The sequence below is a fragment of the Rhipicephalus microplus genome, unplaced genomic scaffold (genome assembly GCF_043290135.1).
Source record: "Rhipicephalus microplus isolate Deutch F79 unplaced genomic scaffold, USDA_Rmic scaffold_16, whole genome shotgun sequence".
NCBI lineage: Eukaryota > Metazoa > Arthropoda > Arachnida > Ixodida > Ixodidae > Rhipicephalus > Rhipicephalus microplus.
The window spans coordinates 18,369,215-18,507,629 of record NW_027464589.1 but is presented as its reverse complement, the minus strand read 5'-3'; positions in this window follow the sequence as shown (position 1 = coordinate 18,507,629).

Below are 138,415 nucleotides of genomic sequence, written 5' to 3'. Positions count from 1 at the left end.
CCGGTGGTGGTGCGGTGCTTTTTTTCTTTGGGCTGATGGCTTTGAAGATATGTTCTGATGGTGGTGAGAGTGCAGCAGGACTGTCTTCGTGGCGCAATTGGCTAGCGCGATCGGCTGTTAACCGAAAGGTTGGAGGTTCGAGCCCACCCGGTGGTGCTGCGGCTCTTTTATTTCTTTGGGGTGATAGCTCTGAAGAAATGTTCTGACGGTGGTGAGAGTGGAGCACGACTGTCTCCGTGGGGCAATAGGCTAGCGCGATCGGCTGTTAACCGAAAGGTTGGAGGTTCGAGCCCACCCGGAGGTGGTGCGGCGCTTTTTTTTTCTTTGGGCTGATAGCTTTGAAGATATGTTCTGATGGTGGTGAGAGTGGAGCACGACTGTCTCCGTGGCGCATTTGGCTAGCGCGATCGGCTGTTAACCGAAAGGTTGGAGGTTCGAGCCCACGCGGTGATGGTGTGCCGCTTTTTTTTCTTTGTGCTGATAGCTTTGAAGATATGTTCTGATGGTGGTGAGAGTGGAGCAGTACTGTCTCCGTGGCGCAATTGGCTAGCGCGATTACCTGTTGACCGAAAGGTTGGAGGTTCGAGCCCACCTGGTGGTGGTGCGGTGCTTTTTTTCTTTGGGCCGATAGCTTTGAAGATATGTTCTGATGGTGGTGAGAGTGGAGCAGGACTGTCTCCGTGGCGCAATTGCCTTGCGCGATCGGCTGTTAACCGAAAGGTTGGAGGTTCGAGCCCACCCGGTGGTGGTGCGGCGTTTTTTTTTCTTTGTGCTGATAGCTTTGAAGATATGTACTGATGGTGGTGAGAGTGGAGCAAGACTGTCCCCGTGGCGCAATGGGCTAGCGCGATTGGCTGTTAACCAAAAGGTTGGAGTTTCGAGCCCTCCCGGGAGTGGTGTGCTGCTTTTTTCTTTGCACTAATAGCTTTGAAGATATGTTCTGATGGTGGTGAGAGTGGAGCAGGACTGTCTCCGTGGCGCAATTGGCTAGCGCGATCGGCTGTTAACCGAAAGGTTGGATGTTCGAGCCCACCCGGTGGTGGTGCGGCGTTTTTTTCTTTGCGCTAATAGCTTTGAAGATATGTTCTAATGGAGGTGAGAGTGCAGCAGGACTGTCTCCGTGGCGCAACTGGCCAGCGCGATCGGCTGTTAACCCAAAAGTTGGAGGTTCGAGCCCTCCCGGGAGTGGTGTGTTGCTTTTTTCTTTGCGCTGATAGCTTTGAAGATATGTTCTGATGGTGGTAAGAGTGGAGCACGACTGTCTCCGTGGCGCAATTGGCTAGTGCGATCGGCTGTTAACCGAAAGGTTGGAGGTTCGAGCCCACCCGGTGGTGGTGCGGCGCTTTTTTTTCTTTGGGCTGATAGCTTTGAAGATATGTTCTGATGGTGGTGAGAAGGGAGCAAGACTGTCTCCGTGGCGCAATGGGCTAGCGCAATCGTCTGTTAACCGAAAGGTTGGAGGTTCGAGCCCACCCGGTGGTGGTGTGGCGCTTTTTTCTTTGCACTATTAGCTTTGAAGATATGTTCTGATGGTGGTGAAAATGGAGCAGGACTGTCTCCGTGGCGCAATTGGCTAGCGCGATCGGCTATTAACCGAAAGGTTGGAGGTTCGAGCGCACCCGGTGGTGGCGCGGTGCTTTTTTTCTTTGCGCTAATAGCTTTGAAGATATGTTCTGATAGTGTTGAGAGTGGAGCAAGGCTGTCTCCGTGGCGCAATGGGCTAGCGCGATCGGCTGTTAACCGAAAGGTTGGAGGTTCGAGCCCACCCGGTGGTGGCGCGGCGCTTTCTATTCTTTGGGCTGATAGCTTTGAATATATGTTCTGATGGTGGTGAGAGTGAAGCAGTACTGTCTCCGTGGCGCAATTGGCTAGCGCGATCGGCTGTTAACCGAAAGTTTGGAGGTTCGAGTCCACCCGGTGGTGTTGCGGCGCTTTTTTTTCTTTGGGGTGATAGCTCTGAAGAAATGTTTTGACGGTGGTGAGTGTGGAGCAGGACTGTCTCCGTGGCGCAATTGGCTTGCGCGATCGGTTGTTAACCGAAAGGTTGGAGGTTCGAGCCCACCCGATGATGGTGTGGCGCTTTTTTTCTTTGTGCTGATAGCTTTGAAGATATGTTCTGATGGTGGTGAGAGTGAAGCAGGACTGTCTCCGTGGCGCAATTGGCTAGCGCGATTGGCTGTTAACCGAAAGGTTGGAAGTTCGAGCCCACCCGGTGGTGGTGCGGTGCTTTTTTTCTTTGGGCTGATAGCTTTGAAGATATGTTCTGATGGTGGTGAGAGTGGAGCAGGACTGTCTCCGTGGCGCAATTGGCTTGCGCAATCGGCTGTTAACCGAAAGGTTGGAGGTTCGAGCCCACCCGGTGTTGGTGCGGTGCTTTTTTTCTTGGGGCTGATAGCTTTGAAGATATGTTCTGATGGTGGTGAGAGTGGAGCAGGACTGTCTTCGTGGCGCGAATGGCTAGCGCGATCGGCTTTTAACCGAAATGTTGGAGGTTCGAGCCCACCCGGTGGAGGTGCGGCGCTTTTTTTCTTTGCGCTAATAGCTTTGAAGATATGTTCTGATGGTGTTGAGAGTGGAGCAAGGCTATCTCCTTGGCGCAATGGGCTAGCGCGATCGGTTGTTAACCGAAAGGTTGGAGTTTCGATCGCTCCCAGGAGTGGTGTGTTGCTTTTTTTTTCTTTGTGGTAATAGCTTTGAAGATATGTTCTGATGGTGGTGAGAGTGGAGCAGGACAGTCTCCATGGCGCAATTGGCTAGCGCGATCGGCTGTTAACCGAAAGGTTGGAGTTTCGAGCTCACCCGGTGGTGGTGCGGCGCTTTTTTCTCTTTGTGCTGATAGCTTTGAAGATATGTTCTGATGGTGGTGAGAGTGGAGCAGGACTGTCTCCATGGCGCAATTGGCTTGCGCGATCGGCTGTTAACCGAAAGGTTGGAGGTTCGAGCCCACCCGGTGGTGGTGCGGCGTTTTTTTTTCTTTGCGCTAATAGCTTTGAAGATATGTTCTGATGGTCGTGAGAGTGAAGCAGGACTGTCTCCATGGCGCAATTGGCTAGCGCGATCGGCTGTTAACCGAAAGGTTGGAGTTTCCAGCCCACCCGGTGGTGGTGCGGCACTTTTTTCTCTTTGTGCTGATAGCTTTGAAGATATGTTCTGATGGTGGTGAGAGTGGAGCAGGACTGTCTTTGTGGCGCTATTGGCTAACGCGATTGGCTTTTAACCGAAAGGTTGGAGGTTCGAGCCCACCCGGAGGTGGTGCGGCGCTTTTTTTTCTTTGCGCTTGTAGCTTTGAAGATATGTTCTGATGGTGTTGAGCGTGTAGCAAGACTGTCTCCGTGGCGCAATTGGCTAGCGCGATCGTATGTTAACCGAAAGGTTGGAGGTTCGAGACCACCCGGTGGTGGTGCGGCGCTATTTTTCTTTGCGCTGATAGCTTTGAAGATATGTTCTGATGGTGGTGAGAGTGGAGCAAGACTGTGCCCGTGGCGCATTGGGTTAGCGCGATCGGCTGTTAACCGAAAGGTTGGAGGTTCGAGCCGACCCGGTGGTGGCGCGGCGCTTTTTTTCTTTGCGCTAATAGCTTTGAAGATATGTTCTGATGGTGGTGAGAGTGGAGCAGGACTGTCTCCGTGGCGCAATTGGCTAGCGCGATTGGCTGTTAACCGAAAGGTTGGAGGTTCGAGCCCACCCGGTGGTGGTGCGGTGCTTTTTTTCTTTGGGCTGATGGCTTTGAAGATATTTTCTGATGGTGATGAGAGTGCAGCAGGACTGTCTTCGTGGCGCAATTGGCTAGCGCGATCGGCTGTTAACCGAAAGGTTGGAGGTTCGAGCCCACCCGGTTGTGCAGCGGCTCTTTTATTTCTTTGGGGTGATAGCTCTGAAGAAATGTTCTGACGGTGGTGAGAGTGGAGCACGACTGTCTCCGTGGGGCAATAGGCTAGCGCGATCGGCTGTTAACCGAAAGGTTGGAGGTTCGAGCCCACCCGGAGGTGGTGCGGCGCTTTTTTTTTCTTTGGGCTGATAGCTTTGAAGATATGTTCTGATGGTGGTGAGAGTGGAGCACGACTGTCTCCGTGGCGCATTTGGCTAGCGCGATCGGCTGTTAACGGAAAGGTTGGAGGTTCGAGCCCACGCGGTGATGGTGTGCCGCTTTTTTTTCTTTGTGCTGATAGCTTTGAAGATATGTTCTGATGGTGGTGAGAGTGGAGCAGTACTGTCTCCGTGGCGCAATTGGCTAGCGCGATTACCTGTTGACCGAAAGGTTGGAGGTTCGAGCCCACCCGGTGGTGGTGCGGTGCTTTTTTTCTTTGGGCCGATAGCTTTGAAGATATGTTCTGATGGTGGTGAGAGTGGAGCAGGACTGTCTCCGTGGCGCAATTGCCTTGCGCGATCGGCTGTTAACCGAAAGGTTGGAGGTTCGAGCCCACCCGGTGGTGGTGCGGCGTTTTTTTTTTCTTTGTGCTGATAGCTTTGAAGATATGTACTGATGGTGGTGAGAGTGGAGCAAGACTGTCCCCGTGGCGCAATGGGCTAGCGCGATCGGCTGTTAACCAAAAGGTTGGAGTTTCGAGCCCTCCCGGGAGTGGTGTGCTGCTTTTTTCTTTGCACTAATAGCTTTGAAGATATGTTCTGATGGTGGTGAGAGTGGAGCAGGACTGTCTCCGTGGCGCAATTGGCTAGCGCGATCGGCTGTTAACCGAAAGGTTGGATGTTCGAGCCCACCCGGTGGTGGTGCGGCGTTTTTTTTCTTTGCGCTAATAGCTTTGAAGATATGTTCTAATGGAGGTGAGAGTGCAGCAGGACTGTCTCCGTGGCGCAACTGGCCAGCGCGATCGGCTGTTAACCCAAAAGTTGGAGGTTCGAGCCCTCCCGGGAGTGGTGTGTTGCTTTTTTCTTTGCGCTGATAGCTTTGAAGATATGTTCTGATGGTGGTAAGAGTGGAGCACGACTGTCTCCGTGGCGCAATTGGCTAGTGCGATCGGCTGTTAACCGAAAGGTTGGAGGTTCGAGCCCACCCGGTGGTGGTGCGGCGCTTTTTTTTCTTTGGGCTGATAGCTTTGAAGATATGTTCTGATGGTGGTGAGAAGGGAGCAAGACTGTCTCCGTGGCGCAATGGGCTAGCGCAATCGTCTGTTAACCGAAAGGTTGGAGGTTCGAGCCCACCCGGTGGTGGTGTGGCGCTTTTTTCTTTGCACTATTAGCTTTGAAGATATGTTCTGATGGTGGTGAAAATGGAGCAGGACTGTCTCCGTGGCGCAATTGGCTAGCGCGATCGGCTATTAACCGAAAGGTTGGAGGTTCGAGCCCACCCGGTGGTGGCGCGGTGCTTTTTTCTTTGCGCTAATAGCTTTGAAGATATGTTCTGATAGTGTTGAGAGTGGAGCAAGGCTGTCTCCGTGGCGCAATGGGCTAGCGCGATCGGCTGTTAACCGAAAGGTTGGAGGTTCGAGCCCACCCGGTGGTGGCGCGGCGCTTTCTATTCTTTGGGCTGATAGCTTTGAATATATGTTCTGATGGTGGTGAGAGTGAAGCAGTACTGTCTCCGTGGCGCAATTGGCTAGCGCGATCGGCTGTTAACCGAAAGTTTGGAGGTTCGAGTCCACCCGGTGGTGTTGCGGCGCTTTTTTTTCTTTGGGGTGATAGCTCTGAAGAAATGTTTTGACGGTGGTGAGTGTGGAGCAGGACTGTCTCCGTGGCGCAATTGGCTTGCGCGATCGGTTGTTAACCGAAAGGTTGGAGGTTCGAGCCCACCCGATGATGGTGTGGCGCTTTTTTTCTTTGGGCTGATAGCTTTGAAGATATGTTCTGATGGTGGTGAGAGTGGAGCAGGACTGTCTCCGTGGCGCAATTGGCTTGCGCAATCGGCTGTTAACCGAAAGGTTGGAGGTTCGAGCCCACCCGGTGGTGGTGCGGTGCTTTTTTTCTTGGGGCTGATAGCTTTGAAGGTATGTTCTGATGGTGGTGAGAGTGGAGCAGGACTGTCTTCGTGGCGCGAATGGCTAGCGCGATCGGCTTTTAACCGAAATGTTGGAGGTTCGAGCCCACCCGGTGGAGGTGCGGCGCTTTTTTTCTTTGCGCTAATAGCTTTGAAGATATGTTCTGATGGTGTTGAGAGTGGAGCAAGGCTATCTCCGTGGCGCAATGGGCTAGCGCGATCGGTTGTTAACCGAAAGGTTGGAGTTTCGATCCCTCCCAGGAGTGGTGTGTTGCTTTTTTTTTCTTTGTGGTAATAGCTTTGAAGATATGTTCTGATGGTGGTGAGAGTGGAGCAGGACAGTCTCCATGGCGCAATTGGCTAGCGCGATCGGCTGTTAACCGAAAGGTTGGAGTTTCGAGCTCACCCGGTGGTGGTGCGGCGCTTTTTTCTCTTTGTGCTGATAGCTTTGAAGATATGTTCTGATGGTGGTGAGAGTGGAGCAGGACTGTCTCCATGGCGCAATTGGCTTGCGCGATCGGCTGTTAACCGAAAGGTTGGAGGTTCGAGCCCACCCGGTGGTGGTGCGGCGTTTTTTTTTCTTTGCGCTAATAGCTTTGAAGATATGTTCTGATGGTCGTGAGAGTGAAGCAGGACTGTCTCCATGGCGCAATTGGCTAGCGCGATCGGCTGTTAACCGAAAGGTTGGAGTTTCCAGCCCACCCGGTGGTGGTGCGGCACTTTTTTCTCTTTGTGCTGATAGCTTTGAAGATATGTTCTGATGGTGGTGAGAGTGGAGCAGGACTGTCTTTGTGGCGCTATTGGCTAACGCGATTGGCTTTTAACCGAAAGGTTGGAGGTTCGAGCCCACCCGGAGGTGGTGCGGCGCTTTTTTTTCTTTGCGCTTGTAGCTTTGAAGATATGTTCTGATGGTGTTGAGCGTGTAGCAAGACTGTCTCCGTGGCGCAATTGGCTAGCGCGATCGGCTGTTAACCGAAAGGTTGGAGGTTCGAGACCACCCGGTGGTGGTGCGGCGCTATTTTTCTTTGCGCTGATAGCTTTGAAGATATGTTCTGATGGTGGTGAGAGTGGAGCAAGACTGTGCCCGTGGCGCATTGGGTTAGCGCGATCGGCTGTTAACCGAAAGGTTGGAGGTTCGAGCCGACCCGGTGGTGGCGCGGCGCTTTTTTTCTTTGCGCTAATAGCTTTGAAGATATGTTCTGATGGTGGTGAGAGTGGAGCAGGACTGTCTCCGTGGCGCAATTGGCTAGCGCGATTGGCTGTTAACCGAAAGGTTGGAGGTTCGAGCCCACCCGGTGGTGGTGCGGTGCTTTTTTTCTTTGGGCTGATGGCTTTGAAGATATGTTCTGATGGTGGTGAGAGTGCAGCAGGACTGTCTTCGTGGCGCAATTGGCTAGCGCGATCGGCTGTTAACCGAAAGGTTGGAGGTTCGAGCCCACCCGGTGGTGCTGCGGCTCTTTTATTTCTTTGGGGTGATAGCTCTGAAGAAATGTTCTGACGGTGGTGAGAGTGGAGCACGAATGTCTCCGTGGGGCAATAGGCTAGCGCGATCGGCTGTTAACCGAAAGGTTGGAGGTTCGAGCCCACCCGGAGGTGGTGCGGCGCTTTTTTTTTCTTTGGGCTGATAGCTTTGAAGATATGTTCTGATGGTGGTGAGAGTGGAGCACGACTGTCTCCGTGGCGCATTTGGCTAGCGCGATCGGCTGTTAACCGAAAGGTTGGAGGTTCGAGCCCACGCGGTGATGGTGTGCCGCTTTTTTTTCTTTGTGCTGATAGCTTTGAAGATATGTTCTGATGGTGGTGAGAGTGGAGCAGGACTGTCTCCGTGGCGCAATTGCCTTGCGCGATCGGCTGTTAACCGAAAGGTTGGAGGTTCGAGCCCACCCGGTGGTGGTGCGGCGTTTTTTTTTCTTTGTGCTGATAGCTTTGAAGATATGTACTGATGGTGGTGAGAGTGGAGCAAGACTGTCCCCGTGGCGCAATGGGCTAGCGCGATCGGCTGTTAACCAAAAGGTTGGAGTTTCGAGCCCTCCCGGGAGTGGTGTGCTGCTTTTTTCTTTGCACTAATAGCTTTGAAGATATGTTCTGATGGTGGTGAGAGTGGAGCAGGACTGTCTCCGTGGCGCAATTGGCTAGCGCGATCGGCTGTTAACCGAAAGGTTGGATGTTCGAGCCCACCCGGTGGTGGTGCGGCGTTTTTTTTCTTTGCGCTAATAGCTTTGAAGATATGTTCTAATGGAGGTGAGAGTGCAGCAGGACTGTCTCCGTGGCGCAACTGGCCAGCGCGATCGGCTGTTAACCCAAAAGTTGGAGGTTCGAGCCCTCCCGGGAGTGGTGTGTTGCTTTTTTCTTTGCGCTGATAGCTTTGAAGATATGTTCTGATGGTGGTAAGAGTGGAGCACGACTGTCTCCGTGGCGCAATTGGCTAGTGCGATCGGCTGTTAACCGAAAGGTTGGAGGTTCGAGCCCACCCGGTGGTGGTGCGGCGCTTTTTTTTCTTTGGGCTGATAGCTTTGAAGATATGTTCTGATGGTGGTGAGAAGGGAGCAAGACTGTCTCCGTGGCGCAATGGGCTAGGGCAATCGTCTGTTAACCGAAAGGTTGGAGGTTCGAGCCCACCCGGTGGTGGTGTGGCGCTTTTTTCTTTGCACAATTAGCTTTGAAGATATGTTAAGATGGTGGTGAAAATGGAGCAGGACTGTCTCCGTGGCGCAATTGGCTAGCGCGATCGGCTATTAACCGAAAGGTTGGAGGTTCGAGCCCACCCGGTGGTGGCGCGGTGCTTTTTTTCTTTGCGCTAATAGCTTTGAAGATATGTTCTGATAGTGTTGAGAGTGGAGCAAGGCTGTCTCCGTGGCGCAATGGGCTAGCGCGATCGGCTGTTAACCGAAAGGTTGGAGGTTCGAGCCCACCCGGTGGTGGCGCGGCGCTTTCTATTCTTTGGGCTGATAGCTTTGAATATATGTTCTGATGGTGGTGAGAGTGAAGCAGTACTGTCTCCGTGGCGCAATTGGCTAGCGCGATCGGCTGTTAACCGAAAGGTTGGAGGTTCGAGTCCACCCGGTGGTGTGGCGGCGCTTTTTTTTCTTTGGGGTGATAGCTCTGAAGAAATGTTTTGACGGTGGTGAGTGTGGAGCAGGACTGTCTCCGTGGCGCAATTGGCTTGCGCGATCGGTTGTTAACCGAAAGGTTGGAGGTTCGAGCCCACCCGATGATGGTGTGGCGCTTTTTTTCTTTGTGCTGATAGCTTTGAAGATATGTTCTGATGGTGGTGAGAGTGAAGCAGGACTGTCTCCGTGGCGCAATTGGCTAGCACGATTGGCTGTTAACCGAAAGGTTGGAAGTTCGAGCCCACCCGGTGGTGGTGCGGTGCTTTTTTTCTTTGGGCTGATAGCTTTGAAGATATGTTCTGATGGTGGTGAGAGTGGAGCAGGACTGTCTCCGTGGCGCAATTGGCTTGCGCAATCGGCTGTTAACCGAAAGGTGGGAGGTTCGAGCCCACCCGGTGGTGGTGCGGTGCTTTTTTTCTTGGGGCTGATAGCTTTGAAGATATGTACTGATGGTGGTGAGAGTGGAGCAGGACTGTCTTCGTGGCGCGAATGGCTAGCGCGATCGGCTTTTAACCGAAATGTTGGAGGTTCGAGCCCACCCGGTGGAGGTGCGGCGCTTTTTTTCTTTGCGCTAATAGCTTTGAAGATATGTTCTGATGGTGTTGAGAGTGGAGCAAGGCTATCTCCGTGGCGCAATGGGCTAGCGCGATCGGCTGTTAACCGAAAGGTTGGAGGTTCGAGCCCACCCGGTGGTGGTGCGGCGCTTTTTTTTTCTTTGTGCTGATAGCTTTGAAGATATGTTCTGATGGTGGTAAGAGTGGAGCACGACTGCCTCCGTGGCGCAGTTGGCTAGCACGATTGGCTGTTAACCGAAAGGTTGGAAGTTCGAGCCCACCCGGTGGTGGTGCGGTGCTTTTTTTCTTTGGGCTGATAGCTTTGAAGATATGTTCTGATGGTGGTGAGAGTGGAGCAGGACTGTCTCCGTGGCGCAATTGGCTTGCGCAATCGGCTGTTATCTGAAAGGTTGAAGGTTCGAGCCCACCCGGTGGTGGTGCGGCGCTTTTTTTCTTTGGGCTGATAGCTTTGAAGATATGCTCTGATGGTGGTGAGAGTGCAGCAGGACTGTCTTCGTGGCGCAATTGGCTAGCGCGATCGGCTGTTATCCGAAAGGTTGGAGGTTCGAGCCCACGCGGTGGTGCTGCGGCTCTTTTTTTTCTTTGGGGTGATAGCTCTGAAGAAATGTTCTGACGGTGGTGAGAGTGGAGCACGACTGTCTCCGTGGGGCAATAGGCTAGCGCGATCGGCTGTTAACCGAAAGGTTGGAGGTTCGAGCCCACCCGGAGGTGGTGCGGCGGTTTTTTTTCTTTGGGCTAATAGCTTTGAAGATATGTTCTGATGGTGGTGAGAGTGGTTCATGACTGTCTCCATGGCGCAGTTGGCTAGCGCGATCGGCTGTTAACCGAAAGGTTGGAGGTTCGAGCCCACGCGGTGATGGTGTGCCGCTTTTTTTCTTTGTGCTGATAGCTTTGAAGATATGTTCTGTTGGTGGTGAGAGTGGAGCAGGACTGTCTCCGTGGCGCAATTGCCTAGCGCGATTACCTGTTGACCGAAAGGTTGGAGGTTCGAGCCCACCCGGTGGTGGTGCGGTGCTTTTTTTCTTTGGGCCGATAGCTTTGAAGATATGTTCTGATGGTGGTGAGAGTGGAGCAGGACTGTCTCCGTGGCGCAATTGGCTTGCGCGATCGGCTGTTAACCGAAAGGTTGGAGGTTCGAGCCCACCCGGTGGTGGTGCGGCGTTTTTTTTTCTTTGTGCTGATAGCTTTGAAGATATGTACTGATGGTGGTGAGTGTGGAGCAAGACTGTCCCCGTGGCGCAATGGGCTAGCGCGATCGGCTGTTAACTGAAAGGTTGGAGTTTCGATCCCTCCCAGGAGTGGTGTGTTGCTTTTTTTTCTTTGTGGTAATAGCTTTGAAGATATGTTCTGATGGTGGTGAGAGTGGAGCAGGACTGTCTCCATGGCGCAATTGGCTAGCGCGATCGGCTGTTAACCGAAAGGTTGGAGTTTCGAGCTCACCCGGTGGTGGTGCGGCGCTTTTTTCTCTTTGTGCTGATAGCTTTGAAGATATGTTCTGATGGTGGTGAGAGTAGAGCAGGACTGTCTCCATGGCGCAAGTGGCTTGCGCGATCGGCTGTTAACCGAAAGGTTGGAGGTTCGAGCCCACCCGGTGGTGGTGCGGCGTTTTTTTTTCTTTGTGCTGATAGCTTTGAAGATATGTTCTGATGGTGTTGAGAGTGGAGCAAGACTGTCTCCGTGGCGCAATTGGCTTGCGCGATCGGCTGTTAACCGAAAGGTTGGAGGTTCGAGCCCACCCGGTGGTGGTGCGGCGCTTTTTTTTCTTTGCGCTGATAGCGTTGAAGATATGTTCTGATGGTGGTGAGAGTAGAGCAAGACTGTCCCCGTGGCGCATTGGGTTAGCGCGATCGGCTGTTAACCGAAAGGTTGGAGGTTCGAGCCCACCCGGTGGTGGCGCGGCGCTTTTTTTCTTTGCGCTAATAGCTTTGAAGATATGTTCTGATGGTGGTGAGAGTGGAGCAGGACTGTCTCCGTGGCGCAATTGGCTTGCGCGATCGGCTGTTAACCAAAAGGTTGGAGGTTCGAGCCCTCCCAGGAGTGGTGTGTTGCTTTTTTCTTTGTGGTAATAGCTTTGAAGATATGTTCTGATGGTGGTGAGAGTGGAGCAGGACTGTCTCCATGGCGCAATTGGCTAGCGCGATCGGCTGTTAACCGAAAGGTTGGAGTTTCGAGCCTACCCGGTGGTGGTGCGGCGCTTTTTTTTCTGTGTGCTGATAGCTTTGAAGATATGTTCTGATGGTGGTGAGAGTGGAGCAGGACTGTCTCCGTGGCGCAATTGGCTAGCGCGATTGGCTGTTAAACGAAAGGTTGGAGGTTCGGGCCCACCCGGTGGTGGTGCGGTGCTTTTTTTTCTTTGGGCTGATAGCTTTGAAGATATGTTCTGATGGCGGTGAGAGTGGAGCAGGACTGTCTCCCTGGCGCAATGGGCTAGCGCGATCGGCTGTTAACCGAAAGGTTGGAGGTTCGAGCACACCCGGTGGTGGTGCGGCGCTTTTTTTTCTTTGCGCTGATAGCTTTGAAGATATGTTCTGATGGTGGTGAAGGTGGAGCAAGACTGTCCCCGTGGCGCAATTGGCTAGCGCGATCGGCTGTAAACCGAAAGGTTGGAGGTTCGAGCCCACCCGGTGGTGGTGCGGCGCTTTTTTTTCTTTGCGCTTGTAGCTTTGAAGATATGTTCTGATGGTGTTGAGAGTGGAGCAAGACTGTCTCTATGGCGCAATTGGCTAGCGCGATCGGCTGTTAACCAAAAGGTTGGAGTTTCGAGCCCACCCGGTGGTGGTGCGGCGCTTTTTTTTGCGCTGATAGTTTGAAGATATGTTCTGATGGTGGTGAGAGTGCAGCAGGACTGTCTTCGTGGCGCAATTGGCTAGCGCGATCGGCCGTTAACCGAAAGGTTGGAGGTTCGAGCCCACCCGGTAGTGCTGCGGCTCTTTTTTTTCTTTGGGGTGATAGCTCTGAAGAAATGTTCTGACGGTGGTGAGAGTGGAGCACGACTGTCTCCGTGGGGCAATAGGCTAGCGCGATCGGCTGTTAACCGAAAGGTTGGAGGTTCGAGCCCACCCGGAGGTGGTGCGGCGCTTTTTTTTCTTTGGGCTGATAGCTTTGAAGATATGTTCTGATGGTGGTGAGAGTGGAGCACGACTGTCTCCGTGGCGCATTTGGCTAGCCCGATCGGCTGTTAACCGAAAGGTTGGAGGTTCGAGCCCACGCGGTGATGGTGTGCCGCTTTTTTTTCTTTGTGCTGATAGCTTTGAAGATATGTTCTGATGGTGGTGAGAGTGGAGCAGGACAGTCTCCGTGGCGCAATTGGCTAGCGCGATTACCTGTTGACCGAAAGGTTGGAGGTTCGAGCCCACCCGGTGGTGGTGCGGTGCTTTTTTTCTTTGGGCCGATAGCTTTGAAGATATGTTCTGATGGTGGTGAGAGTGGAGCAGGACTGTCTCCGTGGCGCAATTGCCTTGCGCGATCGGCTGTTAACCAAAAGGTTGGAGGTTCGAGCCCACGCGGTGGTGCTGCGGCTCTTTTTTTTCTTTGGGGTGATAGCTCTGAAGAAATGTTCTGACGGTGGTGAGAGTGGAGCACGACTGTCTCCGTGGGGCAATATGCTAGCGCGATCGGCTGTTAACCGAAAGGTTGGAGGTTCGAGCCCACCCGGAGGTGGTGCGGCGCTTTTTTTTCTTTGGGCTAATAGCTTTGAAGATATGTTCTGATGGTGGTGAGAGTGGTTCACGACTGTCTCCGTGGCGCAGTTGGCTAGCGCGATCGGCTGTTAACCGAAAGGTTGGAGGTTCGAGCCCACGCGGTGATGGTGTGCCGCTTTTTTTCTTTGTGCTGATAGCTTTGAAGATATGTTCTGATGGTGGTGAGAGTGGAGCAGGACTGTCTCCGTGGCGCAATTGGCTAGCGCGATTACCTGTTGACCGAAAGGTTGGAGGTTCGAGCCCACCCGGTGGTGGTGCGGTGCTTTTTTTCTTTGGGCCGATAGCTTTGAAGATATGTTCTGATGGTGGTGAGAGTGGAGCAGGACTGTCTCCGTGGCGCAATTGGCTTGCGCGATCGGCTGTTAACCGAAAGGTTGGAGGTTCGAGCCCACCCGGTGGTGGTGCGGCGTTTTTTTTTCTTTGTGCTGATAGCTTTGAAGATATGTACTGATGGTGGTGAGTGTGGAGCAAGACTGTCCCCGTGGCGCAATGGGCTAGCGCGATCGGCTGTTAACCGAAAGGTTGGAGTTTCGAGCCCTCCCGGGAGTGGTGTGCTGCTTTTTTCTTTGCACTAATAGCTTTGAAGATATGTTCTGATGGTGGTGAGAGTGGAGCAGGACTGTCTCCGTGGCGCAATTGGCTTGCGCAATCGGCTGTTAACCGAAAGGTTGGAGGTTCGAGCCCACCCGGTGGTGGTGCGGTGCTTTTTTTCTTGGGGCTGATAGCTTTGAAGATATGTACTGATGGTGGTGAGAGTGGAGCAGGACTGTCTTCGTGGCGCGAATGGCTAGCACGATCGGCTTTTAACCGAAATGTTGGAGGTTCGAGCCCACCCGGTGGAGGTGCGGCGCTTTTTTTCTTTGCGCTAATAGCTTTGAAGATATGTTCTGATGGTGTTGAGAGTGGAGCAAGGCTATCTCCGTGGCGCAATGGGCTAGCGCGATCGGCTGTTAACCGAAAGGTTGGAGGTTCGAGCCCACCCGGTGGTGGTGCGGCGCTTTTTTTTCTTTGTGCTGATAGCTTTGAAGATATGTTCTGATGGTGGTAAGAGTGGAGCACGACTGCCTCCGTGGCGCAGTTGGCGAGTGCGATCAGCTGTTATCTGAAAGGTTGAAGGTTCGAGCCCACCCGGTGGTGGTGCGGCGCTTTTTTTTCTTTGGGCTGATAGCTTTGAAGATATGCTCTGATGGTGGTGAGAGTGCAGCAGGACTGTCTTCGTGGCGCAATTGGCTAGCGCGATCGGCTGTTATCCGAAAGGTTGGAGGTTCGAGCCCACGCGGTGGTGCTGCGGCTCTTTTTTTTCTTTGGGGTGATAGCTCTGAAGAAATGTTCTGACGGTGGTGAGAGTGGAGCACGACTGTCTCCGTGGGGCAATAGGCTAGCGCGATCGGCTGTTAACCGAAAGGTTGGAGGTTCGAGCCCACCCGGAGGTGGTGCGGCGCTTTTTTTTCTTTGGGCTAATAGCTTTGAAGATATGTTCTGATGGTGGTGAGAGTGGTTCATGACTGTCTCCGTGGCGCAGTTGGCTAGCGCGATCGGCTGTTAACCGAAAGGTTGGAGGTTCGAGCCCATGCGGTGATGGTGTGCCGCTTTTTTTCTTTGTGCTGATAGCTTTGAAGATATGTTCTGATGGTGGTGAGAGTGGAGCAGGACTGTCTCCGTGGCGCAATTGCCTAGCGCGATTACCTGTTGACCGAAAGGTTGGAGGTTCGAGCCCAACCGGTGGTGGTGCGGTGCTTTTTTTCTTTGGGCCGATAGCTTTGAAGATATGTTCTGATGGTGGTGAGAGTGGAGCAGGACTGTCTCCGTGGCGCAATTGGCTTGCGCGATCGGCTGTTAACCGAAAGGTTGGAGGTTCGAGCCCACCCGGTGGTGGTGCGGCGTTTTTTTTTCTTTGTGCTGATAGCTTTGAAGATATGTACTGATGGTGGTGAGTGTGGAGCAAGACTGTCCCCGTGGCGCAATGGGCTAGCGCGATCGGCTGTTAACTGAAAGGTTGGAGTTTCGATCCCTCCCAGGAGTGGTGTGTTGCTTTTTTTTTCTTTGTGGTAATAGCTTTGAAGATATGTTCTGATGGTGGTGAGAGTGGAGCAGGACTGTCTCCATGGCGCAATTGGCTAGCGCGATCGGCTGTTAACCGAAAGGTTGGAGTTTCGAGCTCACCCGGTGGTGGTGCGGCGCTTTTTTCTCTTTGTGCTGATAGCTTTGAAGATATGTTCTGATGGTGGTGAGAGTGGAGCAGGACTGTCTCCATGGCGCAAGTGGCTTGCGCGATCGGCTGTTAACCGAAAGGTTGGAGGTTCGAGCCCACCCGGTGGTGGTGCGGCGTTTTTTTTTCTTTGTGCTGATAGCTTTGAAGATATGTTCTGATGGTGTTGAGAGTGGAGCAAGACTGTCTCCGTGGCGCAATTGGCTTGCGCGATCGGCTGTTAACCGAAAGGTTGGAGGTTCGAGCCCACCCGGTGGTGGTGCGGCGCTTTTTTTTCTTTGCGCTGATAGCTTTGAAGATATGTTCTGATGGTGGTGAGAGTAGAGCAAGACTGTCCCCGTGGCGCATTGGGTTAGCGCGATCGGCTGTTAACCGAAAGGTTGGAGGTTCGAGCCCACCCGGTGGTGGCGCGGCGCTTTTTTTCTTTGCGCTAATAGCTTTGAAGATATGTTCTGATGGTGGTGAGAGTGGAGCAGGACTGTCTCCGTGGCGCAATTGGCTTGCGCGATCGGCTGTTAACCAAAAGGTTGGAGGTTCGAGCCCTCCCAGAAGTGGTGTGTTGCTTTTTTCTTTGTGGTAATAGCTTTGAAGATATGTTCTGATGGTGGTGAGAGTGGAGCAGGACTGTCTCCATGGCGCAATTGGCTAGCGCGATTCGGCTGTTAACCGAAAGGTTGGAGTTTCGAGCCTACCCGGTGGTGGTGCGGCGCTTTTTTTTCTTTGTGCTGATAGCTTTGAAGATATGTTCTGATGGTGGTGAGAGTGGAGCAGGACTGTCTCCGTGGCGCAATTGGCTAGCGCGATTGGCTGTTAAACGAAAGGTTGGAGGTTCGGGCCCACCCGGTGGTGGTGGGGTGCTTTTTTTTCTTTGGGCTGATAGCTTTGAAGATATGTTCTGATGGCGGTGAGAGTGGAGCAGGACTGTCTCCCTGGCGCAATGGGCTAGCGCGATCGGCTGTTAACCGAAAGGTTGGAGGTTCGAGCACACCCGGTGGTCGTGCGGCGCTTTTTTTTCTTTGCGCTGATAGCTTTGAAGATATGTTCTGATGGTGGTGAAGGTGGAGCAAGACTGTCCCCGTGGCGCAATTGGCTAGCGCGATCGGCTGTAAACCGAAAGGTTGGAGGTTCGAGCCCACCCGGTGGTGGTGCGGCGCTTTTTTTTCTTTGCGCTTGTAGCTTTGAAGATATGTTCTGATGGTGTTGAGAGTGGAGCAAGACTGTCTCTATGGCGCAATTGGCTAGCGCGATCGGCTGTTAACCAAAAGGTTGGAGTTTCGAGCCCACCCGGTGGTGGTGCGGCGCTTTTTTTGCGCTGATAGTTTGAAGATATGTTCTGATGGTGGTGAGAGTGCAGCAGGACTGTCTTCGTGGCGCAATTGGCTAGCGCGATCGGCCGTTAACCGAAAGGTTGGAGGTTCGAGCCCACCCGGTAGTGGTGCGGCTCTTTTTTTTCTTTGGGGTGATAGCTCTGAAGAAATGTTCTGACGGTGGTGATAGTGGAGCACGACTGTCTCCGTGGGGCAATAGGCTATCGCGATCGGCTGTTAACCGAAAGGTTGGAGGTTCGAGCCCACCCGGAGGTGGTGCGGCGCTTTTTTTTCTTTGGGCTGATAGCTTTGAAGATATGTTCTGATGGTGGTGAGAGTGGAGCACGACTGTCTCCGTGGCGCATTTGGCTAGCCCGATCGGCTGTTAACCGAAAGGTTGGAGGTTCGAGCCCACGCGGTGATGGTGTGCCGCTTTTTTTTCTTTGTGCTGATAGCTTTGAAGATATGTTCTGATGGTGGTGAGAGTGGAGCAGGACAGTCTCCGTGGCGCAATTGGCTAGCGCGATTACCTGTTGACCGAAAGGTTGGAGGTTCGAGCCCACCCGGTGGTGGTGCGGTGCTTTTTTTCTTTGGGCCGATAGCTTTGAAGATATGTTCTGATGGTGGTGAGAGTGGAGCAGGACTGTCTCCGTGGCGCAATTGCCTTGCGCGATCGGCTGTTAACCAAAAGGTTGGAGGTTCGAGCCCACGCGGTGGTGCTGCGGCTCTTTTTTTTCTTTGGGGTGATAGCTCTGAAGAAATGTTCTGACGGTGGTGAGAGTGGAGCACGACTGTCTCCGTGGGGCAATATGCTAGCGCGATCGGCTGTTAACCGAAAGGTTGGAGGTTCGAGCCCACCCGGAGGTGGTGCGGCGCTTTTTTTTCTTTGGGCTAATAGCTTTGAAGATATGTTCTGATGGTGGTGAGAGTGGTTCACGACTGTCTCCGTGGCGCAGTTGGCTAGCGCGATCGGCTGTTAACCGAAAGGTTGGAGGTTCGAGCCCACGCGGTGATGGTGTGCCGCTTTTTTTCTTTGTGCTGATAGCTTTGAAGATATGTTCTGATGGTGGTGAGAGTGGAGCAGGACTGTCTCCGTGGCGCAATTGGCTAGCGCGATTACCTGTTGACCGAAAGGTTGGAGGTTCGAGCCCACCCGGTGGTGGTGCGGTGCTTTTTTTCTTTGGGCCGATAGCTTTGAAGATATGTTCTGATGGTGGTGAGAGTGGAGCAGGACTGTCTCCGTGGCGCAATTGGCTTGCGCGATCGGCTGTTAACCGAAAGGTTGGAGGTTCGAGCCCACCCGGTGGTGGTGCGGCGTTTTTTTTTCTTTGTGCTGATAGCTTTGAAGATATGTACTGATGGTGGTGAGTGTGGAGCAAGACTGTCCCCGTGGCGCAATGGGCTAGCGCGATCGGCTGTTAACCGAAAGGTTGGAGTTTTGAGCCCTCCCGGGAGTGGTGTGCTGCTTTTTTCTTTGCACTAATAGCTTTGAAGATATGTTCTGATGGTGGTGAGAGTGGAGCAGGACTGTCTCCGTGGCGCAATTGGCTAGCGCGATCGGCTGTTAACCGAAAGGTTGGATGTTCGAGCCCACCCGGTGGTGGTGCGGCGCTTTTTTTCTTTGCGCTAATAGCTTTGAAGATATGTTCTGATGGTGTTGAGATTGAAGCAAGGCTGTCTCCGTGGCGCAATGGGCTAGCGCGATCAGCTGTTAACTGAAAGGTTGGAGTTTCGATCCCTCCCAGGAGTGGTGTGTTGCTTTTTTTTTCTTTGTGGTAATAGCTTTGAAGATATGTTCTGATGGTGATGAGAGTGGAGCAGGACTGTCTCCATGGCGCAATTGGCTAGCGCGATCGGCTGTTAACCGAAAGGTTGGAGTTTCGAGCTCACCCGGTGGTGGTGCGGCGCTTTTTTCTCTTTGTGCTGATAGCTTTGAAGATATGTTCTGATGGTGGTGAGAGTGGAGCAGGACTGTCTCCATGGCGCAAGTGGCTTGCGCGATCGGCTGTTAACCGAAAGGTTGGAGGTTCGAGCCCACCCGGTGGTGGTGCGGCGTTTTTTTTTCTTTGTGCTGATAGCTTTGAAGATATGTTCTGATGGTGTTGAGAGTGGAGCAAGACTGTCTCCGTGGCGCAATTGGCTTGCGCGATCGGCTGTTAACCGAAAGGTTGGAGGTTCGAGCCCACCCGGTGGTGGTGCGGCGCTTTTTTTTCTTTGCGCTGATAGCTTTGAAGATATGTTCTGACGGTGGTGAGAGTGGAGCAGGACTGTCTCCGTGGCGCAATTGGCTTGCGCGATCGGCTGTTAACCAAAAGGTTGGAGGTTCGAGCCCTCCCAGGAGTGGTGTGTTGCTTTTTTCTTTGTGGTAATGGCTTTGAAGATATGTTCTGATGGTGGTGAGAGTGGAGCAGGACTGTCTCCATGGCGCAATTGGCTAGCGCGATCGGCTGTTAACCGAAAGGTTGGAGTTTCGAGCTCACCCGGTGGTGGTGCGGCGCTTTTTTCTCTTTGTGCTGATAGCTTTGAAGATATGTTCTGATGGTGGTGAGAGTGGAGCAGGACTGTCTCCATGGCGCAAGTGGCTTGCGCGATCGGCTGTTAACCGAAAGGTTGGAGGTTCGAGCCCACCCGGTGGTGGCGCGGCGCTTTTTTTCTTTGCGCTAATAGCTTTGAAGATATGTTCTGATGGTGGTGAGAGTGGAGCAGGACTGTCTCCGTGGCGCAATTGGCTTGCGCGATTGGCTGTTAACCAAAAGGTTGGAGGTTCGAGCCCTCCCAGGAGTGGTGTGTTGCTTTTTTCTTTGTGGTAATAGCTTTGAAGATATGTTCTGATGGTGGTGAGAGTGGAGCAGGACTGTCTCCATGGCGCAATTGGCTAGCGCGATCGGCTGTTAACCGAAAGGTTGGAGTTTCGAGCCTACCCGGTGGTGGTGCGGCGCCTTTTTTTCTTTGTGCTGATAGCTTTGAAGATATGTTCTGATGGTGGTGAGAGTGGAGCAGGACAGTCTCTGTGGCGCTATTGGCTAACGCGATTGGCTGTTAACCGAAAGGTTGAAGGTTCGAGCCCACCCGGTGGTGGTGCGGCGCTTTTTTTTCTTTGCGCTTGTAGCTTTGAAGATATGTTCTGATGGTGTTGAGAGTGGAGCAAGACTGTCTCCGTGGCGCAATTGGCTAGCGCGATCGGCTGTTAACCGAATGGTTGGAGGTTCGAGCACACCCGGTGGTGGTGCGGCGCTTTTTTTTCTTTGCGCTGATAGCTTTGAAGATATGTTCGGATGGTGGTGAAGGTGGAGCAAGACTGTCCCCGTGGCGCAATTGGCTAGCGCGATCGGCTGTAAACCGAAAGGTTGGAGGTTCGAGCCCACCCGTTGGTGGTGCGGCGCTTTTTTTTCTTTGCGCTTGTAGCTTTGAAGATATGTTCTGATGGTGTTGAGAGTGGAGCAAGACTGTCTCTATGGCGCAATTGGATAGCGCGATCGGCTGTTAACCAAAAGGTTGGAGTTTCGAGCCCACCCGGTGGGGGTGCGGCGCTTTTTTTTGCGCTGATAGTTTGAAGATATGTTCTGATGGTGGTGAGAGTGCAGCAGGACTGTCTTCGTGGCGCAATTGGCTAGCGCGATCGGCTGTTAACCGAAAGGTTGGAGGTTCGAGCCCACCCGGTAGTGCTGCGGCTCTTTTTTTTCTTTGGGGTGATAGCTCTGAAGAAATGTTCTGACGGTGGTGAGAGTGGAGCACGGCTGTCTCCGTGGGGCAATAGGCTAGCGCGATCGGCTGTTAACTGAAAGGTTGGAGGTTCGAGCCCACCCGGAGGTGGTGCGGCGCTTTTTTTTTTCTTTGGGCTGATAGCTTTGAAGATATGTTCTGATGGTGGTGAGAGTGGAGCACGACTGTCTCCGTGGCGCATTTGGCTAGCGCGATCGGCTGTTAACCGAAAGGTTGGAGGTTCGAGCCCACGCGGTGATGGTGTGCCGCTTTTTTTTTGTGCTGATAGCTTTGAAGATATGTTCTGATGGTGGTGAGAGTGAAGCAGGACAGTCTCCGTGGCGCAATTGGCTAGCGCGATTACCTGTTGACCGAAAGGTTGGAGGTTCGAGCCCACCCGGTGGTGGTGCGGTGCTTTTTTTCTTTGGGCCGATAGCTTTGAAGATATGTTCTGATGGTGGTGAGAGTGGAGCAGGACTGTCTCCGTGGCGCAATTGCCTTGCGCGATCGGCTGTTAACCAAAAGGTTGGAGGTTCGAGCCCTCCCAGGAGTGGTGTGTTGCTTTTTTCTTTGTGGTAATAGCTTTGAAGATATGTTCTGATGGTGGTGAGAGTGGAGCAGGACTGTCTCCATGGCGCAATTGGCTAGCGCGATCGGCTGTTAACTGAAAGGTTGGAGTTTCGAGCCTACCCGGTGTGGTGCGGCGCTTTTTTTTATTGTGCTGATAGCTTTGAAGATATGTTCTGATGGAGGTGAGAGTGGAGCAGGACTGTCTCCGTGGCGCAATTGGCTAGCGCGATTGGCTGTTAAACGAAAGGTTGGAGGTTCGAGCCCACCCCGTGGTGGTGCGGTGCTTTTTTTTCTTTGGGCTGATAGCTTTGAAGATATGTTCTGATGGTGGTGAGAGTGGAGCAGGACTGTCTCCCTGGCGCAATTGGCTAGCGCGATCGGCTGTTAACCGAAAGGTTGGAGGTTCGAGCACACCCGGTGGTGGTGCGGCGCTTTTTTTTCTTTGCGCTGATAGCTTTGAAGATATGTTCTGATGGTGGTGAGGGTGGAGCAAGACTGTCCCCGTGGCGCAATTGGCCAGCGCGATCGGCTGTTAACCGAAAGGTTGGAGGTTCGAGCCCACCCGGTGGTGGTGCGGCGCTTTTATTTTCTTTGCGCTTGTAGCTTTGAAGATATGTTCTGATGGTGTTGAGAGTGGAGCGAGACTGTCTCTGTGGCGCAATTGGCTAGCGCGATCGGCTGTTAACCGAAAGGTTGGAGGTTCGAGCCCACCTGGTGGTGGTGCGGCGCTTTTTTTTTTCTTTGCGCTCATAGCTTTGAAGATATGTTCTGATAGTGGTGAGAGTGGAGCAAGACTGTCCCCGTGGAGCAATGGGTTAGCGCGATCGGCTGTTAACCGAAAGGTTGGAGGTTCGAGCCCACCCGAAGGTGGCGCGGCGCTTTTTCTTCTTTGGGCTGATAGCTCTGAAGAAATGTTCTGACGGTGGTGAGAGTGGAGCAGGACTGTCTCCGTGGCGCAATTGGCTAGCGCGATCGGCTTTTAACCAAAAAGTTGGAGGTTCGAGCCCTCCCGGGTGGGGTGTGTTGCTTTTTTCTTTGCGATGATAGCTTTGAAGATATGTTCTGATGGTGGTAAGAGTGGAGCACGACTGCCTCCGTGGCGCAATTGGCTAGTGCGATCGGCTGTTAACCGAAAGGTTGAAGGTTCGAGCCCACCCGGTGGTGGTGCGGCGCTTTTTTTTCTTTGGGCTGATAGCTTTGATGAAATGTTCTGATGGTGGTGAGAGTGGAGCAAGACTGTCCCCGTGGCGCATTGGGCAAGCGCGATCGGCTGTTAACCAAAAGGTTGGAATTTCGAGCCCACCCGGTGGTGGTGCGGCGCTTTTTTTTCTTTGGGCTGATAGCTTGAAAGATATGTTCTAATGGTGGTGAGAGTGGAGCAGGACTGTCTCCGTGGAGCAATTGGCCAGCGCGATCGGCTGTTAACCGAAAAGTTGGAGGTTCGAGCCCTCCCGGGAGTGGTGTGTTGCTTTTTTCTTTGTGCTGATAGCTTTGAAGATATGTTCTGATGGTGGTAAGAGTGGAGCACGACTGCCTCCGTGGCGCAATTGGCTAGTGCGATCGGCTGTTAACCGAAAGGTTGAAGTTTCGAGCCCACCCGGTGGTGGTGCGGCGCTTTTTTTTCTTTGGGCTGATAGCTTTGATGATATGTTCTGATGGTGGTGAAAGTGGAGCAAGACTGTCCCCGTGGCGCAATGGGCAAGCGCGATCGGCTGTTAACCAAAAGGTTGGAATTTCGAGCCCACCCGGTGGTGGTGCTGCACTTTTTTTTGCGCTGATAGTTTCAAGATATGTTCTGATGGTGGTGAGAGTGGAGCAAGACTGTCTCCGTGGCGCAATGGGCTAGCGCGATCGGCTGTTAACCGAAAGGTTGGAATTTCGAGCCCTCCCGGGAGTGGTGTGTTGCTTTTTTCTTTGCGGTAATAGCTTTGAAGATACGTTCTGATGGTGGTGAGAGTGCAGCAGGACTGTCTTCGTGGCGCAATTGGCTAGCGCGATCGGCTGTTAACCGAAAGGTTGGAGGTTCGAGCCAACCCGGGGGTGTTGCGGCGCTTTTTTTTCTTTGTGGTAATAGCTTTGAAGATATGTTCTGAAGGTGGTGAGAGTGGAGCAGGACTGTCTCCATGGCGCAATTGGCTAGCGCGATCGGCTGTTAACCGAAAGGTTGGAGTTTCGAGCCCACCCGGTGGTGGTGCGGCGCTTTTTTCTCTTTGTGCTGATAGCTTTAGGATATGTTCTGATGGTGGTGAGAGTGGAGCAGGACTGTCTCCGTGGCGCAATTGGCTAACGCGATTGGCTGTTAACCGAAAGGTTGGAGGTTCCAGCCCACCCGGTGGTGGTGCGGTGCTTTTTTTCTTTGGGCTGATAGCTTTGAAGATATGTTCTGATGGTGGTGAGAGTGGAGCAGGACTGTCTCCCTGGCGCAATTGGCTAGCGCGATCGGCTGTTAACCGAAAGGTTGGAGGTTCGAGCCCACCCGGTGGTGGTGCGGCGCTTTTTTTTCTTTGCGCTGATAGCTTTGAAGATATGTTCTGATGGTGGTGAGAGTGGAGCAAGACTGTCCCCGTGGCGCAATTGGCTAGCGCGATCGGCTGTTAACCGAAAGGTTGGAGGTTCGAGCCCACCCGGAGGTGGTGCGGCGCTTTTTTTTTCTTTGCGCTTGTAGCTTTGAAGATATGTTCTGATGGTGTTGAGAGTAGAGCAAGACTGTCTCTGTGGCGCAATTGGCTAGCGCGATCGGCTGTTAACCGAAAGGTTGGAGGTTCGAGCCCACCCGGTGGTGGTGCGGCGCTTTTTTTTCTTTGCGCTGATAGCTTTGAAGATATGTTCTGATAGAGGTGAGAGTGGAGCAAGACTGTCCCAGTGGCGCAATGGGTTAGCGCGATCGGCTGTTAACCGAAAGGGTGGAGTTTCGAGCCCACCCGGTGGTGGTGCGGCGCTTTTTTCTCTTTGTGCTGATAGCTTTGAAGATATGTTCTGATGGTGGTGAGAGTGGAGCAGGACAGTCTCTGTGGCGCTATTGGCTAACGCGATTGGCTGTTAACCGAAAGGTTGAAGGTTCGAGCCCACCCGGTGGTGGTGCGGCGCTTTTTTTTCTTTGCGCTTGTAGCTTTGAAGATATGTTCTGATGGTGTTGAGAGTAAAGCAAGACTGTCTCCGTGGCGCAATTGGCTAGCGCGATCGGCTGTTAACCGAAAGGTTGGAGGTTCGAGCCCACCCGGTGGTGGTGCGGCGCTATTTTTCTTTGCGCTGATAGCTTTGAAGATATGTTCTGATGGTGGTGAGAGTGGAGCAAGACTGTCCCCGTGGCGCATTGGGTTAGCGCGATCGGCTGTTAACCGAAAGGTTGGAGGTTCGAGCCCACCCGGTGGTGGCGCGGCGCTTTTTTTCTTTGCGCTAATAGCTTTGAAGATATGTTCTGATGGTGGTGAGAGTGGAGCAGGACTGTCTCCGTGGCGCAATTGGCTAGCGCGATTGGCTGTTAACCGAAAGGTTGGAGGTTCGAGCCCACCTGGTGGTGGTGCGGTGCTTTTTTTTCTTTGGGCTGATGGCTTTGAAGATATGTTCTGATGGTGTTGAGAGTGCAGCAAGACTGTCCCCGTGGCGCATTGGGTTAGCGCGATCGGCTGTTAACCGAAAGGTTGGAGGTTCGAGCCCACCCGGTGGTGGCGCGGCGCTTTTTTTCTTTGCGCTAATAGCTTTGAAGATATGTTCTGGTGGTGGTGAGACTGGAGCAGGACTGTCTCCGTGGCGCAATTGGCTAGCGCGATTGGCTGTTAACCGAAAGGTTGGAGGTTCGAGCCCACCCGGTGGTGGTGCGGTGCTTTTTTTTCTTTGGGCTGATGGCTTTGAAGATATGTTCTGATGGTGGTGAGAGTGGAGCAGGACTGTCTCCATGGCGCAGTTGGCTAGCGCGATCGGCTGTTAACCGAAAGGTTGGAGTTTCGAGCCTACCCGGTGGTGGTGCGGTGGTTTTTTTCTTTGGGCTGGTAGCTTTGAAGATATGTTCTGATGGTGGTGAGGGTAGAGCAAGACTGTCCCCGTGGCGCAATTGGCTAGCGCGATCGGCTGTTAACCGAAATGTTGAAGGTTCGAGCCCACCCGGTGGTGGTGCGGCGCTTTTTTTTTTCTTTGCGCTTGTAGCTTTGAAGATATGTTCTGATGGTGTTGAGAGTGGAGCAAGACTGTCTCTGTGGCGCAATTGGCTAGCGCGATCGGCTGTTAACCAAAAGGTTGGAGTTTCGAGCCCACCCGGTGGTGGTGCGGCGCTTTTTTTTGCGCTGATAGTTTGAAGATATGTTCTTATGGTGGTGAGAGTGCAGCAGGACTGTCTTCGTGGCGCAATTGGCTAGCGCGATCGGCTGTTAACCGAAAGGTTGAAGGTTCGAGCCCACCCGGTGGTGCTGCGGCTCTTTTTTTTCTTTGGGGTGATAGCTCTGAAGAAATGTTCTGACGGTGCTGAGAGTGGAGCACGACTGTCTCCGTGGGGCAATAGGCTAGCGCGATCGGCTGTTAACCGAAAGGTTGGAGGTTCGAGCCCACCCGGAGGTGGTGCGGCGCTTTTTTTTTGGGCTGATAGCTTTGAAGATATGTTCTGATGGTGGTGAGAGTGGAGCACGACTGTCTCCGTGGCGCATTTGGCTAGCGCGATCGGCTGTTAACCGAAAGGTTGGAGGTTCGAGCCCACGCGGTGATGGTGTGCCGCTTTTTTTTCTTTGTGCTGATAGCTTTGAAGATATGTTGTGATGGTGGTGAGAGTGGAGCAGGACTGTCTCCGTGGCGCAATTGGCTAGCGCGATTACCTGTTGACCGAAAGGTTGGAGGTTCGAGCCCACCCGGTGGTGGTGCGGTGCTTTTTTTCTTTGGGCCGATGGCTTTGAAGATATGTTCTGATGGTGGTGAGAGTGGAGCAGGACTGTCTCCGTGGCGCAATTGCCTTGCGCGATCGGCTGTTAACCGAAAGGTTGGAGGTTCGAGCCCACCCGGTGGTGGTGCGGCGTTTTTTCTCTTCGTGCTGATAGCTTTGAAGATATGTACTGATGGTGGTGAGAGTGGAGCAAGACTGTCCCCGTGGCGCAATGGGCTAGCGCGATCGGCTGTTAACCGAAAGGTTGGAGTTTCGAGCCCTCCCGGGAGTGGTGTGCTGCTTTTTTCTTTGCACTAATAGCTTTGAAGATATGTTCTGATGGTGGTGAGAGTGGAGCAGGACTGTCTCCGTGGCGCAATTGGCTAGCGCGATCGGCTGTTAACCGAAAGGTTGGATGTTCGAGCCCACCCGGTAGTGGTGCGGCGCTTTTTTTCTTTGCGCTAATAGCTTTGAAGATATGTTCTGATGGTGTTGAGATTGGAGCAAGGCTGTCTCCGTGGCGCAATGGGCTAGCGCGATCAGCTGTTAACCGAAAGGTTGGAGTTTCGAGCCCTCCCAGGAGTGGTGTGTTGCTTTTTTCTTTGTGGTAATAGCTTTGAAGATATGTTCTGACGGTGGTGAGAGTGGAGCAGGACTGTCTCCATGGCGCAATTGGCTAGCGAGATCGGCTGTTAACCGAAAGGTTGGAGTTTCGAGCCCACCCGGTGGTGGTGCGGCGCTTTTTTCTCTTTGTGCTGATAGTTTTGAAGATATGTTCTGATGGAGGTGAGAGTGGAGCAGGACTGTCTCTGTGGCGCAATTGGCTAACGCGATTGGCTGTTAACCGAAAGGTTGGAGGTTCGAGCCCACCCGGTGGTGGTGCGGCGCTTTTTTTTCTTTGCGCTTGTAGCTTTGAAGATATGTTCTGATGGTGTTGAGAGTGGAGCAAGACTGTCTCCGTGGCGCAATTGGCTAGCGCGATCGGCTGTTAACCGAAAGGTTGGAGGTTCGAGCCCACCCGGTGGTGGTGCGGCGCTTTTTTTTCTTTGCGCTGATAGCTTTGAAGATATGTTCTGATGGTGGTGAGAGTGGAGCAAGACTGTCCCCGTGGCGCATTGGGTTAGCGCGATCGGCTGTTAACCGAAAGGTTGGAGGTTCGAGCCCACCCGGTGGTGGCGCGGCGCTTTTTTTCTTTGCGCTAAAAGCTTTGAAGATATGTTCTGATGGTGGTGAGAGTGGAGCAGGACTGTGTCCGTGGCGCAATTGGCTTGCGCGATCGGCTGTTAACCAAAAGGTTGGAGGTTCGAGCCCTCCCAGGAGTGGTGTGTTGCTTTTTTTTGTGGTAATAGCTTTGAAGATATGTTCTGATGGTGGTGAGAGTGGAGCAGGACTGTCTCCATGGCGCAATTGGCTAGCGCGATCGGCTGTTAACCGAAAGGTTGGAGTTTCGAGCCTACCCGGTGGTGGTGCGGCGCTTTTTTTTCTTTGTGCTGATAGCTTTGAAGATATGTTCTGATGGTGGTGAGAGTAGAGCAGGACTGTCTCCGTGGCGCAATTGGCTAGCGCGATTGGCTGTTAAACGAAAGGTTGAAGGTTCGAGCCCACCCGGTGGTGGTGCGGTGCTTTTTTTTCTTTGGGCTGATAGCTTTGAAGATATGTTCTGATGGTGGTGAGAGTGGAGCAGGACTGTCTCCCTGGCGCAAATGGCTAGCGCGATCAGCTGTTAACCGAAAGGTTGGAGGTTCGAGCACACCCGGTGGTGGTGCGGCGCTTTTTTTTCTTTGCGCTGATAGCTTTGAAGATATGTTCTGATGGTGGTGAGGGTGGAGCAAGACTGTCTCTGTGGCGCAATTGGCTAGCGCGATCGGCTGTTAACCGAAAGGTTGGAGGTTCGAGCCCACCTGGTGGTGGTGCGGCGCTTTTGTTCTTTGCGCTGATAGCTTTGAAGATATGTTCTGATGGTGGTGAGAGTGGAGCAAGACTGTCCCCGTGGCGCAATTGGCTAGTGCGATCGGCTGTTAACCGAAAGGTTGGAGGTTCGAGCCCACCCGGTGGTGGTGCGGCGCTTTTTTTTCTTTGCGCTTGTAGCTTTGAAGATATGTTCTGATGGTGTTGAGAGTGGAGCAAGACTGTCCCTGTGGCGCAATTGGCTAGCGCGATCGGCTGTTAACCGAAAGGTTGGAGGTTCGAGCCCACCCGGTGGTGGTGCGGCGCTTTTTTTTCTTTGCGCTGATAGCTTTGAAGATATGTTCTGATAGTGGTGAGAGTGGAGCAAGACTGTCCCCGTGGCGCAATGGGTTAGCGCGATCGGCTGTTAACCGAAAGGTTGGAGGTTCGAGCCCACCCGGTGGTGGCGCGGCGCTTTTTTTTCTTTGCGCTGATAGCTATGAAGATATGTTCTGATGGTGGTGAGAGTGGACCAGGACTGTCTCCGTGGCGCAATCGGCTAGCGCGATCGGCTGTTAACTGAAAGGTTGGAGGTTCGAGCCCACCCGGTGGTGGTGCGGCGCTTTTTTTTCTTTGGGGTGATAGCTCTGAAGAAATGTTTTGACGGTGGTGAGTGTGGAGCAGGACTGCCTCCGTGGCGCAATTGGCTTGCGCGATCGGCTGTTAACCGAAAGGTTGGAGGTTCGAGCCCACCCGATGATGGTGTGGCGCTTTTTTTTCTTTGTGCTGATAGCTTTGAAGATATGTTCTGATGGTGGTGAGAGTGAAGCAGGACTGTCTCCGTGGCGCAATTGGCTAGCGCGATTGGCTGTTAATCGAAAGGTTGGAAGTTCGAGCCCACCCGGTGGTGGTGCGGTGCTTTTTTCTTTAGGCTGATAGCTTTGAAGATATGTTCTGATGGTGGTGAGAGTGGAGCAGGACTGTCTCTGTGGCGCTATTGGCTAACGCGATTGGCTGTTAATCGAAAGGTTGGAGGTTCGAGCCCACCCGGTGGTGGTGCGGCGCTTTTTTTTCTTTGCGCTTGTAGCTTTGAAGATATGTTCTGATGGTGTTGAGAGTGGAGCAAGACTGTCTCCGTGGCGCAATTGGCTAGCGCGATCGGCTGTTAACCGAAAAGTTGGAGGTTCGAGCCCACCCGGTGGTGGTGCGGCGCTATTTTTCTTTGCGCTGATAGCTTTGAAGATATGTTCTGATGGTGGTGAGAGTGGAGCAAGACTGTCCCCGTGGCGCATTCGGTTAGCGCGATCGGCTGTTAACCGAAAGGTTGGAGGTTTGAGCCCACCCGGTGGTGGCGCGGCGCTTTTTTTCTTTGCGCTAATAGCTTTGAAGATATGTTCTGATGGTGGTGAGAGTGGAGCAGGACTGTCTCCGTGGCGCAATTGGCTAGCGCGATTGGCTGTTAACCGAAAGGTTGGAGGTTCGAGCCCACCCGGTGGTGGTGCGGTGCTATTTTTTCTTTGGGCTGATGGCTTTGAAGATATGTTCTGATGGTGGTGAGAGTGGAGCAAGACTGTCCCCGTGGCGCATTGGGTTAGCGCGATCGGCTGTTAACAGAAAGGTTGGAGGTTCGAGCCCACCCGGTGGTGGCGCGGCGCTTTTTTTCTTTGCGCTAATAGCTTTGAAGATATGTTCTGATGGTGGTGAGAGTGGAGCAGGACTGTCTCCGTGGCGCAATTGGCTAGCGCGATTGGCTGTTAACCGAAAGGTTGGAGGTTCGAGCCCACCCGGTGGTGGTGCGGTGCTTTTGTTTCTTTGGGCTGATGGCTTTGAAGATATGTTCTGATGGTGTTGAGAGTGGAGCAAGACTGTCTCCGTGGCGCAGTTGGCTAGCGCGATCGGCTGTTAACCGAAAGGTTGGAGGTTCGAGCCCATCCGGTGGTGGTGCGGCGCTTTTTTTTCTTTGCGCTGATAGCTTTGAAGATATGTTCTGATGGTGGTGAGAGTGGAGCAAGACTGTCCCCGTGGCGCATTGGGTTAGCGCGATCGGCTGTTAACCGAAAGGTTGGAGGTTTGAGCCCACCCGGTGGTGGCGCGGCGCTTTTTTTCTTTGCGCTAATAGCTTTGAAGATATGTTCTGATGGTGGTGAGAGTGGAGCAGGACTGTCTCCGTGGCGCAATTGGCTTGCGCGATCGGCTGTTAACCAAAAGGTTGGAGATTCGAGCCCTCCCAGGAGTGGTGTGTTGCTTTTTTCTTTGTGGTAATAGCTTTGAAGATATGTTCTGGTGGTGGTGAGAGTGGAGCAGGACTGTCTCCATGGCGCAATCGGCTAGCGCGATCGGCTGTTAACCGAAAGGTTGGAGTTTCGAGCCTACCCGGTGGTGGTGCGGCGCTTTTTTTTCTTTGTGCTGATAGCTTTGAAGATATGTTCTGATGGTGGTGAGAGTGGAGCAGGACTGTCTTCGTGGCGCAATTGGCTAGCGCGATTGGCTGTTAAACGAAAGGTTGGAGGTTCGAGCCCACCCGGTGGTGGTGCGGTGCTTTTTTTTCTTTGGGCTGATAGCTTTGAAGATATGTTCTGATGGTGGTGAGAGTGGAGCAGGACTGTCTCCCTGGCGCAATTGGCTCGCGCGATCGGCTGTTAGCCGAAAGGTTGGAGGTTCGAGCACACCCGGTGGTGGTGCGGCGCTTTTTTTCTTTGCGCTGATAGCTTTGAAGATATGTTCTGATGGTGGTGAGGGTGGAGCAAGACTGTCTCTGTGGCGCAATTGGCTAGCGCGATCGGCTGTTAACCGAAAGGTTGGAGGTTCGAGCCCACCTGGTGGTGGTGCGGCGCTTTTTTTTCTTTGCGCTGATAGCTTTGAAGATATGTTCTGATAGTGGTGAGGGTGGAGCAAGACTGTCCCCATGGCGCAATGGGTTAGCGCGATCGGCTGTTAACCGAAAGGTTGGAGGTTCGAGCCCACCCGAACGTGGCGCGGCGCTTTTTTTCTTTGCGCTAATAGCTTTGAAGATATGTTCTGATGGTGGTGAGAGTGGAGCAGGACTGTCTCCATGGCGCAATTGGCTAGCGCGATCGGCTGATAACCGAAAGGTTGGAGTTTCGAGCCCACCCGGTGGTGGTGCGGCGCTTTTTCTTCTTTGGGCTGATAGCTCTGAAGAAATGTTCTGACGGTGGTGAGAGTGGAGCAGGACTGTCTCCGTGGCGCAATTGGCTAGCGCGATCAACTTTTAACCGAAAGGTTGGAGGTTCGAGCCCACCCGGTGGTGGTGCGGCCCTTTTTTTTTTCTTTGGGGCGATAGCTCTGAAGAAATGGTCTGACGGTGGTGAGAGTGAAGCAGGACTGTCTCTGTGGCGCAATTGGCTAGCGCGATCGGCTGTTAACCGAAAGGTTGTAGGTTCGAGCCCACCCGGTGGTGGTGCGGCGCTTTTTTTCTTTAGGCTGATAGCTCTGAAGAAATGTTCTGACGGTGGTGAGAGTGGAGCAGGACTGTCCCCGTGGCGCCATTGGCTAGCGCGATCGGCTTTTAACCAAAAAGTTGGAGGTTCGAGCCCTCCCGGGTGGGGTGTGTTGCTTTTTTCTTTGCGATGATAGCTTTGAAGATATTTTCTGATGTTGGTGAGCGTGGAGCACGATTGTCTCCGTGGCGCAATTGGCTAGCGCGATCGGCCGTTAACCAAAAGGTTGGAGGTTCGAGCCCACCCGGTGGTGGTGCGGCGCTTTTTTTTTCTTTGGGCTGATAGCTTGAAAGATATGTTCTAATGGTGGTGAGAGTGGAGCAGGACTGTCTCCATGGCGCAGTTGGCTAGCGCGATCGGCTGTTAACCGAAAGGTTGGAGTTTCGAGCCTACCCGGTGGTGGTGCGGTGGTTTTTTTCTTTGGGCTGGTAGCTTTGAAGATATGTTCTGATGGTGGTGAGGGTAGAGCAAGACTGTCCCCGTGGCGCAATTGGCTAGCGCGATCGGCTGTTAACCGAAATGTTGAAGGTTCGAGCCCACCCGGTGGTGGTGCGGCGCTTTTTTTTTTCTTTGCGCTTGTAGCTTTGAAGATATGTTCTGATGGTGTTGAGAGTGGAGCAAGACTGTCTCTGTGGCGCAATTGGCTAGCGCGATCGGCTGTTAACCAAAAGGTTGGAGTTTCGAGCCCACCCGGTGGTGGTGCGGCGCTTTTTTTTGCGCTGATAGTTTGAAGATATGTTCTTATGGTGGTGAGAGTGCAGCAGGACTGTCTTCGTGGCGCAATTGGCTAGCGCGATCGGCTGTTAACCGAAAGGTTGAAGGTTCGAGCCCACCCGGTGGTGCTGCGGCTCTTTTTTTTCTTTGGGGTGATAGCTCTGAAGAAATGTTCTGACGGTGCTGAGAGTGGAGCACGACTGTCTCCGTGGGGCAATAGGCTAGCGCGATCGGCTGTTAACCGAAAGGTTGGAGGTTCGAGCCCACCCGGAGGTGGTGCGGCGCTTTTTTTTTGGGCTGATAGCTTTGAAGATATGTTCTGATGGTGGTGAGAGTGGAGCACGACTGTCTCCGTGGCGCATTTGGCTAGCGCGATCGGCTGTTAACCGAAAGGTTGGAGGTTCGAGCCCACGCGGTGATGGTGTGCCGCTTTTTTTTCTTTGTGCTGATAGCTTTGAAGATATGTTGTGATGGTGGTGAGAGTGGAGCAGGACTGTCTCCGTGGCGCAATTGGCTAGCGCGATTACCTGTTGACCGAAAGGTTGGAGGTTCGAGCCCACCCGGTGGTGGTGCGGTGCTTTTTTTCTTTGGGCCGATGGCTTTGAAGATATGTTCTGATGGTGGTGAGAGTGGAGCAGGACTGTCTCCGTGGCGCAATTGCCTTGCGCGATCGGCTGTTAACCGAAAGGTTGGAGGTTCGAGCCCACCCGGTGGTGGTGCGGCGTTTTTTCTCTTCGTGCTGATAGCTTTGAAGATATGTACTGATGGTGGTGAGAGTGGAGCAAGACTGTCCCCGTGGCGCAATGGGCTAGCGCGATCGGCTGTTAACCGAAAGGTTGGAGTTTCGAGCCCTCCCGGGAGTGGTGTGCTGCTTTTTTCTTTGCACTAATAGCTTTGAAGATATGTTCTGATGGTGGTGAGAGTGGAGCAGGACTGTCTCCGTGGCGCAATTGGCTAGCGCGATCGGCTGTTAACCGAAAGGTTGGATGTTCGAGCCCACCCGGTAGTGGTGCGGCGCTTTTTTTCTTTGCGCTAATAGCTTTGAAGATATGTTCTGATGGTGTTGAGATTGGAGCAAGGCTGTCTCCGTGGCGCAATGGGCTAGCGCGATCAGCTGTTAACCGAAAGGTTGGAGTTTCGAGCCCTCCCAGGAGTGGTGTGTTGCTTTTTTCTTTGTGGTAATAGCTTTGAAGATATGTTCTGACGGTGGTGAGAGTGGAGCAGGACTGTCTCCATGGCGCAATTGGCTAGCGAGATCGGCTGTTAACCGAAAGGTTGGAGTTTCGAGCCCACCCGGTGGTGGTGCGGCGCTTTTTTCTCTTTGTGCTGATAGTTTTGAAGATATGTTCTGATGGAGGTGAGAGTGGAGCAGGACTGTCTCTGTGGCGCAATTGGCTAACGCGATTGGCTGTTAACCGAAAGGTTGGAGGTTCGAGCCCACCCGGTGGTGGTGCGGCGCTTTTTTTTCTTTGCGCTTGTAGCTTTGAAGATATGTTCTGATGGTGTTGAGAGTGGAGCAAGACTGTCTCCGTGGCGCAATTGGCTAGCGCGATCGGCTGTTAACCGAAAGGTTGGAGGTTCGAGCCCACCCGGTGGTGGTGCGGCGCTTTTTTTTCTTTGCGCTGATAGCTTTGAAGATATGTTCTGATGGTGGTGAGAGTGGAGCAAGACTGTCCCCGTGGCGCATTGGGTTAGCGCGATCGGCTGTTAACCGAAAGGTTGGAGGTTCGAGCCCACCCGGTGGTGGCGCGGCGCTTTTTTTCTTTGCGCTAAAAGCTTTGAAGATATGTTCTGATGGTGGTGAGAGTGGAGCAGGACTGTGTCCGTGGCGCAATTGGCTTGCGCGATCGGCTGTTAACCAAAAGGTTGGAGGTTCGAGCCCTCCCAGGAGTGGTGTGTTGCTTTTTTTTGTGGTAATAGCTTTGAAGATATGTTCTGATGGTGGTGAGAGTGGAGCAGGACTGTCTCCATGGCGCAATTGGCTAGCGCGATCGGCTGTTAACCGAAAGGTTGGAGTTTCGAGCCTACCCGGTGGTGGTGCGGCGCTTTTTTTTCTTTGTGCTGATAGCTTTGAAGATATGTTCTGATGGTGGTGAGAGTAGAGCAGGACTGTCTCCGTGGCGCAATTGGCTAGCGCGATTGGCTGTTAAACGAAAGGTTGAAGGTTCGAGCCCACCCGGTGGTGGTGCGGTGCTTTTTTTTCTTTGGGCTGATAGCTTTGAAGATATGTTCTGATGGTGGTGAGAGTGGAGCAGGACTGTCTCCCTGGCGCAAATGGCTAGCGCGATCAGCTGTTAACCGAAAGGTTGGAGGTTCGAGCACACCCGGTGGTGGTGCGGCGCTTTTTTTTCTTTGCGCTGATAGCTTTGAAGATATGTTCTGATGGTGGTGAGGGTGGAGCAAGACTGTCTCTGTGGCGCAATTGGCTAGCGCGATCGGCTGTTAACCGAAAGGTTGGAGGTTCGAGCCCACCTGGTGGTGGTGCGGCGCTTTTGTTCTTTGCGCTGATAGCTTTGAAGATATGTTCTGATGGTGGTGAGAGTGGAGCAAGACTGTCCCCGTGGCGCAATTGGCTAGTGCGATCGGCTGTTAACCGAAAGGTTGGAGGTTCGAGCCCACCCGGTGGTGGTGCGGCGCTTTTTTTTCTTTGCGCTTGTAGCTTTGAAGATATGTTCTGATGGTGTTGAGAGTGGAGCAAGACTGTCCCTGTGGCGCAATTGGCTAGCGCGATCGGCTGTTAACCGAAAGGTTGGAGGTTCGAGCCCACCCGGTGGTGGTGCGGCGCTTTTTTTTCTTTGCGCTGATAGCTTTGAAGATATGTTCTGATAGTGGTGAGAGTGGAGCAAGACTGTCCCCGTGGCGCAATGGGTTAGCGCGATCGGCTGTTAACCGAAAGGTTGGAGGTTCGAGCCCACCCGGTGGTGGCGCGGCGCTTTTTTTTCTTTGCGCTGATAGCTATGAAGATATGTTCTGATGGTGGTGAGAGTGGACCAGGACTGTCTCCGTGGCGCAATCGGCTAGCGCGATCGGCTGTTAACTGAAAGGTTGGAGGTTCGAGCCCACCCGGTGGTGGTGCGGCGCTTTTTTTTCTTTGGGGTGATAGCTCTGAAGAAATGTTTTGACGGTGGTGAGTGTGGAGCAGGACTGCCTCCGTGGCGCAATTGGCTTGCGCGATCGGCTGTTAACCGAAAGGTTGGAGTTTCGAGCCCACCCGGCGGTGGTGCGGCGCTTTTTTTTCTTTGGGCTGATAGCTTTGAAGATATGTTCTGATGGTGGTGAGAGTGGAGCAGAACTGTCTCCATGGCGCAATTGGCTAGCGCGATCGGCTGTTAACCGAAAAGTCGGAGGTTCGAGCCCACCCAGTGGTGGTGCGGCGCTTTTTTTTCTTTGGGCTGATACCCTTGAAGATATGTTCTGATGGTGGTGAGAGTGGAGCAGGACTGTCTCCGTGGCGCAATTGGCTAGCGCGATCGGCTGTTAACCGAAAGGTCGGAGGTTCGAGCCCACCCGGCGGTGGTGCGGCGCTTTTTTTTCTGTGGGCTGATAGCTTTGAAGATATGTTCTGATGGTGGTGAGAGTGGAGCAGGACTGTCTCCGTGGCGCAATTGGCTAGCGTGATCGGCTGTTACCCGAAAAGTTGGAGGTTCGAGCCCACCCGGTGGTGGTGCGCTGCTTTTTTTCTTTGGGCTGATAGCTTTGAAGATATGTTCTGATGGTGGTGAGAGTGGAGCAGGACTGTCTCCATGGCGCAATTGGCTAGCGCGATCGGCTGTTAACCAAAAGGTCGGAGGTTCGAGCCCACCCGGTGGTGGTATGACGCTTTTTTTTCTTTGGGCTGATAGCTTTGAAGATATGTTTTGATGGTGGTGAGAGTGAAGCAGGACTGTCTCCGTGGCGCAATTGGCTAGCGCGATCGGCTGTTAACCAAAAGGTTGGAGTTTCGAGCCCACCCGGCGGTGGTGCGGCGCTTTTTTTTCTTTGGGCTGATAGCTTTGAAGATATGTTCCGATGGTGGTGAGAGTGGAGCACGACTGTCTCCGTGGCGCAGTTGGCTAGCGCGATCGGCTGTTAACCGAAAGGTTGTAGGTTCGAGCCCACCAGGTGGTGGTGCGGCGCTTTTTTTCTTTGTGCTGATAGCTTTGAAGATATGTTCTGATGGTGGTGAGAGTAGAGCAGGACTGTCTCTATGGCGAAATTGGCTTGCGCGATCGGCTGTTAACCGAAAGGTTAGAGGTTCGAGCCCACCCGGTGGTGGTGCGGCGCTTTTTTTTCTTTGCGCTGATAGCTTTGAAGATATGTTCTGATGGTGGTGAGAGTGGAGCACGATTGTCTCCGTGGCGCAATGGCTAGCGCGATCGGCTGTTAACCAAAAGGTTGGAGGTTCGAGCCCACCCAGTGGTGGTGCGGCGCTTTTTTTTCTTTGGGCTGATAGCTTTGAAGATTTGTTCTTATGGTGGTGAGCGTGGAGCAGGACTGTCTCCGTGGCGCAATTGGCTAGCGCGATCGGCTGTTAACCGAAAATTCAGAGGTTGGAGCCTACCCGGTGGTTGTGCGGCGCTTTTTTTCTGTGGGTTGATAGCTTTGAAGATATGTTCTGATGGTGGTGAGAGTGGAGCAGGACTGTCTCCGTGGCGCAATTGGCTAGCGTGATCGGCTGTTAACCGAAAAGTTGGAGGTTCGAGCCCACCCGGTGGTGGTGCGGTGCTTTTTTTCTTTGGGCTGATAGCTTTGAAGATATCTTGTGATGGTGGTGAGAGTGGAACAGGACTGTCTCCATGGCGCAATTGGCGAGCGCGATCGGTGTTAACAAAAAGGTCGGAGGTTCGAGCCCACCCGGTGGTGGTATGGCGCTTTTTTTTTCTTTGGGCTGATAGCTTTGAAGATATGTTCTGATGGTGGTGAGAGTGAAGCAGGACTGTCTCCATGGCGCAATTGGCTAGCGCGATCGGCTGTTAAGCGAAAGGTAGGAGTTTCGAGCCCACCCGGCGGTGGTGCGGCGCTTTTTTTTCTTTGGGCTGATAGCTTTGAAGATATGTTCTGATGGTGGTGAGAGTAGAGCAGGACTGTCTCCGTGGCGCAATTGGCTAGCGTGATCGGCTGTTAACCGAAAGGTTGGAGTTTCGATCCCTCCCGGGAGTGGTGTGTTGCTTTTTTCTTTGCGCTGATAGCTTTGAAGATATGTTCTGATGGTGGTGAGAGTGGAGCACGACTGTCTCCGTGGCGCAGTTGGCTAGCGCGATCGGCTGTTAACCGAAAGGTTGGAGGTTCGAGCCCACCCGGGGGTGGTGCGGCGCTTTTTTTCTTTGTGCTGATAGCTTTGAAGATATGTTCTGATGGTGGTGAGAGTGGAGCAGGACTGTCTCCGTGGCGCAATTGGCTAGCGCGATCTGCTGTTAACCGAAAGGTTGGAGGTTCGAGCCCACCCGGTGGTGGTGCGGCGCTTTTTTTTCTTTGGGCTGATAGCTTTGAAGATATGTTCTAATTGTGGTGAGAGTGGAGCAGGACTGTCTCCGTGGCGCAATTGGCCAGCGCGATCGGCTGTTAACCGAAAAGTTGGAGGTTCGAGCCCACCCGGTGGTGGTGCGGTGCTTTTTTTTCTTTGGGCTGATAGCTTTGATGATATGATTTGATGGTGGTGAGAGATGAGCAGGACTGTCTCCGTGGCGCAATGGGCTAGCGCGATCGGCTGTTGACCGAAAGGTTGGAGTTTCGAGCCCTCCCGGGAGTGGTGTGTTGCTTTTTTTTTCTGGCTGATAGCTTTGAAGATATGTTCTGATGGTGGTAAGAGTGGAGCAGGACTGTCTCCGTGGCGCAATTGGCTTGCGTGATCGGCTGTTAACCGGAAAGTTGGAGGTTCGAGCCCACCCGGTGGTGGTGCGTCGCTTTTTTTCTTTGGGCTGATAGCTTTGAAGATATGTTCTGATGGTGGTGAGAGTGGAGCAGGATTGTCTCCGTGGCGCAATGGCTAGCGCGATCGGCTGTTAACCAAAAGGTCGGAGGTTCGAGCCCACCCAGTGGTGGTGCGGCGCTTTTTTTCTTTGGGCTGACAGCTTTGAAGATATGTTCTTATGGTGGTGAGAGTGGAGCAGGACTGTCTCCGTGGCGCAATTGGCTAGCGCGATCGGCTGTTAACCGAAAATTCAGAGGTTGGAGCCTACCCGGTGGTTGTGCGGCGCTTTTTTTTCTGTGGGTTGATAGCTTTGAAGATATGTTCTGATGGTGGTGAGAGTGGAGCAGGACTGTCTCCGTGGCGCAATTGGCTAGCGTGATCGGCTGTTAACCGAAAAGTTGGAGGTTCGAGCCCACCCGGTGGTGGTGCGGTGCTTTTTTTCCTTGGGCTGATAGCTTTGAAGATATCTTCTGATGGTGGTGAGAGTGGAACAGGACTGTCTCCATGGCGCAATTGGCGAGCGCAATCGGTGTTAAGCAAAAGGTCGGAGGTTCGAGCCCACCCGGTGGTGGTATGGCGCTTTTTTTTTTGGGCTGAAAGCTTTGAAGATATGTTCTGATGGTGGTGAGAGTGAAGCAGGACTGTCTCCGTGGCGCAATTGGCTAGCGCGATCGGCTGTTAACCGAAAGGTTGGAGTTTCGATCCCTCCCGGGATTGGTGTGTTGCTTTTTTCTTTGCGCTGATAGCTTTGAAGATATGTTCTGATGGTGGTGAGAGTGGAGCACGACTGTCTCCGTGGCGCAGTTCAATAAAGAAAGAAAAAAAAAGTCTCCGTGGCGCAGTTGGCTAGCGCGATCGGCTGTTAACCGAAAGGTTGGAGGTTCGAGCCCACCCGGCGTTGGTGCGGTGGTTTTTTTTCTTTGGGCTGATAGCTTTGAAGATATGTTCTGATGGTGGTGAGAGTGGAGAAGGACTGTCTCCGTGACGCAATTGGCTAGCGCGATCGGCTGTTAACCGAAAAGTCGGAGGTTCGAGCCCACCCAGTGGTGGTGCGGCGCTTTTTTTTGGGCTGATACCTTTGAAGATATGTTCTGATGGTGGTGAGAGTGGAGCACGATTGTCTCCGTGGCGCAATTGGCCAGCGCGATCTGCTGTTAACCGAAACGTTGGAGGTTCCAGCCCACCCGGTGGTGGTGCAGCGCTTTTTTTTTCTTTGGGCTGATAGCTTTGAAGATATCTTGTGATGGTGGTGAGAGTGGAACAGGACTGTCTCCATGGCGCAATTGGCGAGCGCGATCGGTGTTAACCAAAAGGTCGGAGGTTCGAGCCCACCCGGTGGTGGTATGGCGCTTTTTTTTTCTTTGGGCTGATAGCTTTGAAGATATGTTCTGATGGTGGTGAGAGTGAAGCAGGACTGTCTCCATGGCGCAATTGGCTAGCGCGATCGGCTGTTAAGCGAAAGGTAGGAGTTTCGAGCCCACCCGGCGGTGGTGCGGCGCTTTTTTTTCTTTGGGCTGATAGCTTTGAAGATATGTTCTGATGGTGGTGAGAGTAGAGCAGGACTGTCTCCGTGGCGCAATTGGCTAGCGTGATCGGCTGTTAACCGAAAGGTTGGAGTTTCGATCCCTCCCGGGAGTGGTGTGTTGCATTTTTCTTTGCGCTGATAGCTTTGAAGATATGTTCCGATGGTGGTGAGAGTGGAGCACGACTGTCTCCGTGGCGCAGTTGGCTAGCGCGATCGGCTGTTAACCGAAAGGTTGTAGGTTCGAGCCCACCAGGTGGTGGTGCGGCGCTTTTTTTCTTTGTGCTGATAGCTTTGAAGATATGTTCTGATGGTGGTGAGAGTAGAGCAGGACTGTCTCTATGGCGAAATTGGCTTGCGCGATCGGCTGTTAACCGAAAGGTTAGAGGTTCGAGCCCACCCGGTGGTGGTGCGGCGCTTTTTTTTCTTTGCGCTGATAGCTTTGAAGATATGTTCTGATGGTGGTGAGAGTGGAGCACGATTGTCTCCGTGGCGCAATTGGCTAGCGCGATCTGCTGTTAACCGAAAGGTTGGAGGTTCGAGCCCACCCGGTGGTGGTGCGGCGCTTTTTTTTCTTTGGGCTGATAGCTTTGAAGATATGTTCTAATTGTGGTGAGAGTGGAGCAGGACTGTCTCCGTGGCGCAATTGGCCAGCGCGATCGGCTGTTAACCGAAAAGTTGGAGGTTCGAGCCCACCCGGTGGTGGTGCGGTGCTTTTTTTTCTTTGGGCTGATAGCTTTGAAGATATGTTCTGATGGTGGTAAGAGTGGAGCAGGACTGTCTCAGTGGCGCAATTGGCTTGCGTGATTGGCTGATAACCGGAAAGTTGGAGGTTCGAGCCCACCCGGTGGTGGTGCATCGCTTTTTTTCTTTGCGCTGATAGCTTTGAAGATATGTTCTGATGGTGTTAAGAGTGGAGCAGGACTGTCTCCGTGGCGCAATTGGCTTGCGTGATTGGCTGTTAACCGGAAAGTTGGAGGTTCGAGCCCACCCGGTGGTGGTGCGTCGCTTTTTTTCTTTGCGCTGATAGCTTTGAAGATATGTTCTGATGGTGGTGAGAGTGGAGCAGGATTGTCTCCGTGGCGCAATGGCTAGCGCGATCGGCTGTTAACCAAAAGGTTGGAGGTTCGAGCCCACCCAGTGGTGGTGCGGCGCTTTTTTTTCTTTGGGCTGATAGCTTTGAAGATTTGTTCTTATGGTGGTGAGCGTGGAGCAGGACTGTCTCCGTGGCGCAATTGGCTAGCGCGATCGGCTGTTAACCGAAAATTCAGAGGTTGGAGCCTACCCGGTGGTTGTGCGGCGCTTTTTTTCTGTGGGTTGATAGCTTTGAAGATATGTTCTGATGGTGGTGAGAGTGGAGCAGGACTGTCTCCGTGGCGCAATTGGCTAGCGTGATCGGCTGTTAACCGAAAAGTTGGAGGTTCGAGCCCACCCGGTGGTGGTGCGGTGCTTTTTTTCTTTGGGCTGATAGCTTTGAAGATATCTTGTGATGGTGGTGAGAGTGGAACAGGACTGTCTCCATGGCGCAATTGGCGAGCGCGATCGGTGTTAACCAAAAGGTCGGAGGTTCGAGCCCACCCGGTGGTGGTATGGCGCTTTTTTTTTCTTTGGGCTGATAGCTTTGAAGATATGTTCTGATGGTGGTGAGAGTGAAGCAGGACTGTCTCCATGGCGCAATTGGCTAGCGCGATCGGCTGTTAAGCGAAAGGTAGGAGTTTCGAGCCCACCCGGCGGTGGTGCGGCGCTTTTTTTTCTTTGGGCTGATAGCTTTGAAGATATGTTCTGATGGTGGTGAGAGTAGAGCAGGACTGTCTCCGTGGCGCAATTGGCTAGCGTGATCGGCTGTTAACCGAAAGGTTGGAGTTTCGATCCCTCCCGGGAGTGGTGTGTTGCTTTTTTCTTTGCGCTGATAGCTTTGAAGATATGTTCTGATGGTGGTGAGAGTGGAGCACGACTGTCTCCGTGGCGCAGTTGGCTAGCGCGATCGGCTGTTAACCGAAAGGTTGGAGGTTCGAGCCCACCCGGGGGTGGTGCGGCGCTTTTTTTCTTTGTGCTGATAGCTTTGAAGATATGTTCTGATGGTGGTGAGAGTGGAGCAGGACTGTCTCCGTGGCGCAATTGGCTAGCGCTATCTGCTGTTAACCGAAAGGTTGGAGGTTCGAGCCCACCCGGTGGTGGTGCGGCGCTTTTTTTTCTTTGGGCTGATAGCTTTGAAGATATGTTCTAATTGTGGTGAGAGTGGAGCAGGACTGTCTCCGTGGCGCAATTGGCCAGCGCGATCGGCTGTTAACCGAAAAGTTGGAGGTTCGAGCCCACCCGGTGGTGGTGCGGTGCTTTTTTTTCTTTGGGCTGATAGCTTTGATGATATGATTTGATGGTGGTGAGAGATGAGCAGGACTGTCTCCGTGGCGCAATGGGCTAGCGCGATCGGCTGTTGACCGAAAGGTTGGAGTTTCGAGCCCTCCCGGGAGTGGTGTGTTGCTTTTTTTTTCTGGCTGATAGCTTTGAAGATATGTTCTGATGGTGGTAAGAGTGGAGCAGGACTGTCTCCGTGGCGCAATTGGCTTGCGTGATCGGCTGTTAACCGGAAAGTTGGAGGTTCGAGCCCACCCGGTGGTGGTGCGTCGCTTTTTTTCTTTGGGCTGATAGCTTTGAAGATATGTTCTGATGGTGGTGAGAGTGGAGCAGGATTGTCTCCGTGGCGCAATGGCTAGCGCGATCGGCTGTTAACCAAAAGGTCGGAGGTTCGAGCCCACCCAGTGGTGGTGCGGCGCTTTTTTTCTTTGGGCTGACAGCTTTGAAGATATGTTCTTATGGTGGTGAGAGTGGAGCAGGACTGTCTCCGTGGCGCAATTGGCTAGCGCGATCGGCTGTTAACCGAAAATTCAGAGGTTGGAGCCTACCCGGTGGTTGTGCGGCGCTTTTTTTTCTGTGGGTTGATAGCTTTGAAGATATGTTCTGATGGTGGTGAGAGTGGAGCAGGACTGTCTCCGTGGCGCAATTGGCTAGCGTGATCGGCTGTTAACCGAAACGTTGGAGGTTCGAGCCCACCCGGTGGTGGTGCGGTGCTTTTTTTCCTTGGGCTGATAGCTTTGAAGATATCTTCTGATGGTGGTGAGAGTGGAACAGGACTGTCTCCATGGCGCAATTGGCGAGCGCAATCGGTGTTAAGCAAAAGGTCGGAGGTTCGAGCCCACCCGGTGGTGGTATGGCGCTTTTTTTTTGGGCTGAAAGCTTTGAAGATATGTTCTGATGGTGGTGAGAGTGAAGCAGGACTGTCTCCGTGGCGCAATTGGCTAGCGCGATCGGCTGTTAACCGAAAGGTTGGAGTTTCGATCCCTCCCGGGATTGGTGTGTTGCTTTTTTCTTTGCGCTGATAGCTTTGAAGATATGTTCTGATGGTGGTGAGAGTGGAGCACGACTGTCTCCGTGGTGCAGTTCAATAAAGAAAGAAAAAAAGTCTCCGTGGCGCAGTTGGCTAGCGCGATCGGCTGTTAACCGAAAGGTTGGAGGTTCGAGCCCACCCGGCGTTGGTGCGGTGGTTTTTTTTCTTTGGGCTGATAGCTTTGAAGATATGTTCTGATGGTGGTGAGAGTGGAGAAGGACTGTCTCCGTGACGCAATTGGCTAGCGCGATCGGCTGTTAACCGAAAAGTCGGAGGTTCGAGCCCACCCAGTGGTGGTGCGGCGCTTTTTTTTGGGCTGATACCTTTGAAGATATGTTCTGATGGTGGTGAGAGTGGAGCACGATTGTCTCCGTGGCGCAATTGGCCAGCGCGATCTGCTGTTAACCGAAACGTTGGAGGTTCCAGCCCACCCGGTGGTGGTGCAGCGCTTTTTTTTTCTTTGGGCTGATAGCTTTGAAGATATGTTCTAACTGTGGTGAGAGTGGAGCAGGACTGTCTCCGTGGCGGAATGGGCTAGCGCGATCGGCTGTTGACCGAAAGGTTGGAGTTTCGAGCCCTCCCGGGAGTGGTGTGTTGCTTTTTACTTTGCGATGATAGCTTTGCAGATATGTTCTGATGGTCGTGAGAGTGGAGCAAGACTGTCTCCGTTGCGCAATGGGCTAGCGCGATCGGCTGTTAACCGAAAGGTTGGAGTTTTGAGCCCTCCCGGGAGTGGTGTGTTGCTTTTTTCTTTGCGGTAATAGCTTTGAAGATGTTCTTATGGTGGTGAGAGTGGAGCAGAACTGTCTCCGTGGTGCAATTGGCTAGCGCGATCGGCTGTTAACCGAAAATTCAGAGGTTGGAGCCTACCCGGTGGTTGTGCGGCGCTTTTTTTTCTGTGGGTTGATAGCTTTGAAGATATGTTCTGATGGTGGCGAGAGTGGAGCAGGACTGTCTCCGTGGCGCAATTGGCTAGCGTGATCGGCTGTTAACCGAAAAGTTGGAGGTTCGAGCCCACCCGGTGGTGGTATGACGCTTTTTTTTCTTTGGGCTGATAGCTTTGAAGATATGTTCTGATGGTGGTGAGAGTGAAGCAGGACTGTCTCCGTGGCGCAATTGGCTAGCACGATCGGCTGTTAACCGAAAGGTTGGAGTTTCGAGCCCACGCGGCGGTGGTGCGGCGCTTTTTTTTCTTTGGGCTGATAGCTTTGAAGATATGTTCCGATGGTGGTGAGAGTGGAGCTCGACTGTCTCCGTGGCGCAGTTGGCTAGCGCGATCGGCTGATAACCGAAAGGTTGGAAGTTCGAGCCCACCAGGTGGTGGTGCGGCGCTTTTTTTCTTTGTGCTGATAGCTTTGAAGATATGTTCTGATGGTGGTGAGAGTAGAGCAGGACTGTCTCCGTGGCGCGATTGGCTAGCGCGATTGGCTGTTAACCGAAAGGTTGGAGGTTCGAGCCCACTCGGTGGTGGTGCGGTGGTTTTTTTTTTCTTTGAGCTGACAGCTTTGAAGATATGTTCTGATGGTGGTGAGAGTGGAGCAGGACTGTCTCCGTGGCGCAATTGGCTTGCGCGATCGGCTGTTAACCGAAAGGTTGGAGGTTCGAGCCCACCCAGTGGTGGTGCGGCGCTTTTTTTTTCTTTGCGCTGGTAGCTTTGAAGATATGTTCTGATGGTGGTGAGAGTGGAGCACGATTGTCTCCGTGGCGCAATTGGCCAGCGCGATCTGCTGTTAACCGAAACGTTGGAGGTTCCAGCCCACCCGGTGGTGGTGCGGCGCTTTTTTTTTCTTTGGGCTGATAGCTTTGAAGATATGTTCTAACTGTGGTGAGAGTGGAGCAGGACTGTCTCCGTGGCGCAATTGGCCAGCGCGATCGGATGTTAACCGTAAAGTTGGAGGTTCGATCCCACCCGGTGGTGGTGCGGTGCTTTTTTTTCTTTGGGCTGATAGCTTTGATGATATGATCTGATGGTGGTGAGAGATGAGCAAGACTGTCTCCGTGGCGGAATGGGCTAGCGCGATCGGCTGTTGACCGAAAGGTTGGAGTTTCGAGCCCTCCCGGGAGTGGTGTGTTGCTTTTTACTTTGCGATGATAGCTTTGCAGATATGTTCTGATGGTCGTGAGAGTGGAGCAAGACTGTCTCCGTTGCGCAATGGGCTAGCGCGATCGGCTGTTAACCAAAAGGTTGGAGTTTTGAGCCCTCCCGGGAGTGGTGTGTTGCTTTTTTCTTTGCGGTAATAGCTTTGAAGATGTTCTTATGGTGGTGAGAGTGGAGCAGAACTGTCTCCGTGGTGCAATTGGCTAGCGCGATCGGCTGTTAACCGAAAATTCAGAGGTTGGAGCCTACCCGGTGGTTGTGCGGCGCTTTTTTTTCTGTGGGTTGATAGCTTCGAAGTTATGTTCTGATGGTGGCGAGAGTGGAGCAGGACTGTCTCCGTGGCGCAATTGGCTAGCGTGATCGGCTGTTAACCGAAAAGTTGGAGGTTCGAGCCCACCCGGTGGTGGTATGACGCTTTTTTTTCTTTGGGCTGATAGCTTTGAAGATATGTTCTGATGGTGGTGAGAGTGAAGCAGGACTGTCTCCGTGGCGCAATTGGCTAGCGCGATCGGCTGTTAACCGAAAGGTTGGAGTTTCGAGCCCACGCGGCGGTGGTGCGGCGCTTTTTTTTTCTTTGGGCTGATAGCTTTGAAGATATGTTCCGATGGTGGTGAGAGTGGAGCTCGACTGTCTCCGTGGCGCAGTTGGCTAGCGCGATCGGCTGATAACCGAAAGGTTGGAAGTTCGAGCCCACCAGGTGGTGGTGCGGCGCTTTTTTTCTTTGTGCTGATAGCTTTGAAGATATGTTCTGATGGTGGTGAGAGTAGAGCAGGACTGTCTCCGTGGCGCGATTGGCTAGCGCGATTGGCTGTTGACCGAAAGGTTGGAGGTTCGAGCCCACTCGGTGGTGGTGCGGTGGTTTTTTTTTTCTTTGAGCTGACAGCTTTGAAGATATGTTCTGATGGTGGTGAGATTGGAGCAGGACTGTCTCCGTGGCGCAATTGGCTAGCGCGATCGGCTGTTAACCGAAAAGTCGGAGGTTCGAGCCCACCCAGTGGTGGTGCGGCGCTTTTTTTTCTTTGGGCTGATACCTTTGAAGATATGTGCTGATGGTGGTGAGAGTGGAGCAGGACTGTCTCTATGGCGAAATTGGTTTGCGCGATCGGCTGATAACCGAAAGGTTAGAGGTTCGAGCCCACCCGGTGGTGGTGCGGCGCTTTTTTTTCTTTGCGCTGATAGCTTTTAAGATATGTTCTAATGGTGGTGAGAGTGGAGCACGATTGTCTCCGTGGCGCAATTGGCTAGCGCGATCTGCTGTTAACCGAAAGGTTGGAGGTTCGAGCCCACCCGGTGGTGGTGCGGCGCTTTTTTTTTCTTTGGGCTGATAGCTTTGAAGACATGTTCTAATTGTGGTGAGAGTGGAGCAGGACTGTCTCCGTGGCGCAATTGGCCAGCGCGATCGGCCCTTAACCGAAAAGTTGGAGGTTCGAGCCCACCCGGTGGTGGTGCGGTGCTTTTTTTTCTTTGGGCTGATAGCTTTGATAATATGATCTGATGGTGGTTAGAGATGAGTAAGACTGTCTCCGTGGCGCAATGGGCTAGCGCGATCGGCGGTTAACCGAAAAGTTGGAGGTTCGAGCCTACCCGGTGGTAGTGCGGCGCTTTTTTTTCTGTGGGCTGATAGCTTTAAAGATATGTTCTGATGGTGGTAAGAGTGGAGCAGGACTGTCTCCGTGGCGCAATTGGCTTGCGTGATTGGCTGTTAACCGGAAAGTTGGAGGTTCGAGCCCACCCGGTGGTGGTGCGTCGCTTTTTTTCTTTGCGGTGATAGCTTTGAAGATATGTTCTGATGGTGGTGAGAGTGGAGCAGGATTGTCTCCGTGGCGCAATGGCTAGTGCGATCGGCTGTTAACCAAAAGGTCGGAGGTTCGAGCCCACCCAGTGGTGGTGCGGCGCTTTTTTTTCTTTGGGCTGATAGCTTTGAAGATATGTTCTTATGGTGGTGAGAGTGGAGCAGGACTGTCTCCGTGGCGCAATTGGCTAGCGCGATCGGCTGTTAACCGAAAATTCAGAGGTTGGAGCCTACCCAGTGGTTGTGCGGCGCTTTTTTTTCTGTGGGTTGATAGCTTTGAAGATATGTTCTGATGGTGGTGAGAGTGGAACAGGACTGTCTCCATGGCGCAATTGGCGAGCGCGATCGGTGTTAACCAAAAGGTCGGAGGTTCGAGCCCACCCGGTGGTGGTATGGCGCTTTTTTTCTTTGGGCTGATAGCTTTGAAGATATGTTCTGATGGTGGTGAGAGTGAAGCAGGACTGTCTCCGTGGCGCAATTGGCTAGCGCGATCGGCTGTTAACCGTAAGGTTGGAGGTTCGAGCCCACCCGGTGGTGGTGCAGCGCTTTTTTTTCTTTGGGCTGATAGCTCTGAAAGAATGTTCTACGATGGTGAGAGTGGAGCAGGACTGTCTCCGTGGCGCAATTGGCTAGCGTGATCGGCTGTTAACCGAAAAGTTGGAGGTTCGAGCCCACCCGGTGGTGGTATGACGCTTTTTTTTCTTTGGGCTGATAGCTTTGAAGATATGTTCTGATGGTGGTGAGAGTGAAGCAGGACTGTCTCCGTGGCGCAATTGGCTAGCGCGATCGGCTGTTAACCGAAAGGTTGGAGTTTCGAGCCCACGCGGCGGTGGTGCGGCGCTTTTTTTTTCTTTAGGCTGATAGCTTTGAAGATATGTTCCGATGGTGGTGAGAGTGGAGCTCGACTGTCTCCGTGGCGCAGTTGGCTAGCGCGATCGGCTGATAACCGAAAGGTTGGAAGTTCGAGCCCACCAGGTGGTGGTGCGGCGCTTTTTTTCTTTGTGCTGATAGCTTTGAAGATATGTTCTGATGGTGGTGAGAGTAGAGCAGGACTGTCTCCGTGGCGCGATTGGCTAGCGCGATTGGCTGTTAACCGAAAGGTTGGAGGTTCGAGCCCACTCGGTGGTGGTGCGGTGGTTTTTTTTTCTTTGAGCTGACAGCTTTGAAGATATGTTCTGATGGTGGTGAGAGTGGAGCAGGACTGTCTCCGTGGCGCAATTGGCTAGCGCGATCGGCTGTTAACCGAAAAGTCGGAGGTTCGAGCCCACCCAGTGGTGGTGCGGCGCTTTTTTTTCTTTGGGCTGATACCTTTGAAGATATGTGCTGATGGTGGTGAGAGTGGAGCAGGACTGTCTCTATGGCGAAATTGGTTTGCGCGATCGGCTGATAACCGAAAGGTTAGAGGTTCGAGCCCACCCGGTGGTGGTGCGGCGCTTTTTTTTCTTTGCGCTGATAGCTTTGAAGATATGTTCTGATGGTGGTGAGGGTGGAGCACGATTGTCTCCGTGGCGCAATTGGCTAGCGCGATCTGCTGTTAACCGAAAGGTTGGAGGTTCGAGCCCACCCGGTGGTGGTGCGGCGCTTTTTTTTCTTTGGGCTGATAGCTTTGAAGACATGTTCTAATTGTGGTGAGAGTGGAGCAGGACTGTCTCCGTGGCGCAATTGGCAAGCGCGATCGGCCCTTAACCGAAAAGTTGGAGGTTCGAGCCCACCCGGTGGTGGTGCGGTGCTTTTTTTTCTTTGGGCTGATAGCTTTGATGATATGATCTGATGGTAGTTAGAGATGAGCAAGACTGTCTCCGTGGCGCAATGGGCTAGCGCGATCGGCGGTTAACCGAAAAGTTGGAGGTTCGAGCCTACCCGGTGGTAGTGCGGGGTTTTTTTTTCTGTGGGCTGATAGCTTTAAAGATATGTTCTGATGGTGGTAAGAGTGGAGCAGGACTGTCTCCGTGGCGCAATTGGCTTGCGTGATTGGCTGTTAACCGGAAAGTTGGAGGTTCGAGCCCACCCGGTGGTGGTGCGTCGCTCTTTTTCTTTGCGCTGATAGCTTTGAAGATATGTTCTGATGGTGGTGAGAGTGGAGCAGGATTGTCTCCGTGGCGCAATGGCTAGTGCGATCGGCTGTTAACCAAAAGGTCGGAGGTTCGAGCCCACCCAGTGGTGGTGCGGCGCTTTTTTTTCTTTGGGCTGATAGCTTTGAAGATATGTTCTTATGGTGGTGAGAGTGGAGCAGGACTGTCTCCGTGGCGCAATTGGCTAGCGCGATCGGCTGTTAACCGAAAATTCAGAGGTTGGAGCCTACCCGGTGGTTGTGCGGCGCTTTTTTTTCTGTGGGTTGATAGCTTTGAAGATATGTTCTGATGGTGGTGAGAGTGGAACAGGACTGTCTCCATGGCGCAATTGGCGAGCGCGAACGGTGTTAACCAAAAGGTCGGAGGTTCGAGCCCACCCGGTGGTGGTATGGCGCTTTTTTTTCTTTGGGCTGATAGCTTTGAAGATATGTTCTGATGGTGGTGAGAGTGAAGCAGGACTGTCTCCGTGGCGCGATTGGCTAGCGCGATCGGCTGTTAACCGTAAGGTTGGAGGTTCGAGCCCACCCGGTGGTGGTGCAGTGCTTTTTTTTCTTTGGGCTGATAGCTCTGAAAGAATGTTCTACGATGGTGAGAGTGGAGCAGGACTGTCTCCGTGGCGCAATTGGCTAGCGCGATCGGCTGTTAACCAAAAGGTCGGAGGTTGGAGCCCACCCAGTGGTGGTATGGCGCTTTTTTTTATTCGGGCTGATAGCTTTGATGATATGTTCTTATGGTGGTGAGAGTGGAGCAGGTCTGTCTCCGTGGCGCAATTGGCTAGCGCGATCGGCTGTTAACCGAAAGGTAGGAGTTTCGAGCCCACCCGGCGGTGGTGCGGCGCTTTTTTTTCTTTGGGCTGATAGCTTTGAAGATATGTTGTGATGGTGGTGAGAGTAGAGCAGGACTGTCTCCGTGGTGCAATTGGCTACCGTGATCGGCTGTTAACCGAAAAGTTGGAGTTTCGATCCCTCCCGGGAGTGGTGTTGTGCTTTTTTCTTTGCGCTGATAGCTTTGAAGATATGTTCTGATGGTGGTGAGAGTGGAGCACGACTGTCTCCGTGGCGCAGTTGGCTAGCGCGATCGGCTGTTAACCGAAAGGTTGGAGGTTGGAGCCCACCCGGGGGTGGTGCGGCGCTTTTTTTCTTTGGGCTGATAGCTTTGAAGATATTTGCAGCTTAAGGCGCGAAAACGACACGGACGAAGAGAGACAGTACACACACACGGAGCGCAGGCGCTCCGTGTGTGTGTACTGTCTCTCTTCGTCCGTGTCGTTTTCGCGCCTTAAGCTGCAAATATGTTAAACCAACAAGCCCAGTCTGCTATTCTTTGAAGATATGTTCTGATGGTGGTGAGAGTGGAGCAGGACTGTCTCCGTGGCGCAATTGGCTAGCGCGATCTGCTGTTAACCGAAAGGTTGGAGGTTCGAGCCCACCAGGTGGTGGTGCGGCGCTTTTTTTTCTTTGGGCTGATAGCTTTGAAGATATGTTCTAATTGTGGTGAGAGTTGAGCAGGACTGTCTCCGTGGCGCAATTGGCCAGCGCGATCGGCTGTTAACCGAAAAGTTGGAGGTTCGAGCCCACCCGGTGGTGGTGCGGTGCTTCTTTTTTCTTTGGGCTGATAGCTTTGATGATATGATCTGATGGTGGTGAGAGATGAGCAAGACTGTCTCCGTGGCGCAATGGGCTAGCGCGATCAGCTGTTGACCGAAAGGTTGGAGTTTAGAGCCCTCCCGGGAGTGGTGTGTTGCTTTTTTTTCGGGCTGATAGCTTTGAAGATATGTTCTTATGGTGGTGAGAGTGGAGCAGGACTGTCTCCGTGGCGCAATTGGCTAGCGCGATCGGCGGTTAACCGAAAAGTTGGAGGTTCGAGCCTACCCGGTGGTAGTGCGGCGCTTTTTTTTCTGTGGGCTGATAGCTTTGAAGATATGTTCTGATGGTGGTAAGAGTGGAGCAGGACTGTCTCCGTGGCGCAATTGGCTTGCGTGATCGGCTGTTAACCGGAAAGTTGGAGGTTCGAGCCCACCCGGTGGTGGTGCGTCGCTTTTTTTCTTTGGGCTGATAGCTTTGAAGATATGTTCTGATGGTGGTGAGAGTGGAGCAGGATTGTCTCCGTGGCGCAATGGCTAGCGCGATCGGCTGTTAACCAAAAGGTCGGAGGTTCGAGCCCACCCAGTGGTGGTGCGGCGCTTTTTTTTCTTTGGGCTGATAGCTTTGAAGATATGTTCTTATGGTGGTGAGAGTGGAGCAGGACTGTCACCGTGGCGCAATTGGCTAGCGCGATCGGCTGTTAACCGAAAATTCAGAGGTTGGAGCCTACCCGGTGGTTGTGCGGCGCTTTTTTTTCCGTGGGTTGATAGCTTTGAAGATATGTTCTGATGGTGGTGAGAGTGGAGCAGGACTGTCTCCGTGGCGCAATTGGCTAGCGTGATCGGCTGTTAACCGAAAAGTTGGAGGTTCGAGCCCACCCGGTGGTGGTGTGGTGCTTTTTTTCTTTTGGTTGATAGCTTTGAAGATATCTTCTGATGGTGGTGAGAGTGGAACAGGACTGTCTCCATGGCGACATTGGCGAGCGCGATCGGTGTTAACCAAAAGGTCGGAGGTTCGAGCCCACCCGGTGGTGGTATGGCGCTTTTTTTTTCTTTGGGCTGATAGCTTTGAAAATATGTTCTGATGGTGGTGAGAGTGAAGCAGGACTGTCTCCGTGGCGCAATTGGCTAGCGCGATCGGCTGTTAACCGAAAGGTAGGAGTTTCGAGCCCACCCGGCGGTGGTGCGGCGCTTTTTTTTCTTTGGGCTGATAGCTTTGAAGATATGTTCTGATGGTGGTGAGAGTAGAGCAGGACTGTCTCCGTGGCGCAATTGGCTAGCGTGATCGGCTGTTAACCGAAAGGTTGGAGTTTCGATCCCTCCCGGGATTGGTGTGTTGCTTTTTTCTTTGCGCTGATAGCTTTGAAGATATGTTCTGATGGTGGTGAGAGTGGAGCACGACTGTCTCCGTGGCGCAGTTGGCTAGCGCGATCGGCTGTTAACCGAAAGGTTGGAGGTTCGAGCCCACCCGGGGGTGGTGCGGCGCTTTTTTTCTTTGTGCTGATAGCTTTCAAGATATAATCTGATGGTGGTGAGAGTGGAGCAGGACTGTCTCCGTGGCGCAATTGGCTAGCGCGATTGGCTGTTAACCGAAAGGTTGGATGTTCGAGCCCACCCGGTGGTGGTGCGGTGGTTTTTTTTCTTTGGGCTGATAGCTTTGAAGATATGTTCTGATGGTGGTGAGAGTGGAGCAGGACTGTCTCCGTGGCGCAATTGGCTAGCGCGATCGGCTGTTAACCGAAAAGTCGGAGGTTCGAGCCCACCCAGTGGTGGTGCGGCGCTTTTTTTGGGCTGATACCTTTGAAGATATGTTCTGATGGTGGTGAGAATGGAGCAGGACTGTCTCCATTGCAAAATTGGCTTGCGCGATCGGCTGTTAACCGAAAGGTTGGAGGTTCGAGCCCACCCAGTGGTGGTGCGGCGCTTTTTTTTCTTTGCGCTGATAGCTTTGAAGATATGTTCTGATGGTGGTGAGAGTGGAGCACGATTGTCTCCGTGGCGCAATTGGCTAGCGCGATCTCCTGTTAACCGAAAGGTTGGAGGTTCCAGCCCACCCGGTGGTGGTGCGGCGCTTTTTTTTCTTTGGGCTGATAGCTTTGAAGATGTGTTCTAATTGTGGTGAGAGTGGAGCAGGACTGTCTCCGTGGCGCAATTGGCCAGCGCGATCGGCTGTTAACCGAAAAGTTGGAGGTTCGATCCCACCCGGTGGTGGTGCAGTGCTTTTTTTTCTTTGGGCTGATAGCTTTGATGATATGATCTGATGGTGGTGAGAGATGAGCAAGACGGTCTCCGTGGCGCAATGGGCTAGCGCGATCGGCTGTTGACCGAAAGGTTGGAGTTTCGAGCCCTCCCGGGAGTGGTGTGTTGCTTTTTACTTTGCGATGATAGCTTTGAAGATATGTTCTGATGGTCGTGAGAGTGGAGCAAGACTGTCTCCGTGGCGCAATGGGCTAGCGCGATCGGCTGTTAACCGAAAGGTTGGAGTTTTGAGCCCTCCCGGGAGTGGTGTGTTGCTTTTTTCTTTGCGGTAATAGCTTTGAAGATATGTTCTTATGGTGGTGAGAGTGGAGCAGAACTGTCTCCGTGGCGCAATTGGCTAGCGCGATCGGCTGTTAACCGAAAATTCAGAGGTTGGAGCCTACCCGGTGGTTGTGCGGCGCTTTTTTTCTGTGGGTTGATAGCTTTGAAGCTATGTTCTGATGGTGGTGAGAGTGGAGCAGGACTGTCTCCGTGGCGCAATTGGCTAGCGTGATCGGCTGTTAACCGAAAAGTTGGAGGTTCGAGCCCTCCCGGGAGTGGTGTGTTGCTTTTTACTTTGCGATGATAGCTTTGAAGATATGTTATGATGGTGGTGAGAGTGGAGCAAGACTGTCTCCTTGGCGCAATGGGCTAGCGCGATCGGCTGTTAATCGAAAGGTTGGAGTTTTGAGCCCTCCCGGGAGTGGTGTGTTGCTTTTTTCTTTGCGGTAATAGCTTTGAAGATATGTTCTGATGGTGGTGAGAGTGGAGCAGGACTGTCTTCGTGGCGCAATTGGCTAGCGCGATCGGCTGTTAACCGAAAGGTTGGAGGTTCTAGCCCAACCGGTGGTGGTGCGGCGCTTTTTTTTTCTTTGGGGTGATAGCTCTGAAGAAATGTTCTAACGGTGGTGAGAGTGGAGCACGACTGTCTCCGTGGGGCAATTGGCTAGCGCGATCGGCTGTTACCCGAAAGGTTGGAGGTTCGAGCCCACCCGGTGGTGGTGCGGCGCTTTTTTTTTCTTTGGGGTGATAGCTCTGAAGAAATGGTCTGACGGTGGTGAGAGTGGAGCAGGACGGTCCCCGTGGCGCAATTGGCTAGCGCAATCGGCTGTTAACCGAAAAGTTGGAGGTTCGAGCCCACCCGGTGGTGGTGCGGCGCTTTTTTTTCTATGGGCTGATAGCTTTGAAGATATGTTCTGATGGTGGTGAGAGTAGAGCACGACTGTCACCGTGGGGCAATTGGCTAGCACGATCGGCCGTTAACCGAAATGTTGGAGGTTCGAGCCCACCCGGTGGTGGTGCGGCGCTTTTTTTTCTTTGGGCTGATATCTTTGAAGATATGTTCTAATTGTGGTGAGAGTGGAGCAGGACTGTCTCCGTGGCGCAATTGGCCAGCGCAATCGGCTGTTAACCGAAAAGTTGGAGGTTCGATCCCACCCGGTGGTGGTGCGGTGCTTTTTTTTCTTTGGGCTGATAGCTTTGATGATATGATCTGATGGTGGTGAGAGATGAGCAAGACTGTCTCCGTGGCGCAATGGGCTAGCGCGATCGGCTGTTGACCGAAAGGTTGGAGTTTCGAGCCCTCCCGGGAGTGGTGTGTTGCTTTTTACTTTGCGATGATAGCTTTGAAGATATGTTCTGATGGTGGTGAGAGTGGAGCAAGACTGTCTCCGTGGCGCAATGGGCTAGCGCGATCGGCTGTTAACCGAAAGGTTGGAGTTTTCAGCCCTCCCGGGAGTGGTGTGTTGCTTTTTTCTTTGCGGTAATAGCTTTGAAGATATGTTCTGATGGTGGTGAGAGTGGAGCAGGACTCTCTTCGTGGCGCAATTGGCTAGCGCGATCTGCTGTTAACCGAAAGGTTGGAGGTTCGAGCCCACCCGGTGGTGGTGCGGCGCTTTTTTTTCTTTGGGCTGATAGCTTTGAAGATATGTTCTAATTGTGGTGAGAGTTGAGCTGGACTGTCTCCGTGGCGCAATTGGCCAGCGCGATCGGCTGTTAACCGAAAAGTTGGAGGTTCGAGCCCACCCGGTGGTGGTGCGGTGCTTTTTTTTTCTTTGGGCTGATAGCTTTGAAGATATGTTCTGATGGTGGTGAGAGTGGAGCAGGATTGTCTCCGTGGCACAATGGCTAGCGCGATCGGCTCTTAACCAAAAGGTCGGAGGTTCGAGCCCACCCAGTGGTGGTGCGGCGCTTTTTTTTCTTTGGGCTGATAGCTTTGAAGATATGTTCTTATGGTGGTGAGAGTGAAGCAGGACTGTCACCCTGGCGCAATTGGCTAGCGCGATCGGCTGTTAACCGAAAATTCAGAGGTTGGAGCCTACCCGGTGGTTGTGCGGCGCTTTTTTTTCTGTGGGTTGATAGCTTTGAAGATATGTTCTGATGGTGGTGAGAGTGGAGCAGGACTGTCTCCGTGGCGCAATTGGCTAGCGCGATCTCCAGTTAACCGAAAGGTTGGAGGTTCCAGCCCACCCGGTGGTGGTGCGGCGCTTTTTTTTTCTTTGGGCTGATAGCTTTGAAGATGTGTTCTAATTGTGGTGAGAGTGGAGCAGGACTGTCTCCGTGGCGCAATTGGCCAGCGTGATCGGCTGTTAACCGAAAAGTCGGAGGTTCGAGCCCACCCAGTGGTGGTGCGGCGCTTTTTTTTGGGCTGATACCTTTGAAGATATGTTCTGATGGTGGTGAGAATGGAGCAGGACTGTCTCCATGGCAAAATTGGCTTGCGCGATTTTCTGTTAACCGAAAGGTTGGAGGTTCGAGCCCACCCAGTGGTGGTGCGGCGCTTTTTTTTCTTTGCGCTGATAGTTTTGAAGATATGTTCTGATGGTGGTGAGAGTGGAGCACGATTGTCTCCGTGGCGCAATTGGCTAGCGCGATCTCCTGTTAACCGAAAGGTTGGAGGTTCCAGCCCACCCGGTGGTGGTGCGGCGCTTTTTTTTTCTTTGGGCTGATAGCTTTGAAGATGTGTTCTAATTGTGGTGAGAGTGGAGCAGGACTGTCTCCGTGGCGCAATTGGCCAGCGCGATCGGCTGTTAACCGAAAAGTTGGAGGTTCGATCCCACCCGGTGGTGGTGCGGTGCTTTTTTTTCTTTGGGCTGATAGCTTTGATGATATGATCTGATGGTGGTGAGAGATGAGCAAGACGGTCTCCGTGGCGCAATGGGCTAGCGCGATCGGCTGTTGACCGAAAGGTTGGAGTTTCGAGCCCTCCCGGGAGTGGTGTGTTGCTTTTTACTTTGCGATGATAGCTTTGAAGATATGTTCTGATCGTCGTGAGAGTGGAGCAAGACTGTCTCCGTGGCGCAATGGGCTAGCGCGATCGGCTGTTAACCGAAAGGTTGGAGTTTTGAGCCCTCCCGGGAGTGGTGTGTTGCTTTTTTCTTTGCGGTAATAGCTTTGAAGATATGTTCTTATGGTGGTGAGAGTGGAGCAGAACTGTCTCCGTGGCGCAATGGGCTAGCGCGATCGGCTGTTAACCGAAAATTCAGAGGTTGGAGCCTACCCGGTGGTTGTGCGGCGCTTTTTTTTCTGTGGGTTGATAGCTTTGAAGATATGTTCTGATGGTGGTGAGAGTGGAGCAGGACTGTCTCCGTGGCGCAATTGGCTAGCGTGATCGGCTGTTAACCGAAAAGTTGGAGGTTTGAGCCCTCCCGGGAGTGGTGTGTTGCTTTTTACTTTGCGATGATAGCTTTGAAGATATGTTATGATGGTGGTGAGAGTGGAGCAAGACTGTCTCCGTGGCGCAATGGGCTAGCGCGATCGGCTGTTAACCGAAAGGTAGGAGTTTTGAGCCCTCCCGGGAGTGGTGTGTTGCTTTTTTCTTTGCGGTAATAGCTTTGAAGATATGTTCTGATGGTGGTGAGAGTGGAGCAGGACTGTCTTCGTGGCGCAATTGGCTAGCGCGATCGGCTGTTAACCGAAAGGTTGGAGGTTCTAGCCAAACCGGTGGTGGTGCGGCGCTTTTTTTTTTCTTTGGGGTGATAGCTCTGAAGAAATGTTCTGACGGTGGTGAGAGTGGAGCACGACTGTCTCCGTGGGGCAATTGGCTAGCGCGATCGGCTGTTACCCGAAAGGTTGGAGGTTCGAGCCCACCCGGTGGTGGTGCGGCGCTTTTTTTTCTTTGAAGTGATAGCTCTGAAGAAATGGTCTGACGGTGGTGAGAGTGGAGCAGGACGGTCCCCGTGGCGCAATTGGCTAGCGCAATCGGCTGTTAACCGAAAAGTTGGAGGTTCGAGCCCACCCGGTGGTGGTGCGGCGCTTTTTTTTCTATGGGCTGATAGCTTTGAAGATATGTTCTGATGGTGGTGAGAGTAGAGCACGACTGTCACCGTGGGGCAATTGGCTAGCACGATCGGCCGTTAACCGAAATGTTGGAGGTTCGAGCCCACCCGGTGGTGGTGCGGCGCTTTTTTCCTTTGGGCTGATATCTTTGAAGATATGTTCTAATTGTGGTGAGAGTGGAGCAGGACTGTCTCCGTGGCGCAATTGGCCAGCGCAATCGGCTGTTAACCGAAAAGTTGGAGGTTCGATCCCACCCGGTGGTGGTGCGGTGCTTTTTTTTCTTTGGGCTGATAGCTTTGATGATATGATCTGATGGTGGTGAGAGATGAGCAAGACTGTCTCCGTGGCGCAATGGGCTAGCGCGACCGGCTGTTGACCGAAAGGTTGGAGTTTCGAGCCCTCCCGGGAGTGGTGTGTTGCTTTTTACTTTGCGATGATAGCTTTGAAGATATGTTCTGATGGTGGTGAGAGTGGAGCAAGACTGTCTCCGTGGCGCAATGGGCTAGCGCGATCGGCTGTTAACCGAAAGGTTGGAGTTTTGAGCCCTCCCGGGAGTGGTGTGTTGCTTTTTTCTTTGCGGTAATAGCTTTGAAGATATGTTCTGATGGTGGTGAGAGTGGAGCAGGGCTGTCTTCGTGGCGCAATTAGCTAGCGCGATCTGCTGTTAACCGAAAGGTTGGAGGTTCGAGCCCACCCGGTGGTGGTGCGGCGCTTTTTTTTGGGCTGATAGCTTTGAAGATATGTTCTAATTGTGGTGAGAGTTGAGCTGGACTGTCTCCGTGGCGCAATTGGCCAGCGCGATCGGCTGTTAACCGAAAAGTTGGAGGTTCGAGCCCACCCGGTGGTGGTGCGGTGCTTTTTTTTTTCTTTGGGCTGATAGCTTTGATGATATGATCTGATGGTGGTGAGAGATGAGCAAGACTGTCTCCGTGGCGCAGTGGGCTAGCGCGATCAGCTGTTGACCGAAAGGTTGGAGTTTAGAGCCCTCCCGGGAGTGGTGTGTTGCTTTTTTTCGGGCTGATAGCTTTGAAGATATGTTCTTATGGTGGTGAGAGTGGAGCAGGACTGTCTCCGTGGCGCAATTGGCTAGCGCGATCGGCGGTTAACCGAAAAGTTGGAGGTTCGAGCCTACCCGGTGGTAGTGCGGCGCTTTTTTTTCTGTGGGCTGATAGCTTTGAAGATATGTTCTGATGGTGGTAAGAGTGGAGCAGGACTGTCTCCGTGGTGCAATTGGCTTGCGTGATCGGCTGTTAACCGGAAAGTTGGAGGTTCGAGCCCACCCGGTGGTGGTGCGTCGCTTTTTTTCTTTGGGCTGATAGCTTTGAAGATATGTTCTGATGGTGGTGAGAGTGGAGCAGGATTGTCTCCGTGGCGCAATGGCTAGCGCGATCGGCTGTTAACCAAAAGGTCGGAGGTTCGAGCCCACCCAGTGGTGGTTGCGCGCTTTTTTTTCTTTGGGCTGATAGCTTTGAAGATATGTTCTTATGGTGGTGAGAGTGGAGCAGGACTGTCACCGTGGCGCAATTGGCTAGCGCGATCGGTTGTTAACCGAAAATTCAGAGGCTGGAGCCCTCCCGGTGGTTGTGCGGCGCTTTTTTTTCTGTGGGTTGATAGCTTTGAAGATATGTTCTGATGGTGGTGAGAGTGGAGCAGGACTGTCTCCGTGGCGCAATTGGCTAGCGTGATCGGCTGTTAACCGAAAAGTTGGAGGTTCGAGCCCACCCGGTGGTGGTGCGGTGCTTTTTTTCTTTGGGTTGATAGCTTTGAAGATATCTTCTGATGGTGGTGAGAGTGGAACAGGACTGTCTCCATGGCACAATTGGCGAGCGCGATCGGTGTTAACCAAAGGTCGGAGGTTCGAGCCCACCCGGTGGTGGTATAGCGCTTTTTTTTCTTTGGGCTGATAGCTTTGAAGATATGTTCTGATGGTGGTGAGAGTGAAGCGGGACTGTCTCCGTGGCGCTATTGGCTAGCGCGATCGGCTGTTAACCGAAAGGTAGGAGTTTCGAGCCCACCCGGCGGTGGTGAGGCGCTTTTTTTTCTTTGGGCTGATAGCTTTGAAGATATGTTCTGATGGTGGTGAGAGTAGAGCAGGACTGTCTCCGTGGCGCAATTGGCTAGCGCGATCGGCTGTTAACCGAAAGGTTGGAGGTTCGAGCCCACCCAGTGGTGGTGCGGCGCTTTTTTTTCTTTGCGCTGATAGCTTTGAAGATATGTTCTGATGGTGGTGAGAGTGGAGCACGATTGTCTCCGTGGCGCAATTGGCTAGCGCGATCTCCTGTTAACCGAAAGGTTGGAGGTTCCAGCCCACCCGGTGGTGGTGCGGCGCTTTTTTTCTTTGGGCTGATAGCTTTGAAGATGTGTTCTAATTGTGGTGAGAGTGGAGCAGGACTGTCTCCGTGGCGCAATTGGCCAGCGCGATCGGCTGTTAACCGAAAAGTTGGAGGTTCGATCCCACCCGGTGGTGGTGCAGTGCTTTTTTTTCTTTGGGCTGATAGCTTTGATGATATGATCTGATGGTGGTGAGAGATGAGCAAGACGGTCTCCGTGGCGCAATGGGCTAGCGCGATCGGCTGTTGACCGAAAGGTTGGAGTTTCGAGCCCTCCCGGGAGTGGTGTGTTGCTTTTTACTTTGTGATGATAGCTTTGAAGATATGTTCTGATGGTCGTGAGAGTGGAGCAAGACTGTCTCCGTGGCGCAATGGGCTAGCGCGATCGGCTGTTAACCGAAAGGTTGGAGTTTTGAGCCCTCCCGGGAGTGGTGTGTTGCTTTTTTCTTTGCGGTAATAGCTTTGAAGATATGTTCTTATGGTGGTGAGAGTGGAGCAGAACTGTCTCCGTGGCGCAATTGGCTAGCGCGATCGGCTGTTAACCGAAAATTCAGAGGTTGGAGCCTACCCGGTGGTTGTGCGGCACTTTTTTTCTGTGGGTTGATAGCTTTGAAGCTATGTTCTGATGGTGGTGAGAGTGGAGCAGGACTGTCTCCGTGGCGCAATTGGCTAGCGTGATCGGCTGTTAACCGAAAAGTTGGAGGTTCGAGCCCTCCCGGGAGTGGTGTGTTGCTTTTTACTTTGCGATGATAGCTTTGAAGATATGTTATGATGGTGGTGAGAGTGGAGCAAGACTGTCTCCGTGGCGCAATGGGCTAGCGCGATCGGCTGTTAACCGAAAGGTTGGAGTTTTGAGCCCTCCCGGGAGTGGTGTGTTGCTTTTTTCTTTGCGGTAATAGCTTTGAAGATATGTTCTGATGGTGGTGAGAGTGGAGCAGGACTGTCTTCGTGGCGCAATTGGCTAGCGCGATCGGCTGTTAACCGAAAGGTTGGAGGTTCTAGCATAACCGGTGGTGGTGCGGCGCTTTTTTTTTCTTTGGGGTGATAGCTCTGAAGAAATGTTCTGACGGTGGTGAGAGTGGAGCACGACTGTCTCCGTGGGGCAATTGGCTAGCGCGATCGGCTGTTACCCGAAAGGTTGGAGGTTCGAGCCCACCCGGTGGTGGTGCGGCGCTTTTTTTTCTTTGGGGTGATAGCTCTGAAGAAATGGTCTGACGGTGGTGAGAGTGGAGCAGGACGGTCCCCGTGGCGCAATTGGCTAGCGCAATCGGCTGTTAACCGAAAAGTTGGAGGTTCGAGCCCACCCGGTGGTGGTGCGGCGCTTTTTTTTCTATGGGCTGATAGCTTTGAAGATATGTTCTGATGGTGGTGAGAGTAGAGCACGACTGTCACCGTGGGGCAATTGGCTAGCACGATCGGCCGCTAACCGAAATGTTGGAGGTTCGAGCCCACCCGGTGGTGGTGCGGCGCTTTTTTTTCTTTGGGCTGATATCTTTGAAGATATGTTCTAATTGTGGTGAGAGTGGAGCAGGACTGTCTCCGTGGCGCAATTGGCCAGCGCAATCGGCTGTTAACCGAAAAGTTGGAGGTTCGATCCCACCCGGTGGTGGTGCGGTGCTTTTTTTTCTTTGGGCTGATAGCTTTGATGATATGATCTGATGGTGGTGAGAGATGAGCAAGACTGTCTCCGTGGCGCAATGGGCTAGCGCGATCGGCTGTTGACCGAAAGGTTGGAGTTTCGAGCCCTCCCGGGAGTGGTGTGTTGCTTTTTACTTTGCGATGATAGCTTTGAAGATATGTTCTGATGGTGGTGAGAGTGGAGCAAGACTGTCTCCGTGGCGCAATGGGCTAGCGCGATCGGCTGTTAACCGAAAGGTTGGAGTTTTCAGCCCTCCCGGGAGTGGTGTGTTGCTTTTTTCTTTGCGGTAATAGCTTTGAAGATATGTTCTGATGGTGGTGAGAGTGGAGCAGGACTCTCTTCGTGGCGCAATTGGCTAGCGCGATCTGCTGTTAACCGAAAGGTTGGAGGTTCGAGCCCACCCGGTGGTGGTGCGGCGCTTTTTTTTCTTTGGGCTGATAGCTTTGAAGATATGTTCTAATTGTGGTGAGAGTTGAGCTGGACTGTCTCCGTGGCGCAATTGGCCAGCGCGATCGGCTGTTAACCGAAAAGTTGGAGGTTCGAGCCCACCCGGTGGTGGTGCGGTGCTTTTTTTTTCTTTGGGCTGATAGCTTTGAAGATATGTTCTGATGGTGGTGAGAGTGGAGCAGGATTGTCTCCGTGGCGCAATGGCTAGCGCGATCGGCTGTTAACCAAAAGGTCGGAGGTTCGAGCCCACCCAGTGGTGGTGCGGCGCTTTTTTTTCTTTGGGCTGATAGCTTTGAAGATATGTTCTTATGGTGGTGAGAGTGAAGCAGGACTGTCACCCTGGCGCAATTGGCTAGCGCGATCGGCTGTTAACCGAAAATTCAGAGGTTGGAGCCTACCCGGTGGTTGTGCGGCGCTTTTTTTTCTGTGGGTTGATAGCTTTGAAGATATGTTCTGATGGTGGTGAGAGTGGAGCAGGACTGTCTCCGTGGCGCAATTGGCTAGCGCGATCTCCAGTTAACCGAAAGGTTGGAGGTTCCAGCCCACCCGGTGGTGGTGCGGCGCTTTTTTTTTCTTTGGGCTGATAGCTTTGAAGATGTGTTCTAATTGTGGTGAGAGTGGAGCAGGACTGTCTCCGTGGCGCAATTGGCCAGCGTGATCGGCTGTTAACCGAAAAGTCGGAGGTTCGAGCCCACCCAGTGGTGGTGCGGCGCTTTTTTTTGGGCTGATACCTTTGAAGATATGTTCTGATGGTGGTGAGAATGGAGCAGGACTGTCTCCATGGCAAAATTGGCTTGCGCGATTTTCTGTTAACCGAAAGGTTGGAGGTTCGAGCCCACCCAGTGGTGGTGCGGCGCTTTTTTTTCTTTGCGCTGATAGCTTTGAAGATATGTTCTGATGGTGGTGAGAGTGGAGCACGATTGTCTCCGTGGCGCAATTGGCTAGCGCGATCTCCTGTTAACCGAAAGGTTGGAGGTTCCAGCCCACCCGGTGGTGGTGCGGCGCTTTTTTTTTCTTTGGGCTGATAGCTTTGAAGATGTGTTCTAATTGTGGTGAGAGTTGAGCAGGACTGTCTCCGTGGCGCAATTGGCCAGCGCGATCGGCTGTTAACCGAAAAGTTGGAGGTTCGATCCCACCCGGTGGTGGTGCGGTGCTTTTTTTTCTTTGGGCTGATAGCTTTGATGATATGATCTGATGGTGGTGAGAGATGAGCAAGACGGTCTCCGTGGCGCAATGGGCTAGCGCGATCGGCTGTTGACCGAAAGGTTGGAGTTTCGAGCCCTCCCGGGAGTGGTGTGTTGCTTTTTACTTTGCGATGATAGCTTTGAAGATATGTTCTGATGGTCGTGAGAGTGGAGCAAGACTGTCTCCGTGGCGCAATGGGCTAGCGCGATCGGCTGTTAACCGAAAGGTTGGAGTTTTGAGCCCTCCCGGGAGTGGTGTGTTGCTTTTTTCTTTGCGGTAATAGCTTTGAAGATATGTTCTTATGGTGGTGAGAGTGGAGCAGAACTGTCTCCGTGGCGCAATTGGCTAGCGCGATCGGCTGTTAACCGAAAATTCAGAGGTTGGAGCCTACGCGGTGGTTGTGCGGCGCTTTTTTTTCTGTGGGTTGATAGCTTTGAAGATATGTTCTGATGGTGGTGAGAGTGGAGCAGGACTGTCTCCGTGGCGCAATTGGCTAGCGTGATCGGCTGTTAACCGAAAAGTTGGAGGTTTGAGCCCTCCCGGGAGTGGTGTGTTGCTTTTTACTTTGCGATGATAGCTTTGAAGATATGTTATGATGGTGGTGAGAGTGGAGCAAGACTGTCTCCGTGGCGCAATGGGCTAGCGCGATCGGCTGTTAACCGAAAGGTAGGAGTTTTGAGACCTCCCGGGAGTGGTGTGTTGCTTTTTTCTTTGCGGTAATAGCTTTGAAGATATGTTCTGATGGTGGTGAGAGTGGAGCAGGACTGTCTTCGTGGCGCAATTGGCTAGCGCGATCGGCTGTTAACCGAAAGGTTGGAGGTTCTAGCCAAACCGGTGGTGGTGCGGCGCTTTTTTTTTCTTTGGGGTGATAGCTCTGAAGAAATGTTCTGACGGTGGTGAGAGTGGAGCACGACTATCTCCGTGGGGCAATTGGCTAGCGCGATCGGCTGTTACCCGAAAGGTTGGAGGTTCGAGCCCACCCGGTGGTGGTGCGGCGCTTTTTTTTCTTTGAAGTGATAGCTCTGAAGAAATGGTCTGACGGTGGTGAGAGTGGAGCAGGACGGTCCCCGTGGCGCAATTGGCTAGCGCAATCGGCTGTTAACCGAAAAGTTGGAGGTTCGAGCCCACCCGGTGGTGGTGCGGCGCTTTTTTTTCTATGGGCTGATAGCTTTGAAGATATGTTCTGATGGTGGTGAGAGTAGAGCACGACTGTCACCGTGGGGCAATTGGCTAGCACGATCGGCCGTTAACCGAAATGTTGGAGGTTCGAGCCCACCCGGTGGTGGTGCGGCGCTTTTTTTCCTTTGGGCTGATATCTTTGAAGATATGTTCTAATTGTGGTGAGAGTGGAGCAGGACTGTCTCCGTGGCGCAATTGGCCAGCGCAATCGGCTGTTAACCGAAAAGTTGGAGGTTCGATCCCACCCGGTGGTGGTGCGGTGCTTTTTTTTCTTTGGGCTGATAGCTTTGATGATATGATCTGATGGTGGTGAGAGATGAGCAAGACTGTCTCCGTGGCGCAATGGGCTAGCGCGACCGGCTGTTGACCGAAAGGTTGGAGTTTCGAGCCCTCCCGGGAGTGGTGTGTTGCTTTTTACTTTGCGATGATAGCTTTGAAGATATGTTCTGATGGTGGTGAGAGTGGAGCAAGACTGTCTCCGTGGCGCAATGGGCTAGCGCGATCGGCTGTTAACCGAAAGGTTGGAGTTTTGAGCCCTCCCGGGAGTGGTGTGTTGCTTTTTTCTTTGCGGTAATAGCTTTGAAGATATGTTCTGATGGTGGTGAGAGTGGAGCAGGACTGTCTTCGTGGCGCAATTGGCTAGCGCGATCTGCTGTTAACCGAAAGGTTGGAGGTTCGAGCCCACCCGGTGGTGGTGCGGCGCTTTTTTTTTGGGCTGATAGCTTTGAAGATATGTTCTAATTGTGGTGAGAGTTGAGCTGGACTGTCTCCGTGGCGCAATTGGCCAGCGCGATCGGCTGTTAACCGAAAAGTTGGAGGTTCGAGCCCACCCGGTGGTGGTGCGGTGCTTTTTTTTTCTTTGGGCTGATAGCTTTGATGATATGATCTGATGGTGGTGAGAGATGAGCAAGACTGTCTCCGTGGCGCAGTGGGCTAGCGCGATCAGCTGTTGACCGAAAGGTTGGAGTTTAGAGCCCTCCCGGGAGTGGTGTGTTGCTTTTTTTCGGGCTGATAGCTTTGAAGATATGTTCTTATGGTGGTGAGAGTGGAGCAGGACTGTCTCCGTGGCGCAATTGGCTAGCGCGATCGGCGGTTAACCGAAAAGTTGGAGGTTCGAGCCTACCCGGTGGTAGTGCGGCGCTTTTTTTTCTGTGGGCTGATAGCTTTGAAGATATGTTCTGATGGTGGTAAGAGTGGAGCAGGACTGTCTCCGTGGTGCAATTGGCTTGCGTGATCGGCTGTTAACCGGAAAGTTGGAGGTTCGAGCCCACCCGGTGGTGGTGCGTCGCTTTTTTTCTTTGGGCTGATAGCTTTGAAGATATGTTCTGATGGTGGTGAGAGTGGAGCAGGATTGTCTCCGTGGCGCAATGGCTAGCGCGATCGGCTGTTAACCAAAAGGTTGGAGGTTCGAGCCCACCCAGTGGTGGTGCGGCGCTTTTTTTTCTTTGGGCTGATAGCTTTGAAGATATGTTCTTATGGTGGTGAGAGTGGAGCAGGACTGTCACCGTGGCGCAATTGGCTAGCGCGATCGGTTGTTAACCGAAAATTCAGAGGCTGGAGCCCTCCCGGTGGTTGTGCGGCGCTTTTTTTTCTGTGGGTTGATAGCTTTGAAGATATGTTCTGATGGTGGTGAGAGTGGAGCAGGACTGTCTCCGTGGCGCAATTGGCTAGCGTGATCGGCTGTTAACCGAAAAGTTGGAGGTTCGAGCCCACCCGGTGGTGGTGCGGTGCTTTTTTTCTTTGGGTTGATAGCTTTGAAGATATCTTCTGATGGTGGTGAGAGTGGAACAGGACTGTCTCCATGGCACAATAGGCGAGCGCGATCGGTGTTAACCAAAAGGTCGGAGGTTCGAGCCCACCCGGTGGTGGTATAGCGCTTTTTTTTCTTTGGGCTGATAGCTTTGAAGATATGTTCTGATGGTGGTGAGAGTGAAGCGGGACTGTCTCCGTGGCGCTATTGGCTAGCGCGATCGGCTGTTAACCGAAAGGTAGGAGTTTCGAGCCCACCCGGCGGTGGTGAGGCGCTTTTTTTTCTTTGGGCTGATAGCTTTGAAGATATGTTCTGATGGTGGTGAGAGTAGAGCAGGACTGTCTCCGTGGCGCAATTGGCTAGCGCGATCGGCTGTTAACCGAAAGGTTGGAGTTTCGATCCCTCCCGGGATTGGTGTGTTGCTTTTTTCGTTGCGCTGATAGCTTTGAAGATATGTTTTGATGGTGGTGAGAGTGGAGCACGACTGTCTCCGTGGCGCAGTTGGCTAGCGCGATCGGCTGTTAACCGAAAGGTTGGAGGTTCGAGCCCACCCGGGGGTGGTGCGGCGCTTTTTTCTTTGTGCTGATAGCTTTGAAGATATGATCTGATGGTGGTGAGAGTGGAGCAGGACTGTCTCCGTGGCGCAATTGGCTAGCGCGATTGGCTGTTAACCGAAAGGTTGGATGTTCGAGCCCACCCGGTGGTGGTGCGGTGGTTTTTTTTCTTTGGGCTGATAGCTTTGAAGATATGTTCTGATGGTGGTGAGAGTGGAGCAGGACTGTCTCCGTGGCGCAATTGGCTAGCGCGATCGGCTGTTAACCGAAAAGTCGGAGGTTCGAGCCCACCCAGTGGTGGTGCGGCGCTTTTTTTTGGGCTGATACCTTTGAAGATATGTTCTGATGGTGGTGAGAATGGAGCAGGACTGTCTCCATGGCAAAATTGGCTTGCGCTATCGGCTGTTAACCGAAAGGTTGGAGGTTCGAGCCCACCCAGTGGTGGTGCGGCGCTTTTTTTTTCTTTCCGCTGATAGCTTTGAAGATATGTTCTGATGGTGGTGAGAGTGGAGCACGATTGTCTCCGTGGCGCAATTGGCTAGCGCGATCTCCTGTTAACCTAAAGGTTGGAGGTTCCAGCCCACCCGGTGGTGGTGCGGCGCTTTTTTTTTCTTTGGGCTGATAGCTTTGAAGATATGTTCTAATTGTGGTGAGAGTGGAGCAGGACTGTCTCCGTGGCGCAATTGGCCAGCGCGATCGGCTGTTAACCGAAAAGTTGGAGGTTCGATCCCACCCGGTGGTGGTGCGGTGCTTTTTTTTCTTTGGGCTGATAGCTTTGATGATATGATCTGATGGTGGTGAGAGATGAACAAGACGGTCTCCGTGGCGCAATGGGCTAGCGCGATCGGCTGTTGACCGAAAGGTTGGAGTTTCGAGCCCTCCCGGGAGTGGTGTGTTGCTTTTTACTTTGCGATGATAGCTTTGAAGATATGTTCTGATGGTCGTGAGAGTGGAGCAAGACTGTCTCCGTGGCGCAATGGGCTAGCGCGATCGGCTGTTAACCGAAAGGTTGGAGTTTTGAGCCCTCCCGGGAGTGGTGTGTTGCTTTTTTCTTTGCGGTAATAGCTTTGAAGATATGTTCTTATGGTGGTGAGAGTGGAGCAGAACTGTCTCCGTGGCGCAATTGGCTAGCGCGATCGGCTGTTAACCGAAAATTCAGAGGTTGGAGCCTACCCGGTGGTTGTGCGGCGCTTTTTTTTCTGTGGGTTGATAGCTTTGAAGATATGTTCTGATGGTGGTGAGAGTGGAGCAGGACTGTCTCCGTGGCGCAATTGGCTAGCGTGATCGGCTGTTAACCGAAAAGTTGGAGGTTCGAGCCCTCCCGGGAGTGGTGTGTTGCTTTTTACTTTGCGATGATAGCTTTGAAGATATGTTATGATGGTGGTGAGAGTGGAGCAAGACTGTCTCCGTGGCGCAATGGGCTAGGGCGATCGGCTGTTAACCGAAAGGTTGGAGTTTTGAGCCCTCCCGGGAGTGGTGTGTTGCTTTTTTCTTTGCGGTAATAGCTTTGAAGATATGTTCTGATGGTGGTGAGAGTGGAGCAGGACTGTCTTCGTGGTGCAATTGGCTAGCGCGATCGGCTGTTAACCGAAAGGTTGGAGGTTCTAGCCCAACCGGTGGTGGTGCGGCGCTTTTTTTTTCTTTGGGGTGATAGCTCTGAAGAAATGTTCTGACGGTGGTGAGAGTGGAGCACGACTGTCTCCGTGGGGCAATTGGCTAGCGCGATCGGCTGTTACTCGAAAGGTTGGAGGTTCGAGCCCACCCGGTGGTGGTGCAGCGCTTTTTTTTTCTTTGGGGTGATAGCTCTGAAGAAATGGTCTGACGGTGGTGAGAGTGGAGCAGGACGGTCCCCGTGGCGCAATCGGCTAGCGCAATCGGCTGTTAACCGAAAAGTTGGAGGTTCGAGCCCACCCGGTGGTGGTGCGGCGCTTTTTTTTTCTATGGGCTGATAGCTTTGAAGATATGTTCTGATGGTGGTGAGAGTAGAGCACACTGTCACCGTGGGGCAATTGGCTAGCACGATCGGCTGTTATCCGAAATGTTGGAGGTTCGAGCCCACCCGGTGGTGGTGCGGCGCTTTTTTTTCTTTGGGCTGATATCTTTGAAGATATGTTCTAATTGTGGTGAGAGTGGAGCAGGACTGTCTCCGTGGCGCAATTGGCCAGCGCAATCGGCTGTTAACCGAAAAGTTGGAGGTTCGATCCCACCCGGTGGTGGTGCGGTGCTTTTTTTTCTTTGGGCTGATAGCTTTGATGATATGATCTGATGGTGGTGAGAGATGAGCAAGACTGTCTCCGTGGCGCAATGGGCTAGCGCGATCGGCTGTTGACCGAAAGGTTGGAGTTTCGAGCCCTCCCGGGAGTGGTGTGTTGCTTTTTACTTTGCGATGATAGCTTTGAAGATATGTTCTGATGGTGGTGAGAGTGGAGCAAGACTGTCTCCGTGGCGCAATGGGCTAGCGCGATCGGCTGTTAACCGAAAGGTTGGAGTTTTGAGCCCTCCCGGGAGTGGTGTGTTGCTTTTTTCTTTGCGGTAATAGCTTTGAAGATATGTTCTGATGGTGGTGAGAGTGGAGCAGGACTGTCTTCGTGGCGCAATTGGCTAGCGCGATCGGCTGTTAACCGAAAGGTTGGAGGTTCTAGCCCAACCGGTGGTGGTGCGGCACTTTTTTTTCTTTGGGGTGATAGCTCTGAAGAAATGGTCTGACGGTGGTGAGAGTGGAGCAGGACGGTCAACGTGGCGCAATTGGCTAGCGCAATCGGCTGTTAACCGAAAAGTTGGAGGTTCGAGCCCACCCGGTGGTGGTGCGGCGCTTTTTTTCTATGGGCTGATAGCTTTGAAGATATGTTCTGATGGTGGTGAGAGTGGAGCACGACTGTCACCGTGGGGCAATTGGCTAGCACGATCGGCTGTTAACCGAAATGTTGGAGGTTCGAGCCCACCCGGTGGTGATGCGGCGCTTTTTTTTCTTTGGGGTGATAGCTCTGAAGAAATGGTCTGACGGTGGTGAGAGTGGAGCAGGACTTTCTCCGTGGCGCAATTGGCCAGCGCGATCGGCTGTTAACCGAAAGGTTGGAGTTTTGAGCCCTCCCGGGAGTGGTGTGTTGCTTTTTTCTTTGCGCTGATAGCTTTGAAGATATGTTCTGATGGTGGTGAGAGTGGAGCAAGACTGTCTCCGTGGCGCAATGGGCTAGCGCGATCGGCTGTTAACCGTAAGGTTGGAGGTTCGAGCCGACCCGGTGGTGGTGCAGCGCTTTTTTTTTCTTTGGGCTGATAGCTCTGAAGAAATGTTCTGACGGTGGTGAGAGTAGAGGGACTGTCTCCGTGGCGCAATTGGCTAGCGCGATCGGCTGTTAACCAAAAGGTCGGAGGTTCCAGCCCACCCGGTGGTGGTGCGGCGCTTTTTTTTTCTTTGGGCTGATAGCTTTGAAGATATGTTCTAATTGTGGTGAGAGTGGAGCAGGACTGTCTCCGTGGCGCAATTGGCCAGCGCAATCGGCTGTTAACCGAAAAGTTGGAGGTTCGATCCCACCAGGTGGTGGTGCGGTGCTTTTTTTTCTTTGGGCTGATAGCTTTGATGATATGATCTGATGGTGGTGAGAGATGAGCAAGACTGTCTCCGTGGCGCAATGGGCTAGCGCGATCGGCTGTTGACCGAAAGGTTGGAGTTTTGAGCCCTCCCGGGAGTGGTGTGTTGCTTTTTTCTTTGCGGTAATAGCTTTGAAGATATGTTCTGATGGTGGTGACAGTGGAGCAGGACTGTCTTCGTGGCGCAATTGGCTAGCGCGATCGGCTGTTAACCGAAAGGTTGGAGGTTCTAGCCCAACCGGTGGTGGTGCGGCGCTTTTTTTTTCTTTGGGGTGATAGCTCTGAGAAATGTTCTGACGGTGGTGAGAGTGGAGCACGACTGTCTCCGTGGGGCAATTGGCTAGCGCGATCGGCTGTTACCCGAAAGGTTGGAGGTTCGAGCCCACCCGGTGGTGGTGCGGCGCTTTTTTTTTTCTTTGGGGTGATAGCTCTGAAGAAATGGTCTGACTGTGGTGAGAGTGGAGCAGGACGGTCACCGTGGCGCAATTGGCTAGCGCAATCGGCTGTTAACCGAAAAGTTGGAGGTTCGAGCCCACCCGGTGGTGGTGCGGCGCTTTTTTTCTATGGGCTGATAGCTTTGAAGATATGTTCTGATGGTGGTGAGAGTGGAGCACGACTGTCACCGTGGGGCAATTGGCTAGCACGATCGGCTGTTAACCGAAATGTTGGAGGTTCGAGCCCACCCGGTGGTGGTGCGGCGCTTTTTTTTCTTTGGGGTGATAGCTCTGAAGAAATGGTCTGACGGTGGTGAGAGTGGAGCAGGACTTTCTCCGTGGCGCAATTGGCCAGCGCGATCAGCTGTTAACCGAAAAGTTGGAGGTTCGAGCCCTCCCGGGAGTGGTGTTTTGCTTTTTTCTTTGCGCTGATAGCTTTGAAGATATGCTCTGATGGTGGTGAGAGTGAAGCACGACTGTCTCCGTGGCGCAATTGGCTAGCGCGATCGGCAGTTAACCAAAAGTTTGGAGGTTCGAGCCCACAAGGTGGTGGTGCGGTGCTTTTTTTTCTTTGGGCTGATGGCTTTGAAGTTATGTTCTGATGGTGGTGAGAAGGGAGAGAGACTGTCTCTGGCGCAATGGGCTAGGGCGATTGGCTGTTGACCGAAAGGTTGGAGTTTCGAGCCCTCCCGGGAGTGGTGTGTTGCTTTTTTCTTTGCGCTGATAGCTTTGAAGATATGTTCTGATGGTGGTGAGAGTGGAGCAAGACTGTCTCCGTGGCGCAATGGGCTAGCGCGATCGGCTGTTAACCGTAAGGTTGGAGGTTCGAGCCCAGCCGGTGGTGGTGCAGCGCTTTTTTTTTCTTTGGGCTGATAGCTCTGAAGAAATGTTCTGACGGTGGTGAGAGTAGAGGGACTGTCTCCGTGGCGCAATTGGCTAGCGCGATCGGCTGTTAACCAAAAGGTCGGAGGTTCGAGCCCACCCAGTGGTGGTGTGGCGCTTTTTTTCTTCGGGCTGATAGCTTTGATGATAAGTTCTTATGGTGGTGAGAGTGGAGCAGGTCTGTCTCCGTGGCGCAATTGGCTAGCGCGATCGGCTGTTAACCGAAAAGTTGGAGGTTCGAGCCTACCCGGTGGATGTGCGGCGCTTTTTTTTCTAAGGGTTGATAGCTTTGAAGATATGTTCTGATGGTGGTGAGAGATGAGCAAGACGGTCTCCGTGGCGCAATGGGCTAGCGCGATTGGCTGTTGACCGAAAGGTTGGAGTTTCGAGCCCTCCCGGGAGTGGTGTGTTGCTTTTTACTTTGCGATGATAGCTTTGAAGATATGTTCTGATAGTCGTGAGAGTGGAGCAAGACTGTCTCCGTGGCGCAATGGGCTAGCGCGATCGGCTGTTAACCGAAAGGTTGGAGTTTTGAGCCCTCCCGGGAGTGGTGTGTTGCTTTTTTCTTTGCGCTGATAGCTTTGAAGATTTGTTCTGATGGTGGTGAGAGTGGAGCAAGACTGTCTCCGTGGCGCAATGGGCTAGCGCGATCGGCTGTTAACCGAAAATTCAGAGGTTGGAGCCTACCCGGTGGTTGTGCGGCGCTTTTTTTTCTGTGGGTTAATAGCTTTGAAGATATGTTCCGATGGTGGTGAGAGTGGAGCAGGACTGTCTCCGTGGCGCAATTGGCTAGCGTGATCGGCTGTTAACCGAAAAGTTGGAGGTTCGAGCCCTCCCGGGAGTGGTGTGTTGCTTTTTACTTTGCGATGATAGCTTTGAAGATATGTTATGATGGTGGTGAGAGTGGAGCAAGGCTGTCTCCGTGGCGCAATGGGCTAGCGCGATCGGCTGTTAACCGAAAGGTTGGAGTTTTGAGCCCTCCCGGGAGTGGTGTGTTGCTTTTTTCTTTGCGGTAATAGCTTTGAAGATATGTTCTGATGGTGGTGAGAGTGGAGCAGGACTGTCTTCGTGGCGCAATTGGCTAGCGCGATTGGCTGTTAACCGAAAGGTTGGAGGTTCTAGCCCAACCGGTGGTGGTGCGGCGCTTTTTTTTTCTTTGGGGTGATAGCTCTGAAGAAATGTTCTGACGGTGGTGAGAGTGGAGCACGACTGTCTCCGTGGGGCAATTGGCTAGCGCGATCGGCTGTTACTCGAAAGGTTGGAGGTTCGAGCCCACCCGGTGGTGGTGCGGCGCTTTTTTTTTCTTTGGGGTGATAGCTCTGAAGAAATGGTCTGACGGTGGTGAGAGTGGAGCAGGACGGTCCCCGTGGCGCAATCGGCTAGCGCAATCGGCTGTTAACCGAAAAGTTGGAGGTTCGAGCCCACCCGGTGGTGGTGCGGCGCTTTTTTTTCTATGGGCTGATAGCTTTGAAGATATGTTCTGATGGTGGTGAGAGTAGAGCACGACTGTCACCGTGGGGCAATTGGCTAGCACGACCGGCTGTTATCCGAAATGTTGGAGGTTCGAGCCCACCCGGTGGTGGTGCGGCGCTTTTTTTCTTTGGGCTGATATCTTTGAAGATATGTTCTAATTGTGGTGAGAGTGGAGCAGGACTGTCTCCGTGGCGCAATTGGCCAGCGCAATCGGCTGTTAACCGAAAAGTTGGAGGTTCGATCCCACCCGGTGGTGGTGCGGTGCTTTTTTTTCTTTGGGCTGATAGCTTTGATGATATGATCTGATGGTGGTGAGAGATGAGCAAGACTGTCTCCGTGGCGCAATGGGCTAGCGCGATCGGCTGTTGACCGAAAGGTTGGAGTTTCGAGCCCTCCCGGGAGTGGTGTGTTGCTTTTTACTTTGCGATGATAGCTTTGAAGATATGTTCTGATGGTGGTGAGAGTGGAGCAAGACTGTCTCCGTGGCGCAATGGGCTAGCGCGATCGGCTGTTAACCGAAAGGTTGGAGTTTTGAGCCCTCCCGGGAGTGGTGTGTTGCTTTTTTCTTTGCGGTAATAGCTTTGAAGATATGTTCTGATGGTGGTGAGAGTGGAGCAGGACTGTCTTCGTGGCGCAATTGGCTAGCGCGATCAGCTGTTAACCGAAAGGTTGGAGGTTCTAGCCCAACCGGTGGTGGTGCGGCGCTTTTTTTTTCTTTGGGGTGATAGCTCTGAGAAATGTTCTGACGGTGGTGAGAGTGGAGCACGACTGTCTCCGTGGGGCAATTGGCTAGCGCGATCGGCTGTTACCCGAAAGGTTGGAGGTTCTAGCCCAACCGGTGGTGGTGCGGCGCTTTTTTTTTCTTTGGGGTGATAGCTCTGAGAAATGTTCTGACGGTGGTGAGAGTGGAGCACGACTGTCTCCGTGGGGCAATTGGCTAGCGCAATCGGCTGTTAACCGAAAAGTTGGAGGTTCGAGCCCACCCGGTGGTGGTGCGGCGCTTTTTTTCTATGGGCTTATAGCTTTGAAGATATGTTCTGATGGTGGTGAGAGTGGAGCACGACTGTCACCGTGGGGCAATTGGCTAGCACGATCGGCTGTTAACCGAAATGTTGGAGGTTTGAGCCCACCCGGTGGTGGTGCGGCACTTTTTTTTCTTTGGGGTGATAGCTCTGAAGAAATGGTCTGACGGTGGTGAGAGTGGAGCAGGACTTTCTCCGTGGCGCATTTGGCCAGCGCGATCAGCTGTTAACCAAAAAGTTGGAGGTTCGAGCCCTCCCGGGAGTGGTGTTTTGCTTTTTTCTTTGCGCTGATAGCTTTGAAGATATGCTCTGATGGTGGTGAGAGTGAAGCACGACTGTCTCCGTGGCGCAATTGGCTAGCGCGATCGGCAGTTAACCAAAAGTTTGGAGGTTCGAGCCCACATGGTGGTGGTGCGGTGCTTTTTTTTCTTTGGGCTGATGGCTTTGAAGTTATGTTCTGATGGTGGTGAGAAGGGAGAGAGACTGTCTCCGTGGCGCAATGGGCTAGCGCGATCGGCTGTTGACCGAAAGGTTGGAGTTTCGAGCCCTCCCGGGAGTGGTGTGTTGCTTTTTTCTTTGCGCTGATAGCTTTGAAGATATGTTCTGATGGTGGTGAGAGTGGAGCAAGACTGTCTCCGTGGCGCAATGGGCTAGCGCGATCGGCTGTTAACCGTAAGTTTGGAGGTTCGAGCCCACCCGGTGGTGGTGCAGCGCTTTTTTTTTCTTTGGGCTGATAGCTCTGAAGAAATGTTCTGACGGTGGTGAGAGTAGAGGGACTGTCTCCGTGGCGCAATTGGCTAGCGCGATCGGCTGTTAACCAAAAGGTCGGAGGTTCGAGCCCACCCAGTGGTGGTGTGGCGCTTTTTTTTCTTCGGGCTGATAGCTTTGATGATATGTTCTTATGGTGGTGAGAGTGGAGCAGTTCTGTCTCCGTGGCGCAATTGGCTAGCGCGATCGGCTGTTAACCGAAAAGTTGGAGGTTCCAGCCTACCCGGTGGATGTGCGGCGCTTTTTTTTCTAAGGGTTGATAGCTTTGAAGATATGTTCTGATGGTGGTGAGAGTGGAGCAGGACTATGTCCGTGGCGCAAATGGCTAGCTTGATCGGCTGTTAACCGGAAAGTTGGAGGTTCGAGCCCACCCGGTGGTGGTGCGGCGCTTTTTTTGCTTTGGGCTGATAGCTTTGAAAATATGTTCTGATGGTGGTGAGAGTGGCGCAGGACTGTCTCTGTGGCGCAATTGGCTAGCGCGATCGGCTGTTAACCAAAAGGTCGGAGGTTCGAGCCCACCCAGTGGTGGTGCGGCGCTTTTTTTTCTTTGGGCTGATAGCTTTGAAGATATGTTCTTATGGTGGTGAGAGTGGAGCAGGACTGTCTCCGTGGCACAATTGGCTAGCGCGATCGGCTGTTAACCGAAAAGTCGGAGGTTCGAGCCTACCCGGTGGTTGTGTGGCGCTTTTGTTTCTGTGGGCTGATAGCTTTGAAGATATGTTCTGATGGTGGTGAGAGTGGAGCAGGACTGTCTCCGTGGCGCAATTGGCTAGCGTGATCGGCTGTTAACCGAAAAGTTGGAGGTTCGAGCCCACCGGTGGTGGTGCGGTGCTTTTTTTCTTTGGGCTGATAGCTTTGAAGATATGTTCTGATGGTGGTGAGAGTGAAGCAGGACTGTCTCCATGGCGCACTTGGCTAGCGCGATCGGCTGTTAACCAAAAGGTCGGAGGTTCGAGCCCACCCTGTGGTGGTATGGCGCTTTTTTTTCTTTGGGCTGATAGCTTTGAAGATATGTTCTGATGGTGGTGAGAGATGAGCAAGACTGTCTCCGTGGCGCAATGGGCTAGCGCGATCGGCTGTTGACCGAAAGGTTGGAGTTTCGAGCCCTCCCGGGAGTGGTGTGTTGCTTTTTTCTTTGCGATGATAGCTTTGAAGACATGTTCTGATAGTGGTGAGAGCGGAGCAAGACTGTCTCCATGGCGCAATTGTCTAGCGCGATCGGCTGTTAACCGAAAAGTTGGAGGTTCGAGCCCACCCGGTGGTGGTGCGGTGCTTTTTTTTCTTTGGGCTGATAGCTTTGATGATATGATCTGATGGTGGTGAGAGATGAGCAAGACTGTCTCCGTGGCGCAATGGGCTAGCGCGATCGGCTGTTGACCGAAAGGTTGGAGTTTCGAGCCCTCCCGGGAGTGGTGTGTTGCTTTTTTCTTCGGGCTGATAGCTTTGAAGATATGTTCTTATGGTGGTGAGAGTGGAGCAGGACTGTCTCTGTGGCGCAATTGGCTAGCGTGATCGGCTGTTAACCGAAAAGTTGGAGGTTCGAGCCCACCCGGTGGTGGTGCGGTGCTTTTTTTCTTTGGGCTGATAGCTTTGAAGATGTCTTCTGATGGTGGTGAGAGTGGAGCAGGACTGTCTCCATGGCGCAATTGGCGAGCGCGATCGGTGTTAACCAAAAGGTCGGAGGTTCGAGCCCACCCGGTGGTGGTATGGCGCTTTTTTTTCATTGGGCTGATAGCTTTGAAGATATGTTCTGATGGTGGTGAGAGTGAAGCAAGACTGTCTCCGTGGCGCAATTGGCTAGCACGATCGGCTGTTAACCGAAAGGTAGGAGTTTGGAGCCCACCCGGCGGTGGTGCGGCGCTTTTTTTTCTTTGGGCTGATAGCTTTGAAGATATGTTCTGATGGTGGTGAGAGTGGAGCACGATTGTCTCCGTGGCGCAATTGGCTAGCGCGATCTGCTGTTAACCGAAAGGTTGGAGGTTCCAGCCCACCCGGTGGTGGTGCGGCGCTTTTTTTTTCTTTGGGCTGATAGCTTTGAAGATATGTTCTAATTGTGGTGAGAGTGGAGCAGGACTGTCTCCGTGGCGCAATTGGCCAGCGCGATCGGCTGTTAACCGAAAAGTTGGAGGTTCGATCCCACCCGGTGGTGGTGCGGTGCTTTTTTTTCTTCGGGCTGATAGCTTTGATGATATGATCTGATGGTGGTGAAAGATGAGCAAGACTGTCTCCGTGGCGCAATGGGCTAGCGCGATCGGCTGTTGACCGAAAGGTTGGAGTTTCGAGCCCTCCCGGGAGTGGTGTGTTGCTTTTTACTTTGCGATGATAGCTTTGAAGATATGTTATGATGGTGGTGAGAGTGGAGCAAGACTGTCTCCGTGGCGCAATGGGCTAGCGCGATCGGCTGTTAACCGAATGGTTGGAGTTTTGAGCCCTCCCGGGAGTGGTGTGTTGCTTTTTTCTTTGCGGTAATAGCTTTGAAGATATGTTCTGATGGTGGTGAGAGTGGAGCAGGACTGTCTTCGTGGCGCAATTGGCTAGCGCGATCGGCTGTTAACCGAAAGGTTGGAGGTTCTAGCCCAACCGGTGGTGGTGCGGCGCTTTTTTTTTCTTTGGGGTGATAGCTCTGAAGAAATGTTCTGACGGTGGTGAGAGTGGAGCACGACTGTCTCCGTGGGGCAATTGGCTAGCGCGATCGGATGTTACCCGAAAGGTTGGAGGTTCGAGCCCACCCGGTGGTGGTGCGGCGCTTTTTTTTTCTTTGGGGTGATAGCTCTGAAGAAATGGTCTGACGGTGGTGAGAGTGGAGCAGGACGGTCCCCGTGGCGCAATTGGCTAGCGCAATCGGCTGTTAACCGAAAAGTTGGAGGTTCGAGCCCACCCGGTGGTGGTGCGGCGCTTTTTTTTCTATGGGCTGATAGCTTTGAAGATATGTTCTGATGGTGGTGAGAGTAGAGCACGACTGTCACCGTGGGGCAATTGGCTAGCACGATCGGCTGTTAACCGAAATGTTGGAGGTTCGAGCCCACCCGGTGGTGGTGCGGCGCTTTTTTTTTTCTTTGGGGTGATAGCTCTGAAGAAATGGTCTGACGGTGGTGAGAGTGGAGCAGTACTTTCTCCGTGGCGCAATTGGCCAGCGCGATCGGCTGTTAACCGAAAAGTTGGAGGTTCGAGCCCTCCCGGGAGTGGTGTTTTGCTTTTTTCTTTGCGCTGATAGCTTTGAAGATATGTTCTGATGGTGGTGAGAGTGAAGCACGACTGTCTCCGTGGCGCAATTGGCTAGCGCGATCGGCTGTTAACCAAAAGTTTGGAGGTTCGAGCCCACACGGTGGTGGTGCGGTGCTTTTTTTTCTTTGGGCTGATAGCTTTGAAGTTATGTTCTGATGGTGGTGAGAAGGGAGCAAGACTGTCTCCGTGGCGCAATGGGCTAGCGCGATCGGCTGTTGACCGAAAGGTTGGAGTTTCGAGCTCTCCCGGGAGTGGTGTGTTGCTTTTTTCTTTGCGCTGATAGCTTTGAAGATATGTTCTGATGGTGGTGAGAGTCGAGCAAGACTGTCTCCGTGGCGCACTGGGCTAGCGCGATCGGCTGTTAACCGAAAAGTCGGAGGTTCGAGCCTACCCGGTGGTTATGTGGCGCTTTTTTTTCTGTGGGCTGATAGCTTTGAAGATATGTTCTGATGGTGGTGAGAGTGGAGCAGGACTGTCTCCGTGGCGCGATTGGCTAGTGCGATCGGCTGTTAACCAAAAGGTCGGAGGTTCGAGCCCACCCAGTGGTGGTGTGGCGCTTTTTTTTCTTCGGGCTGATAGCTTTGATGATATGTTCCTATGGTGGTGAGAGTGGAGCAGGTTTGTCTCCGTGGCGCAATTGGCTAGCGCGATCGGCTGTTAACCGAAAAGTTGGAGGTTCGAGCCTACCCTATGGTTGTGCGGCGCTTTTTTTTCTGTGGGCTGATAGCTTTGAAGTTCTGATGGTGGTGAGAGTGGAGCAGGACTATCTCCGTGGCGCAATTGGCTAGCTTGATCGGCTGTTAACCGGAAAGTTGGAGGTTCGAGCCCACCCGGTGGTGGTGCGGCGCTTTTTTTTCTTTGGGCTGATAGCTTTGAAAATATGTTCTGATGGTGGTGAGAGTGGAGCAGGACTGTCTCCGTGGCGCAATTGGCTAGCGTGATCGGCTGTTAACCAAAAGGTCGGAGGTTCGAGCCCGCCCAGTGGTGGTGCGGCGCTTTTTTTTTCTTTGGGGTGATAGCTTTGAAGATATGTTCTTATGGTGGTGAGAGTGGAGCAGGACTGTCTCCGTGGCGCAATTGGCTAGCGCGATCGGCTGTTAACCGAAAAGTCGGAGGTTCGAGCCAACCCGGTGGTGGTGCAGTGCTTTTTTTTCTTTGGGCTGATAGCTTTGAAGATATGTTCTGATGGTGGTGAGAGTGGAGCAGGACTGTCTCCATGGCGCACTTGGCTAGCGCGATCGGTTGTTAACCAAAAGGTCGGAGGTTCGAGCCCACCCTGTGGTGGTATGACGCTTTTTTTTCTTTGGGCTGATAGCTTTGAAGATATGTTCTGATGGTGGTGAGAGTGGAGCAGGACTGTCTCCATGGCAAAATTGGCTTGCGTGATCGGCTGTTAACCGAAAGGTTGGAGGTTCGAGCCCACCCAGTGGTGGTGCGGCGCTTTTTTTTCTTTGCGCTGATAGCTTTAAAGATATGTTCTGATGGTGGTGAGAGTGGAGCACGATTGTCTCCGTGGCGCAATTGGCTAGCGCGATCTGCTGTTAACCGAAAGGTTGGAGGTTCCAGCCCACCCGGTGGTGGTGCGGTGCTTTTTTTTCCTTGGGCTGATAGCTTTGATGATATGATCTGATGGTGGTGAGAGATGAGCAAGACTGTCTCCGTGGCGCAATGGGCTAGCGCGATCGGCTGTTGACCGAAAGGTTGGAGTTTCGAGCCCTCCCGGGAGTGGTGTGTTGCTTTTTTCTTTGCGATGATAGCTTTGAAGATATGTTCTGATGGTGGTGAGAGCAGAGCAAGACTGTCTCCATGGCGCAATTGGCTAGCGCGATCGGCTGTTAACCGAAAAGTTGGAGGTTCGAGCCCACCCGGTGGTGGTGCGGTGCTTTTTTTTCTTTGGGCTGATAGCTTTGATGATATGATCTGATGGTGGTGAGAGATGAGCAAGACTGTCTCCGTGGCGCAATGGGCTAGCGCGATCGGCTGTTAACCAAAAGGTCGAAGGTTCGAGCCCACCCAGTGGTGGTGTGGCGCTTTTTTTTCTTCGGGCTGATAGCTTTGATGATATGTTCTTATGGTGGTGAGAGTGGAGCAGGTCTGTCTCCGTGGCGCAATTGGCTAGCGCGATCGGCTGTTAACCGAAAAGTTGGAGGTTCGAGCCTACCCGGTGGATGTCCGGCGCTTTTTTTTCTAAGGGTTGATAGCTTTGAAGATATGTTCTGATGGTGGTGAGAGTGGAGCAGGACTATGTCCGTGGCGCAAATGGCTAGCTTGATGGGCTGTTAATCGGAAAGTTGGAGGTTCGAGCCCACGCGGTGGTGGTGCGGCGCTTTTTTTTTCTTTGGGCTGATAGCTTTGAAAATATGTTCTGATGGTGGTGAGAGTGGCGCAGGACTGTCTCTGTGGCGCAATTGGCTAGCGCGATCGGCTGTTAACCAAAAGGTCGGAGGTTCGAGCCCACCCAGTGGTGGTGCGGCGCTTTTTTTTCTTTGGGCTGATAGCTTTGAAGATATGTTCTTATGGTGGTGAGAGTGGAGCAGGACTGTCTCTGTGGCACAATTGGCTAGCGCGATCGGCTGTTAACCGAAAAGTCGGAGGTTCGAGCCTACCCGGTGGTTGTGTGGCGCTTTTGTTTCTGTGGGCTGATAGCTTTGAAGATATGTCCTGATGGTGGTGAGAGTGGAGCAGGACTGTCTCCGTGGCGCAATTGGCTAGCGTGATCGGCTGTTAACCGAAAAGTTGGAGGTTCGAGCCCACCAGTGGTGGTGCGGTGCTTTTTTTCTTTGGGCTGATAGCTTTGAAGATATGTTCTGATGGTGGTGAGAGTGAAGCAGGACTGTCTCCATGGCGCACTTGGCTAGCGCGATCGGCTGTTAACCAAAAGGTCGGAGGTTCGAGCCCACCCTGTGGTGGTATGGCGCTTTTTTTTCTTTGGGCTGATAGCTTTGAAGATATGTTCTGATGGTGGTGAGAGTGGAGCAGGACTGTCTTCATGGCAAAATTGGCTTGCGCGATCGGCTGTTAACCGAAAGGTTGGAGGTTCGAGCCCACCCAGTGGTGGTGCGGCGCTTTTTTTTCTTTGCGCTGATAGCTTTGAAGATATGTTCTGATGGTGGTGAGAGTGGAGCACGATTGTCTCCGTGGCGCAATTGGCTAGCGCGATCTGCTGTTAACCGAAAGGTTGGAGGTTCCAGCCCACCCGGTGGTGGTGCGGCGCTTTTTTTTTCTTTGGGCTGATAGTTTTGAAGATATGTTCTAATTGTGGTGAGAGTGGAGCAGGACTGTCTCCGTGGCGCAATTGGCCAGCGCGATCGGCTGTTAACCGAAAAGTTGGAGGTTCGAGCCCACGCGGTGGTGGTGCGGTGCTTTTTTTTCTTTGGGCTGATAGCTTTGATGATATGATCTGATGGTGGTGAGAGATGAGCAAGACTGTCTCCGTGGCGCAATGGGCTAGCGCGATCGGCTGTTGACCGAAAGGTTGGAGTTTCGAGCCCTCCCGGGAGTGGTGTGTTGCTTTTTTCTTTGCGATGATAGCTTTGAAGATATGTTCTGATAGTGGTGAGAGCGGAGCAAGACTGTCTCCATGGCGCAATTGGCTAGCGCGATCGGCTGTTAACCGAAAAGTTGGAGGTTCGAGCCCACCCGGTGGTGGTGCGGTGCTTTTTTTTCTTTGGGCTGATAGCTTTGATGATATGATCTGATGGTGGTGAGAGATGAGCAAGACTGTCTCCGCGGCGCAATGGGCTAGCGCGATCGGCTGTTGACCGAAAGGTTGGAGTTTCGAGCCCTCCCGGGAGTGGTGTGTTGCTTTTTTCTTCGGGCTGATAGCTTTGAAGATATGTTCTTATGGTGGTGAGAGTGGAGCAGGACTGTCTCCGTGGCGCAATTGGCTAGCGCGATCGGCTGTTAACCGAAAAGTTGGGGGTTCGAGCCTACCCGGTGGTTGTGCGGCGCTTTTTTTTCTGTGGGCTGATAGCTTTGAAGATATGTTCTGATGGTGGTGAGTGTGGAGCAGGACTGTCTCCGTGGCGCAATTGGCTAGCGTGATCGGCTGTTAACCGGAAAGTTTGAGGTTCGAGCCCACCCTGTGGTGGTGCGTCGCTTTTTTTTCTTTGGGCTGATAGCTTTGAAGATATGTTCTGATGGTGGTGAGAGTGGAGCAGGATTGTCTCCGTGGCGCAATGGCTAGCGCGATCGGCTGTTAACCAAAAGGTCGGCGGTTCGAGCCCACCCAGTGGTGGTGCGGCGCTTTTTTTTCTTTGGGCTGATAGCTTTGAAGATATGTTTTTATGGTGGTGAGAGTGGAGCAGGACTGTCTCCGTGGCACAATTGGCTAGCGCGATCGGCTGTTAACCGAAAATTCGGAGGTTGGAGCCTACCCGGTGGTTGTGCGGCGCTTTTTTTTCTGTGGGTTGATAGCTTTGAAGATATGTTCTGATGGTGGTGAGAGTGGAGCAGGACTGTCTCTGTGGCGCAATTGGCTAGCGTGATCGGCTGTTAACCGAAAAGTTGGAGGTTCGAGCCCACCCGGTGGTGGTGCGGTGCTTTTTTTCTTTGGGCTGATAGCTTTGAAGATGTCTTCTGATGGTGGTGAGAGTGGAGCAGGACTGTCTCCATGGCGCAATTGGCGAGCGCGATCGGTGTTAACCAAAAGGTCGGAGGTTCGAGCCCACCCGGTGGTGGTATGGCGCTTTTTTTTCTTTGGGCTGATAGCTTTGAAGATATGTTCTGATGGTGGTGAGAGTGAAGCAGGACTGTCTCCGTGGCGCAATTGGCTAGCGCGATCGGCTGTTAACCGAAAGGTAGGAGTTTGGAGCCCACCCGGCGGTGGTGCGGCGCTTTTTTTTCTTTGGGCTGATAGCTTTGAAGATATGTTCTGATGGTGGTGAGAGTGGAGCACGATTGTCTCCGTGGCGCAATTGGCTAGCGCGATCTGCTGTTAACCGAAAGGTTGGAGGTTCCAGCCCACCCGGTGGTGGTGCGGCGCTTTTTTTTTCTTTGGGCTGATAGCTTTGAAGATATGTTCTGATTGTGGTGAGAGTGGAGCAGGACTGTCTCCGTGGCGCAATTGGCCAGCGCGATCGGCTGTTAACCGAAAAGTTGGAGTTTCGATCCCACCCGGTGGTGGTGCGGTGCTTTTTTTTCTTCGGGCTGATAGCTTTGATGATATGATCTGATGGTGGTGAAAGATGAGCAAGACTGTCTCCGTGGCGCAATGGGCTAGCGCGATCGGCTGTTGACCGAAAGGTTGGAGTTTCGAGCCCTCCCGGGAGTGGTGTGTTGCTTTTTACTTTGCGATGATAGCTTTGAAGATATGTTATGATGGTGGTGAGAGTGGAGCAAGACTGTCTCCGTGGCGCAATGGGCTAGCGCGATCGGCTGTTAACCGAAAGGTTGGAGTTTTGAGCCCTCCCGGGAGTGGTGTGTTGCTTTTTTCTTTGCGGTAATACCTTTGAAGATATGTTCTGATGGTGGTGAGAGTGGAGCAGGACTGTCTTCGTGGCGCAATTGGCTAGCGCGATCGGCCGTTAACCGAAAGGTTGGAGGTTCTAGCCCAACCGGTGGTGGTGCGGCGCTTTTTTTTTCTTTGGGGTGATAGCTCTGAAGAAATGTTCTGACGGTGGTGAGAGTGGAGCACGACTGTCTCCGTGGGGCAATTGGCTAGCGCGATCGGCTGTTACCCGAAAGGTTGGAGGTTCGAGCCCACCCGGTGGTGGTGCGGCGCTTTTTTTTTCTTTGGGGTGATAGCTCTGAAGAAATGGTCTGACGGTGGTAAGAGTGGAGCAGGACGGTCCCCGTGGCGCAATTGGCTAGCGCAATCGGCTGTTAACCGAAAAGTTGGAGGTTCGAGCCCACCCGGTGGTGGTGCGGCGCTTTTTTTTCTATGGGCTGATAGCTTTGAGGATATGTTCTGATGGTGGTGAGAGTAGAGCACGACTGTCACCGTGGGGCAATTGGCTAGCACGATCGGCTGTTAACCGAAATGTTGGAGGTTCGAGCCCACCCGGTGGTGGTGCGGCGCTTTTTTTTCTTTGGGGTGATAGCTCTGAAGAAATGGTCTGACGGTGGTGAGAGTGGAGCAGGACTTTCTCCGTGGCGCAATTGGCCAGCGCGATCGGCTGTTAACCGAAAAGTTGGAGGTTCGAGCCCTCCCGGGAGTGGTGTTTTGCTTTTTTCTTTGCGCTGATAGCTTTGAAGATATGTTCTGATGGTGGTGAGAGTGAAGCACGACTGTCTCCGTGGCGCAATTGGCTAGCGCGATCGCCTGTTAACCAAAAGTTTGGAGGTTCGAGCCCACACGGTGGTGGTGCGGTGCTTTTTTTTCTTTGGGCTGATAGCTTTGAAGTTATGTTCTGATGGTGGTGAGAAGGGAGCAAGACTGTCTCCGTGGCGCAATGGGCTAGCGCGATCGGCTGTTGACCGAAAGGTTGGAGTTTCGAGCTCTCCCGGGAGTGGTGTGTTGCTTTTTTCTTTGCGCTGATAGCTTTGAAGATATGTTCTGATGGTGGTGAGAGTCGAGCAAGACTGTCTCCGTGGCGCACTGGGCTAGCGCGATCGGCTGTTAACCGAAAAGTCGGAGGTTCGAGCCTACCCGGTGGTTATGTGGCGCTTTTTTTTCTGTGGGCTGATAGCTTTGAAGATATGTTCTGATGGTGGTGAGAGTGGAGCAGGACTGTCTCCGTGGCGCGATTGGCTAGCGCGATCGGCTGTTAACCAAAAGGTCGGAGGTTCGAGCCCACCCAGTGGTGGTGTGGCGCTTTTTTTTCTTCGGGCTGATAGCTTTGATTATATGTTCTTATGGTGGTGAGAGTGGAGCAGGTCTGTCTCCGTGGCGCAATTGGCTAGCGCGATCGGCTGTTAACCGAAAAGTTGGAGGTTCGAGCCTACCCTATGGTTGTGCGGCGCTTTTTTTTCTGTGGGCTGATAGCTTTGAAGATATGTTCTGATGGTGGCGAGAGTGGAGCAGGACTATCTCCGTGGCGCAATTGGCTAGCTTGATCGGCTGTTAACCGGAAAGTTGGAGGTTCCAGCCCACCCGGTGGTGGTGCGGTGCTTTTTTTTCTTTGGGCTGATAGCTTTGATGATATGATCTGATGGTGGTGAGAGATGAGCAAGACTGTCTCCGTGGCGCAATGGGCTAGCGCGATCGGCTGTTAACCAAAAGGTCGGAGGTTCGAGCCCACCCAGTGGTGGTGTGGCGCTTTTTTTTCTTCGGGCTGATAGCTTTGATGATATGTTCTTATGGTGGTGAGAGTGGAGCAGGTCTGTCTCCATGGCGCACTTGGCTAGCGCGATCGGTTGTTAACCAAAAGGTCGGAGGTTCGAGCCCACCCTGTGGTGGTATGACGCTTTTTTTTCTTTGGGCTGATAGCTTTGAAGATATGTTCTGATGGTGGTGAGAGTGGAGCAGGACTGTCTCCATGGCGCACTTGGCTAGCGCGATCGGTTGTTAACCAAAAGGTCGGAGGTTCGAGCCCACCCTGTGGTGGTATGACGCTTTTTTTTCTTTGGGCTGATAGCTTTGAAGATATGTTCTGATGGTGGTGAGAGTGGAGCAGGACTGTCTCCATGGCGAAATTGGCTTGCGTGATCGGCTGTTAACCGAAAGGTTGGAGGTTCGAGCCTACCCGGTGGATGTGCGGCGCTTTTTTTCTAAGGGTTGATAGCTTTGAAGATATGTTCTGATGGTGGTGAGAGTGGAGCAGGACTATGTCCGTGGCGCAAATGGCTAGCTTGATGGGCTGTTAACCGGAAAGTTGGAGGTTCGAGCCCACCCGGTGGTGGTGCGGCGCTTTTTTTTCTTTGGGCTGATAGCTTTGAAAATATGTTCTGATGGTGGTGAGAGTGGCGCAGGACTGTCTCTGTGGCGCAATTGGCTAGCGCGATCGGCTGTTAACCGAAAAGTTGGAGGTTCGAGCCCACCGGTGGTGGTGCGGTGCTTTTTTTCTTTGGGCTGATAGCTTTGAAGATATGTTCTGATGGTGGTGAGAGTGAAGCAGGACTGTCTCCATGGCGCACTTGGCTAGCGCGATCGGCTGTTAACCAAAAGGTCGGAGGTTCGAGCCCACCCTGTGGTGGTATGGCGCTTTTTTTTCTTTGGGCTGATAGCTTTGAAGATATGTTCTGATGGTGGTGAGAGTGGAGCAGGACTGTCTTCATGGCAAAATTGGCTTGCGCGATCGGCTGTTAACCGAAAGGTTGGAGGTTCGAGCCCACCCAGTGGTGGTGCGGCGCTTTTTTTTTTTGCGATGATAGCTTTGAAGATATGTTCTGATGGTGGTGAGAGTGGAGCACGATTGTCTCCGTGGCGCAATTGGCTAGCGCGATCTGCTGTTAACCGAAAGGTTGGAGGTTCCAGCCCACCCGGTGGTGGTGCGGCGCTTTTTTTTTCTTTGGGCTGATAGCTTTGAAGATATGTTCTAATTGTGGTGAGAGTGGAGCAGGACTGTCTCCGTGGTGCAATTGGCCAGCGCGATCGGCTGTTAACCGAAAAGTTGGAGGTTCGAGCCTACCCGGTGGTGGTGCGGTGCTTTTTTTTCTTTGGGCTGATAGCTTTGATGATATGATCTGATGGTGGTGAGAGATGAGCAAGACTGTCTCCGTGGCGCAATGGGCTAGCGCGATCGGCTGTTGACCGAAAGGTTGGAGTTTCGAGCCCTCCCGGGAGTGGTGTGTTGCTTTTTTCTTTGCGATGATAGCTTTGAAGATATGTTCTGATAGTGGTGAGAGCGGAGCAAGACTGTCTCCATGGCGCAATTGGCTAGCGCGATCGGCTGTTAACCGAAAAGTTGGAGGTTCGAGCCCACCCGGTGGTGGTGCGGTGCTTTTTTTTCTTTGGGCTGATAGCTTTGATGATATGATCTGATGGTGGTGAGAGATCAGCAAGACTGTCTCCGTGGCGCAATGGGCTAGCGCGATCGGCTGTTGACCGAAAGGTTGGAGTTTCGAGCCCTCCCGGGAGTGGTGTGTTGCTTTTTTCTTCGGGCTGATAGCTTTGAAGATATGTTCTTATGGTGGTGAGAGTGGAGCAGGACTGTCTCCGTGGCGCAATTGGCTAGCGCGATCGGCTGTTAACCGAAAAGTTGGGGGTTCGAGCCTACCCGGTGGTTGTGCGGCGCTTTTTTTTCTGTGGGCTGATAGCTTTGAAGATATGTTCTGATGGTGGTGAGTGTGGAGCAGGACTGTCTCCGTGGCGCAATTGGCTAGCGTGATCGGCTGTTAACCGGAAAGTTGGAGGTTCGAGCCCACCCTGTGGTGGTGCGTCGCTTTTTTTTCTTTGGGCTGATAGCTTTGAAGATATGTTCTGATGGTGGTGAGAGTGGAGCAGGATTGTCTCCGTGGCGCAATGGCTAGCGCGATCGGCTGTTAACCAAAAGGTCGGCGGTTCGAGCCCACCCAGTGGTGGTGCGGCGCTTTTTTTTCTTTGGGCTGATAGCTTTGAAGATATGTTTTTATGGTGGTGAGAGTGGAGCAGGACTGTCTCCGTGGCACAATTGGCTAGCGCGATCGGCTGTTAACCGAAAATTCGGAGGTTGGAGCCTACCCGGTGGTTGTGCGGCGCTTTTTTTTCTGTGGGTTGATAGCTTTGAAGATATGTTCTGATGGTGGTGAGAGTGGAGCAGGACTGTCTCTGTGGCGCAATTGGCTAGCGTGATCGGCTGTTAACCGAAAAGTTGGAGGTTCGAGCCCACCCGGTGGTGGTGCGGTGCTTTTTTTCTTTGGGCTGATAGCTTTGAAGATGTCTTCTGATGGTGGTGAGAGTGGAGCAGGACTGTCTCCATGGCGCAATTGGCGAGCGCGATCAGTGTTAACCAAAAGGTCGGAGGTTCGAGCCCACCCGGTGGTGGTATGGCGCTTTTTTTTCTTTGGGCTGATAGCTTTGAAGATATGTTCTGATGGTGGTGAGAGTGAAGCAGGACTGCCTCCGTGGCGCAATTGGCTAGCGCGATCGGCTGTTAACCGAAAGGTAGGAGTTTGGAGCCCACCCGGCGGTGGTGCGGCGCTTTTTTTTCTTTGGGCTGATAGCTTTGAAGATATGTTCTGATGGTGGTGAGAGTGGAGCACGATTGTCTCCGTGGCGCAATTGGCTAGCGCGATCTGCTGTTAACCGAAATGTTGGAGGTTCCAGCCCACCCTGTGGTGGTGCGGCGCTTTTTTTTTCTTTGGGCTGATAGCTTTGAAGATATGTTCTGATTGTGGTGAGAGTGGAGCAGGACTGTCTCCGTGGCGCAATTGGCCAGCGCGATCGGCTGTTAACCGAAAAGTTGGAGGTTCGATCCCACCCGGTGGTGGTGCGGTGCTTTTTTTTCTTCGGGCTGATAGCTTTGATGATATGATCTGATGGTGGTGAAAGATGAGCAAGACTGTCTCCGTGGCGCAATGGGCTAGCGCGATCGGCTGTTGACCGAAAGGTTGGAGTTTCGAGCCCTCCCGGGAGTGGTGTGTTGCTTTTTACTTTGCGATGATAGCTTTGAAGATATGTTATGATGGTGGTGAGAGTGGAGCAAGACTGTCTCCGTGGCGCAATGGGCTAGCGCGATCGGCTGTTAACCGAAAGGTTGGAGTTTTGAGCCCTCCCGGGAGTGGTGTGTTGCTTTTTTCTTTGCGGTAATACCTTTGAAGATATGTTCTGATGGTGGTGAGAGTGGAGCAGGACTGTCTTCGTGGCGCAATTGGCTAGCGCGATCGGCCGTTAACCGAAAGGTTGGAGGTTCTAGCCCAACCGGTGGTGGTGCGGCGCTTTTTTTTTCTTTGGGGTGATAGCTCTGAAGAAATGTTCTGACGGTGGTGAGAGTGGAGCACGACTGTCTCCGTGGGGCAATTGGCTAGCGCGATCGGCTGTTACCCGAAAGGTTGGAGGTTCGAGCCCACCCGGTGGTGGTGCGGCGCTTTTTTTTTCTTTGGGGTGATAGCTCTGAAGAAATGGTCTGACGGTGGTGAGAGTGGAGCAGGACGGTCCCCGTGGCGCAATTGGCTAGCGCAATCGGCTGTTAACCGAAAAGTTGGAGGTTCGAGCCCACCCGGTGGTGGTGCGGCGCTTTTTTTTCTATGGGCTGATAGCTTTGAGGATATGTTCTGATGGTGGTGAGAGTAGAGCACGACTGTCACCGTGGGGCAATTGGCTAGCACGATCGGCTGTTAACCGAAATGTTGGAGGTTCGAGCCCACCCGGTGGTGGTGCGGCGCTTTTTTTTCTTTGGGGTGATAGCTCTGAAGAAATGGTCTGACGGTGGTGAGAGTGGAGCAGGACTTTCTCCGTGGCGCAATTGGCCAGCGCGATCGGCTGTTAACCGAAAAGTTGGAGGTTCGAGCCCTCCCGGGAGTGGTGTTTTGCTTTTTTCTTTGCGCTGATAGCTTTGAAGATATGTTCTGATGGTGGTGAGAGTGAAGCACGACTGTCTCCGTGGCGCAATTGGCTAGCGCGATCGCCTGTTAACCAAAAGTTTGGAGGTTCGAGCCCACACGGTGGTGGTGCGGTGCTTTTTTTTCTTTGGGCTGATAGCTTTGAAGTTATGTTCTGATGGTGGTGAGAAGGGAGCAAGACTGTCTCCGTGGCGCAATGGGCTAGCGCGATCGGCTGTTGACCGAAAGGTTGGAGTTTCGAGCTCTCCCGGGAGTGGTGTGTTGCTTTTTTCTTTGCGCTGATAGCTTTGAAAATATGTTCTGATGGTGGTGAGAGTCGAGCAAGACTGTCTCCGTGGCGCACTGGGCTAGCGCGATCGGCTGTTAACCGAAAAGTCGGAGGTTCGAGCCTACCCGGTGGTTATGTGGCGCTTTTTTTTCTGTGGGCTGATAGCTTTGAAGATATGTTCTGATGGTGGTGAGAGTGGAGCAGGACTGTCTCCGTGGCGCGATTGGCTAGCGCGATCGGCTGTTAACCAAAAGGTCGGAGGTTCGAGCCCACCCAGTGGTGGTGTGGCGCTTTTTTTTCTTCGGGCTGATAGCTTTGATTATATGTTCTTATGGTGGTGAGAGTGGAGCAGGTCTGTCTCCGTGGTGCAATTGGCTAGCGCGATCGGCTGTTAACCGAAAAGTTGGAGGTTCGAGCCTACCCTATGGTTGTGCGGCGCTTTTTTTTCTGTGGGCTGATAGCTTTGAAGATATGTTCTGATGGTGGTGAGAGTGGAGCAGGACTATCTCCGTGGCGCAATTGGCTAGCTTGATCGGCTGTTAACCGGAAAGTTGGAGGTTCGAGCCCACCCGGTGGTGGTGCGGCGCTTTTTTTTCTTTGGGCTGATAGCTTTGAAAATATGTTCTGATGGTGGTGAGAGTGGAGCAGGACTGTCTCCGTGGCGCAATTGGCTAGCGCGATCGGCTGTTAACCAAAAGGTCGGAGGTTCGAGCCCGCCCAGTGGTGGTGCGGCGCTTTTTTTTCTTTGGGCTGAAAGCTTTGAAGATATGTTCTTATGGTGGTGAGAGTGGAGCAGGACTGTCTCCGTGGCGCAATTGGCTAGCGCGATCGGCTGTTAACCGAAAAGTCGGAGGTTCGAGCCAACCCGGTGGTGGTGCAGTGCTTTTTTTCTTTGGGCTGATAGCTTTGAAGATATGTTCTGATGGTGGTGAGAGTGGAGCAGGACTGTCTCCATGGCGCACTTGGCTAGCGCGATCGGCTGTTAACCAAAAGGTCGGAGGTTCGAGCCCACCCTGTGGTGGTATGACGCTTTTTTTTCTTTGGGCTGATAGCTTTGAAGATATGTTCTGATGGTGGTGGGAGTGGAGCAGGACTGTCTCCATGGCAAAATTGGCTTGCGTGATCGGCTGTTAACCGAAAGGTTGGAGGTTCGAGCCCACCCAGTGGTGGTGCGGCGCTTTTTTTTCTTTGCGCTGATAGCTTTAAAGATATGTTCTGATGGTGGTGAGAGTGGAGCACGATTGTCTCCGTGGCGCGATTGGCTAGCGCGATCTGCTGTTAACCGAAAGGTTGGAGGTTCCAGCCCACCCGGTGGTGGTGCGGTGCTTTTTTTTCTTTGGGCTGATAGCTTTGATGATATGATCTGATGGTGGTGAGAGATGAGCAAGACTGTCTCCGTGGCGCAATGGGCTAGCGCGATCGGCTGTTAACCAAAAGGTCGGAGGTTCGAGCCCACCCAGTGGTGGTGTGGCGCTTTTTTTTCTTCGGGCTGATAGCTTTGATGATATGTTCTTATGGTGGTGAGAGTGGAGCAGGTCTGTCTCCGTGGCGCAATTGGCTAGCGCGATCGGCTGTTAACCGAAAAGTTGGAGGTTCGAGCCTACCCGGTGGATGTGCGGCGCTTTTTTTTCTAAGGGTTGATAGCATTGAAGATATGTTCTGATGGTGGTGAGAGTGGAGCAGGACTATGTCCGTGGCGCAAATGGCTAGCTTCATCGGCTGTTAACCGGAAAGTTGGAGGTTCGAGCCCACCCGGTGGTGGTGCGGCGCTTTTTTTTCTTTGGGCTGATAGCTTTGAAAATATGTTCTGATGGTGGTGAGAGTGGCGCAGGACTGTCTCTGTGGCACAATTGGCTAGCGCGATCGGCTGTTAACCGAAAAGTCGGAGGTTCGAGCCTACCCGGTGGTTGTGTGGCGCTTTTGTTTCTGTGGGCTGATAGCTTTGAAGATATGTTCTGATGGTGGTGAGAGTGGAGCAGGACTGTCTCCGTGGCGCAATTGGCTAGCATGATCGGCTGTTAACCGAAAAGTTGGAGGTTCGAGCCGACCGGTGGTGGTGCGGTGCTTTTTTTCTTTGTGCTGATAGCTTTGAAGATATGTTCTGATGGTGGTGAGAGTGAAGCAGGACTGTCTCCATGGCGCACTTGGCTAGCGCGATCGGCTGTTAACCAAAAGGTCGGAGGTTCGAGCCCACCCTGTGGTGGTATGGCGCTTTTTTTTCTTTGGGCTGATAGCTTTGAAGATATCTTCTGATGGTGGTGAGAGTGGAGCAGGACTGTCTTCATGGCAAAATTGGCTTGCGCGATCGGCTGTTAACCGAAAGGTTGGAGGTTCGAGCCCACCCAGTGGTGGTGCGGCGCTTTTTTTTCTTTGCGCTGATAGCTTTGAAGATATGTTCTGATGGTGGTGAGAGTGGAGCACGATTGTCTCCGTGGCGCAATTGACTAGCGCGATCTGCTGTTAACCGAAAGGTTGGAGGTTCCAGCCCACCCGGTGGTGGTGCGGCGCTTTTTTTTCTTTGGGCTGATAGCTTTGAAGATATGTTCTAATTGTGGTGAGAGTGGAGCAGGACTGTCTCCGTGGCGCAATTGGCCAGCGCGATCGGCTGTTAACCGAAAAGTTGGAGGTTCGAGCCCACCCGGTGGTGGTGCGGTGCTTTTTTTTCTTTGCGCTGATAGCTTTGATGATATGATCTGATGGTGGTGAGAGATGAGCAAGACTGTCTCCGTGGCGCAATGGGCTAGCGCGATCGGCTGTTGACCGAAAGGTTGGAGTTTCGAGCCCTCCCGGGAGTGGTGTGTTGCTTTTTTCTTTGCGATGCTAGCTTTGAAGATATGTTCTGATAGTGGTGAGAGCGGAGCAAGACTGTCTCCATGGCGCAATTGGCTAGCGCGATCGGCTGTTAACCGAAAAGTTGGAGGTTCGAGCCCACCCGTTGGTGGTGCGGTGCTTTTTTTTCTTTGGGCTGATAGCTTTGATGATATTGTCACGGGGTCGTGACGTGGCCGAAGACAGGAGACTTCGTGTTAGGATTGAACTGTTTATTTGGGCGAACCTGTGCCCGGTAAACTGAAAGTCCAATTACAGCAGCAGTCTCGCACAGATAGCAGTCTCGGACTGATAGCGGCGAACGGAGCGTCGGCCTTCGATCAACAACTGACAAGCCGCGAAGCGCGTCGGCATTTATACTCTTGCCGTCGAATGTTCTAGCGTTATCGCTGGCGGTGGCGTAGCTTCCAGAACAATCTGTACCGTTCGCACAGTGGGCGTGATCTTATCGAAATGATCTACTACAGTCCGGAACCTTCTAGAAAACTGCAGGCACGGTTTGCGCTGAGAATCGTGCGGTGTTTTCGGACGATAATAAAAACTTTGGAAATGGAACGTGGCATTGCCCCCCTCTGAAAAAAGGCATCGTCCCGATGCTTTAACTAAAGATGAAAGTACAATAATAATGCAAGAAAGTACAATGAATAAATTACGATACAACAATAATACAAAAAAACACTAGTTAAGTTTGTTAACGCGCATGAAACGGCTTGAGGCGCGCGACATGCACGACTTCAGGTCGCGATCGGCGTCGTTGAGAGTTCGTGATGCCGTCGGGGACAACCTCGTAATCAAGTGGGCCGAGCCGTCGAACCACCCTGTACGGTCCGAAGTACCGTCGCAGAAGCTTTTCACTTAGTCCACGTCGGCGTATCGGCGTCCACACCCAAACACGTTCACCGGGCTGGTATTCCACGAAGCGTCGTCGAAGGTTGTAACGGTGGCTGTCGGTCGTCTGTTGATTCTTGATACGGAGACGCGCAAGTTGTCGGGCTTCTTCGGCGCGTTGAAGGTACTCGCTCACATCGAGGTTTTCTTCGTCGGTGACGTTGGGTAACATGGCATCGAGCGTCGTTGCCGGGCTCCTTCCGTAGACCAATTTGTATGGCGATATCTGCGTCGTCTCCTGCACTGCCGTGTTGTATGCGAAGGTCACATACGGAAGAATGGCGTCCCACGTCTTGTGTTCGACATCGACGTACATTGACAGCATGTCGGCGATCGTCTTGTTAAGCCGCTCGGTGAGGCCGTTGGTCTGTGGGTGGTACGCTGTCGTCCGGCGGTGGTTTGTTTGGCTGTATGCCAAGATTGCTTGAGTTAAGTCGGCAGTGAATGCCGTTCCTCTGTCGGTGATAAGGACCTCTGGGGCGCCGTGACGTAGGACGATATTTTCGACGAAGAATTTAGCTACTTCGGATGCACTGCCTTTTGGCAGGGCTTTTGTTTCGGCGTAGCGGGTGAGGTAGTCGGTAGCTACCACGATCCACTTGTTTCCGAAAGCCGACGTCGGGAACGGCCCCAGTAGGTCCATACCAATCTGCTGGAAAGGTCGGCAAGGTGGATCAATTGGCTGCAGAAGTCCCGCTGGCCTTGTCGGCGGTGTCTTGCGTCGCTGACAGTCCCGGCATGTTCTCACATAACGAGTGACGTCGGTGGTAAGACGTGGCCAGTAGTACCTTTCTTGTATTCTCGCGAGCGTGCGAGAAACACCGAGGTGCCCTGCCGTCGGATCGTCGTGAAGGGCCTGCAGGAGTTCTGGTCGCAGAGCTGAAGGCACCACAAGAAGGTACTTAGCTCGAAGCGGTGAAAAGTTTTTCTTTTGTAGAAGACCGTTTCGTAGAAAGAACGACGCAAGTGCGCGCTTGAATATCTTCGGGACTTCGGCGGTCCTGCCTTCGTGGTATTCTATTAGGGCCTCAAGTTCCGGGTCGGCCCTCTGTCGTTCAGCGAAGTCGTCGGTAGTTATCGTTCCTAAGAAGTAGTCGTCATCCGGGTCGTCGGGTAGCGGTTGGTCAACAGGCGCACGAGAGAGACAGTCGGCGTCGGAGTGTTTTTTGCCGGACTTTTAAATGACAGTAATGTCATATTCTTGAAGTCTAAGGCTCCATCGTGCGAGGCGACCTGAGGGGTCCTTCAAGGTGGCTAGCCAACACAATGCGTGGTGGTCGCTCACAACTTTGAAGGGCCTGCCGTAGAGGTAGGGGCGAAATTTCGAGGTAGCCCAGATGATGGCGAGGCACTCCTTTTCTGTTGTGGAATAATTTGCTTCTGCTTTGGATAGCGATCGGCTGGCGTAACTAATAACCCTTTCAAGTCCGTCAGCCCTCTGCACAAGAACGGCGCCAAGACCTACGCTGCTTGCGTCAGTATGTATTTCTGTCTCGGCGAATTCGTCGAAATGGGCAAGTAACGGAGGCGTCTGGAGGCGATGTTTAAGCTCCTGGAAAGCGTGTTCCTGCGGCGTTTCCCACTTAAACTCCACGTCGGCCTTGGTAAGGTTAGTGAGAGGATGGGCGATGCGGGCGAAGTTTTTCACGAACCGCCTATAATAGGCACACAGGCCCAGAAATCGGCGCACGGCTTTCTTGTCAGTGGGCAGCGGGAAGTTGGCGATGGCGGCTGTTTTCCGTGGATCGGGACGAACTCCAGACTTGCTGATAACGTGCCCCAGAAACAAGAGCTCCTCATACGCAAATCTGCACTTTTGTGGCTTCAGTGTGAGTCCGGAAGTCTTGATGGCTTGAAGTACAGCTTCAAGGCGCCGAAGATGCTCGTCGAAACTCGAGGAAAACACGACGACGTCGTCCAAGTACACAAGGCAAGTCTGCCACTTCAATCCTGCCAGTACTGTATCCATAACGCGTTGAAACGTTGCAGGCGCTGAGCAAAGGCCGAAGGGCATCACCTTAAACTCGAAGAGGCCGTCCGGTGTTATGAACGCCGTCTTCTCTCGGTCTCTTTCGTCGACTTCGATTTGCCAATAGCCAGTCTTAAGGTCCATTGACGAAAAGTACTTGGCGTTATGGAGCCGATCAAGTGCGTCGTCTATTCGTGGGAGGGGATACACGTCCTTTTTCGTGATTTTGTTCAGGCGGCGATAATCGACGCAGAAACGTAGGGTCCCATCCTTTTTCTTCACTAACACCACGGGGGATGCCCATGGACTTTTGGACGGCTGGATAATGTCATCCCGCAGCATTTCATCAACTTGTCTCTTCATGGCCTCACGTTCTCGCGTCGAAACCCTGTACGGACTCTGACGGAGTGGTCTGGCATTTTCTTCGGTTATAATGCGATGTTTCGTGATTGGGGTCTGCCGAATTTTCGATGACGACGAAAAGCAATCTTCGTATTGCAGGAGCAGGGCCTTGAGCTGTTCTTGCTTATCGTTCGGAAGTCTGGGATTGACGTCGAAAGATATGGGAGGGGCTTGGTGCCTCTGAGCAGGTTCCGCAGAATCGGCGAGGGCGAAAGCACTGGTGGCTTCGACAATTTCTTCGATGTATGCGACCGTTGTTCCTTTGTTCACATGTTTGTACTCATTGCTGAAATTCGTGAGCAAAACTGTTGCTTTGCCTCCCCGCAGCTCTGCGATTCCTCTTGCGACGCAAATATTTCGGGTGACCAACAGATGCTGACTGCCTTCAACGACGCCTTCCAAGTCAGGTGATTTAGGAGCGCCGACTGAAATAATGACGCTTGAGCGAGGCGGAATAGTGACTTGTTCTTCCAGCACATTCAAGGCATGGTGTCCTGACGGCGTGCGCGGCGGTAGTGCTTCTTCTGTGGATAACGTTATCGACTTTGTTTTTAGGTTGATGACAGCACCATGGAGGCATAAGAAGTCCATGCCTAGGATGACATCTCTCGAGCAACGCTGTAGGACTACGAAGTCTGTAGGATAAATACGGCCGTTAATGGTGACTCTCGCTGTGCAGATTCCTGCAGGCGTTACGAGATGACCTCCGGCTGTGCGGATTTCAGGGCCTTTCCAAGCTGTCCTAACTTTTTTTAACTTCGCGGCGAACGACCCACTGATGACAGAATAGTCGGCTCCAGTATCGACGAGAGCGGTCACACTGTGGCCGTCGATAAGAACGTCGAGGTCGCTAGTTCGCCGTCTCGCATTACAGTTAGGGCGTGGCGTCGGGTCACGGCTGCGTCGGCTTGTTCCGCTGCTTCCATGTTGCGTCGTCAGGCCACCTTCAGTAAGTGAGCTTTCGCCGTCAGGGCTTTGCCTGGTTGGCGTTGTGTTCGGAAAGCTTCGTCGCGGCGTCGTCGTCGTCGGAGGATCTTCGGTAGTTCGTCGCACAGCAACCGCACCTCCACCGGTTGCTGCCCTTAGTTTCCCGGATACGGGCTAGGAGACCGGCCCCGCGTTGGGCCAGAGTATTGTCGGTGGTGCGGTGACGTGCGGCGGCTGGGCGACGGCGAACGCGAAGGGCTTCGTGGTGTCCACCGAGTTCCTGTCAGGTAGTCGGCGATGTCACGTGGTCGTTCTCCTGGCTGCGGACGTGGTGCATCGATGGCGAAGCCACGCAGTCCCATCTGTCGGTACTGGCAACGGCGGTAAGTGTGCCCGGCCTCGCCGCAGTGGTAGCACAGTGGGCGGTGGTCAGGGGTGCGCCAAACGTCGGTTTTCCTCGGCGCACTGCGCTGGCCCGCTGGTGAACGGTAGGTTGTCGGTGGGGGTGGTGGCGGCGGTGGTGTCTGGCGACGGAAGTGCGACGGGGCGGCGTTTTGGCGTGGACGGGGAGGGGCGTTGTGGCGCACTGCAGCGGCGTAGCTCATAGTTTCTGGCTCGGGCAGCGGTGTATGGGGAATTCGAAGTGATTGCCGAACTTCTTCTCGCACAATGTCGGCAATCGAATCCACTTGAGGTTGCGCCGAAGGCAACAGTTTGCGCAGCTCTTCCCGCACGATCGCTCGGATCGTTTCACGCAGGTTTTCGGAGTCACAGGTTTGAGCAGCAGCGCATTCTGGAGTCAGGCGACGATTATACTGTCTGGTGCGCATGTCAAGGGTTTTTTCGATGGTGGTCGCCTCGGATACAAATTCTTGGACGGTGTTTGGTGGATTCCTCATTAGTCCCGCGAAGAGCTCCTGTTTGACCCCTCGCATGAGGAAGCGAACTTTCTTCTCCTCAGGCATGTCCGGGTCAGCGTGACGAAATAGGCGGGTCATCTCCTCTGTGAAGATTCCAACCTTCTCATTCGGTAGCTGAACCCGGGTCTCTAGTTGAGCAGCGGCCCTTTCTTTGCGAGCGACGCTCGCGAACGTTTGCAGAAATGCGCCGCAGAAGACATCCCACGTTCGGAGCGTGGACTCACGATTCTCTAGCCAGGTCCTTGCGGTGTCTTCCAGGTAGAAGTACACACGCCGGAGCTTTTCTTCGTTGTCCCAGTGGTTGAGGGCGGCCACACGGTCGTATGTTTCTAACCAGGACTCCGGGTCTTCGAACGATGACCCATGGAAAATTGGTGGTTCCCTGGGTTGATGCATGACCATCGTGGGCAGAGATGCGGCGGTTGTCATTGTCGCTGCAGTCGCGGTCATGGCCTTGGTCTTCCGCGCCTTGTCTTCTAGAATCCCGTACTCCGGTGGTAGCCCTTGCTGTCGGCGGCTTGTTCGCTGCTCCTGGTTGGCGTCGGCGTCTTCTCCGCGACGTGGGCTGGGTTCACGGCTTGACGGGGGCGTGCGGTACATGAACGAAGCAGCACCTCCACCAGATGTCACGGGGTCGTGACGTGGCCGAAGACAGGAGACTTCGTGTTAGGATTGAACTGTTTATTTGGGCGAACCTGTGCCCGGTAAACTGAAAGTCCAATTACAGCAGCAGTCTCGCACAGATAGCAGTCTCGGACTGATAGCGGCGAACGGAGCGTCGGCCTTCGATCAACAACTGACAAGCCGCGAAGCGCGTCGGCATTTATACTCTTGCCGTCGAATGTTCTAGCGTTATCGCTGGCGGTGGCGTAGCTTCCAGAACAATCTGTACCGTTCGCACAGTGGGCGTGATCTTATCGAAATGATCTACTACAGTCCGGAACCTTCTAGAAAACTGCAGGCACGGTTTGCGCTGAGAATCGTGCGGTGTTTTCGGACGATAATAAAAACTTTGGAAATGGAACGTGGCAATATGATCTGATGGTGATGAGAGATGAGCAAGACTGTCTCCATGGCGCAATGGGCTAGCGCGATCGGCTGTTGACCGAAAGGTTGGAGTTTCGAGCCCTCCCGGGAGTGGTGTGTTGCTTTTTTCTTCGGGCTGATAGCATTGAAGATATGTTCTTATGGTGGTGAGAGTGGAGCAGGACTGTCTCCGTGGCGCAATTGGCTAGCGCGATCGGCTGTTAACCGAAAAGTTGGAGGTTCGAGCCTACCCGGTGGTTGTGCGGCGCTTTTTTTTCTGTGGGCTGATAGCTTTGAAGATATGTTCTGATGGTGGTGAGTGCGGAGCAGGACTGTCTCCGTGGCGCAATTGGCTAGCGTGATCGGCTGTTAACCGGAAAGTTGGAGGTTCGAGCCCACCCTGTGGTGGTGCGGCGCTTTTTTTTCTTTGGGCTGATAGCTTTGAAGATATGTTTTTATGGAGGTGAGAGTGGAGCAGGACTGTCTCCGTGGCACAATTGGCTAGCGCGATCGGCTGTTAACCGAAAATTCGGAGGTTGGAGCCTACCCGGTGGTTGTGCGGCGCTTTTTTTCTGTGGGTTGATAGCTTTGAAGATATGTTCTGATGGTGGTGAGAGTGGAGCAGGACTGTCTCTGTGGCGCAATTGGCTAGCGTGATCGGCTGTTAAACGAAAAGTTGGAGGTTCGAGCCCACCCGGTGGTGGTGCGGTGCTTTTTTTCTTTGGGCTGATAGCTTTGAAGATGTCTTCTGATGGTGGTGAGAGTGGAGCAGGACTGTCTCCATGGCGCAATTGGCGAGCGCGATCGGTGTTAACCAAAAGGTCGGAGGTTCGAGCCCACCCGGTGGTGGTATGGCGCTTTTTTTTCTTTGGGCTGATAGCTTTGAAGATATGTTCTGATGGTGGTGAGAGTGAAGCAGGACTGTCTCCGTGGCGCAATTGGCTAGCGCGATCGGCTGTTAACCGAAAGGTTGGAGTTTGGAGCCCACCCGGCGGTGGTGCGGCGCTTTTTTTTCTTTGGGCTGATAGCTTTGAAGATATGTTCTGATGGTGGTGAGAGTGGAGCACGATTGTCTCCGTGGCGCAATTGGCTAGCGCGATCTGCTGTTAACCGAAAGGTTGGAGGTTCCAGCCCACCCGGTGGTGGTGCGGCGCTTTTTTTTTCTTTGGGCTGATAGCTTTGAAGATATGTTCTAATTGTGGTGAGAGTGGAGCAGGACTGTCTCCGTGGCGCAATTGGCCAGCGCGATCGGCTGTTAACCGAAAAGTTGGAGGTTCGATCCCACCCGGTGGTGGTGCGGTGCTTTTTTTTCTTCGGGCTGATAGCTTTGATGATATGATCTGATGGTGGTGAAAGATGAGCAAGACTGTCTCCGTGGCGCAATGGGCTAGCGCGATCGGCTGTTGACCGAAAGGTTGGAGTTTCGAGCCCTCCCGGGAGTGGTGTGTTGCTTTTTTCTTTGCGATGATAGCTTTGAAGATATGTTCTGATGGTGGTGAGAGCAGAGCAAGACTGTCTCCATGGCGCAATTGGCTAGTGCGATCGGCTGTTAACCGAAAAGTTGGAGGTTCGAGCCCACCCGGTGGTGGTGCGGTGCTTTTTTTTCTTTGGGCTGATAGCTTTGATGATATGATCTGATGGTGGTGAGAGATGAGCAAGACTGTCTCCGTGGCGCAATGGGCTAGCGCGATCGGCTGTTGACCGAAGGGTTGGAGTTTCGAGCCCTCCCGGGAGTGGTGTGTTGCTTTTTTCTTCGGGCTGATAGCTTTGAAGATGTGTTCTTATGGTGGTGAGAGTGGAGCAGGACTGTCTCCGTGGCGCAATTGGCTAGCGCGATCGGCTGTTAACCGAAAAGTTGGAGGTTCGAGCCTACTCGGTGGTTGTGCGGCGCTTTTTTTTCTTTGGGCTGATAGCTTTGATGATATGATCTGATGGTGGTGAGAGATGAGCAAGACATTCTCCGTGGCGCAATGGGCTAGCGCGATCGGCTGTTGACCGAAAGGTTGGAGTTTCGAGCCCTCCCGGGAGTGGTGTGTTGCTTTTTACTTTGCGATGATAGCTTTGAAGATATGTTCTGATGGTGGTGAGAGTGGAGCAAGACTGTCTCCGTGGCGCAATGGGCTAGCGCGATCGGCTGTTAACCGAAAGGTTGGAGTTTTGAGCCCTCCCGGGAGTGGTGTGTTGCTTTTTTCTTTGCGGTAATAGCTTTGAAGATATGTTCTGATGGTGGTGAGAGTGGAGCAGGACTGTCTTCGTGGCGCAATTGGCTAGCGCGATCGGCTGTTAACCGAAAGGTTGGAGGTTCTAGCCCAACCGGTGGTGGTGCGGCGCTTTTTTCTATGGGCTGATAGCTTTGAAGATATGTTCTGATGGTGGTGAGAGTGGAGCACGACTGTCACCGTGGGGCAATTGGCTAGCACGATCGGCTGTTAACCGAAATGTTGGAGGTTCGAGCCCACCCGGTGGTGGTGCGGCACTTTTTTTTCTTTGGGCTGATAGCTTTGAAGATATGTTCTGATGGTGGCGAGAGTGGAGAGGACTGTCTCCGTGGCGCAATTGGCTAGCGTGATCGGCTGTTAACCGAAAAGTTGGAGGTCCGAGCCCTCCCGGGAGTGGTGTTTTGCTTTTTTCTTTGCGCTGATAGCTTTGAAGATATGTTCTGATGGTGGTGAGAGTGAAGCACGACTGTCTCCGTGGCGCAATTGGCTAGCGCGATCGGCTGTTAACCAAAAGTTTGGAGGTTCGAGCCCACACGGTGGTGGTGCGGTGCTTTTTTTTCTTTGGGCTGATAGCTTTGAAGTTATGTTCTGATGGTGGTGAGAAGGGAGCAAGACTGTCTCCGTGGCGCAATGGGCTAGCGCGATCGGCTGTTGACCGAAAGGTTGGAGTTTCGAGCTCTCCCGGGAGTGGTGTGTTGCTTTTTTCTTTGCGCTGATAGCTTTGAAGATATGTTCTGATGGTGGTGAGAGTCGAGCAAGACTGTCTCCGTGGCGCACTGCGCTAGCGCGATCGGCTGTTAACCGAAAAGTCGGAGGTTCGAGCCTACCCGGTGGTTATGTGGCGCTTTTTTTTCTGTGGGCTGATAGCTTTGAAGATATGTTCTGATGGTGGTGAGAGTGGAGCAGGACTGTCTCCGTGGCGCGATTGGCTAGCGCGATCGGCTGTTAACCAAAAGGTCGGAGGTTCGAGCCCACCCAGTGGTGGTGTGGCGCTTTTTTTTCTTCGGGCTGATAGCTTTGATGATATGTTCTGATGGTGGTGAGAGTGAAGCAGGACTGTCTCCGTGGCGCAATTGGCTAGCGCGATCGGCTGTTAACCGAAAGGTTGGAGTTTGGAGCCCACCCGGCGGTGGTGCGGCGCTTTTTTTTCTTTGGGCTGATAGCTTTGAAGATATGTTCTGATGGTGGTGAGAGTGGAGCACGATTGTCTCCGTGGCGCAATTGGCTAGCGCGATCTGCTGTTAACCGAAAGGTTGGAGGTTCCAGCCCACCCGGTGGTGGTGCGGCGCTTTTTTTTTCTTTGGGCTGATAGCTTTGAAGATATGTTCTAATTGTGGTGAGAGTGGAGCAGGACTGTCTCCGTGGCGCGATTGGCTAGCGCGATCGGCTGTTAACCAAAAGGTCGGAGGTTCGAGCCCACCCAGTGGTGGTGTGGCGCTTTTTTTTCTTCGGGCTGATAGCTTTGATGATATGTTCTTATGGTGGTGAGAGTGGAGCAGGTCTGTCTCCGTGGCGCAATTGGCTAGCGCGATCGGCTGTTAACCGAAAAGTTGGAGGTTCGAGCCTACCCTATGGTTGTGCGGCGCTTTTTTTTCTGTGGGCTGATAGCTTTGAAGATATGTTCTGATGGTGGTGAGAGTGGAGCAGGACTATCTCCGTGGCGCAATTGGCTAGCTTGATCGGCTGTTAACCGGAAAGTTGGAGGTTCGAGCCCACCCGGTGGTGGTGCGGCGCTTTTTTTTCTTTGGGCTGATAGCTTTGAAAATATGTTCTGATGGTGGTGAGAGTGGAGGAGGACTGTCTCCGTGGCGCAATTGGCTAGCGCGATCGGCTGTTAACCAAAAGGTCGGAGGTTCGAGCCCGCCCAGTGGTGGTGCGGCGCTTTTTTTTCTTTGGGCTGATAGCTTTGAAGATATGTTCTTATGGTGGTGAGAGTGGAGCAGGACTGTCTCCGTGGCGCAATTGGCTACCGCGATCGGCTGTTAACCGAAAAGTCGGAGGTTCGAGCCAACCCGGTGGTGGTGCAGTGCTTTTTTTTCTTCTGGCTGATAGCTTTGAAGATATGTTCTGATGGTGGTGAGAGTGGAGCAGGACTGTCTCCATGGCGCACTTGGCTAGCGCGATCGGCTGTTAACCAAAAGGTCGGAGGTTCGAGCCCACCCTGTGGTGGTATGACGCTTTTTTTTCTTTGGGCTGATAGCTTTGAAGATATGTTCTGATGGTGGTGAGAGTGGAGCAGGACTGTCTCCATGGCAAAATTGGCTTGCGTGATCGGCTGTTAACCGAAAGGTTGGAGGTTCGAGCCCACCCAGTGGTGGTGCGGCGCTTTTTTTTCTTTGCGCTGATAGCTTTAAAGATATGTTCTGATGGTGGTGAGAGTGGAGCACGATTGTCTCCGTGGCGCAATTGGCTAGCGCGATCTGCTGTTAACCGAAAGGTTGGAGGTTCCAGCCCACCCGGTGGTGGTGCGGTGCTTTTTTTTCTTTGGGCTGATAGCTTTGATGATATGATCTGATGGTGGTGAGAGATGAGCAAGACTGTCTCCGTGGCGCAATGGGCTAGCGCGATCGGCTGTTGACCGAAAGGTTGGAGTTTCGAGCCCTCCCGGGAGTGGTGTGTTGCTTTTTTCTTTGCGATGATAGCTTTGAAGATATGTTCTGATGGTGGTGAGAGCAGAGCAAGACTGTCTCCATGGCGCAATTGGCTAGCGCGATCGGCTGTTAACCGAAAAGTTGGAGGTTCGAGCCCACCCGGTGGTGGTGCGGTGCTTTTTTTTCTTTGGGCTGATAGCTTTGATGATATGATCTGATGGTGGTGAGAGATGAGCAAGACTGTCTCCGTGGCGCAATGGGCTAGCGCGATCGGCTGTTGACCGAAGGGTTGGAGTTTCGAGCCCTCCCGGGAGTGGTGTGTTGCTTTTTTCTTCGGGCTGATAGCTTTGAAGATGTGTTCTTATGGTGGTGAGAGTGGAGCAGGACTGTCTCCGTGGCGCAATTGGCTAGCGCGATCGGCTGTTAACCGAAAAGTTGGAGGTTCGAGCCTACTCGGTGGTTGTGCGGCGCTTTTTTTTCTTTGGGCTGATAGCTTTGATGATATGATCTGATGGTGGTGAGAGATGAGCAAGACATTCTCCGTGGCGCAATGGGCTAGCGCGATCGGCTGTTGACCGAAAGGTTGGAGTTTCGAGCCCTCCCGGGAGTGGTGTGTTGCTTTTTACTTTGCGATGATAGCTTTGAAGATATGTTCTGATGGTGGTGAGAGTGGAGCAAGACTGTCTCCGTTGCGCAATGGGCTAGCGCGATCGGCTGTTAACCGAAAGGTTGGAGTTTTGAGCCCTCCCGGGAGTGGTGTGTTGCTTTTTTCTTTGCGGTAATAGCTTTGAAGATATGTTCTGATGGTGGTGAGAGTGGAGCAGGACTGTCTTCGTGGCGCAATTGGCTAGCGCGATCGGCTGTTAACCGAAAGGTTGGAGGTTCTAGCCCAACCGGTGGTGGTGCGGCGCTTTTTTCTATGGGCTGATAGCTTTGAAGATATGTTCTGATGGTGGTGAGAGTGGAGCACGACTGTCACCGTGGGGCAATTGGCTAGCACGATCGGCTGTTAACCGAAATGTTGGAGGTTCGAGCCCACCCGGTGGTGGTGCGGCGCTTTTTTTTTCTTTGGGGTGATAGCTCTGAAGAAATGGTCTGACGGTGGTGAGAGTGGAGCAGGACTTTCTCCGTGGCGCAATTGGCCAGCGCGATCGGCTGTTAACCGAAAAGTTGGAGGTTCGAGCCCTCCCGGGAGTGGTGTTTTGCTTTTTTCTTTGCGCTGATAGCTTTGAAGATATGTTCTGATGGTGGTGAGAGTGAAGCACGACTGTCTCCGTGGCGCAATTGGCTAGCGCGATCGGCTGTTAACTAAAAGTTTGGAGGTTCGAGCCCACACAGTGGTGGTGCGGTGCTTTTTTTTCTTTGGGCTGATGGCTTTGAAGTTATGTTCTGATGGTGGTGAGAAGGGAGAGAGACTGTCTCCGTGGCGCAATGGGCTAGCGCGATCGGCTGTTGACCGAAAGGTTGGAGTTTCGAGCCCTCCCGGGAGTGGTGTGTTGCTTTTTTCTTTGCGCTGATAGCTTTGAAGATATGTTCTGATGGTGGTGAGAGTGGAGCAAGACTGTCTCCATGGCGCAATGGGCTAGCGCGATCGGCTGTTAACCGAAAAGTCGGAGGTTCGAGCCTACCCGGTGGTTATGTGGCGCTTTTTTTTCTGTGGGCTGATAGCTTTGAAGATATGTTCTGATGGTGGTGAGAGTGGAGCAGGACTGTCTCCGTGCCGCGATTGGCTAGCGCGATCGGCTGTTAACCAAAAGGTCGGAGGTTCCAGCCCACCCAGTGGTGGTGTGGCGCTTTTTTTTCTTCGGGCTGATAGCTTTGATGATATGTTCTTATGGTGGTGAGAGTGGAGCAGGTCTGTCTCCGTGGCGCAATTGGCTAGTGCGATCGGCTATTAACCGAAAAGTTGGAGGTTCGAGCCTACCCTATGGTTGTGCGGCGCTTTTTTTCTGTGGGCTGATAGCTTTGAAGATATGTTCTGATGGTGGTGAGAGTGGAGCAGGACTATCTCCGTGGCGCAATTGGCTAGCTTGATCGGCTGTTAACCGGAAAGTTTGAGGTTCGAGCCCACCCGGTGGTGGTGCGGCGCTTTTTTTTCTTTGGGCTGATAGCTTTGAAAATATGTTCTGATGGTGGTGAGAGTGGAGCAGGACTGTCTCCGTGGCGCAATTGGCTAGCGCGATCGGCTGTTAACCAAAAGGTCGGAGGTTCGAGCCCGCCCAGTGGTGGTGCGGCGCTTTTTTTTCTTTGGGCTGATAGCTTTGAAGATATGTTCTTATGGTGGTGAGAGTGGAGCAGGACTGTCTCCGTGGCGCAATTGGCTAGCGCGATCGGCTGTTAACCGAAAAGTCGGAGGTTCGAGCCAACCCGGTGGTGGTGCAGTGCTTTTTTTTCTTTGGGCTGATAGCTTTGAAGATATGTTCTGATGGTGGTGAGAGTGGAGCAGGACTGTCTCCATGGCGCACTTGGCTAGCGCGATCGGCTGTTAACCAAAAGGTCGGAGGTTCGAGCCCACCCTGTGGTTGTATGACGCTTTTTTTTCTTTGGGCTGATAGCTTTGAAGATATGTTCTGATGGTGGTGAGAGTGGAGCAGGACTGTCTCCATGGCAAAATTGGCTTGCGTGATCGGCTGTTAACCGAAAGGTTGGAGGTTCGAGCCCACCCAGTGGTGGTGCGGCGCTTTTTTTTCTTTGCGCTGATAGCTTTAAAGATATGTTCTGATGGTGGTGAGAGTGGAGCACGATTGTCTCCGTGGCGCAATTGGCTAGCGCGATCTGCTGTTAACCGAAAGGTTGGAGGTTCCAGCCCACCCGGTGGTGGTGCGGTGCTTTTTTTTCTTTGGGCTGATAGCTTTCATGATATGATCTGATGGTGGTGAGAGATGAGCAAGACTGTCTCCGTGGCGCAATGGGCTAGCGCGATCGGCTGTTGACCGAAAGGTTGGAGTTTCGAGCCCTCCCGGGAGTGGTGTGTTGCTTTTTTCTTTGCGATGATAGCTTTGAAGATATGTTCTGATGGTGGTGAGAGCAGAGCAAGACTGTCTCCATGGCGCAATTCGCTAGCGCGATCGGCTGTTAACCGAAAAGTTGGAGGTTCGAGCCCACCCGGTGGTGGTGCGGTGCTTTTTTTTCTTTGGGCTGATAGCTTTGATGATATGATCTGATGGTGGCGAGAGATGAGCAAGACTGTCTCCGTGGCGCAATGGGCTAGCGCGATCGGCTGTTGACCGAAGGGTTGGAGTTTCGAGCCCTCCCGGGAGTGGTGTGTTGCTTTTTTCTTCGGGCTGATAGCTTTGAAGATATGTTCTTATGGTGGTGAGAGTGGAGCAGGACTGTCTCCGTGGCGCAATTGGCTAGCGCGATCGGCTGTTAACCGAAAAGTTCGAGGTTCGAGCCTACTCGGTGGTTGTGCGGCGCTTTTTTTTCTTTGGGCTGATAGCTTTGATGATATGATCTGATGGTGGTGAGAGATGAGCAAGACCTTCTCCGTGGCGCAATGGGCTAGCGCGATCGGCTGTTGGCCGAAAGGTTGGAGTTTCGAGCCCTCCCGGGAGTGGTGTGTTGCTTTTTACTTTGCGATGATAGCTTTGAAGATATGTTCTGATGGTGGTGAGAGTGGAGCAAGACTGTCTCCGTGGCGCAATGGGCTAGCGCGATCGGCTGTTAACCGAAAGGTTGGAGTTTTGAGCCCTCCCGGGAGTGGTGTGTTGCTTTTTTCTTTGCGGTAATAGCTTTGAAGATATGTTCTGATGGTGGTGAGAGTGGAGCAGGACTGTCTTCGTGGCGCAATTGGCTAGCGCGATCGGCTGTTAACCGAAAGGTTGGAGGTTCTAGCCCAACCGGTGGTGGTGCGGCGCTTTTTTCTATGGGCTGATAGCTTTGAAGATATGTTCTGATGGTGGTGAGAGTGGAGCACGACTGTCACCGTGGGGCAATTGGCTAGCACGATCGGCTGTTAACCGAAATGTTGGAGGTTCGAGCCCACCCGGTGGTGGTGCGGCGCTTTTTTTTTCTTTGGGGTGATAGCTCTGAAGAAATGGTCTGACGGTGGTGAGAGTGGAGCAGGACTTTCTCCGTGGCGCAATTGGCCAGCGCGATCGGCTGTTAACCAAAAAGTTGAAGGTTCGAGCCCTCCCGGGAGTGGTGTTTTGCTTTTTTCTTTGCGCTGATAGCTTTGAAGATATGCTCTGTTGGTGGTGAGAGTGAAGCACGACTTTCTCCGTGGCGCAATTGGCTAGCGCGAGCGGCTGTTAACCAAAAGTTTGGAGGTTCGAGCCCACACAGTGGTGGTGCGGTGCTTTTTTTTCTTTGGGCTGATGGCTTTGAAGTTATGTTCTGACGGTGGTGAGAAGGGAGAGAGACTGTCTCCGTGGCGCAATGGGCTAGCGCGATCGGCTGTTGACCGAAAGGTTGGAGTTTCGAGCCCTCCCGGGAGTGGTGTGTTGCTTTTTTCTTTGCGCTGATAGCTTTGAAGATATGTTCTGATGGTGGTGAGAGTGGAGCAAGACTGTCTCCATGGCGCAATGGGCTAGCGCGATCGGCTGTTAACCGTAAGGTTGGAGGTTCGAGCCCACCCGGTGGTGGTGCAGCGCTTTTTTTTTCTTTGGGCTGATAGCTCTGAAGAAATGTTCTGACGGTGGTGAGAGTGGAGCAGGACTGTCTCCTTGGCGCAATTGGCTAGCGCGATCGGCTGTTAACCAAAAGGTCGGAGGTTCGAGCCCACCCAGTGGTGGTGCGGCGCTTTTTTTTCTTTGGGCTGATAGCTTTGAAGATATGTTCTTATGGTGGTGAGAGTGGAGCAGGACTGTCTCCGTGGCACAATTGGCTAGCGCGATCGGCTGTTAACCGAAAAGTCGGAGGTTCGAGCCTACCCGGTGGTTGTGTGGCGCTTTTGTTTCTGTGGGCTGATAGCTTTGAAGATATGTTCTGATGGTGGTGAGAGTGGAGCAGGACTGTCTCCGTGGCGCAATTGGCTAGCGTGATCGGCTGTTAACCGAAAAATTGGAGGTTCGAGCCCACCCGGTGGTGGTGCGGTGCTTTTTTTCTTTGGGCTGATAGCTTTGAAGATATGTTCTGATGGTGGTGAGAGTGGAGCAGGACTGTCTCCATGGCGCACTTGGCTAGCGCGATCGGCTGTTAACCAAAAGGTCGGACGTTCGAGCCCACCCTGTGGTGGTATGGCGCTTTCTTTTCTTTGGGCTGATAGCTTTGAAGATATGTTCTGATGGTGGTGAGAGTGGAGCAGGACTGTCTTCATGGCAAAATTGGCTTGCGCGATCGGCTGTTAACCGAAAGGTTGGAGGTTCGAGCCCACCCAGTGGTGGTGCGGCGCTTTTTTTTCTTTGCGCTGATAGCTTTGAAGATATGTTCTGATGGTGGTGAGAGTGGAGCACGATTGTCTCCGTGGCGCAATTGGCTAGCGCGATCTGCTGTTAACCGAAAGGTTGGAGGTTCCAGCCCACCCGGTGGTGGTGCGGCGCTTTTTTTTTCTTTGGGCTGATAGCTTTGAAGATATGTTCTAATTGTGGTGAGAGTGGAGCAGGACTGTCTCCGTGGCGCAATTGGCCAGCGCGATCGGCTGTTAACCGAAAAGTTCGAGGTTCGAGCCCACCCGGTGGTGGTGCGGTGCTTTTTTTTTGGGCTGATAGCTTTGATGATATGATCTGATGGTGGTGAGAGATGAGCAAGACTGTCTCCGTGGCGCAATGGGCTAGCGCGATCGGCTGTTGACCGAAAGGTTGGAGTTTCGAGCCCTCCCGGGAGTGGTGTGTTGCTTTTTTCTTTGCGATGATAGCTTTGAAGATATGTTCTGAGGGTGGTGAGAGCGGAGCAAGACAGTCTCCATGGCGCAATTGGCTAGCGCGATCGGCTGTTAACCGAAAAGTTGGAGGTTCGAGCCCACCCGGTGGTGGTGCGGTGCTTTTTTTTTCTTTGGGCTGATAGCTTTGATGATATGATCTGATGGTGGTGAGAGATGAGCAAGACACTCTCCGTGGCGCAATGGGCTAGCGCGATCGGCTGTTGACCAAAAGGTTGGAGTTTCGAGCCCTCCCGGGAGTGGTGTGTTGCTTTTTTTCTTCGGGCTGATAGCTTTGAAGATATGTTCTTATGGTGGTGAGAGTGGAGCAGGACTGTCTCCGTGGCGCAATTGGCTAGCGCGATCGGCTGTTAACCGAAAAGTTGGAGGTTCGAGCCTACCCGGTGGTTGTGCGGCGCTTTTTTTTCTGTGGGCTGATAGCTTTGAAGATATGTTCTGATGGTGGTGAGTGTGGAGCAGGACTGTCTCCGTGGCGCAATTGGCTAGCGTGATCGGCTCTTAACCGGAAAGTTGGAGGTTCGAGCCCACCCTGTGGTGGTGCGTCGCTTTTTTTTTCTTTGGGCTGATAGCTTTGAAGATATGTTCTGATGGTGGTGAGAGTGGAGCAGGATTGTCTCCGTGGCGCAATGGCTAGCGCGATCGGCTGTTAACCAAAAGGTCGGCGGTTCGAGCCCACCCAGTGGTGGTGCGGCGCTTTTTTTTCTTTGGGCTGATAGCTTTGAAGATATGTTTTTATGGTGGTGAGAGTGGAGCAGGACTGTCTCCGTGGCACAATTGGCTAGCGCGATCGGCTGTTAACCAAAAATTCGGAGGTTGAAGCCTACCCGGTGGTTGTGCGGCGCTCTTTTTTCTGTGGGTTGATAGCTTTGAAGATATGTTCTGATGGTGGTGAGAGTGGAGCAGGACTGTCTCTGTGGCGCAATTGGCTAGCGTGATCGGCTGTTAACCGAAAAGTTGGAGGTTCGAGCCCACCCGGTGGTGGTGCGGTGCTTTTTTTCTTTGGGCTGATAGCTTTGAAGATGTCTTGTGATGGTGGTGAGACTGGAGCAGGACTGTCTCCATGGCGCAATTGGCGAGCGCGATCGGTGTTAACCAAAAGGTCGGAGGTTCGAGCCCACCCGGTGGTGGTATGGCGCTTTTTTTTCTTTGGGCTGATAGCTTTGAAGATATGTTCTGATGGTGGTGAGAGTGAAGCAGGACTGTCTCCGTGGCGCAATCGGCTAGCGCGATCGGCTGTTAACCGAAAGGTTGGAGGTTCCAGCCCACCCGGTGGTGGTGCGGCGCTTTTTTTTTCTTTGGGCTGATAGCTTTGAAGATATGTTCTAATTGTGGTGAGAGTGGAGCAGGACTGTCTCCGTGGCGCAATTGGCCAGCGCGATCGGCTGTTAACCGAAAAGTTGGAGGTTCGATCCCACCCGGTGGTGGTGCGGTGCTTTTTTTCCTTCGGGCTGATAGCTTTGATGATATGATCTGATGGTGGTGAGAGATGAGCAAGACTGTCTCCGTGGCGCAATGGGCTAGCGCGATCGGCTGTTGACCGAAAGGTTGGAGTTTCGAGCCCTCCTGGGAGTGGTGTGTTGCTTTTTACTTTGCGATGATAGCTTTGAAGATATGTTATGATGGTGGTGAGAGTGGAGCAAGACTGTCTCCGTGGCGCAATGGGCTAGCGCGATCGGCTGTTAACCGAAAGGTTGGAGCTTTGAGCCCTCCCGGGAGTGGTGTGTTGCTTTTTTCTTTTCGGTAATAGCTTTGAAGATATGTTCTGATGGTGGTGAGAGTGGAGCAGGACTGTCTTCGTGGCGCAATTGGCTAGCGCGATCGGCTGTTAACCGAAAGGTTGGAGGTTCCAGCCCACCCGGTGGTGATGCGGCGCTTTTTTTTTCTTTGGGCTGATAGCTTTGAAGATATGTTCTAATTGTGGTGAGAGTGGAGCAGGACTGTCTCCGTGGCGCAATTGGCCAGCGCGATCGGCTGTTAACCGAAAAGTTGGAGGTTCGAGCCCACCCGGTGGTGGTGCGGTGCTTTTTTTTCTTTGGGCTGATAGCTTTGATGATATGATCTGATGGTGGTGAGAGATGAGCAAGACTGTCTCCGTGGCGCAATGGGCTAGCGCGATCGGCTGTTGACCGAAAGGTTGGAGTTTCGAGCCCTCCCGGGAGTGGTGTGTTGCTTTTTTCTTTGCGATGATAGCTTTGAAGATATGTTCTGATGGTGGTGAGAGCGGAGCAAGACAGTCTCCATGGCGCAATTGGCTAGCGCGATCGGCTGTTAACCGAAAAGTTGGAGGTTCGAGCCCACCCGGTGGTGGTGCGGCGCTTTTTTTCTTTGGGCTGATAGCTTTGATGATATGATCTGATGGTGGTGAGAGATGAGCAAGACTGTCTCCGTGGCGCAATGGGCTAGCGCGATCGGCTGTTGACCGAAAGGTTGGAGTTTCGAGCCCTCCCGGGAGTGGTGTGTTGCTTTTTTCTTTGCGATGATAGCTTTGAAGATATGTTCTGATGGTGGTGAGAGCGGAGCAAGACAGTCTCCATGGCGCAATTGGCTAGCGCGATCGGCTGTTAACCGAAAAGTTGGAGGTTCGAGCCCACCCGGTGGTGGTGCGGTGCTTTTTTTTTCTTTGGGCTGATAGCTTTGATGATATGATCTGATGGTGGTGAGAGATGAGCAAGACTGTCTCCGTGGCGCAATGGGCTAGCGCGATCGGCTGTTGACCGAAAGGTTGGAGTTTCGAGCCCTCCCGGGAGTGGTGTGTTGCTTTTTTCTTCGGGCTGATAGCTTTGAAGATATGTTCTTATGGTGGTGAGAGTGGAGCAGGACTGTCTCCGTGGCGCAATTGGCTAGCGCGATCGGCTGTTAACCGAAAAGTGGGAGGTTCGAGCCTACCCGGTGGTTGTGCGGCGCTTTTTTTTTCTGTGGGCTGATAGCTTTGAAGATATTTTCTGATGGTGGTGAGTGTGGAGCAGGACTGTCTCCGTGGCGCACTTGGCTAGCGCGATCGGCTGTTAACCAAAAGGTCGGAGGTTCGAGCCCACCCGGTGGTGGTATGGCGCTTTTTTTTCTTTGGGCTGATAGCTTTGAAGATATGTTCTGATGGTGGTGAGAGTGGAGCAGGACTGTCTTCATGGCAAAATTGGCTTGCGCGATCGGCTGTCAACCGAAAGGTTGGAGGTTCGAGCCCACCCAGTGGTGGTGCGGCGCTTTTTTTTCTTTGCGCTGATAGCTTTGAAGATATGTTCTGATGGTGGTGAGAGTGGAGCACGCTTGTCTCCGTGGCGCAATTGGCTAGCGCGATCTGCTATTAACCGAAAGGTTGGAGGTTCCAGCCCACCCGGTGGTGGTGCGGCGCTTTTTTTTTCTTTGGGCTGATAGCTTTGAAGATATGTTCTAATTGTGGTGAGAGTGGAGCAGGACTGTCTCCGTGGCGCAATTGGCCAGCGCGATCGGCTGTTAACCGAAAAGTTGGAGGTTCGAGCCCACCCGGTGGTGGTGCGGTGCTTTTTTTTCTTTGGGCTGATAGCTTTGATGATATGATCTGATGGTGGTGAGAGATGAGCAAGACTGTCTCCGTGGCGCAATGGGCTAGCGCGATCGGCTGTTGACCGAAAGGTTGGAGTTTCGAGCCCTCCCGGGAGTGGTGTGTTGCTTTTTTCTTTGCGATGATAGCTTTGAAGATATGTTCTGATGGTGGTGAGAGCGGAGCAAGACAGTCTCCATGGCGCAATTGGCTAGCTTGATCGGCTGTTAACCGAAAAGTTGGAGGTTCGAGCCCACCCGGTGGTGGTGCGGTGCTTTTTTTTCTTTGGGCTGATAGCTTTGATGATATGATCTGATGGTGGTGAGAGATGAGCAAGACTGTCTCCGTGGCGCAATGGGCTAGCGCGATCGGCTGTTGACCGAAAGGTTGGAGTTTCGAGCCCTCTCGGGAGTGGTGTGTTGCTTTTTTCTTTGCGATGATAGCTTTGAAGATATGTTCTGATGGTGGTGAGAGCGGAGCAAGACAGTCTCCATGGCGCAATTGGCTAGCGCGATCGGCTGTTAACCGAAAAGTTGGAGGTTCGAGCCCACCCGGTGGTGGTGCGGTGCTTTTTTTTTCTTTGGGCTGATAGCTTTGATGATATGATCTGATGGTGGTGAGAGATGAGCAAGACTGTCTCCGTGGCGCAATGGGCTAGCGCGATCGGCTGTTGACCGAAAGGTTGGAGTTTCGAGCCCTCCAGGGAGTGGTGTGTTGCTTTTTTCTTCGGGCTGATAGCTTTGAAGATATGTTCTTATGGTGGTGAGAGTGGAGCAGGACTGTCTCCGTGGCGCAATTGGCTAGCGCGATCGGCTGTTAACCGAAAAGTTGGAGGTTCGAGCCTACCCGGTGGTTTTTGCGGCGCTTTTTTTTCTGTGGGCTGATAGCTTTGAAGATATGTTCTGATGGTGGTGAGTGTGGAGCAGGACTGTCTCCGTGGCGCAATTGGCTAGCGTGATCGGCTGTTAACCGGAAAGTTGGAGGTTCGAGCCCACCCTGTGGTGGTGCGTCGCTTTTTTTTCTTTGGGCTGATAGCTTTGAAGATATGTTCTGATGGTGGTGAGAGTGGAGCAGGATTGTCTCCGTGGCGCAATGGCTAGCGCGATCGGCTGTTAACCAAAAGGTCGGCGGTTCGAGCCCACCCAGTGGCGGTGCGGCGCTTTTTTTTCTTTGGGCTGATAGCTTTGAAGATATGTTTTTATGGTGGTGAGAGTGGAGCAGGACTGTCTCCGTGGCACAATTGGCTAGCGCGATCGGCTGTTAACCAAAAATTCGGAGGTTGGAGCCTACCCGGTGGTTGTGCGGCGCTCATTTTTCTGTGGGTTGATAGCTTTGAAGATATGTTCTGATGGTGGTGAGAGTGGAGCAGGACTGTCTCTGTGGCGCAATTGGCTAGCGTGATCGGCTGTTAACCGAAACGTTGGAGGTTTGAGCCCACCCGGTGGTGGTGCGGTGCTTTTTTTCTTTGGGCTGATAGCTTTGAAGATGTCTTGTGATGGTGGTGAGACTGGAGCAGGACTGTCTCCATGGCGCAATTGGCGAGCGCGATCGGTGTTAACCAAAAGGTCGGAGGTTCGAGCCCACCCGGTGGTGGTATGGCGCTTTTTTTTCTTTGGGCTGATAGCTTTGAAGATATGTTCTGATGGTGGTGAGAGTGAAGCAGGACTGTCTCCGTGGCGCAATTGGCTAGCGCGATCGGCTGTTAACCGAAAGGTAGGAGTTTGGAGCCCACCCGGCGGTGGTGCGGCGCTTTTTTTTCTTTGGGCTGATAGCTTTGAAGATATGTTCTGATGGTGGTGAGAGTGGAGCACGATTGTCTCCGTGGCGCAATTGGCTAGCGCGATCTGCTGTTAACCGAAAGGTTGGAGGTTCCAGCCCACCCGGTGGTGGTGCGGCGCTTTTTTTTTCTTTGGGCTGATAGCTTTGAAGATATGTTCTAATTGTGGTGAGAGTGGAGCAGGACTGTCTCCGTGGCGCAATTGGCCAGCGCGATCGGCTGTTAACCGAAAAGTTGGAGGTTCGATCCCACCCGGTGGTGGATCGGTGCTTTTTTTTCTTCGGGCTGATAGCTTTGATGATATGATCTGATCGTGGTGAGAGATGAGCAAGACTGTCTCCGTGGCGCAATGGGCTAGCGCGATCGGCTGTTGACCGAAAGGTTGGAGTTTCGAGCCCTCCTGGGAGTGGTGTGTTGCTTTTTACTTTGCGATGATAGCTTTGAAGATATGTTATGATGGTGGTGAGAGTGGAGCAAGACTGTCTCCGTGGCGCAATGGGCTAGCGCGATCGGCTGTTAACCGAAAGGTTGGAGTTTTGAGCCCTCCCGGGAGTGGTGTGTTGCTTTTTTCTTTGCGGTAATAGCTTTGAAGATATGTTCTGATGGTGGTGAGAGTGGAGCAGGACTGTCTTCGTGGCGCAATTGGCTAGCGCGATCGGCTGTTAACCGAAAGGTTGGAGGCTCAAGCCCACCCGGTGGTGGTGCGGCGCTTTTTTTTTCTTTGGGCTGATAGCTTTGAAGATATGTTCTAATTGTGGTGAGAGTGGAGCAGGACTGTCTCCGTGGCGCAATTGGCCAGCGCGATCGGCTGTTAACCGAAAAGTTGGAGGTTCGAGCCCACCCGGTGGTGGTGCGGTGCTTTTTTTTCTTTGGGCTGATAGCTTTGATGATATGATCTGATGGTGGTGAGAGATGAGCAAGACTGTCTCCGTGGCGCAATGGGCTAGCGCGATCGGCTGTTGACCGAAAGGTTGGAGTTTCGAGCCCTCCCGGGAGTGGTGTGTTGCTTTTTTCTTTGCGATGATAGCTTTGAAGATATGTTCTGATGGTGGTGAGAGTGGAGCACGACTGTCACCGTGGGGCAATTGGCTAGCACGATCGGCTGTTAACCGAAATGTTGGAGGTTCGAGCCCACCCGGTGGTGGTGCGGCGCTTTTTTTTTCTTTGGGGTGATAGCTCTGAAGAAATGGTCTGACGGTGGTGAGAGTGGAGCAGGACTTTCTCCGTGGCGCAATTGGCCAGCGCGATCGGCTGTTAACCGAAAAGTTGGAGGTTCGAGCCCTCCCGGGAGTGGTGTTTTGCTTTTTTCTTTGCGCTGATAGCTTTGAAGATATGTTCTGATGGTGGTGAGAGTGAAGCACGACTGTCTCCGTGGCGCAATTGGCTAGCGCAATCGGCTGTTAACCAAAAGTTTGGAGGTTCGAGCCCACACGGTGGTGGTGCGGTGCTTTTTTTTCTTTGGGCTGATAGCTTTGAAGTTATGTTCTGATGGTGGTGAGAAGGGAGCAAGACTGTCTCCGTGACGCAATGGGCTAGCGCGATCGGCTGTTGACCGAAAGGTTGGAGTTTCGAGCTCTCCCGGGAGTGGTGTGTTGCTTTTTTCTTTGCGCTGATAGCTTTGAAGATATGTTCTGATGGTGGTGAGAGTCGAGCAAGACTGTCGCCGTGGCGCACTGGGCTAGCGCGATCGGCTGTTAACCGAAAAGTCGGAGGTTCGAGCCTACCCGGTGGTTATGTGGCGCTTTTTTTTCTGTGGGCTGATAGCTTTGAAGATATGTTCTGATGGTGGTGAGAGTGGAGCAGGACTGTCTCCGTGGCGCGATTGGCTAGCGCGATCGGCTGTTAACCAAAAGGTCGGAGGTTCGAGCCCACCCAGTGGTGGTGTGGCGCTTTTTTTTTCTTCGGGCTGATAGCTTTGATGATATGTTCTTATGGTGGTGAGAGTGGAGCAGGTCTGTCTCCGTGGCGCAATTGGCTAGCGCGATCGGCTGTTAACCGAAAAGTTGGAGGTTCGAGCCTACCCTATGGTTGTGCGGCGCTTTTTTTTTTCTGTGGGCTGATAGCTTTGAGATATGTTCTGATGGTGGTGAGAGTGGAGCAGGACTATCTCCGTGGCGCAATTGGCTGGCTTGATCGGCTGTTAACCGGAAAGTTGGAGGTTCGAGCCCACCCGGTGGTGGTGCGGCGCTTTTTTTTCTTTGGGCTGATAGCTTTGAAGATATGTTCTTATGGTGGTGAGAGTGGAGCAGGACTGTCTCCGTGGTGCAATTGGCTAGCGCGATCGGCTGTTAACCGAAAAGTCGGAGGTTCGAGCCTACCCGGTGGTTGTGTGGCGCTTTTTTTTCTGTGGGCTGATAGCTTTGAAGATATGTTCTGATGGTGGTGAGAGTGGAGCAGGACTGTCTCCGTGGCGCAAGTGGCTAGCGTGATCGGCTGTTAACCGAAAAGTTGGAGGTTTGAGCCAACCCGGTGGTGGTGCGGGGCTTTTTTTTCTTTGGGCTGATAGCTTTGAAGATATGTTCTGATGGTGGTGAGAGTGGAGCAGGACTGTCTCCATGGCGCACTTGGCTAGCGCGATCGGCTGTTAACCAAAAGGTCGGAGGTTCGAGCCCACCCAGTGGTAGTGCGGCGCTTTTTTTTCTTTGCGCTGATAGCTTTAAAGATATTTTCTGATGGTGGTGAGAGTGGAGCACGATTGTCTCCGTGGCGCAATTGGCTAGCGCGATCTGCTGTTAACCGAAAGGTTGGAGGTTCCAGCCCACCCGGTGGTGGTGCGGTGCTTTTTTTTCTTTGGGCTGATAGCTTTGATGATATGATCTGATGGTGGTGAGAGATGAGCAAGACTGTCTCCGTGGCGCAATGGGCTAGCGCGATCGGCTGTTGACCGAAAGGTTGGAGTTTCGAGCCCTCCCGGGAGTGGTGTGTTGCTTTTTTCTTTGCGATGATAGCTTTGAAGATATGTTGTGATGGTGGTGAGAGCGGAGCAAGACTGTCTCCATGGCGCAATTGGCTAGCGCGATCGGCTGTTAACCGAAAAGTTGGAGGTTCGAGCCCACCCGGTGGTGGTGCGGTGCTTTTTTTTCTTTGGGCTGATAGCTTTGATGATATGATCTGATGGTGGTGAGAGATGAGCAAGACTGTCTCCGTGGCGCAATGGGCTAGCGCGATCGGCTGTTAACCGAAAGGTTGGAGTTTCGAGCCCTCCCGGGAGTGGTGTGTTGATTTTTCTTCGGGCTGATAGCTTTGAAGTTATGTTCTTATGGTGGTGAGAGTGGAGCAGGACTGTCTCCGTGGCGCAATTGGCTAGCGCGATCGGCTGTTAACCGAAAAGTTGGAGGTTCGAGCCCACCCGGTGGTGGTGCGGTGCTTTTTTTTCTTTGGGCTGATAGCTTTGATGATATGATCTGATGGTGGTGAGAGATGAGCAAGACTGTCTCCGTGGCGCAATGGGCTAGCGCGATCGGCTGTTGACCGAAAGGTTGGAGTTTCGAGCCCTCCCGGGAGTGGTGTGTTGCTTTTTACTTTGCGATGATAGCTTTGAAGATATGTTCTGATGGTGGTGAGAGTGGAGCAACACTGTCTCCGTGGCGCAATGGGCTAGCGCGATCGGCTGTTAACCGAAAGGTTGGAGTTTTGAGCCCTCCCGGGAGTGGTGTGTTGCTTTTTTCTTTGCGGTAATAGCTTTGAAGATATGTTCTGATGGTGGTGAGAGTGGAGCAGGACTGTCTTCGTGGCGCAATTGGCTAGCGCGATCGGCTGTTAACCGAAAGGTTGGAGGTTCTAGCCCAACCGGTGGTGGTGCGGCGCTTTTTTCTATGGGCTGATAGCTTTGAAGATATGTTCTGATGGTGGTGAGAGTGGAGCACGACTGTCACCGTGGGGCAATTGGCTAGCACGATCGGCTGTTAACCGAAATGTTGGAGGTTCGAGCCCACCCGGTGGTGGTGCGGCGCTTTTTTTTCTTTGGGGTGATAGCTCTGAAGAAATGGTCTGACTGTGGTGAGAGTGGAGCAGGACTTTCTCCGTGGCGCAATTGGCCAGCGCGATCGGCTGTTAACCGAAAAGTTGGAGGTTCGAGCCCTCCCGGGAGTGGTGTTTTGCTTTTTTCTTTGCGCTGATAGCTTTGAAGATATGCTCTGTTGGTGGTGAGAGTGAAGCACGACTGTCTCCGTGGCGCCATTGGCTAGCGCGATCGGCTGTTAACCAAAAGTTTGGAGGTTCGAGCCCACACGGTGGTGGTGCGGTGCTTTTTTTTCTTTGGGCTGATGGCTTTGAAGTTATGTTCTGATGGTGGTGAGAAGGGAGAGAGACTGTCTCCGTGGCGCAATGGGCTAGCGCGATCGGCTGTTCACCGAAAGGTTGGAGTTTCGAGCCCTCCCGGGAGTGGTGTGTTGCTTTTTTCTTTGCGCTGATAGCTTTGAAGATATGTTCTGATGGTGGTGAGAGTGGAGCAAGACTGTCTCCGTGGCGCAATGGGCTAGCGCGATCGGCTGTTAACCGTAAGGTTGGAGGTTCGAGCCCACCCGGTGGTGGTGCAGCGCTTTTTTTTTCTTTGGGCTGATAGCTCTGAAGAAATGTTCTGACGGTGGTGAGAGTGGAGCAGGACTGTCTCCTTGGCGCAATTGGCTAGCGCGATCGGCTGTTAACCAAAAGGTCGGAGGTTCGAGCCCACCCAGTGGTGGTGTGGCGCTTTTTTTTCTTCGGGCTGATAGCTTTGATGATATGTTCTTATGGTGGTGAGAGTGGAGCAGGTCTGTCTCCGTGGCGCAATTGGCTAGCGCGATCGGCTGTTAACCGAAAAGTTGGAGGTTCGAGCCTACCCGGTGGATGTGCGGCGCTTTTTTTTCTGTGGGCTGATAGCTTTGAAGATATGTTCTGATGGTGGTGAGAGTGGAGCAGGACTATCTCCGTGGCGCAATTGGCTAGCTTGATCGGCTGTTAACCGGAAAGTTGGAGGTTCGAGCCCACCCGGTGGTGGTGCGGCGCTTTTTTTTCTTTGGGCTGATAGCTTTGAAAATATGTTCTGATGGTGGTGAGAGTGGAGCAGGACTGTCTCCGTGGCGCAATTGGCTAACGCGATCGGCTGTTAACCAAAAGGTCGGAGGTTCGAGCCCACCCAGTGGTGGTGCGGCGCTTTTTTTTCTTTGGGCTGATAGCTTTGAAGATATGTTCCTATGGTGGTGAGAGTGGAGCAGGACTGTCTCCGTGGCACAATTGGCTAGCGCGATCGGCTGGTAACCAAAAGGTCGGAAGTTCGAGACCACCCTGTGGTGGTATGGCGCTTTTTTTTCTTTGGGCTGATAGCTTTGAAGATATGTTCTGATGGTGGTGAGAGATGAGCAAGACTGTCTCCGTGGCGCAATGGGCTAGCGCGATCGGCTGTTGACCGAAAGGTTGGAGTTTCGAGCCCTCCCGGGAGTGGTGTGTTGCTTTTTTCTTCGGGCTGATAGCTTTTAAGATATGTTCTTATGGTGGTGAGAGTGGAGCAGGACTGTCTCCGTGGTGCAATTTGCTAGCGCGATCGGCTGTTAACCGAAAAGTTGGAGGTTCGAGCCTACCCGGTGGTTGTGCGGCGCTTTTTTTTCTGTGGGCTGATAGCTTTGAAGATATGTTCTGATGGTGGTGAGTGTGGAGCAGGACTGTCTCCGTGGCGCAATTGGCTAGCGTGATCGGCTGTTAACCGGAAAGTTGGAGGTTCGAGCCCACCCTGTGGTGGTGCGTCGCTTTTTTTTCTTTGGGCTGATAGCTTTGAAGATATGTTCTGATGGTGGTGAGAGTGGAGCAGGATTGTCTCCGTGGCGCAATGGCTAGCGCGATCAGCTGTTAACCAAAAGGTCGGCGGTTCGAGCCCACCCAGTGGTGGTGCGGCGCTTTTTTTTCTTTGGGCTGATAGCTTTGAAGATATGTTTTTATGGTGGTGAGAGTGGAGCAGGACTGTCTCCGTGGCACAATTGGCTAGCGCGATCGGCTGTTAACCAAAAATTCGGAGGTTGGAGCCTACCCGGTGGTTGTGCGGCGCTTTTTTTTCTGTGGGTTGATAGCTTTGAAGATATGTTCTGATGGTGGTGAGAGTGGAGTAGGACTGTCTCTGTGGCGCAATTGGCTAGCGTGATCGGCTGTTAACCGAAAAGTTGGAGGTTCGAGCCCACCCGGTGGTGGTGCGGTGCTTTTTTTCTTTGGGCTGATAGCTTTGAAGATGTCTTCTGATGGTGGTGAGAGTGGAGCAGGACTGTCTCCATGGCGCAATTGGCGAGCGCGATCGGTGTTAGCCAAAAGGTCGGAGGTTCGAGCCCACCCGGTGGTGGTATGGCGCTTTTTTTTCTTTGGGCTGATAGCTTTGAAGATATGTTCTGATGGTGGTGAGAGTGAAGCAGGACTGTCTCCGTGGCGCAATTGGCTAGCGCGATTGGCTGTTAACCGAAAGGTAGGAGTTTGGAGCCCACCCGGCGGTGGTGCGGCGCTTTTTTTTTTGGGGCTGATAGCTTTGAAGATATGTTCTGATGGTGGTGAGAGTGGAGCACGATTGTCTCCGTGGCGCAATTGGCTAGCGCGATCTGCTGTTAACCGAAAGGTTGGAGGTTCCCGCCCACCCGGTGGTGGTGCGGCGCTTTTTTTTTCTTTGGGCTGATAGCTTTGAAGATATGTTATAATTGTGGTGAGAGTGGAGCAGGACTGTCTTCGTGGCGCAATTGGCCAGCGCGATCGGCTGTTAACCGAAAAGTTGGAGGTTCGATCCCACCCGGTGGTGGTGCGGTGCTTTTTTTTCTTCGGGCTGATAGCTTTGATGATATGATCTGATGGTGGTGAGAGATGAGCAAGACTGTCTCCGTGGCGCAATGGGCTAGCGCGATCGGCTGTTGACCGAAAGGATGGAGTTTCGAGCCCTCCCGGGAGTGGTGTGTTGCTTTTTACTTTGCGATGATAGCTTTGAAGATATGTTATGATGGTGGTGAGAGTGGAGCAAGACTGTCTCCGTGGCGCAATGGGCTAGCGCGATCGGCTGTTAACCGAAAGGTTGGAGTTTTGAGCCCTCCCGGGAATGGTGTGTTGCTTTTTTCTTTGCGGTAATAGCTTTAAAGATATGTTCTGATGGTGGTGAGAGTGGAGCAGGACTATCTTCGTGGCGCAATTGGCTAGCGCGATCGGCTGTTAACCGAAAGGTTGGAGGTTCTAGCGCAACCGGTGGTGGTGCGGCGCTTTTTTTTCTTTGGGGTGATAGCTCTGAAGAAATGGTCTGACGGTGGTGAGAGTGGAGCACGACTGTCTCCGTGGGGCAATTGGCTAGCGCGATCGGCTGTTACCCGAAAGGTTGGAGGTTCGAGCCCACCCGGTGGTGGTACGGCGCTTTTTTTTTCTTTGGGGTGATAGCTCTGAAGAAATGGTCTGACGGTGGTGAGAGTGGAGCAGGACGGTCCCCGTGCCGCAATTGGCTAGCGCAATCGGCTGTTAACCGAAAAGTTGGAGGTTCGAGCCCACCCGGTGGTGGTGCGGCGCTTTTTTTTTCTATGGGCTGATAGCTTTGAAGATATGTTCTGATGGTGGTGAGAGTGGAGCACGACTGTCACCGTGGGGCAATTGGCTAGCACGATCGGCTGTTAACCGAAATGTTGGAGGTTCGAGCCCACCCGGTGGTGGTGCGGCGCTTTTTTTTCTTTGGGGTGATAGCTCTGAAGAAATGGTCTGACGGTGGTGAGAGTGGAGCAAGACTTTCTCCGTGGCGCAATTGGCCAGCGCGATCGGCTGTTAACCGAAAAGTTGGAGGTTCGAGTCCTCCCGGGAGTGGTGTTTTGCTTTTTTCTTTGCGCTGATAGCTTTGAAGATATGTTCTGATGGTGGTGAGAGTGAAGCACGACTGTCTCCGTGGCGCAATTGGCTAGCGCGATCGGCTGTTAACCAAAAGTTTGGAGGTTCGAGCCCACACGGTGGTGGTGCGGTGCTTTTTTTCTTTGGGCTGATAGCTTTGAAGTTATGTTCTGATGGTGGTGAGAAGGGAGCAAGACTGTCTCCGTGGCGCAATGGGCTAGCGCGATCGGCTGTTGACCGAAAGGTTGGAGTTTCGAGCTCTCCCGGGAGTGGTGTGTTGCTTTTTTCTTTGCGCTGATAGCTTTGAAGATATGTTCTGATGGTGGTGAGAGTCGAGCAAGACTGTCTCCGTGGCGCACTGGGCTAGCGCGATCGACTGTTAACCGAAAAGTCGGAGGTTCGAGCCTACCCGGTGGTTATGTGGCGCTTTTTTTCTGTGGGCTGATAGCTTTGAAGATATGTTCTGATGGTGGTGAGAGTGGAGCAGGACTGTCTCCGTGGCGCGATTGGCTAGCGCGATCGGCTGTTAACGAAAAGGTCGGAGGTTCGAGCCCACCCAGTGGTGGTGTGGCGCTTTTTTTTCTTCGGGTTGATAGCTTTGATGATATGTTCTTATGGTGGTGAGAGTGGAGCAGGTCTGTCTCCGTGGCGCAATTGGCTAGCGCGATCGGCTGTTAACCGAAAAGTTGGAGGTTCGAGCCTACCCTATGGTTGTGCGGCGCTTTTTTTTTCTGTGGGCTGATAGCTTTGAAGATATGTTCTGATGGTGGTGAGAGTGGAGCAGGACTATCTCCGTGGCGCAATTGGCTAGCTTGATCGGCTGTTAACCGGAAAGTTGGAGGTTCGAGCCCACCCGGTGGTGGTGCGGCGCTTTTTTTTCTTTGGGCTGATAGCTTTGAAAATATGTTCTGATGGTGGTGAGAGTGGAGCAGGACTGTCTCCGTGGCGCAATTGGCTAGCGCGATCGGCTGTTAACCAAAAGGTCGGAGGTTCGAGCCCACCCAGTGGTGGTGCGGCACTTTTTTTTCTTTGGGCTGATAGCTTTGAAGATATGTTCTTATGGTGGTGAGAGTGGAGCAGGACTGTCTCCGTGGCGCAATTGGCTAGCGCGATCGGCTGTTAACCGAAAAGTTGGAGGTTCGAGCCAACCCGGTGGTGGTGCGGTGCTTTTTTTTCTTTGGGCTGATAGCTTTGAAGATATGTTCTGATGGTGGTGAGAGTGGAGCAGGACTGTCTCCATGGCGCACTTGGCTAGCGCGATCGGCTGTTAACCAAAAGGTCGGAGGTTCGAGCCCACCCTGTGGTGGTATGACGCTTTTTTTTCTTTGGGCTGATAGCTTTGAAGATATGTTCTGATGGTGGTGAGAGTGGAGCAGGACTGTCTCCATGGCAAAATTGGCTTGCGTGATCGGCTGTTAACCGAAAGGTTGGAGGTTCGAGCCCACCCAGTGGTGGTGCGGCGCTTTTTTTTCTTTGCGCTGATAGCTTTAAAGATGTGTTCTGATGGTGGTGAGAGTGGAGCACTATTGTCTCCGTGGCGCAATTGGCTAGCGCGATCTGCTGTTAACCGAAAGGTTGGAGGTTCCAGCCCACCCGGTGGTGGTGCGGTGCTTTTTTTTCTTTGGGCTGATAGCTTTGATGATATGATCTGATGGTGGTGAGAGATGAGCAAGACTGTCTCCGTGGCGCAATGGGCTAGCGCGATCGGCTGTTGACCGAAAGGTTGGAGTTTCGAGCCCTCCCGAAAGTGGTGTGTTGCTTTTTTCTTTGCGATGATAGCTTTGAAGATATGTTCTGATGGTGGTGAGAGCGGAGCAAGACTGTCTCCATGGCGCAATTGGCTAGCGCGATCGGCTGTTAACCGAAAAGTTGGAGGTTCGAGCCCACCCGGTGGTGGTGCGGTGCTTTTTTTTCTTGGGGCTGATAGCTTTGACGATATGATCTGATGGTGGTGAGAGATGAGCAAGACTGTCTCCGTGGAGCAATGGGCTAGCGCGATCGGCTGTTGACCGAAAGGTTGGAGTTTCGAGCCCTCCCGGGAGTGGTGTGTTGCTTTTTTCTTCGGGCTGATAGCTTTGAAGATATGTTCTTATGGTGGTGAGAGTGGAGCAGGACTGTCTCTGTGGCGCAATTGGCTAGCGCGATCGGCTGTTAACCGAAAAGTTGGAGGTTCGAGCCTACCCGGTGGTTGTGCGGCGCTTTTTTTTCTGTGGGCTGATAGCTTTGAAGATATGTTCTGATGGTGGTGAGTGTGGAGCAGGACTGTCTCCGTGGCGCAATTGGCTAGCGTGATCGGCTGTTAACCGGAAAGTTGGAGGTTCGAGCCCACCCTGTGGTGGTGCGTCGCTTTTTTTTCTTTGGGCTGATAGCTTTGAAGATATGTTCTGATGGTGGTGAGAGTGGAGCAGGATTGTCTCCGTGGCGCAATGGCTAGCGCGATCGGCTGTTAACCAAAAGGTCGGCGGTTCGAGCCCACCCAGTGGTGGTGCGGCGCTTTTTTTTCTTTGGGCTGATAGCTTTGAAGATATGTTTTATGGTGGTGAGAGTGGAGCAGGACTGTCTCCGTGGCACAATTGGCTAGCGCGATCGGCTGTTAACCAAAAATTCGGAGGTTGGAGCCTACCCGGTGGTTGTGCGGCGCTTTTTTTCTGTGGGTTGATAGCTTTGAAGATATGTTCTGATGGTGGTGAGAGTGGAGCAGGACTGTCTCTGTGGCGCAATTGGCTAGCGTGATCGGCTGTTAACCGAAAAGTTGGAGGTTCGAGCCCACCCGGTGGTGGTGCGGTGCTTTTTTTCTTTGGGCTGATAGCTTTGAAGATGTCTTCTGATGGTGGTGTGAGTGGAGCAGGACTGTCTCCATGGCGCAATTGGCGAGCGCGATCGGTGTTAACCAAAAGGTCGGAGGTTCGAGCCCACCCGGTGGTGGTATGGCGCTTTTTTTTCTTTGGGCTGATAGCTTTGAAGATATGTTCTGATGGTGGTGAGAGTGAAGCAGGACTGTCTCCGTGGCGCAATTGGCTAGCGCGATCGGCTGTTAACCGAAAGGTAGGAGTTTGGAGCCCACCCGGCGGTGGTGCGGCGCTTTTTTTCTTTGGGCTGATAGCTTTGAAGATATGTTCTGATGGTGGTGAGAGTGGAGCACGATTGTCTCCGTGGCGCAATTGCCTAGCGCGATCTGCTGTTAACCGAAAGGTTGGAGGTTCCAGCCCACCCGGTGGTGGTGCGGCGCTTTTTTTTTCTTTGGGCTGATAGCTTTGAAGATATGTTCTAATTGTGGTGAGAGTGGAGCAGGACTGTCTCCGTGGCGCAATTGGCCAGCGCGATCGGTTGTTAACCGAAAAGTTGGAGGTTCGATCCCACCCGGTGGTGGTGCGGTGCTTTTTTTTCTTCGGGCTGATAGCTTTGATGATATGATCTGATGGTGGTGAGAGATGAGCAAGACTGTCTCCGTGGCGCAATGGGCTAGCGCGATAGGCTGTTGACCGAAAGATTGGAGTTTCGAGCCCTCCCGGGAGTGGTGTGTTGCTTTTTACTTTGCGATGATAGCTTTGAAGATATGTTATGATGGTGGTGAGAGTGGAGCAAGACTGTCTCCGTGGCGCAATGGGCTAGCGCGATCGGCTGTTAACCGAAAGGTTGGAGTTTTGAGCCCTCCCGGGAGTGGTGTGTTGCTTTTTTCTTTGCGGTAATAGCTTTGAAGATATGTTCTGATGGTGGTGAGAGTGGAGCAGGACTGTCTTCGTGGCGCAATTGGCTAGCGCGATCGGCTGTTAACCGAAAGGTTGGAGGTTCTAGCCCAACCGGTGGTGGTGCGGCGCTTTTTGTTCTTTGGGGTGATAGCTCTGATGAAATGTTCTGACGGTGGTGAGAGTGGAGCACGACTGTCTCCGTGGGGCAATTGGCTAGCGCGATCGGCTGTTACCCGAAAGGTTGGAGGTTCGAGCCCACCCGGTGGTGGTGCGGCGCTTTTTTTTTTCTTTGGGGTGATAGCTCTGAAGAAATGGTCTGACGGTGGTGAGAGTGGAGCAGGACGGTCCCCGTGGCGCAATTGGCTAGCGCAATCGGCTGTTAACCGAAAAGTTGGAGGTTCGAGCCCACCCGGTGGTGGTGCGGCGCTTTTTTTTCTATGGGCTGATAGCTTTGAAGATATGTTCTGATGGTGGTGAGAGTGGAGCACGACTGTCACCGTGGGGCAATTGGCTAGCACGATCGGCTGTTAACCGAAATGTTGGAGGTTCGAGCCCACCCGGTGGTGGTGCGGCGCTTTTTTTTTCTTTGGGGTGATAGCTCTGAAGAAATGGTCTGACGGTGGTGAGAGTGGAGCAGGACTTTCTCCGTGGCGCAATTGGCCAGCGCGATCGGCTGTTAACCGAAAAGTTGGAGGTTCGAGCCCTCCCGGGAGTGGTGTTTTGTTTTTTTCTTTGCGCTGATAGCTTTGAAGATATGTTCTGATGGTGGTGAGAGTGAAGCACGACTGTCTCCGTGGCGCAATTGGCTAGCGCGATCGGCTGTTAACCAAAAGTTTGGAGGTTCGAGCCCACACGGTGGTGGTGCGGTGCTTTTTTTTCTTTGGGCTGATAGCTTTGAAGTTATGTTCTGATGGTGGTGAGAAGGGAGCAAGACTGTCTCCGTGGCGCAATGGGCTAGCGCGATCGGCTGTTGACCGAAAGGTTGGAGTTTCGAGCTCTCCCGGGAGTGGTGTGTTGCTTTTTTCTTTGCGCTGATAGCTTTGAAGATATGTTCTGATGGTGGTGAGAGTCGAGCAAGACTGTCTCCGTGGCGCACTGGGCCAGCGCGATCGGCTGTTAACCGAAAAGTCGGAGGTTCGAGCCTACCCGGTGGTTATGTGGTGCTTTTTTTTTCTGTGGGCTGATAGCTTTGAAGATATGTTCTGATGGTGGTGAGAGTGGAGCAGGACTGTCTCCGTGGCGCGATTGGCTAGCGCGATCGGCTGTTAACCAAAAGGTCGGAGGTTCGAGCCCACCCAGTGGTGGTGTGGCGCTTTTTTTTCTTCGGGCTGATAGCTTTGATGATATGTTCTTATGGTGGCGAGAGTGGAGCAGGTCTGTCTCCGTGGCGCAATTGGCTAGCGCGATCGGCTGTTAACCGAAAAGTTGGAGGTTCGAGCCTACCCTATGGTTGTGCGGCGCTTTTTTTTCTGTGGGCTGATAGCTTTGAAGCTATGTTCTGATGGTGGTGAGAGTGGAGCAGGACTATCTCCGTGGCGCAATTGGCTAGCTTGATCGGCTGTTAACCGGAAAGTTGGAGGTTCGAGCCCACCCGGTGGTGGTGCGGCGCTTTTTTTTCTTTGGGCTGATAGCTTTGAAAATATGTTCTGATGGTGGTGAGAGTGGAGCAGGACTGTCTCCGTGGCGCAATTGGCTAGCGCGATCGGCTGTTAACCAAAAGGTCGGAGGTTCGAGCCCGCCCAGTGGTGGTGCGGCACTTTTTTTTCTTTGGGCTGATAGCTTTGAAGATATGTTCTTATGGTGGTGAGAGTGGAGCAGGAATGTCTCCGTGGCGCAATTGGCTAGCGCGATCGGCTGTTAACCGAAAAGTCGGAGGTTCGAGCCTACCCGGTGGTTGTGTGGCGCTTTTTTTTCTGTGGGCTGATAGCTTTGAAGATATGTTCTGATGGTGGTGAGAGTGGAGCAGGACTGTCTCCGTGGCGCAATTGGCTAGCGTGATCGGCTGTTAACCGAAAAGTTGGAGGTTCGAGCCAACCCGGTGGTGGTGCGGTGCTTTTTTTTTCTTTGGGCTGATAGCTTTGAAGATATGTTCTGATGGTGGTGAGAGTGGAGCAGGACTGTCTCCATGGCGCACTTGGCTAGCGCGATCGGCTGTTAACCAAAAGGTCGGAGGTTCGAGCCCACCCTGTGGTGGTATGACGCTTTTTTTTCTTTGGGCTGATAGCTTTGAAGATATGTTCTGATGGTGGTGAGAGTGGAGCAGGACTGTCTCCATGGCAAAATTGGCTTGCGTGATCGGCTGTTAACCGAAAGGTTGGAGGTTCGAGCCCACCCAGTGGTGGTGCGGCGCTTTTTTTTCTTTGCGCTGATAGCTTTAAAGATATGTTCTGATGGTGGTGAGAGTGGAGCACGATTGTCTCCGTGGCGCAATTGGCTAGCGTGATCTGCTGTTAACCGAAAGGTTGGAGGTTCCAGCCCACCCGGTGGTGGTGCGGTGCTTTTTTTTCTTTGGGCTGATAGCTTTGATGATATGATCTGATGGTGGTGAGAGATGAGCAAGACTGTCTCCGTGGCGCAATGGGCTAGCGCGATCGGCTGTTGACCGAAAGGTTGGAGTTTCGAGCCCTCCCGGGAGTGGTGTGTTGCTTTTTTCTTTGCGATGATAGCTTTGAAGATATGTTCTGATGGTGGTGAGAGCGGAGCAAGACTGTCTCCATGGCGCAATTGGCTAGCGCGATTGGCTGTTAACTGAAAAGTTGGAGGTTCGAGCCCACACGGTGGTGGTGCGGTGCTTTTTTTTCTTTGGGCTGATAGCTTTGATGATATGATCTGATGGTGGTGAGAGATGAGCAAGACTGTCTCCGTGGCGCAATGGGCTAGCGCGATCGGCTGTTGACCGAAAGGTTGGAGTTTCGAGCCCTCCCGGGAGTGGTGTGTTGCTTTTTTCTTCGGGCTGATAGCTTTGAAGATATGTTCTTATGGTGGTGAGAGTGGAGCAGCACTGTCTCCGTGGCGCAATTGGCTAGCGCGATCGGCTGTTAACCGAAAAGTTGGAGGTTCGAGCCTACCCGGTGGTTGTGCGGCGCTTTTTTTTCTGTGGGCTGATAGCTTTGAAGATATGTTCTGATGGTGGTGAGAGTGGAGCAGGAATGTCTCCGTGGCGCAATTGGCTAGCGTGATCGGCTGTTAACCGGAAAGTCGGAGGTTCGAGCCCACCCTGTGGTGGTGCGTCGTTTTTTTTTCTTTGGGCTGATAGCTTTGAAGATATGTTCTGATGGTGGTGAGAGTGGAGCAGGATTGTCTCCGTGGCGCAATGGCTAGCGCGAACGGCTGTTAACCAAAAGGTCGGCGGTTCGAGCCCAACCAGTGGTGGTGCGGCGCTTTTTTTTCTTTGGGCTGATAGCTTTGAAGATATGTTCTTATGGTGGTGAGAGTGGAGCAGGACTGTCTCCGTGGCGCAATTGGCTAGCGCGATCGGCTGTTAACCGAAAATTCGGAGGTTGGAGTCTACCCGGTGGTTGTGCGGCGCTTTTTTTTCTGTGGGTTGATAGCTTTGAAGATATGTTCTGATGGTGGTGAGAGTGGAGCAGGACTGTCTCCATGGCGCAATTGGCGAGCGCGATCGGTGTTACCCAAAAGGTCGGAGGTTCGAGCCCACCCGGTGGTGGTATGGCGCTTTTTTTTCTTTGGGCTGATAGCTTTGAAGATATGTTCTGATGGTGGTGAGAGTGAAGCAGGACTGTCTCCGTGGCGCAATTGGCTAGCGCGATCAGCTGTTAACCGAAAGGTAGGAGTTTGGAGCCCACCCGGCGGTGGTGCGGCGCTTTTTTTTCTTTGGGCTGATAGCTTTGAAGATATGTTCTGATGGTGGTGAGAGTGGAGCACGATTGTCTCCGTGGCGCAATTGGCTAGCGCGATCTGCTGTTAACCGAAAGGTTGGAGGTTCCAGCCCACCCGGTGGTGGTGCGGCGCTTTTTTTTCTTTGGGCTGATAGCTTTGAAGATATGTTATAATTGTGGTGAGAGTGGAGCAGGACTGTCTTCGTGGCGCAATTGGCCAGCGCGATAGGCTGTTAACCGAAAAGTTGGAGGTTCGATCCCACCCGGTGGTGGTGCGGTGCTTTTTTTTCTTCGGGCTGATAGCTTTGATGATATGATCTGATGGTGGTGAGAGATGAGCAAGACTGTCTCCGTGGCGCAATGGGCTAGCGCGATCGGCTGTTGACCGAAAGGTTGGAGTTTCGAGCCCTCCCGGGAGTGGTGTGTTGCTTTTTACTTTGCGATGATAGCTTTGAAGATATGTTATGATGGTGGTGAGAGTGGAGCAAGACTGTCTCCGTGGCGCAATGGGCTAGCGCGATCGGCTGTTAACCGAAAGGTTGGAGTTTTGAGCCCTCCCGGGAATGATGTGTTGCTTTTTTCTTTGCGGTAATAGCTTTAAAGATATGTTCTGATGGTGGTGAGAGTGGAGCAGGACTGTCTTCGTGGCGCAATTGGCTAGCGCGATCGGCTGTTAACCGAAAGGTTGGAGGTTCTAGCGCAACCGGTGGTGGTGCGGCGCTTTTTTTTCTTTGGGGTGATAGCTCTGATGAAATGTTCTGACGGTGGTGAGAGTGGAGCACGACTGTTCCGTGGGGCAATTAGCTAGCGCGATCGGCTGTTACCCGAAAGGTTGGAGGTTCGAGCCCACCCGGTGGTGGTGCGGCGCTTTTTTTTCTTTGGGGTGATAGCTCTGAAGAAATGGTCTGACGGTGGTGAGAGTGGAGCACGACTGTCTCCGTGGGGCAATTGGCTAGCGCGATCGGCTGTTACCCGAAAGGTTGGAGGTTCGAGCCCACCCGGTGGTGGTGCGGCGCTTTTTTTTTCTTTGGGGTGATAGCTCTGAAGAAATGGTCTGAAGGTGGTGAGAGTGGAGCAGGACGGTCCCCGTGCCGCAATTGGCTAGCGCAATCGGCTGTTAACCGAAAAGTTGGAGGTTCGAGCCCACCCGGTGGTGGTGCGGCGCTTTTTTTTCTATGGGCTGATAGCTTTGAAGATATGTTCTGATGGTGGTGAGAAGGGAGCAAGACTGTCTCCGTGGCGCAATGGGCTAGCGCGATCGGCTGTTGACCGAAAGGTTGGAGTTTCGAGCTCTCCCGGGAGTGGTGTGTTGCTTTTTTCTTTGCGCTGATAGCTTTGAAGATATGTTCTGATGGTGGTGAGAGTCGAGCAAGACTGTCTCCGTGGCGCACTGGGCCAGCGCGATCGGCTGTTAACCGAAAAGTCGGAGGTTCGAGCCTACCCGGTGGTTATGTGGCGCTTTTTTTTCTGTGGGCTGATAGCTTTGAAGATATGTTCTGATGGTGGTGAGAGTGGAGCAGGACTGTCTCCGTGGCGCGATTGGCTAGCGCGATCGGCTGTTAACCAAAAGGTCGGAGGTTCGAGCCCACCCAGTGGTGGTGTGGCGCTTTTTTTTCTTCGGGCTGATAGCTTTGATGATATGTTCTTATGGTGGTGAGAGTGGAGCAGGTCTGTCTCCGTGGCGCAATTGGCTAGCGCGATCGGCTGTTAACCGAAAAGTTGGAGGTTCGAGCCTACCCTATGGTTGTGCGGCGCTTTTTTTTCTGTGGGCTGATAGCTTTGAAGCTATGTTCTGATGGTGGTGAGAGTGGAGCAGGACTATCTCCGTGGCGCAATTGGCTAGCTTGATCGGCTGTTAACCGGAAAGTTGGAGGTTCGAGCCCACCCGGTGGTGGTGCGGCGCTTTTTTTTCTTTGGGCTGATAGCTTTGAAAATATGTTCTGATGGTGGTGAGAGTGGAGCAGGACTGTCTCCGTGGCGCAATTGGCTAGCGCGATCGGCTGTTAACCAAAAGGACGGAGGTTCGAGCCCGCCCAGTGGTGGTGCGGCACTTTTTTTTCTTTGGGCTGATAGCTTTGAAGATATGTTCTTATGGTGGTGAGAGTGGAGCAGGAATGTCTCCGTGGCGCAATTGGCTAGCGCGATCGGCTGTTAACCGAAAAGTCGGAGGTTCGAGCCTACCCGGTGGTTGTGTGGCGCTTTTTTTTCTGTGGGCTGATAGCTTTGAAGATATGTTCTGATGGTGGTGAGAGTGGAGCAGGACTGTCTCCGTGGCGCAATTGGCTAGCGTGATCGGCTGTTAACCGAAAAGTTGGAGGTTCGAGCCAACCCGGTGGTGGTGCGGTGCTTTTTTTTCTTTGGGCTGATAGCTTTGAAGATATGTTCTGATGGTGGTGAGAGTGGAGCAGGACTGTCTCCATGGCGCACTTGGCTAGCGCGATCGGCTGTTAACCAAAAGGTCGGAGGTTCGAGCCCACCCTGTGGTGGTATGACGCTTTTTTTTCTTTGGGCTGATAGCTTTGAAGATATGTTCTGATGGTGGTGAGAGTGGAGCAGGACTGTCTCCATGGCAAAATTGGCTTGCGTGATCGGCTGTTAACCGAAAGGTTGGAGGTTCGAGCCCACCCAGTGGTGGTGCGGCGCTTTTTTTTCTTTGCGCTGATAGCTTTAAAGATATGTTCTGATGGTGGTGAGAGTGGAGCACGATTGTCTCCGTGGCGCAATTGGCTAGCGTGATCTGCTGTTAACCGAAAGGTTGGAGGTTCCAGCCCACCCGGTGGTGGTGCGGTGCTTTTTTTTCTTTGGGCTGATAGCTTTGATGATATGATCTGATGGTGGTGAGAGATGAGCAAGACTGTCTCCGTGGCGCAATGGGCTAGCGCGATCGGCTGTTGACCGAAAGGTTGGAGTTTCGAGCCCTCCCGGGAGTGGTGTGTTGCTTTTTTCTTTGCGATGATAGCTTTGAAGATATGTTCTGATGGTGGTGAGAGCGGAGCAAGACTGTCTCCATGGCGCAATTGGCTAGCGCGATTGGCTGTTAACTGAAAAGTTGGAGGTTCGAGCCCACCCGGTGGTGGTGCGGTGCTTTTTTTTCTTTGGGCTGATAGCTTTGATGATATGATCTGATGGTGGTGAGAGATGAGCAAGACTGTCTCCGTGGCGCAATGGGCTAGCGCGATCGGCTGTTGACCGAAAGGTTGGAGTTTCGAGCCCTCCCGGGAGTGGTGTGTTGCTTTTTTCTTCGGGCTGATAGCTTTGAAGATATGTTCTTATGGTGGTGAGAGTGGAGCAGCACTGTCTCCGTGGCGCAATTGGCTAGCGCGATCGGCTGTTAACCGAAAAGTTGGAGGTTCGAGCCTACCCGGTGGTTGTGCGGCGCTTTTTTTTCTGTGGGCTGATAGCTTTGAAGATATGTTCTGATGGTGGTGAGAGTGGAGCAGGAATGTCTCCGTGGCGCAATTGGCTAGCGTGATCGGCTGTTAACCGGAAAGTCGGAGGTTCGAGCCCACCCTGTGGTGGTGCGTCGTTTTTTTTTCTTTGGGCTGATAGCTTTGAAGATATGTTCTGATGGTGGTGAGAGTGGAGCAGGATTGTCTCCGTGGCGCAATGGCTAGCGCGAACGGCTGTTAACCAAAAGGTCGGCGGTTCGAGCCCAACCAGTGGTGGTGCGGCGCTTTTTTTTCTTTGGGCTGATAGCTTTGAAGATATGTTCTTATGGTGGTGAGAGTGGAGCAGGACTGTCTCCGTGGCGCAATTGGCTAGCGCGATCGGCTGTTAACCGAAAATTCGGAGGTTGGAGTCTACCCGGTGGTTGTGCGGCGCTTTTTTTTCTGTGGGTTGATAGCTTTGAAGATATGTTCTGATGGTGGTGAGAGTGGAGCAGGACTGTCTCCATGGCGCAATTGGCGAGCGCGATCGGTGTTACCCAAAAGGTCGGAGGTTCGAGCCCACCCGGTGGTGGTATGGCGCTTTTTTTCTTTGGGCTGATAGCTTTGAAGATATGTTCTGATGGTGGTGAGAGTGAAGCAGGACTGTCTCCGTGGCGCAATTGGCTAGCGCGATCAGCTGTTAACCGAAAGGTAGGAGTTTGGAGCCCACCCGGCGGTGGTGCGGCGCTTTTTTTTCTTTGGGCTGATAGCTTTGAAGATATGTTCTGATGGTGGTGAGAGTGGAGCACGATTGTCTCCGTGGCGCAATTGGCTAGCGCGATCTGCTGTTAACCGAAAGGTTGGAGGTTCCAGCCCACCCGGTGGTGGTGCGGCGCTTTTTTTTTCTTTGGGCTGATAGCTTTGAAGATATGTTATAATTGTGGTGAGAGTGGAGCAGGACTGTCTTCGTGGCGCAATTGGCCAGCGCGATAGGCTGTTAACCGAAAAGTTGGAGGTTCGATCCCACCCGGTGGTGGTGCGGTGCTTTTTTTTCTTCGGGCTGATAGCTTTGATGATATGATCTGATGGTGGTGAGAGATGAGCAAGACTGTCTCCGTGGCGCAATGGGCTAGCGCGATCGGCTGTTGACCGAAAGGTTGGAGTTTCGAGCCCTCCCGGGAGTGGTGTGTTGCTTTTTACTTTGCGATGATAGCTTTGAAGATATGTTATGATGGTGGTGAGAGTGGAGCAAGACTGTCTCCGTGGCGCAATGGGCTAGCGCGATCGGCTGTTAACCGAAAGGTTGGAGTTTTGAGCCCTCCCGGGAATGGTGTGTTGCTTTTTTCTTTGCGGTAATAGCTTTAAAGATATGTTCTGATGGTGGTGAGAGTGGAGCAGGACTGTCTTCGTGGCGCAATTGGCTAGCGCGATCGGCTGTTAACCGAAAGGTTGGAGGTTCTAGCGCAACCGGTGGTGGTGCGGCGCTTTTTTTTCTTTGGGGTGATAGCTCTGATGAAATGTTCTGACGGTGGTGAGAGTGGAGCACGACTGTTCCGTGGGGCAATTAGCTAGCGCGATCGGCTGTTACCCGAAAGGTTGGAGGTTCGAGCCCACCCGGTGGTGGTGCGGCGCTTTTTTTTCTTTGGGGTGATAGCTCTGAAGAAATGGTCTGACGGTGGTGAGAGTGGAGCACGACTGTCTCCGTGGGGCAATTGGCTAGCGCGATCGGCTGTTACCCGAAAGGTTGGAGGTTCGAGCCCACCCGGTGGTGGTGCGGCGCTTTTTTTTTCTTTGGGGTGATAGCTCTGAAGAAATGGTCTGACGGTGGTGAGAGTGGAGCAGGACGGTCCCCGTGCCGCAATTGGCTAGCGCAATCGGCTGTTAACCGAAAAGTTGGAGGTTCGAGCCCACCCGGTGGTGGTGCGGCGCTTTTTTTTCTATGGGCTGATAGCTTTGAAGATATGTTCTGATGGTGGTGAGAGTGGAGCACGACTGTCACCGTGGGGCAATTGGCTAGCACGATCGGCTGTTAACCGAAATGTTGGAGGTTCGAGCCCACCCGGTGGTGGTGCGGCGCTTTTTTTTCTTTGGGGTGGTAGCTCTGAAGAAATGGTCTGACGGTGGTGAGAGTGGAGCAAGACTTTCTCCGTGGCGCAATTGGCCAGCGCGATCGGCTGTTAACCGAAAAGTTGGAGGTTCGAGCCCTCCCGGGAGTGGTGTTTTGCTTTTTTCTTTGCGCTGATAGCTTTGAAGATATGTTCTGATGGTGGTGAGAGTGAAGCACGACTGTCTCCGTGGCGCAATTGGCTAGCGCGATCGGCTGTTAACCAAAAGTTTGGAGGTTCGAGCCCACACGGTGGTGGTGCGGTGCTTTTTTTTCTTTGGGCTGATAGCTTTGAAGTTATGTTCTGATGGTGGTGAGAAGGGAGCAAGACTGTCTCCGTGGCGCAATGGGCTAGCGCGATCGGCTGTTGACCGAAAGGTTGCAGTTTCGAGCTCTCCCGGGAGTGGTGTGTTGCTTTTTTCTTTGCGCTGATAGCTTTGAAGATATGTTCTGATGGTGGTGAGAGTCGAGCAAGACTGTCTCCGTGGCGCACTGGGCTAGCGCGATCGGCTGTTAACCGAAAAGTCGGAGGTTCGAGCCTACCCGGTGGTTATGTGGCGCTTTTTTTCTGTGGGCTGATAGCTTTGAAGATATGTTCTGATGGTGGTGAGAGTGGAGCAGGACTGTCTCCGTGGCGCAATTGGCTAGCGCGATCGGCTGTTAACCAAAAGGTCGGAGGTTCGAGCCCACCCAGTGGTGGTGTGGCGCTTTTTTTTCTTCGGGCTGATAGCTTTGATGATATGTTCTTATGGTGGTGAGAGAGGAGCAGGTCTGTCTCCGTGGCGCAATTGGCTAGCGCGATCGGCTGTTAACCGAAAAGTTGGAGGTTCGAGCCCACCCGGTGGTGGTGCGGCGCTTTTTTTTCTTTGGGCTGATAGCTTTCAAGATATGTTCTTATGGTGGTGAGAGTGGAGCAGGACTGTCTCCGTGGCGCAATTGGCTAGCGCGATCGGCTGTTAACCGAAAAGTCGGAGGTTCGAGCCTACCCGGTGGTTGTGTGGCGCTTTTTTTTCTGTGGGCTGATAGCTTTGAAGATATGTTCTGATGGTGGCAGAGTGGAGCAGGACTGTCTCCGTGGCGCAATTGGCTAGCGTGATCGGCTGTTAACCGAAAAGTTGGAGGTTCGAGCCAACCCGGTGGTGGTGCGGAGCTTTTTTTTCTTTGGGCTGATAGCTTTGAAGATATGTTCTGATGGTGGTGAGAGTGGAGCAGGACTGTCTCCATGGCGCACTTGGCTAGCGCGATCGGCTGTTAACCAAAAGGTCGGAGGTTCGAGCCCACCCTGTGGTGGTATGACGTTTTTTTTTCTTTGGGCTGATAGCTTTGAAGATATGTTCTGATGGTGGTGAGAGTGGAGCAGGACTGTCTCCATGGCAAAATTGGCTTGCGTGATCGGCTGTTAACCGAAAGGTTGGAGGTTCGAGCCCACCCAGTGGTGGTGCGGCGCTTTTTTTTTCTTTGCGCTGATAGCTTTAAAGATATGTTCTGATGGTGGTGAGAGTGGAGCACGATTGTCTCCGTGGCGCAATTGGCTAGCGCGATCTGCTGTTAACCGAAAGGTTGGAGGTTCCAACCCACCCGGTGGTGGTGCGGTGCTTTTTTTTCTTTGGGCTGATAGCTTTGATGATATGATCTGATGGTGGTGAGAGATGAGCAAGACTGTCTCCGTGGCGCAATGGGCTAGCGCGATCGGCTGTTGACCGAAAGGTTGGAGTTTCGAGCCCTCCCGGGAGTGGTGTGTTGCTTTTTTCTTTGCGATGATAGCTTTGAAGATATGTTCTGATGGTGGTGAGAGCGGAGCAAGACTGTCTCCATAGCGCAATTGGCTAGCGCGATCGGCTGTTAACCGAAAAGTTGGAGGTTCGAGCCCACCCGGTGGTGGTGCGGTGCTTTTTTTCTTTGGGCTGATAGCTTTGATGATATGATCTGATGGTGGTGAGAGATGAGCAAGACTGTCTCCGTGGCGCAATGGGCTAGCCCGATCGGCTGTTGACCGAAAGGTTGGAGTTTCGAGCCCTCCCGGGAGTGGTGTGTTGCTTTTTTCTTCGGGCTGATAGCTTTGAAGATATGTTCTTATGGTGGTGAGAGTGGAGCAGGACTGTCTCCGTGGCGCAATTGGCTAGCGCGATCGGTTGTTAACCGAAAAGTTGGAGGTTCGAGCCTACCCGGTGGTTGTGCGGCGCTTTTTTTTCTGTGGGCTGATAGCTTTGAAGATATGTTCTGATGGTGGTGAGAGTGGAGCAGGACTGTCTCCGTGGCGCAATTGGCTAGCGTGATCGGCTGTTAACCGGAAAGTCGGAGGTTCGAGCCCACCCTGTGGTGGTGCGTCGCTTTTTTTTATTTGGGCTGATAGCTTTGAAGATATGTTCTGATGGTGGTGAGAGTGGAGCAGGATTGTCTCCGTGGCGCAATGGCTAGCGCGAACAGCTGTTAACCAAAAGGTCGGCGGTTCGAGCCCACCCAGTGGTGGTGCGGCGCTTTTTTTTCTGTGGGCTGATAGCTTTGAAGATATGTTCTTATGGTGGTGAGAGTGGAGCAGGACTGTCTCCGTGGCGCAATTGGCTAGCGCGATCGGCTGTTAACCGAAAATTCGGAGGTTGGAGCCTACCCGGTGGTTGTGCGGCGCTTTTTTTTCTGTGGGTTGATAGCTTTGAAGATATGTTCTGATGGTGGTGAGAGTGGAGCAGGACTGTCTCCGTGGCGCAATTGGCTAGCGTGATTGGCTGTTAACCGAAAAGTTGGAGGTTCGAGCCCACCCGGTGGTGGTGCGGTGCTTTTTTTTCTTTGGGCTGATAGCTTTGAAGATATCTTCTGATGGTGGTGAGAGTGGAGCAGGACTGTCTCCATGGCGCAATTGGCGAGCGCGATCGGTGTTAACCAAAAGGTCGGAGGTTCGAGCCCACCCGGTGGTGGTATGGCGCTTTTTTTTCTTTGGGCTGATAGCTTTGAAGATATGTTCTGATGGTGGTGAGAGTGAAGCAGGACTGTCTCCGTGGCGCAATTGGCTAGCGCGATCGGCTGTTAACCGAAAGGTAGGAGTTTCGAGCCCACCCGGCGGTGGTGCGGCGTTTTTTTTCTTTGGGCTGATAGCTTTGAAGATATGTTCTGATGGTGGTGAGAGTAGAGCAGGACTGTCTCCGTGGCGCAATTGGCTAGCGCGATCGGCTGTTAACCGAAAGGTTGGAGTTTCGATCCCTCGCGGGAGTGGTGTGTTGCTTTTTTCTTTGCGCTGATAGCTTTGAAGATATGTTCTGATGGTGGAGAGAGTGGAGCACGACTGTCTCCGTGGCGCAGTTGGCTAGCGCGATCGGCTTTTAACCGAAAGGTTGGAGGTTCGAGCCCACCCGGGGGTGGTGCGGCGCTTTTTTTCTTTGTGCTGATAGCTTTGAAGATATGTTCTGATGGTGGTGAGAGTGGAGCAGGACTGTCTCCGTGGCGCAATTGGCTAGCGCGATTGGCTGTTATCCGAAAGGTTGGAGGTTCGAGCCCACCTGGTGGTGATGCGGTGGTTTTTTTCTTTGGGCTGATAGCTTTGAAGATATGTTCTGATGGTGGTGAGAGTGGAGCAGGACTGTCTCCGTGGCGCAATTGGCTAGCGCGATCGGCTGTTAACCGAAAAGTCGGAGGTTCGAGCCCACCCAGTGGTGGTGCGGCGCTTTTTTTTGGGCTGATACCTTTGAAGATATGTTCTGATGGTGGTGAGAGTGGAGCAGGACTGTCTCCATGGCAAAATTGGCTTGCGCGATCGGCTGTTAA